This window comes from Coregonus lavaretus (genome assembly GCF_964263955.1).
Source record: "Coregonus lavaretus genome assembly, chromosome: 33".
Classification (NCBI taxonomy): domain Eukaryota; kingdom Metazoa; phylum Chordata; class Actinopteri; order Salmoniformes; family Salmonidae; genus Coregonus; species Coregonus lavaretus.
This window is the reverse complement of record NC_140020.1, coordinates 29,079,426-29,202,848: the sequence shown is the minus strand read 5'-3', so window position 1 is coordinate 29,202,848 and position 123,423 is coordinate 29,079,426. Positions and strand designations below refer to the sequence as shown.

The window sequence follows — 123,423 nt, the reverse complement described above, 5'->3', positions numbered from 1 at the left end:
AAAGTTTTTTCGTTGCCTTTTTGTTTAATATTGCCTATTTATCCGTTCTAGGCTGTGTGTATAGCTGTTAGAAAGAGGCAAACGCGGCACGCCTTTCGAATTACATGAACCATGTGCTGTGCGTGTTAAATCTCCACGCGTAGTCAATTGTTGAAAATTAAGGATGCTGTGTGTGCAAATGTGTAAATTGTGGGCGTTTTCTGCGTTTCAGCACCGTGGACAACGACATCTGCGCTGTTCTCTCTCTCTCTGCCTCTCTCTCTCTCTCTCTCTAGGAAAATAAACGGACGAACACGCACTAGAAAGTAAACAGAATTGGGGAGAAACATATCTCAGGGGGTGAAAGAAGGGGTCCTTGATTGATTTAGGGATTGTCGTTAGGCTATAGTAAATTGCGCCAAGCAGAGTGTGTTGATGGGAGGGGTAGGCTGTTAAACAAAGGAGACAGGACTGTCAAACTTCATGGTGGAATTGACAAAAACTATGTTATTCCTCACTGGCTTTTCTTCATCATGGCTCCATTGAAAGTTGTTGCTTGTTGACCAGACATGTTTGGCCAAATGAGTTATGTAGGTCAGGTGCACGTCTTCGCCAGTCGGACCTGGTAATACTGTCTCATAAATGTCTGATAATGCTTTTAGATTTCCGTGCTGGACCACCATCGCATCTTCCCTGTCGCTCTGCTCGAGCGTATTCAGTGTCTTGCATCAGAGAGAAAGCGATGGAGAGACAGAGAGCATCAAAATGGAGAAGCTAGTAGCAGGCCTTTAGTTATGATCGAAATCCAGCATCGAAAGGGTTGTTGAGAGTGTCCTGTGTTAAGCTGATAAAGAAAAGGACATGCTCTTGGTTGGCACGGCTGCTACGCTATACCGTATCGCATCATGCAGCTTCGATCGGGTTGCGTTGGCAGCACTATAGGGTTGTTCCCGGAGTAAAAACGGACTCATATACCATCACCAGTGGTTGATGTTTACTGGCACAGCCTATTGTTAATGTATATAGCGGCCAGTGGATGGGCTCATAGTAATGGCTGGAACAGAATAAATGGAATGATATCGAACACATCAAACACGTTTGTTTTTTTATACCATTCCATTAACTCCATTCCAGCCATTATTATGAGCTGTCCTCCCCTCAGCAGCCTCCTGTGCAGGGTACATATTTATCAGCTTATAGAAGTGACACATTTTACCATGTGTTACATTTGGGCTTGTGGTTTAAAGTTCTCAAAAAGGACAGGATTGAGAATGGTTATGTGTTTGCAAACTAAAGATCCTTTTCTATTTATCAATCTACTTCCACAGGGTAAAATATTTACTGAATAATAAAGCTTCTGTGATGAAGCAATATAAACAGAGTTGTAGGTGTTTGGTTAACGGTTAATGGTTAATGGATATTGATCCTCTGTGTGATACAACCTTTACTTTCAAATAAATTAATCAAAATGATTTTGTTTAATCACTGTCTGTCTCAATGTCCAGGTACCAGAAATGTTGTTGAGTTGCCCATCAGTCACATCATGCTCTTTGTGGCACTGCCCATCATGGTTGCCATAGTCACCATTTACACAACCAGGAGGAACCATGTGTGATGTTTTGTTCTCTGTATAGAAGAAGCATCTGGTATTGAGCTCCAGCCTGGTTCTGGAGGAATGACCCCAAGTTTCTTACTCTTCTCCCTGTGCTGGACTATAGACTTTCAAACTGTCTAAGGCTTTATTGATTGAGTAACAGAGGATATCTTTTTTATTTATTTATTTATTACAGCTGATGTGAATCTATGATAGCACATAGTGTGCTTGAAGATGACTTCATAGTTCTATTCTCATCTTTTAGTATATTTTTCACACACTTTTTTATTGCATGCATGTAGGGATGCAGACATCAATTAAGCAAAGCATGGTTGATGTGTGAATGATATGTTTGGTGTTTATTATGTCCATTGTGATGTGCATGAAGTCAGCATATTCCTTGGTTTTGTTCATTCATATGTTTTTGGGCCTTAGCAGATTTTAAATTAGCACAATACTTTTTCTAAGTATTTTATTGAATCTGTTACTGTTTTAAAATATATTTTGTAACTAATAAAAATACAATATTTCAAACTGTTAGTTACAGGTGTTTTTACTTTACACTTCCACAATGTATGGTAAACCATGCATAATTTACCTTAATTCATTTTTTACAACCTAGCCAGCAGCACAGATAGGCCCAGGCTAGACTACTTTTGTATCCTAGAAACATCAACAAATGACCGTCAGAGATGTTCCGTTATCTACTCTGACTTTCATTGAAAAACTATTCAAATGTAGGGCAATTTGATGAACTTAAAGGTTTACGTTATTTCCATTGACATTGCAAAGGAATGTAGCCTACACCCCTTCTTCGAAATGACGCTACAGACTGGGCTACTTACTCACTTTATCACCGTTACCTGCAGCTGAGTTTCTCGCCGGGCGCGGTGGCGCGTGCCTGTAATCCAAGTCACTGGGAGGCTGAGGTTGGTGGATCGAATGAGCTGAGGAGCTCTGGGCTGCAGCGCGGTATGTCGAACGGGTGTCCGCACTAAGTTTGGTATCGATATGGTGTTCCTGGGGGAGCCCGGGACCACCAGGTCGTCTAAGGAGGGGTGTACCGGCCCAGGTCGGAAACGAAGCAGGTCAAAGCCCCCGTGCCGTCCAGTAGTGGGATAGCGCCTGTGAGTACACGCTGCAGTGCAGCCTTGGCAAGACATCGATACCCAATCTTTTTTATTAGTAAAAAAAATATCTACTTCACGGTCGACAGCTGCATTTGCAATACAAAAACCTTGGCCGCCCACAAAAAGAGTAAGCAGACGAACATATTTAGAATATTCTTTTCTTCTGAAAATGTATAATTATACTGACTCCTTCTGAGAAAGGGAGTCAATAACACATTCAAATCTCAATGCAGTATCCATAGTTACTATTTTGCTGGGATGCTTATTTCCAACCTGGTCTCAGAGCATTCTGTATTATTCTGTACTTAAACACTCCATTCAGTATCAGGGCCAGCGCCAGAACGAATCAGTTGGACAGGCATTTTATTTCTATAGGCGGGCCGTTTTTTTCACGGGACCTCCCACATTATTTTTATGGGTGTTATAATAAAGACCATAGGCAGCTCGTGAGTTTCGTCAGTTTCTTCCCCCTACCTCTGCGGAAGCACAGTTCCCGCTCAGTCCAGTAAAAACTGTTCGCTGCTCTGGCACTCCAATGGTGGAACAAGCTCCCTCATGACGCCAGGACAGCGGAGTCACTCACCACCTTCCGGAGACACTTGAAACCCCACCTCTTTAAGGAATACCTGGGATAGGATAAAGTAATCCTTCTACCCACCTTCTACCCAATTGCTGGCTTCCCAAATAGGCATAGGCCTATGCACTTGTGATTTGAAACGATCCACAGCTATTAAAACATATATATGCTAATGAACCTCTGTGTCTAAGTTAAGCTGTCTGGTAAAGTATTTTGAACGATTTTATTTAGACAGGAGTAATTATATGATTTTAGGAAAAGCTAGCATTCGGGGGAGCTAGCATTCGAACAGAGCACAGTGCACCCGCCAACTTTCCTTTCTAATTTGCAAGTGGTCTAACCAGAGGTCTGTATATAATGACGAGATGTCTCTGCCCTAACAATTCGAGTCGTTGTCCTAAAGGCGGGAATGCAGGCGACAAGCTTAGGTCTGCATATAATGCCCATAGAAATGCATTGGATTTATTCAGGACAGATTTTTGAGAGAGTGAGCCCTCTCACTTCACCCGTTCCTCTCTGCTGAAACTAGCGAGCGAAACAGCGACAGTTTGTAGACCATGTACAGTATCTGATGCTGTCTGGTCAGAAAAAGTATGAAATGCCATACTCCTTTTGTCCAGATAGCATCAGATACATGGTCTACACATACGGAGACAGAGGGGCGCCCTTTCACTCGCTCGGATGCTTTATCTGAGATTGATGTGTCTTTCTGTCGACGCGCGTCTCGGTCAAATAAATTATACATTTTATTTGGACGGGCAAGGAGGTACAGTAGGGCGGGCCAGCCCCCCTGGGGCCCACCCCCTAGGGCCCACCCATAATGTTGGCCCTGTTTAGTATGATATGTTACATTTCATATGGTATGTATTAATTTGTGTATGTCCATCACCCATTTCGTATTATACACTGCTCAAAAAAATAAAGGGAACACTTAAACAACACATCCTAGATCTGAATTAATGAAATAATCTTATTAAATACTTTTTTCTTTACATAGTTGAATGTGCTGACAACAAAATCACACAAAAAGTATCAATGGAAATCAAATGTATCAACCCATGGAGGTCTGGATTTGGAGTCACCCTCAAAATTAAAGTGTAAAACCACACTACAGGCTGATCCAACTTTGATGTAATGTCCTTAAAACAAGTCAAAATGAGGCTCAGTAGTGTGTGTGGCCTCCACGTGCCTGTATGACCTCCCTACAACGCCTGGGCATGCTCCTGATGAGGTGGCGGATGGTCTCCTGAGGGATCTCCTCCCAGACCTGGACTAAAGCATCTGCCAACTCCTGGATAGTCTGTGGTGCAACGTGGCGTTGGTGGATGGAGCGAGACATGATGTCCCAGATGTGCTCAATTCGATTCAGGTCTGGGGAACGGGCGGGCCAGTCCATAGCATCAATGCCTTCCTCTTGCAAGAACTGCTGACACACTCCAGCCACATGAGGTCTAGCATTGTCTTGCATTAGGAGGAACCCAGGGCCAACCGCACCAGCATATGGTCTCACAAGGGGTCTGAGGATCTCATCTCGGTACCTAATGGCAGTCAGCCTACCTCTGGCGAGCACATGGAGGGCTGTGCGGCCCCCCAAAGAAATGACACCCCACACCATGACTGACCCACCGCCAAACCGGTCATGCTGGAGGATGTTGCAGGCAGCAGAACGTTCTCCACGGCGTCTCCAGACTCTGTCACGTCTGTCACATTCTCCACGGCGTCTCCAGACTCTGTCACGTCTGTCACATGTGCTCAGTGTGAACCTGCTTTCATCTGTGAAGAGCACAGGGCGCCAGTGGCGAATTTGCCAATCTTGGTGTTCTCTGGCAAATGCCAAACGTCCTGCACGGTGTTGGGCTGTAAGCACAACCCCCACCTGTGGACGTCGGGCCCTCATACCACCCTCATGGAGTCTGTTTCTGACCGTTTGAGCAGACACATGCACATTTGTGGCCTGCTGGATGTGATTTTGCAGGGCTCTGGCAGTGCTCCTCCTGCTCCTCCTTGCACAAAGGCGGAGGTAGCGGTCCTGCTGCTGGGTTGTTGCCCTCCTACGGCCTCCTCCACGTCTCCTGATGTACTGGCCTGTCTCCTGGTAGCGCCTCCATGCTCTGGACACTACGCTGACAGACACAGCAAACCTTCTTGCCACAGCTCGCATTAATGTGCCATCCTGGATGAGCTGCACTACCTGAGCCACTTGTGTGGGTTGTAGACTCCGTCTCATGCTACCACTAGAGTGAAAGCACCGCCAGCATTCAAAAGTGACCAAAACATCAGCCAGGAAGCATAGGAACTGAGAAGTGGTCTGTGGTCACCACCTGCAGAACCACTTCTTTATTGGGGGTGTCTTGCTAATTGCCTATAATTTCCACCTGTTGTCTATTCCATTTGCACAACAGCATGTGAAATGTATTGTCAATCAGTGTTGCTTCCTAAGTGGACAGTTTGATTTCACAGAAGTGTGATTGACTTGGAGTTACATTGTGTTGTTTAAGTGTTCCCTTTATTTTTTTGAGCAGTGTATGTTACGAATTACAATTCGTATTATATGTGACGAATTTGCAAAAACATACAATATGTTATAAATTAGCAAAACGTATGATACAGTATCTCACAAAAGTGAGTACACCCCTCACATTTTCGTAAATATTTGAGTATATCTTTTCATGTGACAACACTGAAGAAATGACACTTTGCTACAATGTAAAGTAGTGACAGCTTGTATAACAGTGTACATTTGCTGTCTCCTCAAAATAACTCAACACACAGCCATTAATGTCTAAACCGCTGGCAACAAAAGTGAGTACACCCCTAAATGAAAATGTCCAAATTGGGCCCAATTAGCCATTTTCCCTCCCCGGTGTCATGTGACTCGTTAGTGTTACAAGGTCTCAGGTGTAAATGGGGAGCAGGTGTGTTAAATTTGGTGTCATCGCTCTCACACTCCCTCATACTAGTCACTGGAAGTTCAACATGGCACCTCATGGCAAAGAACTCTCTGAGGATCTGAAAAAAATAATTGTTGCTCTACATGAAGATGGCCTGGACTATAAGAAGATTGCCAAGACCCTGAATCTGAGCTGCAGCACGGTGGCCAAGACCATACAGCGGTTTAACAGGACAGGTTCCACTCAGAACAGGCCTCGCCATGGTCGACCAAATAAGTTGAGTGCACGTGCTCAGCGTCATATCCAGAGGTTGTCTTTGGGAAATAGACGTATGAGTGCTGCCAGCATTGCTGCAGAGGTTGAAGGGGTGGGGGGGTCAGCCTGTCAGTGCTCAGACCATATGCTGCACACTGCATCAAATTGGTCTGCATGGCTGTCGTCCCAAAAGGAAGCCTCTTCTAAAGATGATGCACAAGAAAGCCCGCAAACAGTTTGCTGAAGACAAGCAGACTAAGGACATGGATTACTGGAACCATGTCCTGTGGTCTGATGAGACCAATATAAACTTATTTGGTTCAGATGGTGTCAAGCGTGTGTGGTGGCAACCAGGTGAGGAGTACAAAGACAAGTGTGTCTTGCCTACAGTCAAGCATGGTGGTGGGAGTGTCATGGTCTGAGGCTGCATGAGTGCTGCCGGCACTGGGGAGCTACAGTTCATTGAGGGAACCATGAATGCCAACATGTACTGTGTCATACTGAAGCAGAGCATGATCCCCTCCCTTCGGAGACTGGGACGCAGGGCAGTATTCCAACATGATAACGACCCCAAACACACCTCCAAGACGACCACTGCCTTGCTAAAGAAGCTGAGGGTAAAGGTGATGGACTGGCCATGCATGTCTCCAGACCTAACCCCTATTGAGCATCTGTGGGGCATCCTCAAATGGAAGGTGGAGGAGTGCAAGGTCTCTAACATCCACCAGCTCTGTGATGTCGTCATGGAGGAGTGGAAGAGGACTCCAGTGGCAACCTGTGAAGCTCTGGTGAACTCAATTCCCAAGAGGGTTAAGGCAGTGCTGGAAAATGATGGTGGCCACACAAAATATTGACACTTTGGGCCCAATTTGAACATTTTCACTTAGGGGTGTACTCACTTTTGTTGCCAGCGGTTTAGACATTAATGGCTGTGTGTTGTGTTATTTTGAGGGGACAGCAAATGTACACTGTTATACAAGCTGTACACTCACTACTTTACATTGTAGCAAAGTGTCATTTCTTCAGTGTTGTCACATGAAAAGATATACTCAAATATTTACAAAAATGTGAGGGGTGTACTCACTTTTGTGAGATACTGTATGTTACGAATTCTACCTAGGTGGCTAACATTATCTAGGCTAGGGTTTAGGGTTAAGTTTAGGAGAAGGGTTAGCTAAAAGGGTTAAGGTTAGGGGAAGGTTTAGCTAACATGCTAAGTAGTTGGGGGACAACATGTTTATTGTTGCCTTGCTATTAGTTAGTAAGATGCAGTATGAAAATAAAACACTTGTTTTATCGTTTATTGATTTTCACATTTTCTACAAGTCACCTTGATGTACCAACGCTGGCTAAGCATCATTAGTTTGTTACAAAAATATCAGTGTCTCCATCTTTTGAGTTTGCAACAGCAAACCTCACATGATAAGAGAAAGAGACCTTGAAGAACATTGAAGACACCACAACTAATTGACATTGAAAAATATAGGTTTTATATTTACATTTAAATGATCTATCAGATTATCAGACATATCTGGTACATATTGCATCTTCCCACAAAAATAGAGTCCAAATGATTTGTAATTGCCAGTTAACTTTAGCCTCTATTGTGTCTAGGACTGAAGGAGTATGAGAACATTGAAATGAATACAATTAAGCACAATAAAACATTATGGTGACATATAAAATAGGTTAAAAGTAACAATTAGCACTGGCAAATCTGATTGGCAAACTGAATGTCACTCAGCAATCTTTTTTTCCCATTACCCCACAACCATAATCCATAATCCCAAATTCAGTAGACCGCAGGACAGCAGTATTATAAGGGTTGAGGCTGTTTTATCCAACCAGCAAATAACCCCTAACCAACCAAAATGTATCGAATAGGATCTCTGATCGTTACAGGTGTATAGTACATGTTTATTATCCTCCTGGTAAAAGTCAGAGACCATTTTGTGGGAAAACATTGCTACATTCAACAATTCAGTACATAAAGTGCATTCGGAAAGTATACAGACCCCTTGACTTTTTCCACATTTTGTTACGTTACAGCCTTATTCTAAAGTGGATTACATTGTTTTTTCCCCTCATCAATCTACACACAATACCCCATAATGACAAAGGTTTTTAGAAATGTTTGCACATTTATATAAAAAAAAACACAGGAAATATCACATTTACATAAATATTCAGACCTTTTACTCAGTACTTAGTTGAATTGAGTCTTCTTGGGTATGAGGCTACAAGCTTGGCACACCTGTATTTGGGGAGTTTCTCCCATTCTTCTCTGCACATTTTAAATGCAAATCCTAAATGTGGAAAAAGTGAAGGAGTCTGAATACTTTCCGAATGGACTGTATGATGTCATAGTGGATATGTTAGATAATGCCATTATGATGTCATAGAAGCTCTTTTAAAGAATGTCACTGTGATGTCATTTTTGGATTTTCCTGAATCCTTTGTTTCAGAAGGTTATGACAGTGATCGTTCTTTACAGCAGCAATACACTAGAGACAATTCAGTGTGTGTGTTCTTCCCCCCTTACAGACACATGGATATTGTGTGTCAATGCTATCATAGGTCCACAGATGTGTATAGCCTACTATATGAATACCCTCATTCAAGAACAGCATACACATGTTCCCATCATACATATAGGAGAGAAATCTGTGGAAATACTAATCAGTTGCTCACAAACCAGTAAGAAATATACATCAACGCCCCATTACAAATACTCTAAAATGGCAGGAGGTAACAGATATACTAAAGGATACAGGATGAGGAGAGCCAATGGGTTATCAGTCCAAGAGACAACTAGATTAGTTAACAGCAACGACAGTAACATTCAGGCAAAAACAAAAACTACTACTACTACTACTACTAATAATAATAATAATAATAATAATAATTCTGATACTGACCAAACATGCATAAAGGTGCACACACAAAAATCCTCACTCCAGCATTTGCAATATTTACAGAGAAATTTAGCCAATCACATCTTTAAAAACAAAAATAAAACTAATCTCACATTTATACACAAGTATAACATCAAAGACACAACTTCACATTATTTCCGTAAAACAAATCCCATCCAAAAACAAAACACACAATTATTGCCAACTCTTTGATTCACACTTGTTTCAAACAAAACATCACATTCTGGGCATTCCTTCAGCATTCAGATATCGCTCAGGTACAGTAAACTGTATGTTGTGTTTCAGTTCGGACATGAGAAGTGCTTTAGTTCAACTACTACTCTACATATAAGTCTCCTTAGAGGCCAAAGTAGGCTACTGAATAGTTACTGTGCAAGGAGGACAGAGCTATACAAGGATAAACTGCACAATCAGACCATTAACAACAGCTGGTGCGCAATTTCTAATATTAAGGAAGTCTCGAGGTTCTGCTCGCCTGAGTTAGAATACCTCATGATAAGTTGTAGTATTTTTCGTAGCTGTCTATTTACCACCTGCACTTCCTGATGGGCCTCCCCCAGGTGGTGAGGGTAGTAAACAACACATCCGCCACGCTGACCCTCAATACGGGGGCGCCACACACAGTGTTGTACAACTAACCTTGTGGGGACACACAATTCAGTCCCATTCAAAATCCTATTCTCCCTAACCCTAAACCTAACCCATACCCATACCCTAACCCGAAAACCTAACCTTAACCCTAACCCTAAAACTAACCCTAGCTCCTAAACCTAATTCTAACCCTAACACTAATTCTTAACCCTAAACCCCCTAGAAATAGCATTTGACCTTGTCGGGACCAACAAAATATACCCAGTTGGTTAATTTTTTGTTAGTTTACTATTCTTGTGGGGACTTCTAGTCCCCACAAGTATAGTTAAAAACGTCCACACACATACACACACGCTGCTGCTAATGTGTATTATCTATCCTGTTGCCTAGTCACTTTACCCCTACCTATATGTACAGTACATAGCTACCTCAATTACCTCGTACCCCTGCACATCGACTCAGTACTGGGGCTCCCTGTATACAGCCATGTTATTTTAACTCTTTATTTTTATTTGTTATTCACTGTGTATTTATTCCCCATGTCACTATTTGTATTCTATATTTAAAAAATATATCTTATCTTTAACTCTGCATTGTTGGAAAAGGACCCGTAAGTAAGCATTTCACTGTTAGTCTAAACCTGTTGTCTACGAAGCATGTGACAAATAACATTTGATTTGATTACAGTCCTAGTTAGTAGACTTGTGGTCGTACCAGTTAGTACCAGCGACCTAACCATAACCATTTTGGTTTTCTTTCTTTATCTCATCTTCCAACATTATCAGTGCTTAGAGTAAATTATAAGTAAATTATATTTACAAGTCAAGTGGCGACACAGCATATCTATAGATATACAAATAGCTGAATCAGGAGTCTATGTGTTTCCATACTCAGAGATTCAAAGGGCATTGGGCCCCTATGGGTTTCCCTCCCTCCCCCACCCCACAGTAGAGCAGCTCAGGTGGGAGTAACACCTCCAGACTCAGGTCACAGGCTGGAGGCTTGGGCCTGCTGCTGTAGCTGTGTGTGGTGAGCTGTGCCGGGGGACGCCGGTTCACATTCCTTGGGCCCCTCCTCCACCCCCCGTGCGTACATCAGCACCAGAGTGACTGTGGCGAAGGTGACAGCGTTGACGGGAAACGCCCTGAGCAGGGTGGAGGTGAGACCTCGTGTGAACACTCTGAGCCCCTCCCTTCTCACACTCTGCCGCACGCAGTCAGCGATGCTGCTGTACTGGTAGACTCCGCCCATCCCGTCCGCCTGGAGGCGGGACTTAATCACGGTCACAGGATAGGTGGACAGCCAGCAGGTGACCCCGGACATCCCGCCGGCAAATAGCAGCTTGGGGATCATGTAAGGTTCGCCGGGCTCGCAGCCAATGGAGCGGGTCAGAAAGTCGTAGGTCAGGAAGTAGACTCCAAAGCAGGGGGTCTCTCGGATCAGCGTGGTGACCATGCCGTGGTTCACCCCCAGCAGCCCCTCCCGCTTGTAGATACTGGCCAGGCAGTCCAGGGAGTTCTTGTACAGCTTCCTCTTGGACTTCTTCTCCCCAGTGCCTTAGTAACACAGTATAATTATAAATACTAGTGATGGGCACCAATATGGAAAGGTTGACTTGTGGAGAAACATGAAATAGGTGGCCATACAATTATTTTCCTGAAAGTTGTCAACTTTTTATTAAAGTTAGTGCCATTGGTGAACCCTTTGAACTCAAATGCTATGGTACACACGCTTTCCTAGCAGTGCAGGGGCAGAGCAGAGTACATTATGCTAGCTAGCTCAGATAATCTAAAATGTTATTTGCTACAGAGGTAGCTAAGTGGCTAGCTTGAAAGGGCAGTGTGTGATCCACAAATTGTTTGATTTGTTGGCTAGTTAGCTAGGTTGGCTAGTTAGCTGGCTTGGCTAGTTAGCTGGCTTGGCTAGTTAGCTAGGTTGCTCCACCACCAGATGTTGCAGAAACCAACTAATGTGTATGAATGAAACATGGAACACTTTTGCCTAGAAAAGTATTCTTGCAAGTGTTGGCAACCGTTTTTGTTATATTACAGTAACAAATCCCTCATCAAATCATGATATGGCACACTCCTAAGGCAGTGCTGCATGTTTGCAATAACAACATATATATTCATTTTTTTTTATAACATACAGTGCCTTCGGAAAGTATTCAGACCCCATGACTTTTTCCACATTTCGTTAAGTTACAGCCTTATTATAAAATTGATTAAATTCATTTTTTGCCTCATCAATCTACACACAATACCCTGTAAAGACAAAATGAAAACAGGTTTATAGAAGGAAAAAAAACAGAAATACCTTATTTACATAAGTATTCAGACCCTTTGCTACGAGACTTGAAATTGAGCTCAGGTGCATCCTGTTTCCATTGATCATCCTTGAGATGTTTCTACATCTTGATTGGAGTCCACCTGTGGTAAATTCAATTGATTGGACATGATTTGGAAAAGCATACACCTGTCTATATAAGGTCCCACAGTTGACAGTGTATGTCAGAGCAAAAACCAAGCCATGAGGTCGAAGGAATTGTCCATAGAGCTCCGAGACAGGATTGTGTAGAGACACAGAAGGTCCCCAAGAACACAGTGGCCTCCATTATTCTTAAATGGAAGAAGTTTGGAACCACCAAGACTCTTCCTAGAACTGGCCATCCGGCCAAACTGAGCAATCGGAGGAGAAGGGTCTTGGTCAGGGAGGTGACCAAGAACCTGATTGTCACTCTGACAGAGCTGCAGAGTTCCTCTGTGGAGATGGGAGAAACTTCCAGAAGGACAAGAATTTCTGCTTCACTCCACCAATCAGGACTTTGTTCTAGAGTGGCCAGACAGAAGCCACTCCTTAGTAAAAGGCACATGACAGCCCGCTTGGAGTTTGCCAAAAGGCACCTAAAGACTCTCAGACCACGAGAAACAAGATTGAACTCTTTGGCCTGAATGCCAAGCGTCACGTCTGGAGGAAACCTGTACCATCCCTACGGTGAAGCATGGTGGTGGCAGCATCATGCTGTGGGTATGTTTTTTCAGCAGCAGGGACTGGTAGACTATTCAGGATCAAAGGAAAGATGAACGGAGCAAAGTACAGAGAGATCCTTGATGAAAAAACCTGCTCCAAAGCACTCAGGACCTCAGACTAGGCCGAACATACACCTTCCAACAGGACAACGACCCTAAACACTCAGCCAAGACAAGGCAGGAGTGGCTTCGGGACAAGTCTGAATGTCCTAGAGTGGCCCAGCCAGAGCTCAGACTTGAACATCTCTGGAGAGACCTGAAAATAGCTGTGCAGCGACGCTCCCCATCCAACCTGACAGAGCTTGAGACGATCTGCAGAGAAGAATGGGAGAAATTGCCCAAATACAGGTGTGCCAAGCTTGTAGCGTCAAAGAAGACTCGAGACTGTAATCGCTGCCAAAGGTGCTTCAACAAAGTACTGAGTAAAGGGTCTGAATACATATGTAAATGTAATACAAAAAAAATATTTCTTTTTTTTTTTACAGAAATTTGCATAATTTTCTAAAAACCTGTTTTTGCTTTGTCATTATGGGGTATTGTGTGTAGATTGAAGAGGGGGGGGGGGGGGGACAATTTAATCTATTTTAGAATAGGGCTGTAACATAACAAAATGTGGAAAAGTCAAGGGGTCTGAATACTTTGCGAATGCACTGTACCTCACTCATATTGATATCAAATGTCAAAAACGTGATTTTCATGTATTTTATATACAGTGGGGAAAAAAAGTATTTAGTCAGCCACCAATTGTGCAAGTTCTCCCACTTAAAAAGATGAGAGAGGCCTGTAATTTTCATCATAGGTACACGTCAACTATGACAAACAAATTGAAAAAAAAATTCTCCAGAAAATCACATTGTAGGATTTTTAATGAATTTATTTGCAAATTATGGTGGAAAATAAGTATTTTGTCACCTACAAACAAGCAGGATTTCTGGCTCTCACAGACCTGTAACTTCTTCTTTAAGAGGCTCCTCTGTCCTCCACTCGTTACCTGTATTAATGGCACCTGTTTGAACTTGTTATCAGTATAAAAGACACCTGTCCACAACCTCAAACAGTCACACTCCAAACTCCACTATGGCCAAGACCAAAGAGCTGTCAAAGGACACCAGAAACAAAATTGTAGACCTGCACCAGGCTGGGAAGACTGAATCTGCAATAGGTAAGCAGCTTGGTTTGAAGAAATCAACTGTGGGAGCAATTATTAGGAAATGGAAGACATACAAGACCACTGATAATCTCCCTCGATCTGGGGCTCCACGCAAGATCTCACCCTGTGGGGTCAAAATGATCACAAGAACGGTGAGCAAAAATCCCAGAACCACACGGGGGGACCTAGTGAATGACCTGCAGAGAGCTGGGACCAAAGTAACAAAGCCTACCATCAGTAACACACTACGCCGCCAGGGACTCAAATCCTGCAGTGCCAGACGTGTCCCCCTGCTTAAGCCAGTACATGTCCAGGCCCGTCTGAAGTTTGCTAGAGTGCATTTGGATGATCCAGAAGAGGATTGGGAGAATGTCATATGGTCAGATGAAACCAAAATATAACTTTTTGGTAAAAACTCAACTCGTCGTGTTTGGAGGACAAAGAATGCTGAGTTGCATCCAAAGAACACCATACCTACTGTGAAGCATGGGGGTGGAAACATCATGCTTTGGGGCTGTTTTTCTGAAAAGGGACCAGGACGACTGATCCGTGTAAAGGAAAGAATGAATGGGGCCATGTATCGTGATATTTTGAGTGAAAACCTCCTTCCATCAGCAAGGGCATTGAAGATGAAACGTGGCTGGGTCTTTCAGCATGACAATGATCCCAAACACACTGCCCGGGCAACGAAGGAGTGGCTTCGTAAGAAGCATTTCAAGGTCCTGGAGTGGCCTAGCCAGTCTCCAGATCTCAACCCCATAGAAAATCTTTGGAGGGAGTTGAAAGTCTGTGTTGCCCAGCGGCAGCCCCAAAACATCACTGCTCTAGAGGAGATCTGCATGGAGGAATGGGCCAAAATACCAGCAACAGTGTGTGAAAACCTTGTGAAGACTTACAGAAAACGTTTGACCTGTGTCATTGCCAACAAAGGGTATATAACAAAGTATTGAGAAACTTTTGTTATTGACCAAATACTTATTTTCCACCATAATTTGCAAATAAATTCATTAAAAATCCTACAATGTGATTTTCTGGATTTTTTCCCCACATTTTGTCTGTCATAGTTGACGTGTACCTATGATGAAAATTACAGGCCTCTCTCATCTTTTTAAGTGGGAGAACTTGCACAATTGGTGGCTGACTAAATACTTTTTTTTCCCCACTGTATATATATATATATATATTAGCAAGAAAATAAAAACGTATGGGGGATTGGAAGTGATGCAGACAATTACATTGATGGAAGTTACAATTTATCTGCAATATTAAAGCTGATCTACCCCTAAAAAGAAAAATATATAATAATTAAGACACGACTGATGCATATGGGGATATATTTGTTTTGTCTCTATGACATTCAGAGGCTGAACTAATAATAATATGCCATTTAGCAGACGCTTTTATCCAAAGCGACTGACAGTCGTGCGTGCATAAATTTTTTTGTGTGTATGGGTGGTCCCGGGGATCGAACCCACTACCTTGGCGTTACAAGCGCCGTGCTCTACCAGCTGAGCTACAGAGAACCACAACTATGAAGTACTTTAGCCGAGAAGTAAAATGTTTTACTTTGCTTGTGAAGTAATCTAATAGGCCTACGATGTAACTCTGGCTATTCACTTTCTGTAAAAGAGATGTTTAAACCCAGGCAGCTTTTAGGGACGCACTTGTGACCTTCTCTTGATGTGTTAAGCCATGGAAGAGTAGCTAGCAGTTTAAACTTTAATATTTCTGCCTCGTGCCTCTGTCTGGGATAGGGCAATGTAACTTGTAAAAGTAGCTTACATTGCTTAGAATCATATGACGTCAAAGATTACATTTTTTACAAACAGCGACAGTTTTGTTGCAAACAAGATACACTGGTTTGGCATCAGAGAAATTTGGAGAAATGTGGTACGATGAATGCAAATCTATCTGTCCATTCTTCCTTGAAACTTCTATTTCATAAATATGCCTTTCTTTTGAGACTTTTCGAAAGCTAAATTTTCTCTTGCAAGCAAGCTGATTGTTTTGAGCTAATAAGAAATAGGGTAGGCTAACTATTTTTCACCAATCAACGCACAGAGAAATAGACAAAGACTACAAAACTCATTTACTAGAGACATTGGTGATTTTATCTCAAATGTGTCATTGAATTGATTATTTACTAACCGGATGTGTTATAGTGATGGGGAATGAATTGGGCTGCTATTATATTATGTTCTGGCCTGCTGACTATTAGCTCAGAAAAACGGGTATAAAAAAATACATTCTGCTAATGTCTTTAGTCATGTAAAATGACTAGAATTGCATTAAATGCGTTTATTAAATAGTTTTTTTCCGGGACCCGAAAATACAATGATAGATGCATGCAATGTTCTATTATAAAGGTGATTTATTTACCCCCTGCATTCAGAAAGTATTCAGACCCCTTGACTTTTTCCACATTTTGTTACATTATAGCCTTATTCTAAAAGTGATTAAATAGTTTTCCTCCCTCATTAATCTACACACAATACCCCATAATGACAAAGTTAAAACAGGTTTTTAGACATTTTTGCAAATGTATTAAAAATAAAAACGTAAATATTACATTTACTGTAAGTATTCAAAGCCTTTACTCAGTACTTTGTTGAAGCACCTTTGGCAGCGATTACAGCCGCGAGTCTTCTTGGGTATGACGCTACAAGCTTGGCACACCTGTATTTGGGGAGTTTCTCCCATTCTTCTCTGCAGATCCTCTCAAGCTCTGTCAGATTGGAAGGGGAGCGTCGCTGCACAGCAATTTCTAGGTCTCTCCACAGATGTTAAAATCCAGTTCAAGTCCGGGCTCTGGCTGGGCCACTCAAGGACATTCAGAGACTTGTCCCGAAGCCACTCCTGCATTGTCTTGGCTGTGTGCTTTTGTCATTGTCCTGTTGGAGGGTGAACCTTCACCCCAGTCTGTGGTCCTGAGCGATCTGGAGCAGGCTTTCATCAAGGATCTCTCTGTACTTTTCTCCGTTCATCTTTCCCTCGATCCTGAATAGTCTCCCAGTCCCTGCCACTGAAAAACATCCCCACATCATGATGCTGCAACCACCATGCTTCACCGTTGGGATGGTGCCAGGTTTCCTCCAGACGTGACGCTTGGCATTCATGCAAAAGAGTTCAATCTTGGTTTCATCAGACCAGAGAATATTGTTTCTCATGATCTGAGAGTCCTTTAGGTGCCTTTTGGCAAACTACAAGCAGGCTGTCATGTGTCTTTTACTGAGGAGTGGCTTCTGTCTGGCCACTCTACCATAAAGGCCTGATTGGTGGAGTGCTGCAGAGATGGTTGTCCTTCTGGAAGGTTCTCCCATCTCCACAGTGGAACTCTGGAGCTCTGTCAGAGTGACCATCGGGTTCTTGGTCACATCCCTGACAAAGGCCCTTCTCCACCGATTGCTCAGTTTGGCCGGGCGGCCAGCTCTAGGAAGAGTCTTGGTGGTTCCAAACTTTCCAAATCATGTCCAATCAATTGAATTTACCACTGGTGGACTCCAATCAAGTTGTAGAAACATCTCAAGGATGATGAAAGGAAACAAGATGCACCTGAGCTCAATTTCGAGTCTGATAGAAAAGGGTCTGAATACTTATGTAAATATTAAATTACTGTTTTTTATTTTTTTTATACATTTGCTAACATTTCTAAAAACCAGTTTTCACTTTGTCATTACATGGTATTGTGTGTAGATTGAAGAGGAAAACATTTAATTTAATACATTTTAGAATAAGGCTGTAACGTAACAAAATGTGGAAAAAAATCAAGGGGTCTGAATACTTTCCGAATGCACTGTAGTAATGAGGTAGGCCTACTTTGTCACTGTTAATTCAATGAAGGGGGAGGGTATTGCCATTTTTTTTTTCAATTACAAGGGGAGGGTCATGTGAAAATATTTTCTTAACATTGGGGAGGGGGGTGCATTTTTTAAATGACATCTCGAGTTGGAATCACCCACCCCCCACTAATTTTCGAATGGTCCCTAACGACTATCCATTAATATAAAGCTGGCTGTTTTCCCTAGTCTATTTTGTTTCAGAGCATTTAAAAGATGGTTCTTTAATTGTATGGCTGCAGTTTGCTTCAATAGGACTAAATCACGTGTAGCTCAGTTGGTAGAGCATGGCGCTTGCAACGCCAGGGTTGTGGGTTCGATTCCCACGGGGGGCCATTATGAAAAAGAAAAAAGGTATGCACTCACTAACTTTAAGTCGCTCTGGATAAGAGCGTCTGCTAAATGACTAAAATGTAGTGGATGCTCAATAACATCATCATGCCAACCATGTGTACATCTATTATGTTATCTATTTCTCACGATAAAGCCACAAAAATAATACTAAACAATACTGGTTTTGATGGAGAAAATGTCTAGAATCGACGGCTGAGATGTGATACTATGATCCGACACTGTAAACACATTCACAATGCTGTTGTTTGCCTAAAAATACATGGCGGTTTCCATTGAGCTGTTACCCGTGCACATGCAGCTTCCCATTACCAAGCCTGCAGAAGTGCGGATCTTTTTGACAGATACCGATTCAAAGCTGCTGACGTCAAACGCATCCTCCATCTTTTACGATTGCAGAGATGCTGCTTTCCATTGAAGAAGAATTTAGGAGGTATCGACCACGCGCACTGCCTTTGCGGCAATCAAGTCCATACAGAACTGGGGTGATATCTGTTAGTTGTTGAAATACGCAGACATTTCGTCCTCTTGCTGACTGCAAACCACCGACCACCGGCACAGGTAGGAGAAAAGTATAAATTTCTCTATTCTGTTATATTGCAAAGGCTTTATTTTAGTTTTCCCCCACAAAACAGTTTTACTACAGAATTAAGCACGAGGTTTTGAATTGTGAGGCCGTTTTCGACTTGAGTACATCGGAGGATGGGGTTTTATTGTTAAACCCGGTATGATAGCAGTACTAGAAAGTTTTTTCGTTGCCTTGTTTAATATTCGTTGTTTCGTTGTTTGTTTAATATTGCCTATTTATCCGTTCTAGGCTGTGTGTATAGCTGTTAGAAAGAGGCAAACGCGGCACGCCTTTCGAATTACATGAACCATGTGCTGTGCGTGTTAAATCTCCACGCGTAGTCAATTGTTGAAAATTAAGGATGCTGTGTGTGCAAATGTGTAAATTGTGGGCGTTTTCTGCGTTTCAGCACCGTGGACAACGACATCTGCGCTGTTCTCTCTCTCTGCCTCTCTCTCTCTAGGAAAATAAACGGACGAACACGCACTAGAAAGTAAACAGAATTGGGGAGAAACATATCTCAGGGGGTGAAAGAAGGGGTCCTTGATTGATTTAGGGATTGTCGTTAGGCTATAGTAAATTGCGCCAAGCAGAGTGTGTTGATGGGAGGGGGAGGCTGTTAAACAGAGGAGACAGGACTGTCAAACTTCATGGTGGAATTGACAAAAACTATGTTATTCCTCACTGGCTTTTCTTCATCATGGCTCCATTGAAAGTTGTTGCTTGTTGACCAGACATGTTTGGCCAAATGAGTTATGTAGGTCAGGTGCACGTCTTCGCCAGTCGGACCTGGTAATACTGTCTCATAAATGTCTGATAATGCTTTTAGATTTCCGTGCTGGACCACCATCGCATCTTCCCTGTCGCTCTGCTCGAGCGTATTCAGTGTCTTGCTATAACATCAGAGAGAAAGCGATGGAGAGACAGAGAGCATCAAAATGGAGAAGCTAGTAGCAGGTCTTTAGTTATGATCGAAATCCAGCATCGAAAGGGTTGTTGAGAGTGTCCTGTGTTAAGCTGATAAAGAAAAAGACATGCTCTTGGTTGGCACGGCTGCTACGCTATACCGTATCGCATCATGCAGCTTCGATCGGGTTGCGTTGGCAGCACTATAGGGTTGTTCCCGGAGTAAAAACGGACTCATATACCAACACCAGTGGTTGATTGTTTACTGGCACAGCCTATTGTTAATGTATATAGCTGCACTCTGTCTGTGTCTGGTCTACTGAGTTAACATTTCTAGAATCAAACCAATGCCTCGGAGATAAATGTTTTTTAAAGATTCGTTGGACTGTAGGTTGTGTGCGTGTTTGTGCATGTAGCTATCCCTGTTTTTTTCTGAGCATAGAATCATGCAGACATGATTTAATTTCCCCCTAAACAACTATAGGCCTACTGAAATTGACATTTGGCCAAGAAGTACCTTCGGAGTAAATCGATTTCAGAACCTTTTACTTATATCACAATCTATAATATTACAGCCTTGGATTAATTAACTAAAGCTACAATCAGCAGTTGAAACAAAATGAAACCTGGCCCCACCCTTGTTTCGGTAAAAAGCTGAGGGATGGGCTGGAGAAATGTAACCACTCTCAAATTCATAGACAGAGCTATGGATGCAAGGACTGACCATCCATCAAATCAGAATTGTAGTTTCAACCATGTTTGTTTACATACTGGGGAGTAAAACAAGCGTGTATTTTGGGTTCTGGTGGGGCACAACAGTTGAACTAAGCTCATGAGGTATTTCTAAGTTATATTCTTCAAGAATGAATGAGTACAGATCATTAATATCCAGTCCAAAAATGGATGTAGCAACTGCAGATTGCCCCTTTAACCTTTTTGCCAAACAGACCCACTGATACTGATTGCTAATGATGCTTGTCAATTGAAAGAGCCATGGCACAATAACATGCATAATATGACATGCATTTGAGAGCCTGGAGGAACTCGAAGGAAGAGACAGAGAAATGCCTGAAGAATCGTGCATTTTGCTCTGCTTTTTAATTTGATATAAGAATCACATTATCATGCTCCAGTTTAATCTCTCTGACAAACAAAATAGTAATCATGGCCTCCAGTCCTGCAGCAGAGCTTTTTCTGTCTCCGTCATGTTAGAACAATGTCAGAGGGACTGTGTGTGATGGTATCTCCATAATGAGATCTGTATTGGTGCTGTTCTGACCAGCAGAGACCAGTGGATCGGAGGCTATTCTAGGCTATTCTTCTCTGTGTTGAGTTACGAGGCATTTGACTGGCTGAAACCTCCCTGGTCTGGATTGAAGCACCGACCATCTAATCACCATCTAATCCCTTCTCAAATGAACCACGTTAACCAAATCATCTGCTCTAGTCAACATGAATGTGCTTGATCCGTTCAACACGATTGCAGTATTTTATTCAGGAGCCAATGGAGCGTGGCAAGGTTCTGTGGTGATATTTTTGCTCTACCTTTGTCGATCTGTGACAGGGTAATTTATGATGGGGTAGTGCAGACACTGAGGGTTTCTGGGTATATTATGCGAGGGTTATTCCAGATTGCAACCATCTCAGTGGCCCTGTGATTAGAGTGTCTACCCTGAGATTGGAAGGTTGGGAGTTTGATCCCTGGCCGAGTCATACCAAAGACTGTAAAAAATGGGACCAGATGCGTTAAGGAGATGGATTAGGGGTAAGGCCATGCGATAGACTAGCGTCCTGTCCAGGGGATGGCTTGTACATCATGCCACAGAAACAGGATATAGGCTCCTATGAACTGTTGCAAGCCAAGGCTTGTGCAAGGCTACTTACTTTATACTGTACCTGTAACTGCCTAATATGTGACATCAGAATTCACAGCGAATAAGTAATGGCCCTTTGTATTATAATACATTGGCCTTTATTATCATATCACTACCTGGGATTGGATATCGCGCTCTCTCTCTTGCAAGCACGCGCAAACACACACACATACACACATAGAGGTATACACTCATACTGTACAATATAGCACATCTGATTTGCCTGAGAGATTTTGTTTTGATCTAATTTGTGTGTGTGTGTTCATCGAATAGCCGAGGCAGTAATATGATAATGATACAGATGTTGGTTCACTGAGCTAAAGCTTCATGGGAATGTAGAGAATATAAATTAGGGTCAATTGTAGGTTACAAGCTTACATTTCCTGCCTGGCAAATCAGTTCAATGCATATTTTTCTTGACTGGATTTACACGCATAATGAGTTCATTTTCTGTCAGTCTGAAGTCGTACACATGCACCGCTGGGTTGAAGTCTTTTTCTTGGTGGATTATACACATCCCTCTCAGTTTTGTGTGCTGCTGGCGGATACTACAGGTAATAGTAGGTTATAACATGCTTATTACATGTAATAACACCTATTAATGTTAATATTTTACCAAATTGAAATGTAATCATGAGGGATTAGACAGAAGAAGAAGAAGAAGAAGAAGAAGAAGAAGAAGAAGAAGAAGAAGAAGAAGAAGGAGGAGGCTCTATAGTGAATAGTAGTGCACTCTTAAGAGATCCTATACGTAATTATATGAGTGCACTACATGGAATAGGGTGTCATTTCTGACGTAGCGATTATTCGTAGATATTGTGAGTGAGGATCTTGTCAGAATGTGTTTCTTGGCCGGGGGGCCACTAATTGCTTTTTAATGTCTTTGCCTTTATGACTCCTCAAATATTTAACAGCCTCTAATGTTGTCACTTAAGTGGCTTCGCTACTGAGGCCGCAGTCCCTGGACTACTGAGAAATTGACATTTTTTAAGGTTTTGTCCCAAATGGCACCCTATTCCCTATATAGTGCACGAGGGCCCATCAGACTCTGGTCAAAAGTAGTAAAGTAGGTAGGGAATAGGGTGCCATTTGGGACACAGTTCAATTATGTGTGGAAAACTGCCATGAATCAGTCAAATAAGCCATGAATGTGTTCACGGAATGACTTCACAGAATTGGAACATCTATGGAATGGAAACATCGACGTGTGTAAATGGAACATTGTGGGTAAGGAAGCTGAATAGGCTGCTTACAGTGTACAAACATGTTCCAGAGAAAAGCTGTAACTACAGGGATAAGGAAACACATCAATATTGATTAAGACATAACACTTTAATTGCCTATTACCACAGCATCAGTAAACCATCAGTAATTGTATCTGCACGTTCCTTTTCAGGGATGGGGGATGGGGTGCTTCAATTTGCCCCTTGTGATTGAATTCCATCAAATATCACAACATAAAAAAAAACATCTGCTGCAGGTTTCGGAGTGCATTTGCATCTCGACCTGGTTTTATTGTCTCAGTCCCATAAAAACTGGAAGGTCATGCTTTTAAATCAAAACTGGCTGCCGACCCATCTCATAACAAGCTGTTGTGTGTTTCCTCCTGCCACTCCCATACTCCCTGTCCCCTCTTCTCTCCCTCTCTCCCCACAGCCCCTTCCCCTCCTCTCTGCCCCTGCCCACTGCCACCCCCTGTGGCTGCCCGCTCCTTGTCGTGTTTGGCTTGTCACTTGTCATATTTCTCAGGCCCTCTGGGGCCAGAGTGTCTGCTTTAATGGCCTCAATGTTAATAAATGTGTCCTGGGGCTCCCCCAGGAGGAAGGGAATGAGCCGGTATGTGCCAGCCCAGCCGGGTGCCTCCCTACACAAGGTGACCGCAGAGGTGACTGTCTGCCACTGTCAGAGGGGAGCTAGGGCTTCTGCTCAGCTCCCCTATGCTCTGTATTGATGGGGTATGGATGCGCTAATGCCAGACATGGGTTCAAATGGTAATTGTTTTCTTTCAAACACAAAATTTAATTGAGCCTGTCTGATGGGAGCCTGTCATTTTTGGACTATTCCAATGGTTGTAATGCTTCCGGCACCGCAGGCTCAATCAAGCACATCTAAAGTGAATGAAAACAAATACTATTTGAACCCAGATGAGATCACCAGTAAAGGGGCCTGTATGCACTGCTGATCCTGGATCTTTCTCCGGTTCCTAAGCAGCTCCACACCCTAGTACACTTGTAACAGGTGGGAGGGACAGGGAGGGGTGATGTCCGTTAGAAGCTACTGTAAAGCTTACTTATAAGCTCTACTCAGACGCAAGATTCGGAGTGTTGCAATGTCGTTTTTCATCACAAAAGGGGCGGCTCCTTGTAATATGCTCTGGCATTCAACTTACTTTTTTACTACCTGAAAATGTAGACATGCCATATAATTCCTTCTGCAGCCATAGGGGCAGTGTTGTCACTTGGTTCCTTGATCTGCTCTATAGGCTATTCATCAAAGTAGCCTATTTTGTATTGACAACCAAATATAATCTCAGCGACTGTTCAAACAGTAAACCAAACAACAAGAATCCACCCAAAAATTTATTTTGTTTAGAAGTAATAACTAGTGATTACATGCTATTGTGAAATGGTAGAACCTGCTGTAGCCAACTAGCTAGCCATGTACTTTTTTCTCTGTGACCAAAACATGATGATGTTCTATTTTTAGCTGACATGGGAATGAATAGACAAGCAGTATATCAAACTGGGATAATGTTTTAGGTTACACCGGCAAGTATATTTGCCAGGGCATATTTTTAAAATTATAAATCTGATTATTTCACATGGAGATGTGGGAAGCTGAAAAGGCTAGCTAGCTTGCTACTACTAACAAGGGAAGGTGACTCTTCCTTGCTTTTACAAAATGAAAAGACAAAAAAAATAAAACTTTGCTATCGCCACCTTATGAATGGGAGTGGGACCGGTGAGAATATCATGTTACCAAAAGGTGTCCACTACTCCCACTCCACCCACGTTTACACTTGTAGATCAACAGAGTGAAGCTTGTAGTAACCTTAATGCTGCGGGGGAGATCAACCCTATATCAATGGTAGGAGCAATGTCATGGGGGATTAGTAAGATTAGTGGAGAAATTATTTGGAAGGTTATTAGCTTGACGTTTGGTAATGAATGGTAATAACATGTTTGACCGTGTGTTATGACATTACCTCTACAATATGATTTTAGGTTCTAACTATTTCAGTGTCATTTGAATGATTGGTGGATGGTGGGCATTGATTGTCTATATTGTGAAGAAAACAAAACAATCCTTACGCTAACAAAATAGTTACGTTGCAGGTACACATTTTTTTGTTGGTGTGTTTGGTATTGGAAACATTCCTCCATAACACACCCTGGGGCTGAGCAGAGGTGTTAGAAGGTCATGTACGCAAATAGCAGGTTGACAAGATCCCATTTAGACTATGCTACCGGTCAAAGGTTTTAGAACACCTACTCATTCAAGGGTTTTTCTTTATTTGTACTATTTTCTACATTGTAGAATAATAGTGCAGACATCAAAACTATGAAATAACACATATGAAACCAAAAAAGTGTTAAACAAATCAAAATATATTTTATATTTGAGATTCTTCAAATAGCCACCCTTTGCCTTGATGACAGCTTTGCACACTCTTGGCATTCTCTCAACCAGCTTCACCTGGAATGCTTTTCCAACAGTCTTGAAGGAGTTCCCACATATGCTGAACACTTGTTGGCTGCTTTTCCTTCACTCTGCCGTCCGACTCATCCCAAACCATCTCAATTTGGTTGAGGTCGGGGGATTGTGGAGGCCAGGTCATCTGATGCAGCACTCTATCACTCTCCTTCTTGGTAAAATAGCCCTTACAAAGCCTGGAGGTGTGTTGGGTCATTATCCTGTTGAAAAACAAATGATAGTACCACTAAGGCCAAACCAGATGGGATGGCGTATCGCTGCAGAATGCTGTGGTAGCCATGCTGGTTAAATGTGCCTTCTAAAGAAATTACTGACAGTGTCACCAGCAAAGCACCCCCACACCATAACACCTCCTCCTCCATGCTTTACGGTGGGAACTACACATGCGGAGATCATCCGTTCACCCACACTGCGTCTCACAAAGACACGTCGGTTGGAACCAAAAGTCTCCAATTTGGACTCCAGACCAAAGGACACATTTCCACCGGTCTAATGTCCGTTACTCGTGTTTCTTGGCCCAAACAAGTCTCTTCTTATTATTGGTGTCATTTAGCAGTGGTTTCTTTGCAGCAATTCGACCATGAAGGCCTGATTAACACAGTCTCCTCTGAACAGTTGATGTTGAGATGTGTCTGTTACTTGAACTCTGTGAAGCATGTATTCTTCCATTCCTTTGGCGGTCCTCATGACAGCCAGTTTCATCATAGCGCTTGATGATTTTTGCGACTGCACTTGAAGAAACTTTCAAAGTTCTTGAAATGTTCGGTATTGACTGACCTTCATGTCTTAAAGTAATAATGGACTGTTGTTTCTCTTTGCTTATTTGAGCTGTTCTTGCCATAATATGGACTTGGTGTTTTACCAAATAGGGCTATCTTCTGTATACCCCCCCCCCCCCCCCCCCCCCCCCCCTACCTTGTCACAACACAACTGATTGGCACAAACACATTAAGATGGAAAGAAATTCCACAAATTAACTTTTAAGAAGGCAAACCTGTTAATTGAAATACATTCCAGGTGACTACCTCATGAAGCTGGTTAAGAGAATGCCAAGGGTGTGCAAAGCTGTCATCAAGGCAAAGGGTGGCTATTTGAAGAATCTCAAATATAAAATATATTTTGATTTGTTTATCACTTTTCTGGTTACTACATGATTCCATATGTGTTATTTCATAGTTTTGATGTCTTCACTATTATTCTACAATGTAGAAAATAGTAAAAATAAAGAAATCCCTTGAATGAGTAGTTGTCTTTTGACCGGTAGTGTATATCACATACGGAAGCCTTTTGAAAAACCTAAGCGGTTTCCACATTAAATGTGAAAGTGTGTGCTGTCCCCTTTGTTCATAGCACACTGAGAAGCCTGGGAATATGCATACACACACAGGCAGGTTGATGCATTGGTGATGGGCTCTAAGACTTCCAGTCAATAATGCAAAGCATTCTTCCTAGAGTGGCATTATGGGTAAGGTGCTATTTCAGCACCAAGTCCCACGCCTTTATGGAGAGAACCTGAAAGCAGTTGTTTTTGGTGTGTCAGTTCTGTTATTGTGGTCCTTGTACTGTAGCTATTCATAGTTTAATAGTTGTATAGTATCATACTGCAAAGGCAATGATAGTAATAGTTGTATGCAGTGGTAATAGTATACAGTAATGATAATAATATGATATGATTTGTGGGACCTCCATTACTTATATATCTCAAATGAAACCAGATTGTTGTGAATATTGATGTGTAAATGGTGTTGTTATGGTGGATACTGTGTGTGGTAACAGATTGAGCAAAGATTGGGACTAACTGGAGGAATAAGACAAAATGGCAGCCGTTGCAGACAAACGGTTATTGTGAGCATGCAAACACACACACACACACACACACACACACACACACATACACACATACACACACACACGCATGCACACACACAAACACACACAGAGACAAAGAGCTATTCTCTCTTTAACTGTTGAAGCAGAACAATGATTTGGTCTCTTGTCAGAGCATACCATGTGCCAGTTTGTCTGCAAGGTTAGGAACTGCCAGTCTAACTGAACGTTTGTCTGGTCTGAGTGCTTGAGTCAGCCACATAGCTGTTGCCTACTGAATGAATGACATCGATCAGGGCACGGCACCGAATGCATCCCGAGGAATGTTATGCACCTCCATGAAATTCTGCCCACTGACTGTAGCTCAGCCGTATATTCTATGAAGGGTGCCTTTTATATAATGCAGTATCTTTGGCAGTTAAGTTTAGAAATGTGGAAACGTTCAAGGGAATGCAGGCATTAACTGATAAACAGCTTTTGAAAATCGTAATAATTCCTCAAAAGTCTCTACTCAGCTAGAGGTGTACAAAGTGTTAATTAACTTGGGAAATGTAATAGCTGTCATATAAAACATTTAACAACATATTTTCTGCTGCCATAAATAAAATAATTAAATTATGATTGTGAGCAAAACTCACTCAAGATTGTGTGTGTATGTGTGTGGGAGGGTGGGTGGGTGGGTGGGTGGGTGGTTGGGTGGGTGTGTGTGCGTCTGCGTGTTTGTGGGAGAGAGTTTGTGTTAGCTGGTATCAGGACAAATAGTAAGATAGACCTAGCAGTGGCTTGCATGGAGAAGTGGTGGAGAATTGGACTTGTGTTAGTAATGAATGAGAGGATGAAAGTCGAAAGCATCGCAACAGACATTTTCAAGGTTTGTTTAATGTTGTTACATTTCCTCTGCAAATATTTGGACTTGCCTACCAATCCCAAATGAAACAATCACCAGTATTTTGGATTTGGAGAGAAAGAGGGAGGTAGTAGAGGGGTTTGGAGAGGGGTGGGAGGTAGTAGAGGGGTTTGGAGAGGGGTGGGAGGTAGAGGATGAGGTTTGGAGAGGGGTGGGAGGTAGAGGATGAGGTTTGGAGAGGGGTGGGAGGTAGAGGATGAGGTTTGGGAGGGGTGGGAGGTAGAGGATGAGGTTTGGAGAGGGGTGGGAGGTAGAGGATGAGGTTTGGAGAGGGGTGGGAGGTAGAGGATGAGGTTTGGAGAGGGGTGGGAGGTAGAGGATGAGGTTTGGAGAGGGGTGGGAGGTAGAGGATGAGGTTTGGAGAGGGGTGGGAGGTAGAGGATGAGGTTTGGAGAGGGGAGGGAGGTAGAGGATGAGGTTTGGAGAGGGGTGGGAGGTAGAGGATGAGGTTTGGAGAGGGGTGGGAGGTAGAGGATGAGGTTTGGAGAGGGGAGGGAGGTAGAGGATGAGGTTTGGAGAGGGGTGGGAGGTAGAGGATGAGGTTTGGAGAGGGGAGGGAGGTAGAGGATGAGGTTTGGAGAGGGGTGGGAGGTAGAGGATGAGGTTTGGTGAGGGGAGGGAGGTAGAGGATGAGGTTTGGAGAGGGGTGGGAGGTAGAGGATGAGGTTTGGATGGGGGGGAGGTAGAGGATGAGGTTTGGAGAGGGGTGGGAGGTATAGGATGAGGTTTGGAGAGGGGTGGGAGGTAGAGGATGAGGTTTGGAGAGGGGTGGGAAGTAGAGGATGAGGTTTGGAGAGGGGAGGGAGGTAGAGGATGAGGTTTGGAGAGGGGAGGGAGGTAGAGGATGAGGTTTGGAGAGGGGTGGGAGGTAGAGGATGAGGTTTGGAGAGGGGAGGGAGAAGGAGGATGAGGTTTGGAGAGGGGAGGGAGGTAGAGGATGAGGTTTGGAGAGGGGAGGGAGGTAGATGATGAGGTTTGAAGAGGGGAAGGAGGTAGAGGATGAGGCGGATGTCTGGCAGCTGTCAGAGTGGAGAATAATAATAATAATAATAATATGCCATTTAGCAGACGCTTTTATCCAAAATCACAGTAAATCAGCTAAGCCACTCAGTAAATGTGTCTGACCTGGTTAACGTGACAGAAACACATTCTATCTCTGCTGGATCTGAGAGTAACATAAACCAACCTGTTTATCTGTCAGTGGAGATGGATGTGGACCATTCACCCTCACACTTTGATTGTGTTGATTTGTAGTACAGATTTAGATTTTGTAGAAACATGTTTAGCTTGTATTATCTACATTTTCCCAGTTGATTCCCACTAAGATTAGACATCCATCTATGAATGATAGGACAAAATTTAGATTTCAGCCTAAATAGACATACCCAAATGTAATTCCTTTCCATGAGATGGCCATAAACAATAACTGGTAATGTTACATAGTTTTAGAAAGGTCTGGAACTCACCTTTCCGGTAAAAAATTGTTATAAATTGCTTAGGTGTTCTCACTTTTGAGGATACAAACTCAAGTACATAGTACAAATATTATGAAAATATGAAAAATCATATATGATTTTTTCACTATTCAACAGAAGTTAGGCATTAGGGCTTGAAATGACTGAAATGCTTTCTGAATATAGTAACAATCAAATTATAAACAACTTACTGTAAGTTTTCACCTTTCTTATAACTGTAAAATAAATATGATCATACTTACTGACAGTACAATATTGGCATTATTTAATATAACTGACGACAGATTTTTATTCTCAACGTCCACTGAGCAGTACAGAGACACCATTCAAATGTGTGCAGACTCATTACAACTTCAACTTTAAGTGCAAAGTGATTTCGTCAATCTGTGACCAAGAGAAAGTGGTCTTGTTTAAATTCTATGAAATTATTTTGTATTTTTCCTGTTGAGAGCTAAAAATCTATCTGAGAACATCACAGCAAGATGAAACTACTATTGTTGCATCCGCTAGACCACGGATAGGCCTGCTATCAAGAGGGGGGCTTTTTTGATTTAATACATTTTAGAGTAAGACTGTAACGTAACAAGATGTAGAAAAAGGAAGGAGTCTGAATACTTACCAAATGCACTGTAGATCCTCTTTGAGGCTGTGCAGGGATCCAAATTGAGGTTTTAAAAGAAAACATGAATTGTCAGCATACAATGACACCTTTATTTTTAAGCCCTGGATTTCTAGCCCCTTTATATTTTTGTGGGATCTGATTTTAATAGCTAACATTTCGATGGCCATAATAAATAGATATGATGATAGTGGACAACCCTGTTTTACTCCTCTTGTCAGTTTAATACTTTCTGAGAAGTTGCCATTATTTACTGTTTTCCACCTAGGGTTATAATACATAACTTTAACCCATTATATAAGAGATTCTCCAAAATTAAAATAGTCCAGGCATTTATATATAAATTCTAGTTATACTTTATCAAAGGCCTTTTCAAAATCAGCTATGAATACCAGGCCTGGTTTTCCAGATTTTTCATAGTGTTCTATTGTTTCCAGTACTTGTCTTATATTATCTCCAATGTGTCTATCGTCCATGTGAAAAAAACTGTTTGATTAGGATGAATAATATTCGACAATACCTTTTTAATTCTTTGCGTTATGCATTTTGCTATAATTCTGAGGTGTAAATGGCCTCCAGTTTTTTTTAGGTGGACTGGATCTTTATACTTACCACCGGGGTCCTGTTTCAGTAATACTGAAATCAGACCTTCTTGCTGAGTGTCTGAAAGTCTATCATTTTCATAGGAGTGGTTAAAACATGCTAATAACGGACTTTTGAGTCCATTGAAAATGGTTGGATATACCTCAACTGGCATGTCATCCAGCCCTGGAGTTTTCCCGGGTTTAAAGGCTTTAATTGCATCAGTAAGTTCCTCCTCTGTAATTTGTCCTTCGCATGAGTCTTTCTGTACAGGTGTTCATTTTACACTATTAATTGAAAAAAATCCTTACAATGAACTTCAGTTAGTAGAAGACTGAAATTAAAACATATGCTTAATAAAGTACTTTGCTTCCTCTTTCAAAATATTGTTTGGTAAATCATGGATGACACCATCATTTGTAACAAGTTTCAGTAAATCATTTTTGGTAGTATTTCTATGTTGAAGGTAAAAAAATAATTTGGTGCATTTTTCACCATATGCAATCCAGTTCGCTTTATTTTTATAATATATTACACTTGATCTTTCTTGAATAACTTCCTCCAGTTCTTTCTGTTTTTCCTCTAACTTATTATGTGCCTCTATGGTACAGTTTTTCATTGCCTCCTCACTGTACTGTTAGTTCCTCTATTTCCTTTGTTAATATGAATTATTTTGACCTAAATTGTTTTTGTTTGAAAGATCAGTATTGAATTGCATGGACTCTAAAGACACATTTGAAAGTGTCCTATACAATAAGGGGATCTGCTATACCTAAGTTAAGTAGGAAAAAGTCAAATTGTCATCCAGTTGGCAATATCCTCGCCCACTTGGAAATTCCGTAAGAGTAATGTGTATGCCAATTATATGATGGTCCGACCGCATTCTGTCCACTTTCAACACTTTTTTTACTTTAGGTGCCAGGAAGAATAACATAAGAAAGTGGTCAAGATGACTAGCTTGATTGAGCCTCTGCTTAAATTGATCACTCTTTTGTTGCTGAGGATTTTCCTGCACAGTAGGAAATGCAAACTTGTAGTGTATTTGAGTTTTTAAAAGGCTTCTAAAGTTTGTCATTTCCACTTTGAAATGAAAGACTTGATTTGCCCTGACAAAAAATGTATCAACTCCTACAAAAATGTCCATTAATTGTAATCCACATAATAATTCACATTTCCTGTTGCTGTATAATTATTTTCCTGCTGTAGCAAACTATCTCAAATTAAGATCCTACATCTATAGATGCCCTCCTCACTCCTTAGTCACGAACAATGATACACTCTCTGACACACAATATTGTACACTAATACACATCTTTAACATTGACTCTCACTTTGGTGAATATTTTATTGTTGTTAGGTTACCCTTGCAGAGATGATATATTATAGTAATCAACGGAACCTGTGAAGGGTACAGATGTAGGATCTTAATTTGATCACCCTGTTGCAGAAGAACTTTCCTGCAATTCAGGAAATGTAAAACTTGTACATTTGAGGTTTAAAAGCCCAGTGCTGTCAAAAACATGTATGTTCTGTGTTATATATATATATATCCACCTTATGAGGTTGGAATAATACTGTGAAATTGTGAAAATTATGAAAATGCCCTTTTAGTGTAAGAGCTGTTTAAAAAAAGACTGTTCGGAAGTTTCAGCCTGTTTTGGTCAGATGGAGTTTGGCTTTCCTGGTGACATCACCAGGGGGTAAATTAGCTAATAGACCAAGAGAGTTCCAAGCCTCTTTGCCAATACCAGCTAGTTTTCAGTTTTCCCCTCCCCACTCCCAGAGAGTCCTAGCTAAATCTTTGCTTGAGAAATTGCTTTTTGCTAAGAATCTATTTTTGTTTATTTTTGACAATTTTAATTGAAAACAATCACAGTAATGTATTTAATTGTTACCCAGAAATGATTTGATATTGAGATCAAAATGGCTGCATTAGACCTTTAAAAAGGCTTCTGAAGTTTGTAAATTCCACTTTGAAATTTCAGACTTGATTTTCCCTTACCAAAAATGGATCAACCCCTATTATAATCCAAATTTCCTATTGCTTCAGGATTATTTTCCTGCTGTAGCAAACTGTCTCAAATTAACTACCAATATGTTGTGGCATAATTGGTTGGATTTACAGTATATAGCGCTTATCTACCAACTGAGATACACAAAGCACTTTACAAAGTAGGGGGAAACTCACCTCATCGACCACCAATGTGCGGCACCCACCTGGGTGATGCACGCCGACCATTTTGTGCCTAAACGCTCACCACACATCAGCTACAGATGTAGGATCTTAATTTGATCAGCCTGTTGAGGGAGGACTTTCCTGCAATGCAGGACATTTTAAACTTGTAGTGTGTTTGAGGTTTAAAAAGGTTTCTGAGGTTTGTAATTTTCACTTTGGAATTTCAGACTTGATTTTCCCTTACGAAAAACGTACATTTGCTGTAGGATTATTTTCCTGCTGTTTCAAACTAGCTCAAATTAAGATCCTATATCTGTATCAGGTGGAGAGGTGAGGAGTGATATATGCCAATTAGGAATGAGGGGGATGAGTAGGTGGCCATGATGGAATAGGACCAGATTTATCACCCCTACTCTTACGATAAGTGCCGTGGGATTTACAATGACCACAGAGAGTCAGTACGCCCGTTTAACATCCCATCCGAAAGACTGCACCCTACGCAGGGCAATGTCCCCTTCACTGCCCTGGGGTATTGGGCTCTCCTTAGACCAGAGGGAAGAGTGCCCCCTACTGGCCCTCCAACACCACTTTCGGCAGCATCTGGTTTCCCATTCAGGGACCACCCTTCATCCCACAGAGGCAAGCTAGCAGTGAGATATGCTGCTGGCATACCATTATGATTGCACGTATTTTGTATTATATATTATATGCCATTTAGCTGACTATTTTCCAAAATGACTTGCACGCATACATTTTTAACATATGGGTGATCCCGGGAATCAAACCCACTATCCTGGCATTGCAAGAGCCATGCTCTACCAACTGAGCTACAGCAAGTTAATCAATTAATGTGATCATTCCCTTAGTTAATGTGGGTGGGTGCTGCTGAGGAAGGATCAAACCCCTGTCTAGTGTGTGATTGAACCTCTCATGATGCTTGTCTACAGGAGAACATAGGACAGGCTTACAGCAGGCTGTTTATGTCTGGTGTGCTAGCTAGCTAATCCACACTATTCAATCGACACGACTCTCTAAGACTGCCATGCTTCTGCAAAGATCAATGGCTCCGCTTCCCTTTCATTGAGTGGAACAAACGCAGTTGCAGTCACTAATCCTCTATTATACTGGGTTCTAAGTGCAGCTGGAAAGAGACTGCCATTTGTTCACTTGAGATCCAAGAAAATAGAGACAACGCTTATGAGATCAAACAAAACATATTTGTTTTGGGGGCAAAAACTGGGTAGATTCACAGTAAATTACTGTGACATTGGGCAAAAACACATCTCATAAAGATCCATGATGTTGCACCCTTCCCAAAAAGACTGAAATATTCGCACTAGCAGTGCACTGAAGCAATATTCACTGAATGTACAAACTTTTCCATGACATAGACTGACCAGGTGAATCCAGGTGAAAGCTATGATCCCTTATTAAATCCACTTCAAGCTATGATACCTTACAGTATTAAATCCACTTCAATCAGTGTAGATGAAGGGGAGGAGACAGGTTAAAGAAGGATTTTTAAGCCTTGAAATAATTGAGAAATGGATTGTGTATGTGTGCCATTCAGAGGGTGAATGGGCAAGACAAAAGTAAGTGCCTTTGAACGGGGTATGGTAGTAGGTGCCAGGTGCACTGGTTTGAGTGTGTCAAGAACTGCAACGCAGCTGGGTTTTTTACGCTCAACAACTTCCCATGTGTATCAAGAATGGTCCACCACCCAAAGGACAGCCAGACAACTTGACACAACTGTGGGAAGTATTGGATTCAACATGGGCCAGCATCCCTGTGGAACTCTTTCGACACCTTGTAGAGTCCATGCCCCAAAAAATTGAGGCTGTTCTGAGGGCAAAAGGGGGTGCAACTCAATATTACAAAGGTGTTCCTTATGTTTTGTACACTCATGTATTTTGTGGTATTCTAGTATGGACACTGAAATGTAGCCTTCGCTCAGGGAACATACTTGTTTAGCTTACCTTAGCATGCTAAAGGCGGTTGCTTAGCATAGCAGGCTAAATTACGTCAGTTAGCTTAGCAGACTAAAGACTATTGTTTAGCTTACAGTGCTAAAGACTGTTGCTAAGCTTATTGTGCTAAAGGATATTATTTAGCTTAGCATGCTAATGGCTGTTGTTTTGTATCTCCCTTCCTCCTCTAGCCTATCCCCGGCCTCCCATTAGAACCTACTCTTCCCCGTTGGAAACCAGCTCCACCCCGCACAGCCAGTAGCCATGGCTGAAGACTTGGACATGCGCAATGAGCTGTCGGATATGCAGCAACGCGCCGACCAGCTCGGAGATGAGGTGAGCAGCACAGCCCCAACCCATGCTACTGTTTACCACAGATTTTTAGACACCTGAGAGACACTCAAGCCTACACAGAAAATCATCAAAATTGAGGCATATGCAACTACACTTAAAAATCATCTGAAAAGAGCTTAAAATAAAAGCATCTGTGTGTTTTAGCTATCAAATTTATGATATATGAATTCCTCACTCTCCTCTTGACATAAAATCAACAAAAACAGATCCAGTCAAATCCTTCTTCCACCTAAAATGTCTGAGCATGTTTTTTTCCGAATACATTTGACAGTATCACACATTGCCATAGGATAGCCCACTAGATGACTTCCTCCTGGCAGCAGCAGCCAGCTCCTGTAGAGGACTAGCAGGGCAGACGCACAGGGAGGGTACAGTAACATGCTGTTGGCCCCAGCCTCGGGCTCACAGCTCCCGGCTCTGACTGTGCGATAACAGAGTCTGTGTGTCAGGTGGAGGGAGGGTCCAACTGCATCCGGTCTTAAGTAATCGTGAAGTGTGCGTGTGTGTGTGCTTGCATGCGGGTGTGTGTATGTGTGGATAAGTGTTAGTTTGTGTGTGTGTGGATAAGTGTTTGTTTGTGTGTGTGTGTGTGTGTGTGTGTGTGTGCTTGCACGTGTGTGTGTGGATAAATGTTAGTTTGTGTGTGTGTGTGGATGAGTGTTAGTTAGTTTGTGTGTGTGCCAGACCTGGGATAATTATAGTTTTAAATATGATTTGTTAGTTATTTTGAAGCTGCAAAAGTGGTCTACTCTAACATTGAGATGATTCCATGTCCCTCATGTATTACATTATAGGCTATAGGCTATATTAAGATTCATATCTAAGATACCTCCAAACCATCTGCTTATGATCATACATTTAGACTAATTCAACTAACTGTTGTAGTTTTTGGTTCTTCATCACATATTTGGCATAAATTATATACAGTACCAGTCAAAAGTTTGGACACACCTACTCATTCCAGGGTTTTTCTTTCTTTTGTACTATTTTCTACATAATAGTGAAGACATCAAAACTATGAACTAATACATATGGAATCAAGTAGTAACCAAACAAGTATTAAACAAATCAAAATATGTTTTATATTTGAGATTCTTCAAATAGCCACCCTTTGCCTTGATGACAGCTTTGCACACTCTTGGCATTCTCTCAACCAGCTTCACCTGGAATGCTTTTCCAACAGTCTTGAAGGAGTTCCCACATATGATGAGCACTTGTTGGCTGCTTTTCCTTCACTCTGCGGTCCGACTCATCCCAAACCATCTCAATAGGGTTGAGATCGGGAGATTGTGGAGGCCAGGTCATCTGATGCAGCACTCCATCACTCTCCTTCTTGGTAAAATAGCCCTTACACAGCCTGGAGGTGTGTTGGGTCATTGTCCTGTTGAAAAACAAATGATAGTCCCAAACCAGATGGGATGGCGTATTGCTGCAGAATGCTGTGGTAGCCATGCTGGTTAAGTGTGCCTTGAATTCTAAATAAATCACAGACAGTGTCACCAGCAAAGCACCCCCACACCGTAACACCTCCTCCTCCATGCTTTACAGTGGGAACTACACATGATCATCCGTTCACCCACACCGCGTCTCACAAAGTTGGAACCAAAAGTCTCCAATTTGGACTCCAGACCAAAGGACACATTTCCACCGGTCTAATGTCCATTGCTCGTGTTTCTTGGCCCAAGCAAGTCTCTTCTTCTTATTGGTGTCCTTTAATAGTGGTTTCTTTGCAGCAATTCGACCATGAAGGCCTGATTCACACAGTCCCCTCTGAACAGTTGATGTTGAGATGTGTCTGTGACTTGAACTCTGTAAAGCATTTATTTGGGCTGCAATTTCTGAGGCTGATAACTCTAATGAACTTATCCTCTGCAGCAGAGGTAACTCTGGGTCTTCCATTCCTGTGGCGGTCCTCATGAGAGCCAGTTTCATCGTAGCGCTCGATGGTTTTTGCGACTGCACTTGAAGAAACTTTCAAAGTTCTTGAAATGTTCCGTATTGACTGACCTTTATGTCTTAAAGTAATGATGGACTGTCATTTCTCTTTGCTTATTTGAGCTGTTCTTGCCATAATATGGACTTTGTCTTTCACCAAATAGGGCTATCTTCTGTCACTTCAATAATATTAACAGTCACTTTAATAATGTTTGCATATCTTGCACTACTCATCTCATGTATATACTGCATTCTATTCTATAATATTATACTGTATTTTAGTCCATGCCGCTCTGTCATTGCTTGTCCATATATGTATATTTTCTTAAATTCCATTCCTTACTAGTTTTGTGTGTATTAGGTATATGTTGTGAAATTGTTAGATATTACTTGTTAGTAATACACCCGCTATAACATCTGCTAAACACGTGTATGTGACGAATAAAATTTGATTTGATTTGATTGGATTTGATATACTGATTGGCTCAAATGCATTAAGAAGGAAAGAAATTCCACAAATTACCTTTTAAGAAGTCACACCTGTTAATTGAAATGCATTCCAGGTGACTATCTCATGAAGCTGGTTGAGAGAATGCCAAGAGTGTGCAAAGCTGTCATCAAGGCAAAGGGTGGCTGTTTGAAGAATCTCAAATATAAAATATGTTTTGATTTGTTTAACACTTTTTTGGTTACTTCATGATTCCATATGTGTTATTTCATAGTTTTAATGTCTTCACTATTATTCTACAATGTAGAAAATAGTAAAAATTAAGAAAAACCCTTGAATGAGTAGGTGTGTCCAAACTTTTGACTGACACTGTATATATTGTTTTATAACTTGCATATATTCAAATACCTTCAAATATTTGGTTTTCTGAGAGGTATTCAAAATACTTTCAAATATTATTTGGTTTTGTGAGACCTGTATTTGAATATTAAAGAAAATAGTTTCCTTGAGTTGAAGAAAGAATCTTTGTCCAATACGAGGTGACTAATCGCTGTCCTGATATCCAGAAGCTCTTTTTGGTCATAACAGACGGTGGCAGAAACATTATGTACAGAATAAATTACAAATAACGCCAAAAAACACACATAATAGTAGAATTGGTTAGAAGGCTGTAAATTGGCAGCCATCTTCTCCGGCGCCATTATTTAGTTTAATCAGCAATTGTGGGTTCGATTACATAATCAAAATGGCCAGAAACAAAGAACTTTCTTCTGAAACTTGTCAGTCTATTCTTGTTCTGAGAAATGAAGGCTATTCCATGCGAGAAATTGCCAAAAAACTGAAGATCTCGTACAACGTTGTGTACTACTCCCTTCACAGAACAGCGCAAACTGGCTCTAACCAGAATAGAAAGAGGAGTGGGAGGCCCCGGTGCACAACTGAGCAAGAGGACAAATACATTAAAGTGTCTAATTTGAGAAACAGACGCCTCACAGGTCCTCAACTGGCAGCTTCATTTAATATTACCCGCAAAACACCAGTTTCAACGTCAACAGTGAAGAGGCAACTCCGGGATGCTGACCTTCTAGGCAGAGTTGCAAAGAAAAAGCCATATCTCAGACTGGCCAATAAAAATAAAAGATTAAGATGGGCAAAAGAACACAGACACTGGACAGAGGAAGATTGGAAAAAAGTGTTATGGACAGACAAATAGAAGTTTGAGGTGTTCGGATCACAAAGAAGAACATTTGTGAGACGCAGACCAAATTAAAAGATGCTGGAGGAGTGCTTGATGCCATCTGTCAAGCATGGTGGAGGCCATGTGATGGTCTGTGGGTGCTTTGGTGGTGGTAAGGTGGGAGATTTATACAGGGTAAAAGGGATCTTGAAGAAGGAAGGCTATCACTCCATTTTGCAACGCCATGCCATACCCTGTGGACAGTGCTTGATTGGAGCCAATTTCCTCCTACAACAGGACAATGACCCAAAGTACAGCTCCAAACTATGCAATAACTATTTAGGGAAGAAGCAGTCAGCTGGTATTCTGTCTATAATGGAGTGGCCAGCACAGTCACCGGATCTCAACCCTATTGAGCTGTTGTGGGAGCAGCTTGAGCCTATGGTACGTAAGAAGTGCCCATCAAGTCAATCCAACTTGTGGGAGGTGTTTCAGGAAGCATGGGGTGAAATCTCTTCAGATTACCTCAACAAATTGAGAACTAGAATGCCAAAGGTCTGCAAGGCTGTAATTGCTGCAAATGGAGGATTCTTTGATGAAAGCAAAGTTTGAAGGACACAATGATTATTTAGATTAAAAATCATTATTTCTAACCTTGTCAATGACTACATTTCCTATGCATTTTCCTATATTTCCAATTCAAACTCATTTCATGTATGTTTTCTTGGAAAACAAGGACATTTCAAAGTGACCTTAGACTTTTGAACGGTAGTGTATATTCGACTACCTCGAGTATTTGAAAAGTTTGTATTTTGGTAGGAGGAGAGGAGAGGCTACTGTAAACGTTACAGAGTTGAGGCTCAGGCTGTGTGCCCGGGCTGTGTCTCCCCACTCTCCCCTCTCCTCTCCCCTCTCCCAGGGGCTCAGCAGTACAGTGAGCTGCCTCACAGAGCCGATCCAGGCTGCAGCCACCCCACAGCCTCAGGACAGCCAGAGCCTCACAGACACACGCTTAATGCACTCTATTTAGAGAGAAAATTGGAACATGTCGCTATCGTTTGCTTGCTCACTAGCTGGCCAGCTGGTCATCAATTGGAGAGGTTGAGAAGGGGGCTGGGAAATTGATCCTAAGCCATCAAAGCAGAGTTTATGCAGTTATTTAAAGACAGGGTTTTATCGCTTTGAATTATACAAATAATTAGAAGCATTATTTTTTAAAATCTTATTTGAATTAAAATACATTTACAGTACAAGTTCATTAATACTTCCAAATCTTGAAATGTATTTTTTCCACAGTATAGTTGTGATGGTTTCTGTGCCTCTAAAGAAACCATATCTTATAACTGACTGACTCCCTTTTGCGGGTAGCTACATCAGAGTTCTATGTTTGCCATGATGGTTAATTCAACCTACTGATACACATTATATTATAATTTTCAAATTAATGAAATATGTATGAAATTACAGATAATTTATTCGCTTTGCAAATGAATATCATGTTGATTGTAGTATCATGTTGATTGTATTGGTAATCGATTCCAGTGTCTACGTCCCAATTCCAGGCAATTCCATTTCCCAAACATAGGGAGTGATGTCTAGACCAAATGGAGCTTTGTGAACCTACATCTCTATCTCCACTCATATCTGTCATGTCTTCTGATGCTTTCCAAATCGAACGTTTCTTCTCCTTTCTGTCCACAGTCGCTCGAGAGCACTCGTCGTATGCTACAGCTGGTGGAAGAGGTAAGACACCATTCATACTTATAGTGTTCACAACGCCAAGCCAGAATACAATGCAAGCTGTGTCACAGCTCTCAGTGTGCTGTATCTGCCTCAGAACAGTGCATGGTATTGACATGGGTAAGACACTGTGTGTTCTCACATGTACACATCTGCCTGGCACAGCATATTCACTGGTGCACATTTAACTCGGAGAGTGTTAAATGTAGAACTTTCACAGTGTACGTATGAGGCCCACTAATAAGGTGTTCAATGAACACTGTTGAGAGTTGAAATGTTATCTTGGTAGGAAGACTGGAGAGAGAGAGAGCGATCAGAAGAGAGAGATCATATGAGAGAAATCAGAGGAGAGAGAGAGAGAGAGACAGAGAGAGAGAGAGAGAGCGTTGACAGCTGTTGGGGAAGGGCCATGATGTCTCTGATGACAGTCCAGTGTTGCATATCTCAAGGTCATATTGATCATCAGTTCAGATATCTCACCGAACAGCACAGCGCCTCCCTGACACTGGAGGAAGAGAGGGAGAGAGGGAGAGAAGTGTAGAGAGAGGAAGAGATGGAGAGAAAGATACCAGCACCTCGGACGTGACAAACAGACGAGTGTGGGTGAAGATAGAGGGAGGGGCTGTCTGACGAAAGGGAAGACGAAAGAGGAGAAAAAGAAGGATAGTGGAGAGAGGGAGCTATAGAGCATGTGAGAGAGAGGAAGAGAGGGAAACATTAGTCAGACTGCTATGATTAATCAGATGATTATGTGTCATAATTGTTCAGCAATAAGAGTGTATCACCCCACTGGGCCAGAGCACAGATTCTATTTGATTATAGTTATTGTCTCTCTTACTCTATCATCATAAGAAATAAGTGAGAACATTTTATTTTTCATACAAATAAACAAGCAACGGCATTTCCAAATACATAATGATGGAATCAAGGTGTATCTATCTCCATCTATATGGTTTGCATAAGGTGGTAGTGTAGAGCAGAGCTGAGGGGTTCAGTGCAGTGCAGTATGGGGATCGTATTTGATTATTCCAAGGAGACCCCTGAGAGTCATTTGAACTACTTTGGGATTTCTCTGGGAACCGGAATGCTAATTTACAGAAGAAATTATAGGGTGACAGGTAGCCTAGGGGTTAAGATTGTTGGGCCAGTAACCAAAAGGTTGCTTGTTCGAATCCCCTAGGCTACCTGGGGCTCTAGATAAAAATGTAAAAAAATATTTATGCGCTGCTAATTGCTCGCCCCCAAACGTTGATGCTCTCTTCCTTGTAAACTGCAAGGGAGAGAGGAGGCTTATTTATGCTGCCTATCTCCACACCAGGTGCCATGTTTCTTAGTCAGGCAAGAATTGAAAAACAGCAGAAAGAAAATAAAGTCTCTAGGATATCAGGATGGTTTTGTTTTGTTAGCCTTTGCCACCTTGCACACTGGCCAGAGGTTGATACTGTATCTGTATCTAAACCCAATCGATTAGTAACAGGGTTAGTGTTGGCTGGCTATTCATGTCGTTTCAGAACCCCAAGGTCTCCAAGTGTACGTTAATTCACTGCTGGGATTGGTAAAAGCCAACAAAGATCTGGAAATGATCTTGCATCCATATCGAATAGCAGCAGTACATAGGCTACTGTACGAAAAAAAAGGCTTAAACTATTAGGCTTAAACCTCCGAAATAGGCATTATTATCAGATTTCAGTCTGATGTAAAGCTTTTCCTTTAAGATAAAAAAAAAAAAATGTATTTGTATGTCAGCTAAACTTTATGTATCCCACTGGGAGCTATTTGCAATGTGTCATACCAAAGGGATAATTTACCCTGACCTTTAACCTCTGACTCTAATGAATATACGCCACTTTCTATCACAGCACGGTAACATGTTCCCTCTACATCTACAACATTAAACATAAACACCTATAACATTAATCACCAAACCGTAACACCGAGGGGTCAAGCAAATCCATCCTAAAATCACATCAGAAACTATACAAATATGCTAATATTCTCAGACTGTTGCGATTCGGACAATGTTACTCCTATTGTGAGATTTTTTTTGTCAAGCAAATCGCAAGACCTCGGTCTAACTTTGTCTAAAGCTTGAAGTGTTTCTTTCTGATGACGTCATCCTGTTTTTCTATCATGTTGCCTTGCCCTCTAATCTCCAATCTATATGGCTTCTATATACTCTCTTACTGATCACACCCCTCTCTCTCTCTTTATTTCCTTCCATTCATCCCTTCCTTCTTCACCTCTCTTCTCCACGGTTGTTGGGGAGTAGAGTAAAGATGCTGGTATCAGGACTTTGGTTATGTTGGACGAGCAAGGAGGTAAGTGTTGGATGTCTTCTAGAAGGGAAAACCAATGGGACTTCGTGCCCCGCCTTGCATCTGATGTTTTGCTATGAATAACTTAATAGTGCATGCTTTGAAGTAGTTAGCTAGAATGACAGATTCGACTTTATATTTCAACTTGAGTTATTTTCAAGTGCTTTGTACATTGAAATAGACAGATATATGGATGAAGGTACAAAAACACTCATATAGTTATATTTTAGATACCCATGTAAACGAACAGAGATATTCTTGATGGTTGAATTGTTTGCTGTGCAATTGCTCGTATCCATTAAGTGCCAATTCCTAACAAAACTTTTTTTCTCCATCTCCCCCTCGAAACAATGATTTTCATACATTTTTATTTCTTCCTTAATGCGTGCTTTATTATGATTTCCTCTGGTCAAGGTCAACAATTCGTTTGAAAGCTGAAAAACAAGCTAACAATTATTATTTTTCTTTGTTTTCTAACTTTTAGTTTTGTTTGACAACTGATTTTTCTTGGTGAGCTAAACAGCTTTTATTTGGCTCGCTAACTTCCTTACTTTGGTTTCTCTAACTTCAATTCTTTGCTTTCGCTAACTTAAATACTTTGCTTTCCGTAACTTATATTCTTTGATTTTGCTAACATCTTTTCTTTGGTTTTGCTAACAGTTTTTCTTTCGGTACTTTCGTACCCCAAAGACAACAAGGACACATTGAACATTCAAATGCAAAGATCATTGGGCCATTCTCAGGCCAAACACCCCAACAACCACCCTATGTTTAAGTCTTGTTTACATTTCTGTGCCAAAAGTTGAATTAGAGAAGCCCACTTATCCATCATTTGGGTCACCTCTCCCAGTCGTGGAGGCTTGTCCCTAAAAGGCTACCAACCCAAAAGCAAGCAGGTCAGCATATCAAAGATGTAGTGATGAAACAGGTTATAGCTCAAAGTGGGGGAAGTAAACAAACGATCGATTTAGCTGGTAATGACAAAATTCCCCCTCCTTCTCCCATGGATTTACACACTAACAATTTAACACACTTTTGTATCATCCCTGGTTAAATGCAGTTTACAAACACAGTAGTAGATGCACGGACACATTTAGTACAAGTAAACTTGTTTAACCTTTTACTGCAGTGGGCTAAATCAGGGTCACACAGAGTGATTCTTGGTAGTCTTAAACAAATCTACTTTGAAACAACAGTATATTTAAATTTTTTAAATTTTAGTCATTTAGCAGACGCTCTTATCCAGAGCGACTTACAGTTAGTGAGTGCATACATTTTCATACATGGTTATGGGCTTAAAAGAAGACGACACCTGTACCATGTCAGATATAGAGTTGAAATGTATTACATTTTGAGTTTGCATCCCAATATTACACTTAATATACATCACAGAAGACTGAAATATGACAAAACTGTTTGACATAGAAACACCAGATTTTGACCCCCCCCCCCCAAAAAAAAGACATCTTTATTAATGATTAAATTATGAAAAATATTAATACCATTCCACTCATGAGGCCAAAGAGGGCGCTTTTGGTCATTGACTGCAGGAAAGGGCTACCACATACTGTACTGCACTAAAGGACCACTGTGTTATCCACATTCCTTATAGTCTTGTTATGTACTCTATAACGCACACAAAGAATATAGACATGATTTACACCTGATATTGACCAATAACAAATGTTATTTATAATAACAGGGCCTAAACCCTGGTTCAGGTGAAGCTAATTGGCATTAACACTGGTTTGTTTTGCTTGGAGGGATTGATTAGAGGACATAATTGTCTTGCCGGAAGGCATTAGCCTCAATCCAGCCTTCTGATTGGCTGGTGAGACTGCAGTGATCAGTGCCTCTTGGGGAAATACCCCTGTCTGAGGACCTTAATTACACTCTCACTGTCATCTGCTCATCCCGCTATCATCTCTCTATCCACTCATCCCTCCCCCTCCGCAGTCCATATGTCCAGCGTTGCCTCCACAAAGCCAATTTAGACGGCTGGCTGGACGCTGAGGTGTAAACCTGTTTAGCTGCTCTCTGACTTCCGCTTAATGACGGTGCCGTAGTGGAGAAGCCTGGACTGATGCACAAGGCATGAATTAATCACAGAATTAAATTAAATTAAAAGTGGGAAGAAAAATATAGGGTTTGTGAATGAATGTTCCACTAGCAAAGAAATTGATTATTTTGATAGAGTGAAAAAAACACCCGTTCAACATTACCTTATTTTAATCTGACGTTCTTCTTATTCTCCACTGTTCAAGTAAAGGTCACATGACTGAATTGTTTCTACAGTATGTGTGTATAAAAGCATGCCAGGGATTTTACAAAGGTGGACATTATCAATGGGCTTAGCCTTTACTGCATTCCGGACCTACTCTACTCTACTTTCCAACCTCAATTTACTATAACACATACTGCACATAATTCATACGTCCGTCCACCCACCTACCCACCCAGTAGCATTAATCCCCTCCCACACCAGGGTTAAGGTGAATTTAGTTTTCAATTAATTCATTGCGGGGAATTAATTGAAATGCAATTTATAAGTTGAAAAATCCTCACACAAAACATTGTCCATTTTAATTCATGATACACTTTCTGCTGAATTTACTGTATTGATAACTGAATTGACCCCAACCCTGCCCCACACCACACCAATAAGGCCCATCCAGCTCCCTTCACCATGTCCATGCCTTGCCCCAATGACCACACTGCCCATGAACGGCTCATCTCCTAGGGGAATGGTACTGTAGTATAGGATCGGTAGGATTTCAGATTTGCCCCAGGTTTCCATGATGCTACAGCCATGGCAAACCTTTGATGATATCTTTAGAATTGTAATTGTTTCCCCTTAGCCAATGATTAATAAACCACTAATATATTTGTTGCATACTTTTTAACACTAAAAGGCTTCTGTCAAATGAAATTCAAAAGAATATATTGAAACTGACTGTCTCAGTCTTAACTTTATTCAGTACCCAGTACTCTCTGGCGTAAAGATCCATCACATATTCTACCAGTGTACTGATACATGCACTCAATGAAACTCATATAGATGATATCATACTGTACACAGCTCAGTGCTGCTCATGACTCATATATTTCTGTCAAATAGTCAATAAAGTTCATTCCACTGCTGTCATCCCTTTGTCCTGACCAGAACAACTCGATCGTGTTGAAGATGGCATGAACCATATCAACCAAGACATGAAGGAGGCCGAAAAAACTTTAAAAGATTTAGGGAAATGCTGTGGCCTTTTCATATGTCCCTGTAACAAGTAGGTACTGACCCAACGAGCCCAAAGGTTCTTCACTATGTGGTGGCGTCCAGTTTTTTCCCTTTTCGTCACAGTGAGTGTCTGAATCTGTTGTCTTCTCTTCTTTGTCTTCTCTCCTCCTTCCTTCCTTCCTTCCTTCCTTTCTTTCTTTCCTTTCCTTTTCTTCTCACGTGCTTCGTTCTGTGGGGGATAAATTACTTGTGTTTAATCAGAGCAACTGGAGCGCATCGAAGAAGGAATGGACCAAATCAATAAGGACATGAAGGATGCAGAAAAGAATTTGAACGATCTAGGAAAATTCTGTGGTCTTTGCTCCTGTCCATGTAACAAGTAGGTGCTGCTTGCCTGCCTGCCTGCCTGCCTGCCATTAAAACCAAGGTAGAAGTGACGTCATAGTGGCCAGTAGTGCGCTAGTCTGCTCCAGCTCTAACCATGCTGACTCCTCCCATCAATCCTCTGACCTCCACGCTCAATGGCTCAGCCAGAACCAAGAGGGGCATGATGGCATAAGACATGTTCACACACACACTCACACATACAGTGGGGGAAAAAAGTATTTAGTCAGCCACCAATTGTGCAAGTTCTCCCACTTAAAAAGATGAGAGAGACCTGTCATTTTCATCATAGGTACACGTCAACTATGACAGACAAATTGAGAAAATAAAATCCAGAAAATCACATTGTAGGATTTTTAATGAATTTTTTTGCAAATTATGGTGGAAAATAAGTATTTGGTCACCTACAAACAAGCAAGATTTCTGGCTCTCACAGACCTGTAACAACTTCTTTAAGAGGCTCCTCTGTCCTCCACTCGTTACCTGTATTAATGGCACCTGTTTGAACTTGTTATCAGTATAAAAGACACCTGTCCACAACCTCAAACAGTCACACTCCAAACTCCACTATGGTCAAGACCAAAGAGCTGTCAAAGGACACCAGAAACAAAATTGTAGACCTGCACCAGGCTGGGAAGACTGAATCTGCAATAGGTAAGCAGCTTGGTTTGAAGAAATCAACTGTGGGAGCAATTATTAGGAAATGGAAGACATACAAGACCACTGATAATCTCCCTCGATCTGGGGCTCCACGCAAGATCTCACCCCGTGGGGTCAAAATGATCACAAGAACGGTGAGCAAAAATCCCAGAACCACACGGGGGGACCTAGTGAATGACCTGCAGAGAGCTGGGACCAAAGTAACAAAGCCTACCATCAGTAACACACTACTCCGCCAGGGACTCAAATCCTGCATTGCCAGACGTGTCCCCCTGCTTAAGCCAGTACATGTCCAGGCCCGTCTGAAGTTTGGGAGAATGTCATATGGTCAGATGAAACCAAAATAGAACTTTTTGGTAAAAACTCAACTCATCGTGTTTGGAGGACAAAGAATGCTGAGTTGCATCCAAAGAACACCATACCTACTGTGAAGCATGGGGGTGGAAACTTCATGCTTTGGGGCTGTTTTTCTGCAAAGGGACCAGGACGACTGATCCGTGTACCTATGATGAAAATGACAGGCCTCTCTCATCATTTTAAGTGGGAGAACTTGCACAATTGGTGGCTGACTAAATACTTTTTTTCCCCACTGTATGTGCGCACATACACACAAGACATGCTGTCACGCACACGTTCTGTACACACATACACACACACGCACGCACACAGACAGTGGTGACTGACAGGAGCCTCAGGTCTTCATGGGTCTCGCTCTGGTAATTCTCCGGACAGGCCTCCAGACATATCCCAGAATATTTTGCGGAATCCGCAGACTTGGCTCGGGAGCTCCCCACAGGCCCATCTGTCACAGCCAACACTCAACCAGGGTGGGAGAACAGTGTATGGAGGTTTCAACCCCTTAACAATGCGCTGTTAGCTTATACAGCATGTAGAGTATATCTGAGTTCCCTTCAACAGCATAATAGCCAAGCTGAATACTGCCCACAAATGTCCAAACACTTGCCGTCCCTAACTTTTAATGCCAGGACATGCTTTCTATGGCCCCAGAACACACCAACCCACCAAAAGTCTTGACTCCTATCCATCCGCAAACCAAACTCTCCTCCACTTAGACCAGGCCAAAACTCATCAGCAGGGGCTTCTCCAAGCACCCTTCTCCAAGCACCATATTCTAAGTTCCCTTCTTGAAGTACCCTTCTCCAAGTGCCCTTCTCATCCAAGCGAACGTATCGTCAGCACGCTTACATAACAGTCCGAGTATATAGAACAGCACCATTCTCCTTCCTACTCTTGCCAGACTATCAAAGCCACTATAGTTACTATCTAAGCCACTATAAGATTCCAGGACTGCTTGTCACTTTTCCTCATCTGCATGTAAATACAACATGGTCAGACACCCAAATAACCTGAGATCTGTAGAATAGATCAGTAGTTGCACGTCACGCAGACAGACCTCTGTCTCTCTCCCTGCCACTGTGAACGCTGCACACCCAACCCACGAATGACTACTGACTGGAATGACTGGAGAGCATGTCCCTTGAATGCCATGCATGCTGAAAATGCAACTCATAGTAATGGTACACATGATGAAAAAATGATGCTGATGTTCATGATGAACTCCTGTTATTGGTCATATAATTGGGTCCTCAGATTAATTTGCCACTATTATTGAAGCAACTGGAAAATTGAGAATAAGGGATAATCAGTAATGATGGTAATTATAATAAACATAAAATAACGTTCATATTTATGCACTTCATACAGAAAAACCTCAAAGTGCTTGTACTGTATAGGAAGAGAGAGACACAAACAGGTTAAAATAGGCTGCTAAAACAAAATGATTATTCTAAAAACGAGTGGATACCACGCTGTGTTGCCTATGCAGTAGCCTACCACCACTCCCACAGTGCACTGTGGTAACTGTGTGCTGCCTTCTTCCCATGCAGCCCCAGGGAAGCAGCTCAGATCTAGGTCAGCCAGATCATATATACTGTAGGCAAGATCGCCTGATGACTGAAACCAAGGGCTACATTCTAGATCTCTAGATCAATACTGGAGACAAGACACTGGATTTAGCCTGTGCTGTAGGTCTCTTTTTTCTCATTCCACATCCAATCATATGAAATTGAGCTTACATTTTTTATCAGCCTGTGGCTCAAAAGAGTTAACACTGATTAGATGTCTCTCTTGTTGTCTGATTTACATCATATCCAAATAGATAGAGTTCTAAGTCGATGGAGGGTATACGGTATGTGTTACCAAAACAGGTTAATTCTGATCAGGGACTTGGGAGTTTCTCACAAAAAAACACATTTTTACCTTATAAAACGAGAGAGTGGTAGAGAAAGTTGCAAATGTCATGTCGAAAGAATTGGATAACCTAACTGTTGCTTGTAAAACAAATTGTATAACATAACTGAGTCGAGTGAATGTAGGAGCAGAGCAGAGTTAACCAGTGTGCCTGACTGTGTGTGTTTACCACAGTGGTCTCTGTAATCATCGCCTCAGTCCATTTCTATAAATACGAGCTCAGTGGGCGGGCTCAGAATCAGCCATCTTCTCTATCGTTTGATAAAACAAGAAATATCTACCATCCCCGGGCTCCGAGGTTACTGAAAGGCTTAATCCAACCAAGCCATTTGGTTACTTAGAGGAAAGCCAGACATGGTTTTAGGGAGAGGAAAGAAAGATAAGTAAAGACAGACATGATAACTCAGGGTCCTCTCATGCTCCATGTTATCAAAATTAATAATTGCATACAAAAGTGTGTATGACATACATTTCACACAGACAGACCGTTTGTGATGGTGGTTAATATCTTGACTACTGCAGTGTACTTATAGACTCATTAAAAGGAGCCTGAAGCATAGACTCACCCAGGGCCTCCTTAGCCACCATAGAGGATCCCTGTCATGTTTAGATCTCTGTCAGACAGAGTACATAACAAATATAGATACAGCTATATAATTAGTTTTAAAATCATCTTGGTTAATCTGCAATATTTGTAAGTACTGCTACTAATAATAATATTACATTTGATTTATAAAGGGCATTTCTCGCACTCAAGGCGCTACAGGTATAGCATAAATATTATTTACCCCCTGAAATAGAGGAAGACAAAAAAATTTCATCTGACTAAAATGGCTTTAATAATGCACTGTTCACTGATCGACCTTAAAGGGATACTTCCGGATTTTAGCAAAGAAGCTCTTCATCTACTTCCCCAGAGTCATATCAACTCGTGGATACCATTTTTATGCCTCTGCGTGCAGTTTGAAGGAAGTTGCTAACTAGCATTAGCGCAATTGCTAACTAGTGTTAGTACCATTAAATTTACATCATTTAGCAGACACTCTTATCCAGAGCGACTTACAGTTAGTGAGCGAATACATTATTTTTCATACTGGCCCCCCATGGGAATCAAACCCACAACCCAGGCGTTGCAAACGCCATGCTCTACATCCCTGCTGGCCATTCCCTCCCCTACCCTGGGCCAATTGTGCACCGCCCCATGGGTCTCCCGGTCGCGGCTGGCTACGACCTGGATTCAAACCAGGATCTCTAGTGGCACAGCTAGCACTGCGATGCAGTGCCTTAGACCACTGCGCCACCCGGGAAGTATATGATAACTGCTAGCATGCTAGTAGATACCATAGACATCCTGTCATTGCGCTAATGCTTGTTAGCATTGGCTCGCAAAACTACCTCTAACTTCCTTCATACTGGATGCAGAGACATACAAATGGTATCCATGAGATCATCTGACTCTGGGGAAGTAGATTAATTGCCAACATCCCGAAGTATCCCTTTAACGCTACCTGATATCCTATGTTTACTAGATAGATTCACAACGTGAGAAAGATACTTGATATTAAAAAAGAAGCGTACTCTTCAGTAGGGGGTTACGTTCTGTTATGTCCCTCAGGTTTGTTTTCTTTTGCAGTTCTTCCCCAAACGATGTGGCAGTCCAGTCCTGTTACTCTATGTTGTCTGTCTGCCAAACCCTTGTCTCTCTGTTCTCTGTCACATATAGTCACACTGAGGCTGCATCTTAAATGCCACCCTATTCCCAAAAGCAGTTGATGTGTTTTGGGAATAGGGTGCCATTTCAGATGCAACCTGGGAGATACCATTGTGGGGGGGGGGGGGGGGGGGGTGGCACAAAATGAGTAATCCCAACTGTTGTTTACAAAATGCATGTTATTACTTAAGAGGTCACATTTTTCAGCTGGGAAAAGGTATGTGTCTCAGCATACGAAACTTACCTGAGTACAGTATGTTATATACAATCGAGATATAACATCACATCACACTAACAATGTTAAAACTAGAGAATGATCAAACCCATGCCTGCTCTCTCTGCTTTGCTTGGTTAGTCTCTAGTCTTCGACCTGTTTCTCATATTTCTATGTGGCGGATTAATGCATGATGATACAGCTACACCTGATAGATAATATATCTAGTAGTAATTAAGCCTCACCCTCCTCTTCCTTGGTCCACCCCAGGATGAAGAGTGGAGGCAGCAAGGCTTGGGGGAACAACCAGGATGGGGTGGTAGCCAGTCAGCCTGCCCGTGTGGTGGATGAACGCGAACAGATGGCCATCAGTGGAGGATTCATTCGCAGGTGAGGGAGGGGGCCGTGGAGGGACCGGGTGGGTTGGTGGTTAAAGTAGGGGGCAGGGATATCCAGTTGTTTCGGTTTGGGGGAGCTGTAGGGAAAGAAGAGTTTGATGGGAGGCAGAATATCTGCAGGTATGGAGATAGGGAGAGGGTGGTAAAGAGATAATGGTGGCGGTCAGGAACAATGTCCATAATGCAGATATAAAGGTGTGTTTGCAAGTAGGGAGTACAGGCGTGGGGGGCAGTAGTTACAGTGCCTTGCAAAAGCGTTTTTTCCTATTTTGTTGCATTACAACCTGTAATTTAAATGGATTTTGATTTGTATTTCATGTAATGTAATAGACATAAAGAAAATAGTCCAAATTGGTGAAGTGCAATGAAAAAAATTACTTGTTTCAAAAAATTCTAAAAAATAAATAACGGAAAAGTGGTGCGTGCATATGTATTCACTCCCTTTGCTCTGAAGCCCCTAAATAAGATCTGGTGAAACCAATTACCTTCAGAAGTCACATAATTAGTTAAATAAAGTCCACCTGTGTGCAATCTAAGTGTCACATGATCTGTCACATGATCTCAGTATATATACACCTGTTCTGAAAGGCCCCAGAGTCTGCAATACCACTAAGCAAGGGGCACCACCAAGCAAGCTGTCACGATCGTCGTATGAGTGAGTAGACCAAGGCGCAGCGTGTGAAACAAACATGACTTTAATTAGTTAAAGTATACCAAAACAAAACACGACTCGTGAAGTCCACGGTAAACAAATACCGACACGGAACAAAAACCCACAACACCCAAGGGAAAACATACCGATTAAATATGGCTCCCAATCAGAGACAACCAGCCGACAGCTGACACTCGTTGCCTCTGATTGGGAGTCACACAGGCAAACATAGAAACAGACAACCTAGAACACCCAAACAAAGAAACAGAACACATAGAATGAACACACCCTGGCTCAACATATAGAGTCCCAGAGCCAGGGTGTGACAGTACCCCCCCCTAAAGGCGCGGACTGCGACCGCGCCTCAACTAAAGCAAAACAGGGGAGGGCTGGGCGGGCATACCTCCTCGGCGGCGGCTCCGGCTCCGGGCTTGCCCACCACCCTCCAACAAACCCCCCATAGCGCCCCTGGTCCGGTCTGGCCCCGCTGGCTGGAGCTGGACTGGACGTAGCAGGAGCGGTAGGCTTCAGCTCCTTAGTGGAGCAGTAGAGCGGTACCTGAATTGGCACCGATGACCCAGGCACGGGTTGTGCCGGACTGACGACTCGCACCCCTGGCTTGGTGCGAGTGGCAGGAACGGGCCGGGCCGGGCTGGCGACGCGCACCGTAGACTTGGTGCGAGTGGCAGGAACAGGCCGGACCGGGCTGGCGACGCGCACCGTAGACTTGGTGCGTGGAGCAGGGACAGGCCGGACAGGGCTGGCGACGCACACCGCAGGCTTGGTGCGTGGAGCAGGGACAGGCCGGGCAGGGCTGGCGACGCACACCGTAGGCTTGGTGCGTGGAGCAGGAACAGGCCGGGCTGGGCTGGCGACGCACACCGTAGGTTTGGTGCGTGGAGCAGGGACAGGCCGGGCTGGGCTGTCGACGCACACCGTAGGCTTGGTGCGTGGAGCAGGAACAGGCCGGGCAGGGCTGGCGACGCACACCGTAGGCTTGGTGCGTGGAGCAGGGACAGGCCGGACAGGGCTGGCGACGCACACCGTAGGCTTGGTGCGTGGAGCAGGAACAGGCCGGGCTGGGCTGTCGACGCACACAGTAGGCTTGGTGCGTGGAGCAGGAACAGGCCGGGCAGGGCTGGCGACGCACACCGTAGGCTTGGTGCGTGGAGCAGGAACAGGCCGGGCTGGGCTGTCGACGCACACCGTAGGCTTGGTGCGTGGAGCAGGAACAGGCCGGGCAGGGCTGGCGACGCACACCGTAGGCTTGGTGCGTGGAGCAGGGACAGGCTGGACAGGGCTGGCGACGCACACCGTAGGCTTGGTGCGTGGAGCAGGAACAGGCCGGGCTGGGCTGTCGACGCACACAGTAGGCTTGGTGCGTGGAGCAGGAACAGGCCGGGCAGGGCTGGCGACGCACACCGTAGGCTTGGTGCGTGGAGCAGGAACAGGCCGGGCTGGGCTGTCGACGCACACCGTAGGCTTGGTGCGTGGAGCAGGGACAGGCCGGGCTGGGCTGTCGACGCACACCGTAGTCTTGGTGCGTGGAGCAGGGACAGGCCGGACAGGGCTGTCGACGCACACCGTAGTCTTGGTGCGTGGAGCAGGGACAGGCCGGACAGGGCTGGCGACGCACACCGTAGGCTTGGTGCGTGGAGCAGGGACAGGCCGGACTGGGCTGGCGACGCACACCGTAGGCTTGGTGCGTGGAGCAGGAACAGGCCGGACCGTACTGGGAACACACACCACTGGCCTTAAACGGGGATCAGGAACGGGCCGGACCGGACTGGCAATACACCTCAGTACCTCTCGCCGTGCCTCTACAACTTCCTTCCCTCCTCTCGCCAATGGCTCCCGTAACCCGGTGGCCTTCTCTCCTCGTCTCCCATTTCGCCCTGTGGCAGCCTCCTGCTGCCCAGTCGCCCATGCCGTGTGCCCCCCCCTAAAAATTTCTTGGGGTTGCCTCTCGCCTATCCGACGTTGACCCGTTTGGCGCCGCTGCTCCTCTCCTGCCTGGGTCTCCCCCTTTATCGCCTTCCGGTACCGGACGGCCTCCTCCTCAGTAATCTGCCCCCAACCGAGGAGGACATCCACAAGAGTCACCTCCTGCGTGTGTTCCTGGACACGCTGCTTGGTCCTGGTATGGTGGGTTTTTCTGTCACGATCGTCGTATGAGTGAGTAGACCAAGGCGCAGCGTGTGAAACAAACATGACTTTAATTAGTTAAAGTATACCAAAACAAAACACGACTCGTGAAGTCCACGGTAAACAAATACCGACACGGAACAAAAACCCACAACACCCAAGGGAAAACATACCGATTAAATATGGCTCCCAATCAGAGACAACCAGCCGACAGCTGACACTCGTTGCCTCTGATTGGGAGTCACACAGGCAAACATAGAAACAGACAACCTAGAACACCCAAACAAAGAAACAGAACACATAGAATGAACACACCCTGGCTCAACATATAGAGTCACAGAGCCAGGGTGTGACACAAGCGGCACCAAGAAGACCAAGGAGCTCTCCAACAGGTCAGGGACAAAGTTGTGGAGAAGTACAGATCAGGGTTGGGTTATAAAAAAATATCCGAAAATTTTAACATCCCACGGAGCACCATTAAATCCATTATTAAAAAATGGAAAGAATATGGCACCACAACAAACCTGCCAAGAGAGTGCCACCCACCAAAATCCATGGACCAGGCAAGAAGGGCATTAATCAGAGAGGCAACAAAGAGAACAAAGATAACCCTGAAGGAGCTGTAAAGTTCCCCAGCGGAGATTGGAGTATCTGTCCATAGGACCACTTTAAGCCGTACACTCCACAGAGCTGGGCTTTACGGAAGAGTGGCCAGAAAAAAGCCATTGCTTAAAGAAAAAATAAGCAAACACGTTTGGTGTTTGCCAAAAGGCATGTGGGAGACTCCCCAAACATATGGAAGAAGGTACTCTGGTCAGATGAGACTAAAATTGAGCTTTTTGGCCATCAAGGAAAACGCTACGTCTGGCACAAACCCAACACCTCTCATCACCCCGAGAACACCATCCCCACAGTGAAGCATGGTGGTGGCAGCATTATGCTGTGGGGATGTTTTTCATCTGCAGAGACTGGGAAACTGGTCAGAATTGAAGGAATGATGGATGGCGCTAAATACAGGGAAATTCTTGAGGGAAACCTGTTTCAGTCTTCCAGAGATTTGAGACTGGGACAGAGGTTCACCTTCCAGCAGGACAATGACCCTAAGCATACTGCTAAAGCAACACTCAAGTGTTTTAAGGGGAAACATTTAAATTCTCAATCCAATCGAGAATCTGTGGTATGACTTAAAGATTGCTGTACACCAGCGGAACCCATACAACTTGAAGGAGCTGGAGCAGTTTTGCCTTGACTTGAAGAATGGGCAGAAATCCCAGGGGCTAGATGTGCCAAGCTTATAGAGACATACCCCAAGAAACTTGCAGCTGTATTGACTTGGGGGGGGGGGGGTATATTTATGCACGCTTTTTCTGTTTTTTGGTCTTATTTCTTGTTTGTTTGACAATAAAACATATTTTGCATCTTCAAAGTGGTAGGCATGTTGTGTAAATGAAATGATACAAACCCCCCAAAAATCTATTTTAATTCCAGGTTGTAAGGCAATAAAATAGGAAAAATGCCAAGGGGGGTGAATACTTTCGCAAGCCACTGTACCATCTGCTGATTTGGCGGGGGGGGGGGGGGGGGGGTAGAGGGTTTGTTGGCTGATTTTAAGAGGGTAAACAGGGTGTTGTTTTGCCAGCTGTTTTGGCAGGAGGCTAAGGTCCCCAAAGGAGGAGAAATCAAAGGTGAAATATGTATGGCTACCTTAATGAATTATATTATTCAATATGCAGTGTGTGGTCTTGTTCTTCTATCAATGTGGGTACCTGAAATCCCCAAAAGTCCCCAAAAATTCTCCCTTGTTAGGACATTTCCCAAGCCCCCACAAGGACAAAAGCTATTTTAAGCTTAAGGGTTAGGTTTAGGGTTAGGGTTACAATTAGCGTTAGAATTAGGGTTAGGCGTTAGGGTTAGGTTTAGGGGTTAGGGAAAATAGGATATTGAATGGAAATGAATTTCATGTCCCCACAAGGATAGAAAAACAACTGTGTGTGTGTGTGTATGTGAGTGTGTGTGTGTGTGTGTGTGTGCGCGAGCGTTTATGACTGCGTGTTTGTTTGAATGCGTGCAAGCCTAAATTCAGTTTCTAAACCAGGTGTGTTTGTGTTTCTTCCACAGGGTAACAGATGATGCCCGGGAAAATGAGATGGATGAGAACTTGGAGCAGGTGGGAGGCATCATCGGTAACCTGCGTCACATGGCTCTGGATATGGGCAACGAGATCGACACCCAGAATCGCCAGATCGACAGGATCATGGAGAAGGTACTGCTGTTGGTCCTCTATTGGTCCTCCATTGGCCCTATATTGGCCCTCTATTGGTTCTCTATTGGTCCTCTATTGGCCCTGTGTTGGTCCTCTATTGGTCCTCTATTGGTTCTCTACTGGTCCTCTATTGGCCCTGTATTGGTCCTCTATTGGTCCTCTATTGGTCCTCTATTGGTTCTCTATTGGTCCTCTATTGGCCCTGTGTTGGTCCTCTATTGGTCCTCTATTGGTCCTCTATTGGCCCTGTGTTGGTCCTCTATTGGTCCTCTATTGGCCTGTATTGGGAAAAGGAAGGGAAAGGAGATACCTAGTCAGTTGTACAACTGAATTAATTCAACCGAAATGTGTCTTCCGCATTTAACCCAACCCCTCTGAATCAGAGAGGTGCGGGGGGCTGCCTTAATCGATGTCCACGTCTGTGTTAGTCCTCTATTGGTCCTCTATTGGTCCTCAATTTGTCTTTTATTCTCTATCTGCTATTATTAGGAGTTGTTGTTCAAATATTTGTTGACATCACATGACAACCAAGACTCAATAGCCTCACATCTCAAAATGCCATTATGTACATATATTATCTGCAAAATGTTCCAAAAGAAAACAAACAGAACCACAAATAACTAATGTAACTCACTCTCTCTCTCTCTCTCTCTCTCTCTCTCTCTCTCTCTCTCTCTCTCTCTCTCCTCTCTCTCTCTCTCTCTCTCTCTCTCTCTCTCTCTCTCTCTCTCTCTCTCTCTCTTCTCTCTCTCACTCTCTCTCTCTCTCTCTCTCTCTCTACTCTCTCTCTCTCCTCTCTCTCTCTCTCTCTCTCTCTCTCTCTCACTCTCTCTCTCTCTCTCTCTCTCTCTCTCTCTCTCTCTCTCCTCTCTCTCTCTCTCTCTCTCTCCTCTCTCTCTCTCTCTCTCTCTCTCTCTCTCTCTCTCTCTCCTTCTGCAGGCTGATTCTAACAAGACCAGGATTGACGAAGCCAACCAGCGGGCCACTAAGATGCTGGGCAGTGGCTAAACTCCCGGAGCATGTTGCTTTTCCCACAAGTGCAGTTTATCACAGGGCGCAAACATGCTTTTATCATAGTATTTACTTTCTATGTTTGCACACGTGCATATATCACCTCCCCACATTGTAAATGTTGTTCTGTGTATCGTTTGTCTGTCTTTTTCAATGATTGTCCTCGTAAAATAAAATATTTCTTATACTCTGTATAATTCTTTCCAAAGGTTGTATATAGTGCTGACTCGATGGCTCTAGCTCACTTGTGAAGTTTTTATTCTCTTTATCAAATATAGTAAAAACAGGTAACTGCCAAAATAAAGGAAACACGTGAGTAAATTAGGGTTCTTGCGGCTCTGTTATGGTGTGGGTGCATTTTCCTGGCATGATTTAGGTCCATTCAACCCGTTCAAGGGCAAGGTAAACGCCAATAAATACACAGCCATTCTGAGAGATCACCGTCAACCTATGGTTGAAGCCATTTCTTTCGAAATGGGAGTGGTCTCTTCCAGGATGACAATGACCCCATCCACAGGCACGAGTGGTCACTGAACGTTTTGATGAGCATGAAAACGATTGCAAACCAAATGCCATGGCAGTATCAGTCACCAGTTCTCAACCCAATCGAACACTTATGGGAGATTCTGGAGTGGCGCCTGGGACAGCGTTTTCCACCACCATCAACAAAACACCAAATGATGGAATTTCTTGTGGAAGAATGGTGTCGCATCCCTCCAACAGAGTTCCAGACACTTGTAGAATCAATGCCAAGGCGCACTCAAAATGTTCTGGTGGCTTGTGGTGGCCCAACGCCCTATTATTGAGACTTTATGTTGGTGTTTCCTTTATTTTGGCAGCTACCTGTATATATAAAAGGTACACTGCTGGATGGCAAATATAATAGGAACGCTATACAAGCTGTTTTCCTTTTCAGTATCTCAGTATCGTCTTAGTAAAACTGTGTCATTCCATCAGCTACTGTCATGCTCCTTATTTTGATGTTTTCATGACGAATGAAGAAGAGGGAAAAACAAGATGATAACAAGTTATACTAAATTCAAAAAGCACTCATGTACAATCACTGTCTTTGGTTCATTACTGTTCAGACAATGTGCAACTAGATTTGCTGTAATAGACATTGCGTTCCAAGTGATGTGAAATGTGCGTTCTGTATGACAAAAGGTACCTTTTTTTGTCTTAAAAATATATACACTGAGTGCACAAAACATTAGGAAGACCTTCCTAATATTGAGTTGCACCCCTTTTGACTCTACAAGGTGTCGAAAGCGTTCCACAAGGATGCTGGCCCATGTTGACTCCAATGCTTTCCACAGTTGTGTCAAGTTGGCTGGATGTCCTTTTGGTGGCGGACCATTCTTGATACACATGGGAAACTGTTGAGCGTGTAAAACCCAGCAGCACTGCAGTTCTTGACACACTCAAAACGGTGCGCCTGGCACCTACTACCATACCCCATTCAAATCTTTTGTCCTACCCATTCACCCTCTAAATGGCACACATACACAATCCATGTCTCAATTTTCTGAAGGCTTAAAAATCCTTCTTTAACCTGTCTCCGCCCCTTCATCTACACTGATTGAAGTGGATTTAACAAGTGACATCAATAAGGGATCATGGCTGTCACCGGGATTCACCTGGTCAGTCTGTGTCATGGAAAGAGCAGGTGTTCCTAATGTTTTGTACACTGTGTATAAACAATAACATCTCAGTAGCAAAGTTGACAAAAGCATGCTCAGTATTAGGACACAGTTGAACGATCCATACTCTCCTGCAAGTTTGCAAAAGTGCCACTATTTCTGTCAAAATACAGCATATTTGCAGACTGTGACCATCATTGTAAAATAATGCAAAACGATCTTAACGTAAAGAGATTATCATGAAAAAATGAGGACTTGTTTTTTCGAAATGAATATGCAGTTCACTGAAGATATTGAATATGTGCTGAAAGGTGGGGGACTGGTTGGGTACTGTATCATAGGTTTTGGATGCTCTGGGAAAAAAAATTTGTTTGCAATGTAAAGCAAAGACTCGTATTTCTGAGAGCCCTTACTTTTATAAGACTGTATGCTGTTAGTTTAATATCCCCGTGTGGTTTATTAATGGTAAAATAATAATGCTAACTAAATAATATGAATATGATAATAATAATATTCTGAAACAAAAAATTACATACAAATGTTTTTTTGTTTGCTTCTGTACTTTTAGAGCTATGCACACCAAATCGCCGAGATGTTGAGTAGTTACAATGAAATGAATAAAAAAAGACCTTCTCTGAACGACACGATAGATTCAATTGTGAGATTGATGTCCTCAAAACGCATGTAGTATTAAAACTCCCTTTGTATCCTGTCAGTTTGTGAAGTGGTGAAACATTTTGTAGCTAGCTGAATTGAGTAATAAATCCTATTCTCTGTGATTGGTCTTGATGGGTCTTTATTGCTCTTGTCAATCAATGGCTTTGTCTCTACAGACACACATCTGCTAATATGTCTGTCTTCATCTGTCACTCAGATTCACCAGGCCAAAGACAACAAAATCGTTATACCCACACTGACATATAACATAATATATAACCAAATTATGTATGAACATTAAATAAATACTTTATGTATATTGAACAGTATCTGTAATGACATCATGAACAATACCCAGTACATGTATAACGTGACTGACATTATACATGTAAATAAGACATATATTTGAATATACCATCCATCTTTACAGTTATGTATCTTTTGTAGTCACATTATGTTTTTTTCATTTTTGTATATTTTTTGCACAGCTGCGTCCCAAATGGCACCCTTACCTATGTAGTACATTACTTTTGACGAGCCCCCCCCCCCATAAAAAAAGAAGAAGATGTTTGTTGTCACATACACATGATAGTTGTTTTACAAGGTCAGACAGAGTAGTATGTGCCCCAGGAGCAAAATTGGGTTAAGTGCCTTGCTCAAGGGCACATCAACAGATTTTTCACCTTGCCTGGCACCTATATAGGGAATAGTGTGCCATTTGGGACACAGCCCAGGATTCAGTATCCGGTGGGCCTTTGGAAGGTCTCATTTGTAAGATGAATGCGATGGTGGTTTCATAATTAGGATACATCATTGTATATTGCCCCACTTCCTCATCTTTCCACACTTCATATTAGGTACTAATATCGTCGTCGGGTGAGGTTGTGTCTCTCTCTGGCGGGAGGTAAGCTTGGCTTATATGGCTTATATACATAGTTTGGGCTTTGTCGAGTAAAGCTTAAACTATGTATTTAGATTGTAGTTAGGTATTGTAGGTAGTTATCGTGGGTTGTTGTATGTAATTATTGCAGGTTAGTATTGTATTCGGCTGAGCCCGGTGAAGCACGAAGCTAGCTAACCCACTACCTGGACTAGCTAGCGGGTAGCTACTGGTAACTATTTGCAACTGTGGATAGTTGTTTCACACCTGAGAGTACCTGTAATTACGCCAGCTAGCTGCCTACAATAATTACATACAATAATGCCTACCATTCAGCTGTTTTTCTAACCTAGCTTGTTGCTACCTGGATAGCTACTAAACAATGGCTGGAACGACCTAGCGAACAGACGCGAACTGGCTGAGTCAATTGAGTGGCTAGCTTTGCACTTGGCTAGCTAACAGTAGCTGCTAGGGGTAAGTTATAACCTACATTTGTGTTTTGTTTTTTACATACTGGTAGCCAGAGTCGTTCAAGGGAATTCGGGACATGGGTGACTAGTTAACGTTAGCTTGGCTCTCTCTGTGTGTTCATGCCGTGGGAGGAGGGGTTTCTTCTTTGTCTGAAAGCAATGGCTAGCTAGTATGCTAACTATTCTAGCTAACTAACTGGCTGAATAAGTTGACGACGGACTCACTCAAGCTGTCGGGACTAACCCACAACGTTAGACACGGACATGAATGATCTGCTTGGCGTGTTGACACACTGGTGGTTTGTCGTGGCTGAGAATTGGAGCTAAACCGTGTTGTTGGAGTCCGGCATGCTAGTTGGCTGTGGCATCATATGACTAGGTGCCCTGGACGATTTTCACGGAAGAATACTGTACCAAGTTAGCTAGCTGAATAAACTAAGTTAGTCTATTCCTAGAAAACATTGAACCGCTGTAGTTTACAACAATTATAGTTTCTGAGGTGGAAGTTGGGAGAGTTATATTTGGGTGTTTCAGTGAAACATAAGTGAGGGAGGCCCCACTCTCTCCTTTCCCAGATGTTTAGTTCATTTCATTCCGATCTCCTTTGCATTATTGTAGCCATTTTCTGTAGCCTGTCAACTATGCCTCTGTCTATCCCTGTTCTCTCCTCTCTGCACAGGCTATACAAACGCCTCACACCACGTGGCTGCTGCCTCTCTAACCTGGTGGTCCCTGCACGCACAACCCACGTGGAGTTCCAGGTCTCAGGCAGCCTCTGGAACTGCCGTTCTGCTGCCAACAAGGCAGAGTTCATCTCAGCCTATGCTACCCTCCAGTCCCTCGACTTCTTGGCGCTGACGGAAACATGGATTACCACTGAAAACACTGCTACTCCTACTGCTCTCTCCTCGTCTGACCATGTGTTCTCGCATACCCCGAGAACATCTGGTCAGCGGGGTGGTGTTACAGGAATCCTCATCTCTCCCAAGTGGACATTCTCTCTTTTTCCCCTGACCCATCTGTCTATCTCCTCATTTGAATTCCATGCTGTCACAGTCACTAGCCCATTCAAGCTTAACATCCTTGTCATTTATCGCCCTCCAGGTTCCCTTGGAGAGTTCATCAATGAACTTGACGCCTTGATAAGTTCCTTTCCTGAGGATGGCTCACCCCTCACAGTTCTGGGTGACTTTAACCTCCCTACGTCTACCTTTGACTAATTTCTCTCTGCCTCCTTCTTTCCACTCCTCTCCTCTTTTGACCTCACCCTCTCACCGTCCCCCCCTACTCACAAGGCAGGCAATACGCTTGACCTCATCTTTACTAGATGCTGTTCTTCTACTAATCTCACTGCAACTCCCCTCCATGTCTCCGACCACTACTTTGTATCCTTTTCTCTCTCGCTCTCCTCCAACACTACTCACTCTGCCCCTACTCAGATGGTAATGCGCCGTCGCAACCTTCGCTCTCTCTCTCCCGCTACTCTCTCCTCTTCCATCCTATCATCTCTTCCCTCTGCTCAATCCTTCTCCCTCCAATCTCCTGATTCTGCCTCCTCAATCCTCCTCTCCTCCCTTTCTGCATCCTTTGACTCTCTATGTCCCCTATCCTCCCGGCCGGCTCGGTCCTCCCCTCCTGCTCCGTGGCTTGATGACTCATTGCGAGCTCACAGAACAGGGCTCCGGGCAGCCGAGCGGAAATGGAGGAAAACTAGACTCTCTGCGGACCTGGCATCTTTTCACTCCCTCCTCTCTACATTTTCTTCATCTGTTTCTGCTGCTAAAGCCACTTTCTACCACTCTAAATTCCAAGCCTCTGCCTCTAACCCTAGGAAGCTCTTTGCCACCTTCTCATCCCTGCTGAATCCTCCTCCCCCTCCTCCCTCTCTGTGGATGACTTCGTCAACCATTTTGAAAAGAAGGTTGACGACATCCGATCCTCGTTTGTTAAGTCAAATGACACTGCTGGTCCTGCTCACACTGCCCTACCCTATGCTTTGACTTCTTTCTCCCCTCTCTCTCCAGATAAAATCTTGCGACTTGTGACGGCCGGCCGCCCAACAACCTGCCCGCTTGAACCTATCCCCTCCTCTCTTCTCCAGACCATCTCCGGTGACCTTCTCCCTTACCTCACCTCGCTCATCAACTCATCCTTGACCGCTGGCTATGTTCCTTCCGTCTTCAAGAGAGCGAGAGTTGCACCCCTTCTCAAAAAAACAACACTCGATCCCTCTGATGTCAACAACTACAGACCAGTATCCCTTCTTTCTTTTCTCTCCAAAACTCTTGAGCGTGCCGTCTTTAGCCAACTCTCTTGCTATCTCTCTCAGAATGACCTTCTTGATCCAAACCAGTCAGGTTTCAAGACTGGTCATTCAACTGAGACTGCTCTTCTCTGTGTCACGGAGGCTCTCCGCACTGCTAAAGCTAACTCTCTCTCCTCTGCTCTTGTCCTTCTAGACCTGTCTGCTGCCTTTGATACTGTAAACCATCAGATCCTCCTCTCCACCCTCTCCGAGCTGGGCATCTCTGGCGCGGCTCACTCTTGGATTGCGTCCTACCTGACCGGTCGCTCCTACCAAGTGGCGTGGTGAGAATCTGTCTCCGCACCACGTGCTCTCACCACTGGTGTCCCCCAGGGCTCAGTTCTAGGCCCTCTCCTATTCTCGCTATACACCAAGTCACTTGGCTCTGTCATATCCTCACATGGCCTCTCCTATCATTGCTACGCAGATGACACACAACTAATCTTCTCCTTTCCCCCTTCTGATAACCAGGTGGCGAATCGCATCTCTGCATGTCTGGCAGACATATCAGTGTGGATGACGGATCACCACCTCAAGCTGAACCTCGGCAAGACGGAGCTGCTCTTCCTCCCGGGGAAGGACTGCCCGTTCCATGATCTCGCCATCACGGTTGACAACTCTGTTGTGTCCTCCTCCCAGAGTGCGAAGAGCCTTGGCGTGACCCTGGACAACACCCTGTCGTTCTTCGCTAACATCAAGGCGGTGACCCGATCCTGTAGGTTCATGCTCTACAACATTCGGAGAGTACGATCCTGCCTTACACAGGAAGCGGTACAGGTCCTAATCCAGGCACTTGTCATCTCCTGTCTGGATTACTGCAACTCGCTGTTGGCTGGGCTCCCTGCCTGTGCCATTAAACCCCTACAACTCATCCAGAATGCCGCAGCCCGTCTGGTGTTCAACCTTCCCAAGTTCTCTCACGTCACCCCGCTCCTCCACACACTCCACTGGCTTCCAGTTGAAGCTCGCATCTGCTACAAGACCAAGGTGCTTGCCTACGGAGCTGTGAGGGGAACGGCACCTCTGTACCTTCAGGCTCTGATCAATCCCTACACCCAAACAAGGGCATTGCGTTCATCCACCTCTGGCCTGCTGGCCCACCTACCTCTGCGGAAGCACAGTTCCCGCTCAGCCCAGTCAAAACAGTTCGCTGCTCTGGCACCCCAATGGTGGAACAAGCTCCCTCACGACGCCAGGACAGCGGAGTCACTCACCACCTTCCGGAGACACTTGAAACCCCACCTCTTTAAGGAATACCTGGGATAGGATAAAGTAATCCTTCTACCCCCCCTTATTTTTAAAATACATATTGTAAAGTGGTTATCCCACTGGCTATAAGGTGAATGCACCAATTTGTAAGTCGCTCTGGATAAGAGTGTCTGCTAAATGACGTAAATGTAAATGTAAATGTACTAATGGCTAGATAACACAGCACAACTTCCCCCTGGTAAACACACATACACACACACATGCACGGGCACACACATGCACACACACACACACACAACTAATCCATCCCTGTTAACCTCTCTGACGTTTTACAGAGTTTTGTGGATAGGTTTTTCCCCCAGTGGGAAAATAAAACTTTATTTACAACATGCATGATATCCCAACAAGCAGGACCGGCTCCAGGCATAAGCGACATAAGCAGTCTCTTAGGGCTGCTATTGGGCCCCCGACCAAATATATACACTACCGTTCAAAAGTTTGGGGTCACTTAGAAATGTCCTCGTTTTCGAAAGAAAAGCATTTTTTTTGTCCATTAAAATAACATCAAAAATTGATCAGAAATACAGTGTAGACATTGTTAATGTTGTAAATGGCTATTGTAGCTGGAAACGGCAGATTTTTTATGGAATATCTACACAGGCGTACAGAGGCCCATTATCAGCAACCATCAGTCCTGTGTTCCAATGGCACGTTGTGTTTGCTAATCCCAAGTTTATCATTTTAAAAGGCTAATTGATCATTAGAAAACCCTTTTGCAATTATGTTAGCACAGCTGAAAACTGTTGTGCTGATTAAAGAAGCAATAAAACCGGCCTTCTTGAGACTAGTTGAGTATCTGGAGCATCAGCAATTGTGGGTTCAATTATAGGCTCAAAATGGCCAGAAATAGATAACTTTCATCTGAAACTCGTCAGTCTATTCTTGTTTTGAGAAATGAAGGCTATTCTATGCGAGAAATTGCCAAGAAACTGAAGATCACGTACAATGCTGTATACTACTCCCTTCACAGAACAGCACAAACTGGCTCTAACCAGAATAGAAAGAGGAGTGGGAGGCCCCGTTGCACAACTGAGCAAGAGGACAAATACATTAGAGTGTCTAGTTTGAGAAACAGGCGCCTCACAGGTTCTCAACTGGCAGCTTCATTAAATATTACCCACAAAACACCAGTCTCAACGTCAACAGTGAAGAGGCGACTCCGGGATGCTGACCTTCTAGGCAGAGTTGCAAAGAAAAAGCCATATCTCAGACTGCCCATCTTAGTCTTTTCTTTTTATTGGCCAGTCTGAGATATGGCTTTTTCTTTCAAACTCTGCATAGAAGGTCAGCATCCCGGAGTTGCCTCTTCACTGTTGACGTTGAGACTGGTGTTTTGCGGGTACGTGCCATTGGAACACAGGACTGATGGTTGCTGATAATGGGCCTCTGTATGCCTATGTAGATATTCCATAAAAAATCAGCCGTTTCCAGCTACAATAGCCATTTACAACATTAACTATGTCTACACTGTATTTCTGATCAATTTGATGTTATTTTAATGGACAAAAAAATTGCTTTTCTTTCGAAAACAAGGACATTTCTAAGTGACCCCAAACTTTTGAATGGTAGTGTACCAGTAAAAAGTTTGGACACACCTACTAATTCAAGGGTTTCTCTATATTTTTACAATTTTCTACATTGTAGAATAAGAGTGATGACATCAAAACTACGAAATAACACATATGGAATCATGTAGTAACCAAAAAAGTGTTAAACAAATCAAAATATATTTTATATTTGAGATTCTTCAAATAGCCACGCTTTGCCTTGATGACAGCTTTGCACACTCTTGGCATTCTCTCAACCAGCTTCACCTGGAAAGCTTTTCCAACAGTCTTGAAGGAGTTCCCACATATGCTGAGCACTTGTTGGCTGCTTTTCCTTCACTCTGCCGTCTCAATTGGGTTGAGGTCGGGGGATTGTGGAGGCCAGGTCATCTGATGCAGCACTCCATCACTCTCCTTCTTGGTCAAATAGTCCTTACACAGCCTGGAGGTGTGTTGGGTCATTGTCCTGTTGAAAAACAAATGATAGTCCCACTAAGCCCAAACCAGATGGGATGGCGTATCACTGCAGAATTTTGTGGTAGCCATGCTGGTTATGTGTGCCTTGAATTCTAAATAAATCACAGACAGTGTCACCAGCAAAGCACCCCCACACCATAACACCTCCTCCTCCATGCTTTACGGTGGAAACTACACATGCGGAGATCATCCGCTCACCCACACCGCATCTCACAAAGACACGGCGGTTGGAACCAAAAATCTAAATGTAGTTTCTTGGCCCAAGTAGGTCTCTTCTTCTTATTAGTGTCCTTTAGTAGTGGTTTCCTTGCAGCAAATCGGCCATGATGGCCTGATTCACAGTCCTTTCTGAATAGTTTATGTTGAGATGTGTCTGTGACTTGAACTCTGTGAAGCATTTATTTGGGCTGCAATTTCTGAAGCTGGTAACTCTAATGAACTTATCCTCTGTAGCAGAGGTTACTCTGGTATTCCATTCCTGTGGCGGTCCTCATGAGAGCCAGTTTCATAATAGCACTTGATGGTTTTTGCGACTGCACTTGAAGAAACTTTCAAAGTTCTTGAAATGTTTCCGTATTGCTCGACCTTCATGTCTTAAAGTAGTGATGGACTGTCATTTCTCTTTGCTTAATTTGAGCTGTTCTTTCCATAATATGGACTTGGTCTTTTACCAAAAATGGCTATCTTCTGTATACCTTGTCACAACATAACTGATTGGCTCAAACGCATTAAGAAGGAAAGAAATTCCACAAATTAACTTTTAACAAAGCACATCTGTTAATTGAAATGCATTCCAGGTGACTACCTCATGAAGCTGGTTGAGAGAAGAATGCCAAGCGTGTGCAAAGCTGTCATCAAGGCAAAGGGTGGCTATTTGAAGAATCTCAAATATAAAATAAATGTTGATTAGTTTAACACTTATTTAGTTACTACATGATTCCATGTGTGTTATTTCATAGTTTTGATATCTTCACTATTATTCTACAATGTAAAAAAGAAAGAAAGAAAAACCCTTGAATGAGTAGGTGTGTCCAAACTTTTGACAGTTTTTTTATATATACTGTACATATATATATATATATATATATATATATATATATATATATATATATATATATATATATATATATATACTAAGTGTACAAAACAAAACACCTTCCTAATATTGAGTTGCACCCCTTTTGCCCTCAGAACAGCCTTAATGCGTCGGGCATGGACTCTACAAAGTGTCGAAAGTGTTCAACAGGGATGCTGGCCCATGTTGACTCCAATGCTTCCCATAGTTGGGTCAAGTTGGCTGGATGTCCTTTGGGTACTGGACCATTCTTGATACACATGTTGGAAACTGTTGAGGGTTAAAAAAAACTTGCCAGAATTTGTAGAATTGCAGGAAATTAACTTTCAAATGTACATTTCTCTCTCCGCTCTCAAGAGGCGGACACTAAAATGTTTTGCCCGCGAGGTTGGGGGCCTCCAAACATATCTCACTTAGGGCCCCCCCACATATACATTTTACACACAGTAATTACACAAGAAATGCATTGTTTTTGGATTATTTCACATTTTAGTCATTTAGCAGACACTCTTATCCAGAGTGCATACATTATTTTTTTAATAATCTTATTTTTTTTCTTACCCCCCGTGTGAATCGAACCCACAACCCTGGCGTTGCAAACACCATGCTCTACATCCCTGCCGGCCATTCCCTCCCCTACCCTGGACCAATTGTGCCCCGCCCCATGGGTCTCCCGGTCGCGGCTGGCTACGACAGAGCCTGGATTCAGACATTCCCATATATTTTCAATAGCGGCATGTGTGACATAACTCCATCATTCCTATCCATAATATCTTTAATAAATATAATAGCATTTTAAAACCTTGTTTCCATAAATAATGTTTTTTTTTTTGTTTTTTTTACAATCATTATATTTGAGTTTAACCATTATATTTGTTGTAATATTTGTTCTGTATTTTCTGGAGGATAAAATTGAAATTCGAACCAGCTTTGTATGGCTTGTTTAAGAAAGGGCGATAATTTGAACAAGGTTTCATTTTTTATTCACCGAAAATGAGAACCAAACATTACTACTGCGATTGTCTAAATAAATGTATTCCAAAATACATATGTGCATTATAATTTATTACGCAATTATATGCCTGTCTTATTCCCAAAAACAACTTTGTCGATTCTATGGAGTTTTCTTAAAGCCGCACAGTAGAAAGCTGCAATATTTATAAGAGAACTTCAGTTCTTGGAGGAATGTCTGCATATTTTTGCCAAACCTTTGAATCAGACCAAGCTGCCACAGAGACAGAGAGCATGATGCTGCATCTATTCTGTAGCTTCCAGTTAGATAAATCAAGATCTGGGAAACGTTGGGGAAAACAAGTGCTGATGCAATATCACACTATCACCATCTGTCTGTAGCTTCTCCATTATTCATAACTGAAGTACCTCTAGTGAGAGGAAAAGAGAAGAGAAGAAGAGAGGAGAGGAGAGGAGAAGAGAGGAGAGGAGAGGGGGAGAGATGGGAGGAGAGAGGAGAGGAGAGGAGATGAGACGAGACGAGACGAGAGGAGATACTGATGGACTGATCTTGTTTTGTGTCATTTGTACTATGTGGCAATAGCATTCAACACAATTCAAACCTGGTTTCAAATGGTGCCTAGTAGTGCCTATGCTATTAATGTGCGATTACCAATTGACCATTTGATCATGTCATTTCTAAAATATATTAATAAATACTGTAAAATAAAGTGCTACCCACCAGTCCCCTTATCCCCTCACTGTGGTTGCATCCCAAATGGCACCTTATTCACTATATATTGCACTTATTTTGACCATGTGGGCTCTAGTCAAAAGTAGTGCACTAAATGGGGAATAGGGTGCTATTTGGGATGCAAGACAGTGTCATTTACATCTTGGATGCTCCCTGCATGTGACTGTGGGTGGTGATCACTTAAACAAGGTAAATTATAGGGTAATGTTGTTGCGATGTCTGGCTCTCATCCCACAATACAGTAAGTCTGTCTGTTCAGAGGAGATAAAGCGAATAAGAGGGTTGAATGGCTGAAGCATAACATATGTGTGACTGTGTGTAATGGGACTGTGTGATTGTTAAATGGCTGTAATAAAATGGTGTGTATGGGGTGGGGTGGGGTATGTGTGTGTGTGTGTGTGTGTGTGTGTGTGTGTGTGTGTGTGTGTGTGTGTGTGTGTGTGTGTGTGTCGTCCCAGACAGTACTGAGAACTGGCCTCTTCCCTGGAATCATATCTCCTCCAGTGGTGATTTTAGCATGTAAACCTTGGTGGGGCAAAAAAAAAAAGTGGGTTGCATGCCAGCAAAGCCACTACACAACACAACACAACACTAAACAATACATTAATTGAACTATAACGGTGACAAACGGTGCCCACAAACTGTTTGGCATTCTCTGGATTTATGGTGCTTTCAAGACAACTGTGAACTCGAAAAAAAACAAGGTCGAATCATAATGTCAGTGATCTTCAGGTCGGAGCTCTAGAAAGAGGCCAGAGATCCCGACTTGGAATTCTGAGTTGAATGACCGCTCAAAATGTATTTTCCCAGTCGGAGCTCGTTTTTTCCCCGAGTTCCCAGTTGTCTTGAACTCACTGAGATTCTGAGATTTCCCAGTTCCGAGTTTCCAGTCGTTTTGAATGCTGCAGAAGTCATGCTGGATTGACAGCATAGCCAATGTATTCAACCTTTTCTGGCCCATGGTGTTGCGTGTGAATGTTAATCCTTTTAAGCTTGGAAAAGAGACCCTTCAACCCAGACTTGGACCACACGCCCTCTCCACCAAATAGCAGGCAGGGGAAGCAAAATAGTGATTGCTTTGCAACCCTTGCAGTTAGCCACTGATTCCTTCCAAACCACTCATTGTTGAATTTGCGATTTCCAACTTGTTGTGTAGTGTTTATGTCCAATGGCTGATGAGCACCAATACATTTTATCTATAATTTCTCTTCATATGAAAAGGATTGAAAAGGAGTTGCCAGTAGATTGTCGGCATGATTCATGATGATGACTGCTTGTCTAGCTTGCTAGCTAAGATTTTGAAAGTATTATGTTGACATGATCAGTCCAATCAAAGCTACGGTAGATATAACGTGATTTGACGTCATTTTATCTGTGGCCAATGACCTTGAGCCTTCTTGGATGGGCACTTCTAATGTAAATCTATTGCAGCACCCAAGGGGGCTTGAACCTTCTAGCTCTCCCTGTAGATTTTGCGGTGATGTACAGTGAGGGAAAAAAGTATTTGATCCCCTGCTGATTTTGTACGTTTGCCCACTGACAAAAACATGATCAGTCTATCATTTTAATGGTACGTTTATTTGAATAGTGAGAGACAGAATAACAACAACAAAATCCAGAAAAACGCATGTCAAAAATGTTATAAATTGATTTGCATTTTTATGAGGGAAATAAGTATTTGACCCCTCTACAAAACATGACTAAGTACTTGGTGGCAAAACCCTTGTTGGCAATCACAGAGGTCAGACGTTTCTTGTAGTTGGCCACCAGGTTTGCACACATCTCAGGAGGGATTTTGTCCCACTCCTCTTTGCAGATCTTCTCCAAGTCATTAAGGTTTTGAGGCTGACGTTTGGCAACTCGAACCTTCAGCTCCCTCCACAGATTTTCTATGGGATTAAGGGCTGGAGACTGGCTAGGCCACTCCAGGACCTTAACGTGCTTCTTCTTGAGCCACTCCTTTGTTGCCTTGGCCGTGTGTTTTGGGTCATTGTCATGCTGGAATACCCATCCACGACCCATTTTCAATGCCCTGGCTGAGGGAAGAAGGTTCTCACCCAAGATTTGACGGTACATGGCCCCATCCATCGTCCCTTTGATGCAGTGAAGTTGTCCTGTCAGAAAAACACCCCCAAAGCATAATGTTTCCACCTCCATGTTTGACAGTGGGGATGGTGTTCTTGGGGTCATAGGCAGCATTACTCCTCCTCCAAACACGGCGAGTTGAGTTGATGCCAAAGAGCTCGATTTTGGTCTCATCTGACCACAACACTTTCACCCAGTTCTCCTCCGAATCATTCAGATGTTCATTGGCAAACTTCAGACGGGCCTGTATGTGTGCTTTCTTGAGCAGGGGGACCTTGCGGGCGTCGCAGGATTTCAGTCCTTCACGGCGTAGTGTGTTACCAATTGTTTTCTTGGTGACTATGGTCCCAGCTGCCTTGAGATCATTGACAAGATCCTCCCGTGTAGTTCTGGGCTGATTCCACAACGTTCTCATGATCATTGCAACTCCACGAGGTGAGATCTTGCATGGAGCCCCAGGCCGAGGAAGATTGACAGTTATTTTGTGTTTCTTCCATTTGCGAATAATCGCACCAACTGTTGTCACCTTCTCACCAAGCTGCTTGGCGATGGTCTTGTAGCCCATTCCAGCCTTGTTTAGATCTACAATCTAGTCCCTGACATCCTTGGAGAGCTCTTTGGTCTTGGCCATGGTGGAGAGTTTGGAATCTGATTGATTGATTGCTTCTGTGGACAGGTGTCTTTTATACAGGTAGCAAGCTGAGATTAGGAGCACTCTCTTTAAGAGATTAGGAGCACTCCCTTTCTGATTGAGAGGGGGTCAAATACTTATTTCCCTCATTAAAATGTAAATCAATTGATAACATTTTTGACATGCGTTTTTCTGGATTTCTTTGTTCAAATAAACCTACCATTAAAATTATAGACTGATCATTTCTTTGTCAGTGGGCAAACGTACAAAATCAGCAGGGGTTCAAATACTTTTTTCCCTCACTGTAGTGTCCCCATGAGTGACAGAACACTGAGCCAATCATTGTGCAACTAGAGAACATTACCAACCCCTACGCTCTGTGTTTTCCGCTGGCTGCCCCACCACCACAGAAAGCACTGAGCTAGGCTGAAACACCTGCATTTTGGAGCTGCCTTACTCAAGAAAGCAAAAAAGAGACCATGTTTGTATGCAGCTTTATTAACACAAAGGGGATGATTTGGCTAAGGTGAGGGAGATGGCATGAATAACAGCACACCCACGATGGCGGGATGTGGGGGAGGGAGAGGAGGGAGAGGAGGGCAGGGGAAACAAACCACTGCATTCTCCTTTGTCTCTCTTTTCTCGTTTTCTCAGCTACACACAGGCACACACACAGGGCAAAAGTGCACCTTAGCTATGCTCTTAGCTATGCTATACACCCTGTACTTAACCGCGCTACTTAACAATTACCCTCCCGCAGTTTTATCATTGAACAAACTGTCTATTTCCCTCTGTATAACTACAGCAGAACTAGGACACTTCTCTCTCGCGCTCTCTCTCTGTCTCTCCCTTTCTATCTCTCTCTGTAATGCTCTGCTAACAGAGTTGTTGTGATGGTGGTGGGGGAAGGGGAGAGACAGAGCTGAAGAGGGAAGGGAGGCTGAGGAGGGAAGAGAAGGGAGGATGAGTCACAGTCTACAGACAGACAATGCCTCCCAGGTCCTTCCAACCTTGGCCCTCCTCCCTATTGATGTAACCACATCTGCTACCCACGATAAACCCCACCTCCCCCCTCCTTCCCCTCCTACTCCATTCATATCAGCTAAAAGTGTATACATGGCCTTTTAATTACGGTTAAACAATGTACCATCCCATGCCTCCTCTAACAGGCGAATTACCTTTACTGACAGCTCATCTGGTTGGTGGCGTGTAAATATTTGGAACTTGGGAAGGGAATGTGTAGTTAGAGAAACACCACCGCCTAGTGGGGAGGTTTGGTCCTGCATGTGCTGATGCCCGTTGGTAGACTGCATTTGAAACCATTTTAGTTAGCTTATAAACATGGTTTAGGTCTGAGGCGATTTTTGTTGTTACATTTTCAGGTTACCATATGTGTGTGTTTATACTTGTACAGAGCAGTATGTATTGCATGCTTGTTATTTTTCTATAAGACAAAAACAGAATATCACCACGTTTATAAATCACTGGTATTATTCTTAAATATCTGAAACACCCAGTCTTTCTTATAATGCACTTGGACTAGTCTGATTAAAAGCCATGTGACAAGCACACGCACGCACACACACTGTGGCCAAAATATGTGTGTTAAAATGTGAATTATAACACAGAATAAAGACCTATAGGCCACAGTCCTTTCTTGGCTATAAGACCACACAATAGCCCTTAGACTAGAGTCCTCCAATAAATCCTACTGTGAAGTGGAGAGCTGTAATCTGGGTCAAGGACACCCACTTACACATTATCAATACTAATAAGTAACTAGTATTACGGACAATTGATTTGAAACCCACTGAGAGATTGAATGACACCTCTGCATGACCAAATTCTGAAGCCATAAAAAGACAGTTCAAATGGGCCCTGAGAGAGATACAGACTTCAGACTAGAATGGTAACAATGTGGCCGGCTGTCTGGATGCCTGTGCCCTCAGCCTGATAAAAAGGCTGATCATGTACAGCTTTAAGGGGAGACAGATACAGCTTTAAGGGGATGAGGTTTGTCCATTTGGCCTAATATTGACATCCAGTATTTCCTCTAACATAGACCACAGCACTCATTGTGTAAAGCAATCGATACACCGAGAGCTGGCGGGACTAGGGCTAGGGGGTGATAGGGGGTTAGAGTATTGCTGAACACCCATCCGCTTCTACCCCAAGCCACTTCATGTAGATCTGAAAGGATTGGATGGGTATAAGCAATATGGTGAATATTCTACCTAGCCCATCAGAGGGCAAAGTGAAGCTATTACCAATTTCTATATTGCTAACAAAAACAGTCCCAATCCTAACCTCTCAGATATAATAGAAATGCCACCACCACCAGATGCATGAAAAGCACCAGAATTTAGCAGCCAAACATTGGATTTGGGATTGGGCACAGACAGGAGTCCTTTTCTCAGACCCTCTCTTTAGAACCTCTTCACTGAGAACACCAGGCCATGTCTGTTGAGGCGGTCAATGAGAGTTGTCCTGGCAAACGCAGCTCCTGGACTGTACACTCCTCCCCTGTAATCACAACATAGTGTTTAGTTAGCGACTTACAGTTAGTGAGTGATTTTTTTTTTTAATACTGGCCCCCTGTGGGAATCAAACCCACGACCCTGGTGTTGCAAACGCCATGCTCTACCCATGAGCTACATCCCTGCCGGCCATTCCCTCCCCTACCCTGGGCCAATTGAGCGCCGCCCCATGGGTCTCCTGGTCGCGGCCGGCTACGACAGAGCCTGGATTCGAACCAGGATCTCTAGTGGCACAGCTAGCACTGCGATGCAGTGCCTTAGACCACTGCGCCACTCGGGAGACTTAGGTCCTGTATATGCGTCTATTACGGTATATTTGTACTGTTACATTGTAATGATAGCTGCACATTTGATGTACCAGTGTGTAAGACTTTATTCTTTGTAGAACTATAATATATTCACGAGAGAGAGTGAGAGAGAGAGAGAGAGAGAGAGAGAGAGAGAGAGGCACCTGACTCACTTTATAGGAAGGAATTGTGGTTCATTCAGCACGGTGATAGCTGCCTGTACCATAGCAACTGGTGTGGCTACATAGCCAGGCTCTGTGGACCAATGAAAGTCAACATAGTTTATCAACAAAAACTATAGCAGACCAATGATAATCAAGACGTAGATAATAATAAGCACTGTGTGGACATTGGACAGAGCATGAATAGACATGATCCTGACCTGCATTACAACCAAACCAAAACAAGGCTACAATCAGAGACAATGTATTACCTGCTCCATGTATCTGGGTACATATCCTAGCGTTGGGTCTTCCCTGAGACGGGTCCAGCCCCTCAATATAACCCTCCCCGAAAAACGTCAGACTGAAAGATGTTCCCTCCATCTGGGAGAGGAAAGAAGAGGAGTCTTAGCGCTTAAAGTGATGAATGCTAACCTCCACTTCCAAAAACGGATCAAATGAATACAGTGCCTTTTTTTTCATAGTTATGTTATCAACATTGTACAAAGCCTGCATCCAAAACTTGACTAAGCATGAAACATTTATGGATGTTCTTCTCACTAGACACATGGCTATGACTGGGCCATTCATGTACACAACCGGTCAAAGGTTTTAGAACACCTACTCATTCAAGGGATTTTCTTTATTTTTACTATTTTCTACATTGTAGAATAATAGTGAAGACATCAAAACCATGAAATAACACATATGGAATCATATAGTAACCTAAAAAGTGTTAAACAAATCAAAATATATGTTATATTTGAGATTCTTCAAATAGCCACTCTTTGCCTTGATGACAGCTTTGCACACTCTTGGCATTCTCTCAACCAGCTTCACCTGGAATGCTTTTCCAACAGTCTTGAAGGAGTTCCCACATATGCTGAGCACTTGTTGGCTGCTTTTCCTTCACTCTGCGGTCCAACTCATCCCAAACCATCTCAATTTGGTTGAGGTCGGGAGGGCTTCTGTATACCCCCCCCCCCCCCCCTACCTTGTCACAACACAACTGATTGGCTCAAACGCATTAAGAAGGAAAGAAATTCCACAAATTAACTTTTAAGAAGGCACATCTGTTAATTTAAATGCATTCCAGGTGACTACCTCATGAAGCTGGTTGAGAGAATTCAAAGAGTGTACAAAGCTGTCATCAAGGCAAAGGGTGGCTATTTGATGAATCTGAAATATATTTTTATTTGTTTAACACTTTTTTGGTTACTCCATATGTGTTATTTCATAGTTTTGATGTCTTCATCAGGCCTGAGTCCACTACAGTACCTGCTTCCTGCTGGGTCCTGCCTTGGTGAACACGCCAAAGGAGAAGAACTCTGGAAACTGAGGAGCAGAAACATCAACCAATTCATTGGAACATTTAGCTGACTACCTCCATCTCCAACACAGGTAATTTCTTCTTGTTATCGCTGTACAGTACAGTAACTACAGTGGGGAGAATAAGTATTTGATACACTGCCGATTTTGCAGGTTTTCCTACTTACAAAGCATGTAGAGGTCTGTAATTTTTATCATAGGTACACTTCAACTGTGAGAGACGGAATCTAAAACAAAAATCCAGAAAATCACATTGTATGATTTTTAAGTAATTAATTTGCATTTTATTGCATGACATAAGTATTTGATACATCAGAAAAGCAGAACTTAATATTTGATACAGAAACCAAAATATTATATAATTGTTTGCAATTACAGAGATCATACGTTTCCTGTAGGTCTTGACCAGGTTTGCACACACTGCAGCAGGGATTTTGGCCCACTCCTCCATACAGACCTTCTCCAGATCCTTCAGGTTTCGGGGCTGTCGCTGGGCAATACGGACTTTCAGCTCCCTCCAAAGATTTTCTATTGGGTTCAGGTCTGGAGACTGGCTAGGCCACTCCAGGACCTTGAGATGCTTCTTACGGAGCCACTCCTTAGTTGCCCTGGCTGTGTGTTTTGGGTCGTTGTCATGCTGGAAGACCCAGCCACGACCCATCTTCAATGCTCTTACTGAGGGAAGGAGGTTGTTGGCCAAGATCTCGCGATACATGGCCCCATCCATCCTCTCCTCAATACGGTGCAGTCGTCCTGTCCCCTTCGCAGAAAAGCATCCCCAAAGAATGATGTTTCCACCTCCATGCTTCACGGTTGGGATGGTGTTCTTGGGGTTGTACTCATCCTTCTTCTTCCTCCAAACACGGCGAGTGGAGTTTAGACCAAAAAGCTCTATTTTTGTCTCATCAGACCACATGACCTACTCCCATTCCTCCTCTGGATCATCCAGATGGTCATTGGCAAACGTCAGACGGGCCTGGACATGCGCTGGCTTGAGCAGGGGGACCTTGCGTGCGCTGCAGGATTTTAATCCATGACGGCGTAGTGTGTTACTAATGGTTTTCTTGGAGACTGTGGTCCCAGCTCTCTTCAGGTCATTGACCAGGTCCTGCCGTGTAGTTCTGGGCTGATCCCTCACCTTCCTCATGATCATTGATGCCCCACGAGGTGAGATCTTGCATGGAGCCACAGACCGAGGGTGATTGACCGTCATCTTGAACTTCTTCCATTTTCTAATAATTGCGCCAACAGTTGTTGCCTTCTCACCAAGCTGCTTGCCTATTGTCCTGTAGCCCATCCCAGCCTTGTGCAGGTCTACAATTGTATCCCTGATGTCCTTACACAGCTCTCTGGTCTTGGCCATTGTGGAGAGGTTGGAGTCTGTTTGATTGAGTGTGTGGACAGGTGTCTTTTATACAGGTAACGAGTTCAAACAGGTGCAGTTAATACAGGTAATGAGTGGAGAACAGGAGGGCTTCTTAAAGAAAAACTAACAGGTCTGTGAGAGCCAGAATTCTAACTGGTTGGTAGGTGATCAAATACTTATGTCATGCAATAAAATGCAAATTAATTACTTAAAAATCATATAATGTGATTTTCTGGATTTTTGTTTTAGATTCCATCTCTCACAGTTGAAGTGTACCTATGATAAAAAATTACAGACCTCTACATGCTTTGTAAGTAGGAAAACCTGCAAAATCGGCAGTGTATCAAATACTTGTTCTCCCCACTGTATATGTTATATTCACACAGATCTGACAGTCACGGAGATTAACTGAGCGAAGGGCTCACAGTTAAAAGAAGAGGATGCCATTCATTTGTGTCTTTTCTGCACTCCTTTAACTACCCTTAATTAGGCCAACCAACTGTGACTGACAATTTCTCTTTACAAGCTTGGTAACCAAACTTGATTAATCTCATTTCCACAGACATCTAATGTGGATAAATACACTATATGGGCCCCTAAGGGCCCTGGTCAAAAGTAGTGCACAATATAGGGAATATGGTCTTGGCCTCTGGTCAAAAGTAGTGACTATATAGACAATAGGGTGCCATTTTAGGCACATTTTGGACACATACCGTAATGAGGAGCTTCCTTCCCAGGCCGAACTTCCCTAGGAACCAGAAGAGCAGGCCACCACAGAACATCTTTATCAACGACCAGACGCCACCGACCCCTACATACGCAGAGTACTGGACCTGAAGAGGGAGAGAGGGAGGGGGGAGGGGGACAGAGAGAAGGGGAGAGAGAGAGGAGAGAAGTAGAGAGAGGAAAGGAGGGAGAGAAGGGGGAGGGAGGGAAATCGATAAATAACTTTTAACTCCTCCGTGCTCCTGTAAGCTACTGATGCCCCCTGCTTCTACATAGTACTCCCCCAGTCCATGGAAAGGGTAGAGGAAGGGCACATCACAGGCACTATAATCTTTAGTGCACCATTGTTGGCCAGGAGCAGTGTTGAGACACACCACAGAGATAATGAGGAGAGAAAGATGATGAATCACTTGGAGCTGTTGTATGACTCATTATCATCTATCTCTCTCCACATGAAGAGACAGGGGTTCTTTCCAATCAATTTCTCTCCACATTGGATGTTTGTGAGTAAATGAGGCTTCATTAAATAGTTTCATCGGAAGCTAGTAAATGGATGAAAATGTTGACAGTCAGCGTTGCTTGACCTAATTAGGGGTTGTGAAAGCAAGGAAGGGGATAGACACGTAGATACTGAGGTAGACTATGGACATGACAGGAGTTGTACCTATAGTATAATAACATAATTTAGCAGACGCTTTTATCCAAAGCGACTTACCGTCATACGTCCATACCAAACACATTTGGGTGGTCCCAGGAATCGAACCCACTATCGTGGAGCTGCAAGTGCCATGCTCTACTAACTGAGCTACAGAGGACTATGTACCTACAGTTGAAGTCAGAAATGTACATACACCTTAGCCAAATACATTTAAACTCAGTTTTTCATAATTCCTGACATTTAATCCTAGTAAAAATTCCCTGTCTTAGGTCAGTTAGGATCAACACTTTATTTTAAGAATGTGAAATGTCGGAATAATAGTAGAGAGAATTATTTATTTCAGCTTTTATTTCTTTCATCACATTCCCAGTGGGTCAGAAGTTTACATACACTCAATTAGTATTTGGTAGCATTGCCTTTAAATTGTTTAACTTGGGTCAAACGTTTCGGGTAGCCTTCCACAAGCTTCCCACAATAAGTTGGGTGAATCTTGGCCCATTCCTCCTGACAGAACTGGTGTAACTGAGTCAGGTTTGTAGGCCTCCTTGCTCGCACACGCTTTTTCAGTTCTGCCCACAAATTTTCTATAGGATTGAGGTCAGGGTTTTGTGATGGCCACTCCAAGACCCTGACTTTTTTGTCCTTAAGCCATTTTGCCACAACTTTGGAAGTATGCTTGGGGTCATTGTCCATTTGGAAGACCCATTTGCGACCAAGCTTTAACTTCCTGACTGATGTCTTGAGATGCTGCTTCAATATATCCACATAATTTTCCCTCCTCATGATGCCATCTATTTTGTGAAGTGCACCAGTCCCTCTTGCAGCAAAGAACCCCACAGCATGATGCTGCCACCCCCGTGCTTCACGGTTGGGATGGTGTTCTTCGGCTTGCATTTTCCTCCAAACATAACGATGGACATCATTTTCTGGAATTTTCCAAGCTGTTTAAAGGCACAGTCAACTTAGTGTATGTAAACTTCTGACCCACTGGAATTGTGATACAGTGAATTATAAGTGAAATAATCTGTCTGTAAACAATTGTTGGAAAAATTACTTGTGTCATGCACAAAGTAGATGTCCTAACCGACTTGCCAAAACATTTTACATTACATTTTAGTCATTTAGCAGACGCTCTTATCCAGAGCGACTTACAGTTAGTGAATGGGTGAATACATATTTTTTTATACTGGCCCCCCGTGGGAATCGAACCCACAACCCTGGCGTTGCAAACACCATGCTCTATCAACTGAGCTACATCCCTGCCGGCCATTCCCTCCCCTACCCTGGACGACGCTGGGCCAATTGTGCGCCGCCCATGAGTCTCCCGGTCGCGGCCGGCTGCGACAGAGCCTGGATTCGAACCAGGATCTCTAGTGGCACAGTTAGCACTGCGATGCAGTGCCTTAGACCACTGCGCCACTCAGGAGACATTCCAAACTATAGTTTGTTAACAAGAAATTTGTGGAGTGGTTGAAAAATGAGTTTTAATGACTCCAACCTAACTGTATGTTAACATCCGACTTCAACTGTAAGTGGGTATTGTATGTGGCAGTAGATGGGGTTTGACAGTGGGCTTGGTATTGAGCAGGTTGTTTAGGCTAGCCATGATGGATAAAATACTGGGCAAAGGAGCCTGGGTACCAGTCTGTTTCTGCTTTAGCCAACTGGTCGTTTTCTTGCCATGCCAAACAGCTACGCATAAGCAAGACAACAATGTAGCATCGTTGAGTTATTGAATGCAGGCAGACACAGTCAGGCAATAGAGGTGTGTGGTTGTGTTAGATCTTACTGGTAACTCCTGATGCTCCTCATACAGGAAGCGCTGGGATCTCCTGACCACCGATGGGTCTGAGCCCATGAAGGGTATGGCATACTGGTCAATCTCCTTACTGAAGAACAGGCTACCCCTGAGGAATACACACACACACACATACACACACACACATACACATACACACACAAGTCAGTTTACTTCCAAATACACTCTAGAATTTGCCATCAACTCATTTCATCTATATTGATAGACTAGTCCTCTAAATCCACTTCAGCATTGCCAACACCAACTGTGCCATGCCAATAAAATGCAATTACTTTTAATGCAAATGGATGAACACAGACTGTCTGTACATTAGACATCTGCCAATACCTCTTCTTGACTTTGGCTCCTACAACTGGGAGAGGTTGGTGGCCAAACTTCTTCCTCAGCTTCCTCAGGGAACCGCTGTCTGCAAAGCCGTAGATGGCTGACTGCCATGTGCCATCGTGGGCACAGCCTCCCTACAGGGAAGGAAGGAACATCCCAAAGCTTTAGCCAAGTCACCATCACAACAAACAAACTATTAAAGGGATAGTTCACTCCGAAATTAAAGTCTGTCAGAATTCACCATGACACCAAACAAATTGTAAAGGGGATAGTCCGCCCGAAAACCAACGTTTGTCAGACATTTTCTGACCTCAAAAGTGGTTTATGAGTCCACGTCCCATGCCATTTGTTGTGTCTAATGAAATGATGAAATTAGACGGTGCCTACAGTTCCCATTCATTCAGGATTGAGGCATATAGCTGGATCTAAACAAAATAATGGTGTGGACCTTGGAATCATCTCAACATTAGATCACTTTAAGGCTCTACAAACATCTGACAAACTTTGATGTATGACTACATTTCCCATAATGCATGTAGGAAACAGGAAGTGATAGAGCTGTCTACCTCAGGACCAGTGTGTACAGTCAGGAAGCTCTCCACAGCTGTCAGTGTTCCTGTTAACGGATATGACACAGTGTTATTATATATCCTTTACTCAAGGACAGACTGGTCTAGTGCACAGATAGAAACCTCATTGGAAACCAACAAGGGTACTAATGCAGTGAGTTAATTGTGTACTGTAGCTGTTTCATCCTGTTTGGAATTCAGCTAAAAACACAAACATCTTCTTTGCCAAAATGGTGCTGTAATTCATCATTGATAACAGGAAAAACACCAGTAAAGCAGAAAGAGCCTGCAAATGCAATGTCAAGGGCAAAAATAAGTATGAGAAGTAGAATTGTATCTTCTTCACAGATGGCTTCCATCATCACAAACCCAGAGACACAAACAAGTGTTGTTCTCTATAAAACATTTTAAAAAACATTCACAAACCCAACTAACAGTGTAGCTCTCTACCTTTAAACTGGTTCCTTGTGTACAGGATGCCCATGTCAGCTGGTATGGAGTCAAAGCCACAGCTGCCAATCACATACACTCCACTATCCATCGCTCTGCTATGGTAGTCCAGCTGCATTCTCTCCAGGAACTATGAACCACAATACAAGACCACCATAAAAACACTATGTCAACCGATCTGGTAGGGGAGACATGGGGTGCATCCCAAATGGCATGCACTACTTTTGACCAGACTATGTTGTGAATAGGGTGCCATTTGGGTGTGATTTGGGATGCACCCTTGGCCAATATATTGAATGTGTTTCACAGATATGAGCATAAAGCTCCTAAAATCCGAATACATCCTACTATCCTTGTCTCTGTAAAGTGCAATGCCTCTCATAGACAGTAATAAAACTAGGTTGGAGGTAGAGGCTAGTGAAGGCACTGAATTGAGCCATAAAAACGGACATTTAATATGATGGTGTTGTATAATGACAGAGCCTACTACCTGAGGTTCTCCACAGATGTCTATGCAGTGGGCTCCATTCTCTATGCAGGCCTTAACCACTGGCTCACCATAGAACCTGTACTGGGGAGACAAGAAAAAGGACTTAATAAGATTTGGTGTTAATGGAGGTATGGGCTTGTGTGTGTATGTGTCATCAACACTTTATCAAAAGTCAAAAGTATAATCTCCCTATCAAATTGCCATACCTTCGCATTTGAGAACATGTTAATATGTTCCATACGCACTGATAAAGCTAGGTCTACTGTACTATACTGCAGTACCTGTGGACACAGCTACACAGTCAGCATATTCCTAACAAGCTTTCCAAATATCATTGGGGACATGAGTACCTTGGGAGTCTGGACAAATGACACCCCAGATCCACAGCTGTGCGAGGCCAGCCTTCATCCCAGGTCTCAATAACAACAACACTCATTATTACTGTAGACTTACTGGCCCCACACAGTTGAGAACTACCAGTCCTTGTTGGCACATGATGGCCAATGAATCTGCTTCGGAAACATCAGCCACAATGATTTCAACTTCAGTTCTTAACTCTGGCTTACCTGGAAACAGAGAGCAAAGTTGTACTGAATGCATGCATTGGTTAAAACTCACACATTTACAGTAAATCATAGCTTAATACCATTTTGGAATAGGCATTTAGAAAGGGAAAGGGAAAGGGGATACCTAGTCAGTTGTACAACTGAATGCATTCATCTGAAATGTGTCTTCCGCATTTAACCCAACCCCTCTGAATCACTGATCATATAGTTTGGACAGATTTGCATTATTAGACCTGGTGACCATTATTAAGCAAGTCACAAGGCAGTGGGATCAATATCAACTAAGATTAAACAGCAGTATCCCTATGTACCCAGTTAAATATTAAGACACCTGTTTAAAGGTCAAGTTCAGCAGTGTTGTTGTTTACCCATAGAGAACAACTGATACTGCTTGTGCATACTGCGCGCGCCTACAAAAACAAAACAAAAAAAAGGTTATTGAGGGGTTCTTTGTCAGAGGTGAGGGTGGTATGTGTAACCATTTTTCAGGTAGGGTTCTTTACTGCTCAGGAAGGGTTTTTTACTGCTCAGGAAGGGTTATTTACTGCTCAGTAAGGGTTCTTTACTGCTCAGGAAGGGTTATTTACTGCTCAGGAAGGGTTCTTTACTACTCAGGAAGGGTTATTTACTGCTCAGGAAGGGTTATTTACTGCTCAGGAAGGGTTCTTTACGGCTCAGGAAGGGTTCTTTACTGCTCAGGAAGGGTTCTTTACTGCTCAGGAAGGGTTCATTACTGCTGTGATGGTTGTGAAGAATCATCCTGTTCTTTCCCTCTCCTCCATGTTTTCCTTTATGCCATGAAATGCTAGATTGTTAAAAAGTTCCACTAATTTTACGGTACACTAGACGCTACTGGTTGCAGTGAAAGTACAGTAAACAACAACAACAAGTTACTGAATTTTCCGTATTTGTGCCAAGTGTTGTACCAGTTTAAGTGGTTGATGGTTATGTTGTTAAAGGTTGAGCACCTCTTTTACTGTAACACTGTCAGTTCTGCAATCTTTGTAAGAGCATGTGACAATGAAGAGCTGCACTGTTAAGAGGTAACTGTGCAGTGTTTCCCCTAGGATTATTTTCAGCAATGGTGGCAAGGGTAGCAGGGGAAAGTGCATTTTTACTACTGTTAGCGCAATGATATGCTAGCTGTTCACATCGACTTCCAGTCATGGAGCCAACGACTATCCATTTAAAAGGGCATCGCAACAGAAATGTTTTTACAAAATTACTTCATATTTTTTGCAGTGGTGGCAACAATTTGAATGAATATTGGGGAACACTGCTCTGCATTTCACAGTAACTTAATGGCAGTTAGCTGCCTGGCAGTTGCTGTGAATTTTGTGTTACCTAACTGGCAACTAGCTGTCAGTAAGTTAGTGTAAAATTCACAGTAACTTAATAGCCAGTAACTTACCTGCAACTAGCTGTCAGTAACTTACTGTACTTCACTGAACTTTACTAATTACAAGCGTAACATTAGTTGACAACTACTAAGCATTCTTTGTGGTTAGCACACTTGGAAGTCAGCCTCACCTGGCCTCAACCTCTTGGTTGACAGTCAACTGACCATCCTGCCACACCATCTGGTCAGTGAGTGCGACAGAGATCAGTCACAGTAAGTTACTGTGCATTTTACAACAACTACTTGCAGCAAGCTGACAGTAAATTGTAGAAAAATACAAATGAAATTCCTGGTGGCCAACTGCCATTATGTTACTGGTAAATGCACAGTAACCTCTTACCAGTGCAGCTCTTGATTGTCACAAGCGCTTACAAAGATTGTAGAACTGGAGTGGACAGATGAGGTGCTCAACCTTCATCAACATAACAATAAAACAACTTAAACTAGTACAACAGTTGGCACAAATACAACATATTTTAGATCATGCACCCAGATATGTTAATGAGCCCCCGCCAGCACTGCCCCCACCTACATTTCAGAGGGCACTAATGATTGTACCTTATATTGAATAGAAAAATGTACCATTATACTAGGTTTTGCGCATATGTATCCTTAAAGGTACTGACCAGTATTAACCGACATGCGAGTACCTAACAGTGTGTGCCATAAGCACATCTGAAGTATCTTATAAGTATAACTGTAGACCTGTTATTGGTTTTACCTGGAACCAGAGGGTTCTTCTTGAGAGGGTTCTAAATGGCACTCAAAAGGGTTCCCCTACAGGGACAAATCAAAGGGTTCTACATGGCACCCAAAAGGGTTCCCCCATAGGGACAGATAACAGAATCCTGCAACAAGAGGGTTCTTCATGAGAGGGTTCTACATAGAACCCAGTTGGGTTACCCTACAGGGTCAAAACAAAAATAAACCCAGGGTCCTTGTGAGAGGGTTCTAAAAAAAATCTAAGGGTTCTACGTGGCACCCAAAAGGGTCCCCCATAGGGACAAATGACAGAATGTCTATTGGTTCTAATCTTTTAAAGCTACAATATGTAACTTTTTGGCCGTCCCACCAAATTCACATAGAAATGTGAGTTATAGATCTGTCATTTTCATTGAAAGAATATCTAAGAAGCGGTAGATCTGTCTATGTGCGTTATTTCTATGCTTCCCATTCTTAAGTTTAGTTTTTGCATCTTTTACTTTCGGTTTTGTACACCAGCTTCAAAAAGCTGAAAATACAATATTTTTCTTTATGGAAAATATATTTCACAGTGGTTTAGATTCTTTACACTATACTTGCTTGTTTTGTCATATAAACTGAAATTAGGCGAACTATTAGAATTTTTGAGAGATTTCTGCATAGTGCATCTTTAACCATCTCTATCATACCCATAGACCCGGTGGTGTAGCAGGCAAGTCATGTTCCTGCATGTGGGCATTCGTGCATCTGGAACCCCTCTTTATACTTCTATTGGTTATTTTTAAGTTAGGACAGGCGGGAGGTGGGGACGCTCCAGTACAGTAGGTTAATGCACAATAACGTTGGTTCCCAGACGCCTATAAACCCCACATAAGAAGGGGTGGGGGCGACAACGGTAGCTAGCTAGCCATACACCGGTAGACAGTGTCCTTCGCCCCCGCCTGTCGGGCACTGTTTTCCAGCAGTTCTGTTAATGACGGCGAGGGCAGGTGTTCGGCAGGCGGAAAAGAAGGACACTGTGTGATAGCTTAGCCAGCTAGTCCTAAGGAGGACTCTGGTACACAGCAGGCGGGAGGCGACACTGTGTGCTGGGTCACTAGCAAGCTAGCTAGCACACAGTGTCACTAACTATCCTGTTACCCTTACGAAAAAAAGATTACAGTCAGAGCGCAGTATAACTGCAGTATGCTGCAAATACTGCATCCAAATAACACCATTTTTACTGCAGTAATTTTGCAGCGTAACTGCAGTTATTCTGCTATTACTGCGTCCGAAATACCACAGTCGACTGCAGTTACTGCACTTTTACAGCACTTTCAAAACGGCAATCTCTTTTTGTACACGGTGTCGCCCTAACCTCACACCTGCTGTGCTAGCGGAAGGCGGGGAAACCGGTCGAGAGGGGCATTCGCCCCCGCCTATCGGGCACGGTTTTCTCCGGTACACAGTGGGCGGGGGCGACACTGTGTGTTAGCTAACTAGCAAGCTAGCACACGGTGTCGCTAACTAGCTAGTTAGCACAGTGTCACCCCAGCCTCCCACCTGCTGTGCTAGCGGGAGGTGGGAGCGACCGGTAGACAGTGTCATTTGCCCCCACTTGTTGGGCACTGTTTTCCCGCAGTTCTGTTCATTATGGCGAGGGCAGGTGTTCAGCAGGCAGGAGCGAAGGACACTGTCTACCGGTTTCGCTCCCGCTAGCTAGTAAGAAAGACTCCAGTAGGCGGGGGCAAAAAACCTCTGATAATACTTTTATTACCCTTTTGACCCACATTCACACGAATGAAGGGGGGGTTAATGAATGAACCAATGGGATGCTCAAGGGGGGTAGCGTGAATGCCCACATGCAGGAACACCCCGATTTGCAGGCTGCAGTTGCACACTACTGTCGCTGGCAACCTAGAAGTTGTGAGTTCAAATCCCAAGTGAGGATGACTCGCAAGTAATCAGAATACAGCAGCATACTGTCACTTACAGAAATAACACCTTAATCCAGCTCTAAAAATACAGTATATTTTTGTATACTCCCTTACAAAAAAAGATTGCAGTTTTGAAACTGTAGTAAAAGTGCAGTTACTGCAGTCCACTTATGGTATTTTGGATGCAGTAATTGCAGAATAACTGCAGTAAAAAAAAAAACGGTGTTATTTTGGACGCAGTATTTGCGTGTACTGCAGTTCTACTGCACTCTGACTGCAATTGTTTTTCCTAAGGGTTTACCATATTTTCACTGCAACCAGAAAGCGGGATTTTTTTTTATTTTTTTTTTACAGTACAATGAAGAACCATACAAATTGTTATACAAAGGTTTATTAGAAGAACCGTTATTAAAAGGTTCTCCACAGCCCAAAAAAGGGTTCCCCTACAGAGACAAACTGAAGAACCCTTTGTTACTAGCACCTTTTTTTGAGAGTGCAAGAGTTTATAGGCCTAGTCGGTTAAAGGCAACTGAAACCGTTGCCGCTGTTAATCATTATACAGTAGCCTAGTCAAACCATGCTTGACATAAAATCATTATTCAACTGGCAGCAGGCAGTATGCACTCGCTTATCTTTTCTGGTTAGTGTCAAACACGTACGGAGCATCTCGGCGGCTTGGTTCAGAACTCCCTCCAGCCGTTGTCTGCTACGCCCGGCCAAGGCCCATTTCAGAGAACCGCTGGGTCCTTCTAAGGCGCTCCGGGCTACCTCTTCCACCACAAACTGCCCGGTAAAACCGGAGGCTCCGAATATGATAATGTGATAAGGTCTGGTAGAGGTTACAGTCGCCATTGTGCACTAAAACTTCAGTTTACTGTAGCCTAGTTTACGCAGCGTGACGCGCAAAAACTACAATGTTAACCAATGCGTTCGGTATTACTGCAACGTAGGCCAAAAAAAATATCGATATTGAAATACTAAAGCTGAGATATGTAAAACCACATGGGTAGGCATAATAATGTTATCCGAAATAACTCGAATTTTGACTGAAAACATAAACTGCGCAGCAATCTTGCATGAGTCGACTGAGCTCTAGTCCAACGCTTGATATTATGCAGTATAAATACACACTTCTAGAATAATGGTGGCTGGTTTGGTTTCATGGTGCACTGAGACATCTTGTGAACTGTTGGTGGTATTACATCTTGAGTGGAGCACTGTAGGCTACAACATTGCACAACTCATGCCAATATGAACAATAAATAACATCACATACCAAGTTTCCTTGATATAATTTATGTTCCATTGAGAAAACAAGTCAACAAAAATACTGCAACATATAAACATAGATTGCATGATGCAACACAATAGTAAACAATATAGGCTGCTGCTACAGTGACAATTAGAGGCAACAATCATTGACATTACTCAACCGCAGCCATTTAGGACTTTATTCAATACGTATATTGCGGAAATACAGCATTACAGCGTGATTGAAATGGTTCCAATCGTTTTTCCACCATTCATTTTTCCCATAGGGGATTTTAGAAACACTTAAAATAAGGGCTGTGTTTCGTGTAGGCATACCCTGGCGTGACATTTTGATAACCATGTAAATCTCTATAGGACAAGGTGACTTATCAATATATTCGCCTGTATTTTTTTATGCTAATCAGCTGCTAATGTGGCTGTCATAAAGAACTAAAAATACCATGATGATCTGGAGGAGATTGCTGAATCAAGGCAACTGTAAGAATCTCTGGATTAACTATCTAATGTTAGCTAAATGTAGTAATGAATAAATGGTCTACATTTCTTTAAATTGACAATTCTGTGAACTGTCTTGTGCAAGTTTTAAATTGACACAGTACCTGTTAGCAAAGGTGTCAGCTAGAGATGACATGCAGGAGCTTGCAGGGATTTGTAGTCTTGCATGATGTCTACTTTGATTCTAATTAGCATTTTAGAAACTGAGCGTAAATAGAGCCGAATATATTGATAAAAGTCACCTTATCCGAGAGAGATTTACATGGTTATCAAAACGTCCCACCAGGGTAAGCCTACATGAAGCACATACATTATTTTAACTGTTTCTAAAATTCCCATAGTAAATTAATGGTGGAAAAACGATTGGAACCATTTCCCAGTTTGACCGCCAGTGTGGGGCTCTATGTTCCCACATTAGCTGAGACTGCATTCAGGTAAATGCTGCAGATGTCACTTCAATATGAAATTACCTTCACATTTCTATCAAGCAATCTGTAACGCTTCAGAAATACAGATTGAATAGCACTCTTAGAGAGCATATGGGTAGAAATATTACTTTTACCAGTGGCATGACTGTCCTGTGTGAGGATCTAAGGCCTCAGATCAGCTTGGCATTGGCTGACAATAACCAGACCCTCTCTCACCCACAGAAGAGGGGAGGGGGGACTGGGCCAGTTTTGACACATCACACCCGGTCGTAAATTAGGCATGAGGGGAATCTCTTTCTACATCTCCAGTATTGGTGATTGGAATGGCCCTTTGTCTCCAGAATACTTTTGCCGCCAAAACTCTAACGTCCAAAAAGTAAACACTGGAACAATATTTCTAAGATAAGAATGTGGGGAATGGTCAGTGGGGACCTAAAGAATAATCATGTCATATTGTTTATTATTTTGTGGTGTCATTAAGAATGGTATCAAGAAAATATTGTAACTTGAAAAGTATCTGTCAAGTTTTCATCAGATAATTTGTGTATATAATATGGAAAATTATGAGAGTATTTTTGTTAAGATAGGAATGTGATTTTAGTTTTCTAACGAGATCATAGTTTTTGATGATGCTTTGCACCATTAATTAGCCACCCCCCGAGTGTGCTCAGAGAACGTGTCAGCATGATGGAACGCCCCTTTTACCAAGAGTGCATAAAGGCTTGAAAGACAAATTAACATCAGACCAGAAAGATGTGAGCGGTGGCTACACATCTGAAAATAGTTGGAACGTTGACCCTCAACACGAGGTGTAGAAGATCACCTCCCAGACTAGTCCCAAACATTGCCAGGCTGCAGCTGTGCGTGTAAAGTGGTTAAAACTCTGACTAACCACACGAGGTGGGAAGGAGAAAATCCCCTCTCAGACAATCACTGGTACAGCTGAGTATCTGCTCAGAAGAAAGACTCCACTCCAAACCAAGACAACTAAGAAGAAGGACATTGTGACCTCTGGTGGACAACCAGAGCCTTACACCGACACAGGACACTATCAAAACCCCCTAAGAAGAAGGCTTGGATTCACCAGAGATAGACGACGAACAAAGACATCCATAGGTAAATACATTAATGATTTCTTACTCCAAACGGGCGGTGGTTCGTGAGCAAAGTATTATGATTACTTTGAGGGTAGTTTCCAAATGTATCAACGATAAGTGTCTCTGTCTCTCTTTCTCTCTCTCCCTCTGTGATGAGTGTGATTAGAAGGAGTCAGGCGCAGGAGGGTAAATCACAGAATACAGAGTTTATTCCGTCGTACACAGTTGCGCTGGATAGCCACAACAAAATACAGGCACAGGGGAACAATCTACCCCGGAAATACAAGATACGGGTAGCTCCAACAAAATACAGGCACAGGGGAATAATCTACCCCGGCAATACAAGGTACGAGTAGCTCCACCAAGCTACACTCAACTCACATAAAACAATCACCCACAAGGACAAGGGGGCAGAGGGAACACTTATACACGGACTAATGAGGGGATATGAACCAGGTGTGTGTAATTGACAAGACAAGACAAATGGAATGATGATATATGGAGCGGCAGTGGCTAGTAAGCCGGTGACGTCAAACGCCGAAGCCTGCCCGAACAAGGAGGGGAGGCAGCCTCGGCGGAAGTCGTGACACCCTCTCTACCCCTCCCTCTTTTGGTAACCAAGCAGTCATGTTGTTGTTAGTCCACTAGGGACTTTTTCTCATGTATTAAGTGTGTATGTTATTCTGTGTTATTATTTAGTTAGCTAGTAAATAAATAATTAAACACATTGTGTAGTGCTGAATCATAAGTAATGCTGGGGTTCTTGCAGATCCAAGAGGTCTACGACCGTTCAGAATGACGACTGATAAGAGGTAATGATTAATACGTTGACTGTTTTATACACACTGATAGGTAAAGACCTTTAGAGTTTAATTCGGGAGATGGTAACTCTATAAACAACTTCTTCCGTGGTGCCCCAAATCCTAATGAGTTAATTGTTACCTGCCTAATTTAATCAGGTAACACTTAAACATAGTTAGTTGATTCGATAAATAACAGTCATCATATTAATGAAAGTCATTTCACAACACCAGACACCAATGTCAGACAATGGATAGAAGATCATGCCCATAAAGTAATTAGTATGTCATTAGGGACATTCCAATGGCAAACTGTGGCTTTCTGTCTGATTTCCTTCAAACACATTCACAGAACCAAGCACTAGGTTTAGAACAGGGTTCTCCAACTCTGGTCCTGGAAAGCTACTGGGTGTGCAGGATTTTGATCCAGCCCTGCAGTATCATCTTCAGATTAGACCACAGTTAGCTGATGTTACGAATTCCAATTTGTTGTTGCTAATGTTAGCTAGGTGGATATGTGGCTAACGTTAGCTAGGTGGCCAACATTAGCTTGGCTAGGGGTTAGGGGTTAAGGTTAAGGTTAGGGTTAGGAGTTAGGTTAAAGGATTAAGGTTAGCTAACATGCTAAGTAGTTGCAAAGTAGCGAAAAAGTAGTAAGTAGTTGCAATGTTGCTAATTAGCTAAAATGCTAAAGTTATCTGTGATGAGATTCGAACACGCAACCGTTGGGTTGCTAGATGTTCGAGTTACCCTCCCTCCCTGTGTTGCTAGATGTTCGAGTTACCCACCCTCCCTCCCTACTTTCGTTTTTGCCTTAAGTAAACTTATGTCTTATATAGCCATACCGAACGTAACATATCATACTAATTTGAGTGTCACGGATTTTCGTTTACTATGTTACGTCTAGTCTATAAGACCAGCCTGGCCATACAGTAGATAAAATCAAACACAGTTTGCAAGGGAATGGATTTGTATTGAATATATTAAAATCGACTCATAGAATAAAAGACAAATAAAGGACATTAAGGGCTGTATGGTTACAGTACATAACAATATTGACCAGCACAAAAAAGTTGACAAAAGTGCCTGAGATATTGGAGTAATCCGTACAGTACTGAATATCATGACTACATTTAAATTAATTGTTGTATGAACATTAAACTTGTTCATATTTTCATACCAAGAGCCATACATACAGTATCTGTCATGCATATTTGTATTGATATCGTTACTCAGTTTTCAACAAATTACTTAACAATGTGCCAATTCCAGAGAGCCGTTCTTCACAAATGACTTTCATTTGCAGTGGTCAACAACCTTGTGTACCTTCAGAGGAATGTAAGAGTAATTCTAAACCCATGTCTCCATGTACAAAAACAGCTGTAAAATGTACAACATGTAGGCTACATTTGACAAGTCAAGGAGTTGAGAAGACTTGTCATGAAAAATGCTGAAACGTTGATAATAAAAAATGTCATTTCAATTCCCAAAATGTCTTTGGTTTTTTTCACCATGAGGCTTTCAAATTCAGATAAACATCTTTACTGTTTATCTGAATTGTATCTGTTTTTCAGATAAACATCTTTACAAATTCAGATAAACATATTTTTTCATAAAAATTCCAACTAGAATATACTTTACAATGCTATGTTTTGTTCCTTTGAATGTTTTTGGAAGCTCTTTTGTGCAGCGTCCATCTTGAGGTTAAAAACTGCAGGTTAAAAACAAGCGGTTAAAAACTTCAGTTTAAAAACAAGAGGAGGCAGTGTTCCAGAAACAGTTTGGTCTGCATGTGAAATGTCAGTAGTTAAAAATGTCTGCACCTGTGCCTCCTGTTAGATCAATGCTCACAAGCCCGTTCAGTCTCTATTTCAGGCCCTACCCTAGAACTTCAATGACCTTATGACCTTCTCTAATTCATACTGGGACTAGGGTCAAGTCCTCCCTCTTGTCTCAGTCTCAGAGCAGTTCATACAGTATATAATACCCTCTTACTGTATCTATTCCATGGTTTGGACAGTATGGAGAGCCAGTGTCTGACTTCACTTAAAGCATTCTCTCCAACCACCAGTGTCTGAGCCCGTCCAGGAAGCGTCGTACTTGGACCACGTAAAAGTCTATGTTGTGAGAGAAGTCGGTGCAGATACTACTGTAGGTGTCCACTAGGGTGCAGTACAGAGCAGTCCCGCCCAGACTGATCACCACCGTTACTAAGCACAACAACAGCAGGATCAAACAAGAGTCTCCGCCCACCTCGTCTGCACAGAGAAAGAAAACATACTTATCAATATGTTACTACTATCTTATTGTGTCTTTATTGAAGACACAGTATAAGAGCTTATGTATAGAGTGTATGCATGTGTGTGTGCATGTGTGTGTGTGCATGTGTGTGTGTGTGTGTGCGTGTGTGTGTGTGTGTGTGTGTGTGTGTGTGTGTGAGAGAGAGACAGAGAGAGAGAGAGAGAGAGAGAGAGAGAGAGAGAGAGAGAGAGAGAGAGAGAGAGAGAGAGAGAGAGAGAGAGAGAGAGAGAGAGAGGTTGTTATCAGGCTGATTCATACCTGGTTCCATGCCATCCTCTGGCTCACTGAAGCGCACCTTGCGTTTGGAGTTCTGTTTGGCTGAATCAGGACCCTCTGGGGGCAGGCCATCTAAAGACGCCCTCCTCCTTTTCAGAATGGACACCAGACCACCTGTTGAGGAGCTCTGCAGGGGAACAGAGTGATGGGGGAGACGTGAGAAGTAGAAACAGTGTGCAGCGAATAGCTTAAACATTTATTTCTCTATACAGTACACTACTTTTGACCAGAGCCTTATGTAATTAAAAACAAAAAAATAATTTAAAAGTGAGAAGTAAGCATTGTTTTGAAGCCGAAAAAGAAAGGAAATTCACATGAGCACCACAATGCCTACTCCACCCATGCTCTACCAAGGTTTTTCCGCACACAGCTTTGACCTACTACAGTAGCTATGTTGGTCTATTGTACTTCAAACGATGTGTATGCAGGTTGCTTAGGATTCAAACCTTCTCAAATAGCAGAGGAGCTGGATGTTCCAGTGGAACCAGAAGATAAACAAGTGCATAGAGAGTGCTCGGCGCTCCGTCAATCAGCTGGTGTACACATTTCAGGGAACACAATCCGCCACCCTGCCATTAAGCAGTGTGTCCCTGGGATGTACCATAGGGGTGGAGTGCATCTGAAGGATGAGGGCAATGATGTATTCCTTAAGAGTTGGTCTCTCCAGTCTCCACCGTACTCTCCTCTGTAGTAGCAAGATGGAGAAAGGTGCAATTGCGGCCCGCAATTCAGGGCGTTCCTGCATGTGGGCATTCCTGCATCTGCAGGAACCTCTCTTTATACGTCACGTCATCGGGCTAAAACGGGGAGGGAGGTGCGCCCTTCTCAAATCGAACAGTAATCTGCGCCGCTCTGTCATTTTGTCAACAAGGCAGCATGGTGCATCGTCCAGAAACTATTTCTTTTCCATAAATTAAATGTTTGAATTTCTAACTAGTTTCTGTGGGCTTTGAACGGGGCACTTGGCTCACGTCCAGGATGCAGCCTGGTTCCAAATCGAATGCAATCAACTTTCAGCCAATGCAAACCCCAGAGGGTAGTAATTACTAGGATTGTGTTTTCCCATGCAAAAGGGATTGCTTTTGATAAAAATGCTTTATCTGCCTTCCCAATGAAAATTAGTTAGAACATTTTAACATTTATTTAATGGAAAATATTTTGACTGTGGTAACTAGTGGAAACCCTTCAGATTCCATGGCGGTGAACATTTATTTTATGGAAAAGATTTTGACTGTGGTAACTAGTAGAAACCCTTCAGATTCCATGGCGGTAAACTTAACGCTTACGCTACAAACCCTGTCATGATCTGACTCCGGTGCCAGGGTGCCAGGGTCGGCTGATAGCCTAGAACACACTGAAAGGGTGTGAGGTTATTCGAGGAGTGACGGAGGGAGTTTTGTGCATATTCTGCCCAAGGCAGAAACGCAGCCCACTCCCCCGGCCGGTCCTGACAGTAACTACGAAGGTACCTACCCAGTTCCTGATTTACATTTACATTTACGTCATTTAGCAGATGCTCCTATCCAGAGCGACTTACAAATTGGTGCATTCACCTTATGATAGCCAGTGGGACAACCACTTTACAATATATATATATATATATTTTTTATTATTATTATTTTTTTTGGGGGGGGGGTAGAAGGATTACTTTTATCCTATCCCAGGTATTCCTTAAAGAGGTGGGGTTTCAAGTGTCTCCGGAAGGTGGTGAGTGACTCCGCTGTCCTGGCGTCGTGAGGGAGCTTGTTCCACCATTGGGGTGCCAGAGCAGCGAACAGTTTTGACTGGGCTGAGCGGGAACTGGGCTTCCGCAAAGGTAAGGGGGCCAGCAGGCCAGAGGTGGATGAACGCAATGCCCTCGTTTGGGTGTAGGGACTGATCAGAGCCTGAAGGTACTGAGGTGCCGTTCCCCTCACAGCTCCGTAGGCAAGCACCATGGTCTTGTAGCAGATGCGGGCTTCAACTGGAAGCCAGTGGAGTGTGCGGAGGAGCGGGGTGACGTGAGAGAACTTGGGAAGGTTGAACACCAGACGGGCTGCAGCGTTCTGGATGAGTTGTAGGGGTTTAATGGCACAGGCAGGGAGCCCAGCCATCAGCGAGTTGCAGTAATCCAGACGGGAGATGACAAGTGCCTGGATTAGGACCTGTGCCGCTTCCTGTGTAAGGTAGGGTCGTACTCTGCAAATGTTGTAGAGCATGAACCTACAGGATCGGGTCACCGCTTTGATGTTAGCAGAGAACGACAGGGTGTTGTCCAGGGTCACGCCAAGGTTCTTTGCACTCTGGGAGGAGGACACAACGGAGTTGTCAACTGTGATGGCGAGATCATGGAGCGGGCAGTCCTTCCCCGGAAGGAAGAGCAGCTCCATCTTGCCGAGGTTCAGCTTGAGGTGGTGATCCGTCATCCACACTGATATGTCTGCCAGACATGCAGAGATTTGATTCACCACCTGGTTATCAGAAAGGGGAAAGGAGAAGATTAATTGTGTGTCGTCTGCGTAGCAATGATAGGAGAGACCATGTGAGGATATGACAGAGCCAAGTGACTTGGTGTATAGAGAGAATAGGAGAGGGCCTAGAACTGAGCCCTGGAGGACACCAGTGGTGAGAGCACGTGGTGCGGAGACAGATTCTCGCCACGCCACCTGGTAGGAGCGACTGGTCAGGTAGGACACAATCCAAGAGTTAGCCGCGCCGGAGATGCCCAACTCGGAGAGGGTGGAGAGGAGGATCTGATGGTTCACAGTATCAAAGGCAGCAGATAGGTCTAGAAGGATGAGAGCAGAGGAGAGAGAGTTAGCTTTAGCAGTGCGGAGAGCCTCCGTGACACAGAGAAGAGCAGTCTCAGTTGAATGACCAGTCTTGAAACCTGACTGGTTTGGATCAAGAAGGTCAATGGGTACCTGCCCATTAGATTGGGGACGGTACCCGGAGGTGAGGTGAGGCTGACCATGACCCCCAGTCGTTCCATGAAGGCCTTCCAGACACGGGAGGTGAACTGAGGACCACGGTCAGACACGATGTCCTCCGGGATCCCATAGTGCTGGATGACGTGAGAGAAGAGAGCCTCCACGTTCTACAGGGCCGTAGGGAGACAAGGCAGAGGAATCAAACGACAGGCTTTGGAAAACCGGTCCACAACGACCAGGATGGTGGTGTGCCCCTCCGAGGGGGGAAGGACTGTGACAAAGTCCACGGAGAGATGGGACCAGGGTCGTTGTGGAACCTTCAGCGGGTGGAGTTTGCCATAGGGGAGGTGTCTAGGTGTCTTGCTCTGTGCGCAGGTGGAGCAGGAAGAGACGTAAACCCGGATGTCCCAGGCCAAGGTGGGCCACCAGTACTTGGCGGAGAGACAGTCGATAGTACGGGCTATACCCGGGTGCCCCGACACAGGTGCTGTGTGTGCCCAGGCGAGGAGACGGTCCCGCACATCAGAGGACACGTAGATACGTCCCTCGGGACAGTGGGCAGGTGAGGGCTCCTGTCGCAGGGCTCGACAAATGTCTGCGTCCACATTCCACACAACAGGGGCCACAATGCGGGACATGGGAATAATGGGTGTCACTTTCTCCCTCCGATCCTCTGTGTCATGCACCCTGGACAATGCATCGGCCTTAAATGTATTTGATCCTGGCCGGTAGGAGAGGGTAAAGTCAAACCTGGCAAAGAATAGTTGGCAAAACCAAGGAAGCGCTGCACCGCCTTGATGTTGGATGGAACAGGCCACGACTGTCCTGCACTGACCCTCTGCCCTTCCATCTCCACTCCCGCGGTGGATATCCGATAGCCCAAGAAGGAGACTGCCTGCTGAAAGAAAAGGCACTTCTCCGCCTTGGCGTACAGGTGATGCCCTATCAGCCTCTCCAAAACGAACCTGACATGAGACATGTTGCTCGCGTGTAGTGTTGTACACCAAGACGTTGTCTATGTACACCACTACACAGCGACCCAACATGTCTCTAAACACCTCGTTAATTAATGATTGAAACACTGAGGGTGCATTTGTCAGGCCGTAGGGCATTACCCTGTATTTCGTAGTGCCCTGTGCTGGTGCTGAAGGTGGTCTTCCATTCATCCCGCTCTCTGATGCGCACCAGGTTGTAGGCACTGTGTAAATCCAATTTAGTAAAGTACTTAGCACCGTGCATCTGTTCGATCACAGTGGGTATGAGAGGCAGGGGATAACTGAATTTAACAGTAGCCTTATTCAGTGTCTGGTAATCGATACAGTGGTGGAGACCTCCGTCCTTCTTCTTCACGAAAAGAAGTTGGAGGAGGCCGGAGAGGTGGACGGATGGATGAATCCTTGGGCCAGTGCCTCCTTGACGTAGGCCTCCATGGCTTCGGTCTCTGCATGAGAGAGAGGGTAGATGTGCCCCCACAGGAGGGTAGAACCAGGCAGTAGGTCAATAGTGCAGTCCCATTGGCGATAAGGGGGCAGGCACGTGGCACGAGTCTTCGAAAAGGCCACCTGTAGGTCCCGGTATTCCTCCAGGAAAAGGACGTGGGAAGCCTGGTCTGGACTTTCCACGGAGGTGGCACAGATTGACACAGAGAGACACCTCCCCTGACACTCCTGCGACCAACCAAACAACCTCCTCTCTATCCATGATATACTGGGGTTATGTAACTGTAGCCAAGGGAAACCTAAAACTACGGGGTGTGCAGGAGAGTCTAGGATGAGGAAAGTGATGCGTTCATGGTGGTTGTGATTAACTGTGAGGGAAATGGGAATTGTGGTCTGGCACACCAGTCCGGTTCCTAGGGGACGGTTGTCTAGGGCATGGACTGGGATAGGGGGTTGTAAAGGGACTAGAGGAATGCGTAATGATAAGGCCACTGACCGGTCTATGAAATTGCCTGCAGCACCTGAATCCACTAGGGCAGGACTCAGTGGGGGACCAGGATAGTCAGGGAAGGTGACATGGAGGAGGACGGGCTGGGTGGACAGAGAGGAGCAAGGTGCAGGAGTGCTCCTCGGCCTGTCGCTTCCTCGGCTGGTTCTCCTTGTGTCAAGGATCAGATCTGGGGAAGGGTAACAAAACATTTCTGCAGCATTGAAGGTCCCCAAGAACACAGTGGCCTCCATCATTCTTAAATATAAGAAGTTTGGAACCACCAAGACTCTTCCTAGAGCTGGCCGTCCAGCAAAACTGAGCAATCGGGGGAGAACGGCCTTGGTCAGGGAGGTGACCAAGAACCTGATGGGTCACTCTGACAGAGCTGCAGAGTTCCTCTGTGTAGATGAGAGAATCTTTCAGAAGGCAACCATCTCTGCAGCACTCCACCAATCAGGCCTTTATGGTAGAGTGGCCAGACGGAAGCCATTCCTCAGTAAAAGGCACATGACAGCCCGCTTGAAGATTACCAAAAGGCACCTAAAGGACTCTCAGACCATGATAAACAAGATTCTCTGGTCTGATGAAACCAAGATTGAACTCTTTGGCTTGAATGCCAAGCGTCACGTCTGGAGGAAACCTGGCACCATCCCTAATGTGAAGCATGGTGGTGGCAGCAGCACGCTGTGGGGATGATTTTCAGCTGCAGGGACTGGGAGAATAGTCAGGACCGAGGGATAGATGTTGGGAGCAAAGTACAGAGAGATCCTTGATGAAAACCTGCTCCAGAGCACTCAGGACCTCAGACTGGGGCGAAGGTTCACCTTCCAACAGGACAACAACCCTAAGCACACATCCAAGACAACGCAGGAGTGCCTTCGGGACAAGTCTCTGAATGTCCTCGAGTAGCCCAGCCAGAACATGGACTTGAACCCAACCGAACATCTCTGGAGAGACCTGAAAATAGCTGTGCAGTGACGCTCCCCATCCAACCTGACAGAGCTTTAGAGGATCTGCAGAGAAGAATGGGAGAAACTCCCCAAATACAGGTGTGCCAAGCTTGTAGCGTCATTCCCAATAAGACTCGAGGCTGTAATAGCTGCCAAAAGTGCTTCAACAAAGTACTGAGTAAAGGGTCTGAATACTTATGTAAATGTAATATTTCAGTTTTTTTTATTTTGAATACATTTGCAAATATTTCTGAAAACGTGTTTTTGCTTTGTCATTAAGGGGTATTGTGTGTAGAACCATTTTAGAATAAGTCTGTAACGTAACAAAATGTGGAAAAAGTCAAGGGGTCTGAATACTTTCCAAATGCACTGTATATTGTCAACCTTGAGTTGTGGCGATGCATGATCCATCCATACAGCTAACGTTACCACTACAGCCTTGTTGGCTTATAGCTAGTTAACTTTAGTTGGCTAGCTAACTGGTAATAATGCAGCCAATGATGTTCGTTATCTTATTTGTGCTTATTTCACGCAAGTGTCAAGGCCAACAGTTTACACAGATGACTTCAGCCATGTAACAAACCTTCCATAGCAAAATATAGCTAGTTTCCTTTGCTTGAAGCTTGCCTCTCATCCGACTGGTGTTAGCTAGCTACTAGCACTGTTGCTGCGCAACCCAAGTGCTTTGGTCCGGTTTTAGAACTTTGAGATTCAGATGAAAATAAGTTAGCATTGTCAGAAATGCTACAAAAAGGTAGCACATCGTTGGTTCTTAATGGACCGAAATGTGCACGTAAGAGCGATAAATTATACATTTTATAAAAACTGTTGCACCTACAAATGTATTCAGTCCAAAACGGCTGGATGGATCATTACGAGAGGCGAGTGTGTTGTGTACCTACAATCAAGTTGATTTGCGAATTTCCATTGACATTGTGTCATATTGGCTTAGATATGATGGTAGGGAGATTTGAATTTAACATTGAGCTTCAACCAGTGCATATACTATTTTGCACCATATATATATAATATATTTATATAATGCACCATATAGGCAATAGGGAGCAATTTTAGACGCACCCTTAGAATGTATCTAGAGGTGAAACAAACTGCAATGATGTACAGCTCTGCGGAGTCATACACTATTGCACTTAAATTAGGTCATTTATCACACTGACAGTGTCATCCACGTTATAATATATAGGTAGGTGAGTTATATGGGGTCAATATGCAGAGATCAATAACAACACAGGATAATGCCTTAGTCAACAGATCTATTGTCAACCCATACAAGAGCGCTAGTATATCATATTAGGTTGTCTCTAGTGTCTAGTCTGACGTGTGGTTTCAGCAGTCACTACTAGACAAAACTGGGTTCGAATACTAGCCAGGCATGCTCAACAAAGCCCATAATTGCTCAACAAAGCCCTACTAAATGTCATTGTCTGAAACATTTAGCAGGACTTGTACGTGAACTACTTGTTCTAAATCTGTTGTGGCCCTTTAGTGACATCATAGCCTCTGTGTCCTGTACTCAAACATTCCACCCATGGCCACGTCCGTAGTGTGGCTCAGCAAATGGATTGAAGTAATAAGCACACAGCCAATTAACTAGTTACAGACCCAGCTCCTCTGCCAAGACATTTCTGGGCTCCCTTGAGCCTGTCCAAGGCTGTGTAACATTCCAAAATGTGTGTCCCCTACCAAACAAGACAGAGAGAGAGACAGAGACAGAGAGATCGAGACATACAAGAAGAGAGAAAGAAACAGAAAGAGAGAGAGGGAGGGAGGGAGAGAGAGAGAGAGAGAGAGAGAGAGAGAGAGAGAGAGAGAGAGAGAGAGAGAGAGACAAAAAGAGAGAGAGAGAGAGAGAGAGAGAGAGAGAGAGAGAGAGAGAGAGAGAGAGAGAGACAAAAAGAGAGAGAGAAAGAGAGAAGAGCAAGAGAGCGATAGATAAGGCTGTAAACATGAGGCTGTTTAAGCCTCAGTTACAGTGTATTCTCACCTCTTCCACATGAGAGAGTTTGACCAGGTCTTTGGCTGAGGCTTGGGGAACCCCCGCTGGCCACTCCACCACCTGCACCTCCTCTTCTGGACTCTCCTCAAACACCTCCTGCCCATCCTCCTCCATCTCTTCCACTCCTCCCTCTCCCTCCTCCACTCCTCCCTTCTCCTCATCCATGGCAGGGTCAGCTCCTGTTGACGTGGTCTGCTCTAAATCCTCCTCACCCTGTTTTACAGGGTTGTTGCCTCTGACTGCAGAGACAAGAGAAGTTTTGCTTACAGTACTAGGCCTACTACTAATCACATGGCTTCAGCATATAGTGCCCATATGCACTTATTATAGATACTGACACAGACACACACTTATAGCTGAGACAGTATGGAAGCATCATCTGGTATCAGATTCCATATTATGAGCCCTTATTGACTAGAACCAAACTACACTCTGGGGCTTTCCAGTGAACAAAGAGGATGATATCATCTCCCTCCTATACACATCTCTAGGCTAAGTGGCCATTCTATAATATTGATTTAGGGATTCATCTGATGGTGGGTTTTGTCTTTACCTTTTCCATGGTGGGATGGTGATGTTTCGCTCTCATTCCTCTCACACTGCCCCCTGGTGTTGTGGTTGTCTTTCAGCACTGTGTCTGCCATGCTCTAGAAAAAACAGCTTTGTCATAAATGTCGCTCATGTCACAAACACACTAATCTTCTCTTAAAGTATGGACTAAGAAATGTCATCAAAAGGATGGTGTGTAGTGTATTTTCTTACCTTTTCCGCACTAAGTATTGGCCTATTACGGAGAGACAGAGAGAAAGAGAGACAGAGAGAGGGAGAGAAAGAGAGAGAGAGAGGGAGAGAAAGAGCGATAGAGATAAATAGAGTGAGAGAGAGAGAGAGAGAGAGAGAGAGAGAGAGAGAGAGAGAGAGAGAGAGAGAGAGAGAGAGAGATAGAGAGAGCGAGAGAGAGAGAGAGAGAGAGAGAGAGAGAGAGAGAGAGAGAGAAAGAGACAGAGACAGAGACAGAGGTCAGACTGGGTAAGCTGATATTTTGAAGCCATTTGATTTTAAAAATGTCAAGCTAAAATGACCGGTGGTCACAACAGTGACTGAGCATCTGGTATCCAGCTGAATCAATCTATAACAAACCGCCACAAACTAACATACCAAGAGACATGGGTGGGGTTCTGTGACTCGCATGAAAACCTATCTGAGTCTATAGCTTAGTAGAGTAAGTAAAGAGAAATATTTGAAAATCAAATAAGTGTTAGTTAATTAAGGTGTGGTTTCATGTCTAGACAAGAACCACTAGCGTGGGATGGTATGTTCAAAGGTCAAACATAGGGTATAATCTGACAAATCAACCAAATGACTCTAGCTAATAAACCATTCATTATAAACTATTCATTAATGAAAAGATGCATTTAAATGAAGACAGTGTTTACTGATCCCCCTCTGGAGCGGTAATATTGTGGGTGGTGACAGAATGTGACAAACTAAACTATATAGACCTGCTTTGCTTTCCCTTCTACTGCAGCAAGCAGTACTGCTACAAGTTATTGTAAGTCAATGTTTTGTGCATGTAGTCTCAGTTATAGCATAACAATGTACTAGATCAGCACCCATGTTATGGTCCACCAGTATCTATCTCACCTCTGGTGCGTCCTGCAGATCTGGCTCAGCATTTCTATGTGTTCCTGTCCAATGCTGTTGGTTTCACCTGGTGAGGTGCTCTCTGCTGCTCTGTTACGCTCTCTCCACTGGCTCTCTGGAGCACACAGGACACACACACACACATACACGCACACACAGAGTGGAATTCAAAGAATGACAGGGTTATATTTTGTCAGTCATGTTCAGGTGAGTCTATGGCAGTGACAGAGCAGATGTGTAGAGAAGAGTGCAGTACCCCAGTCTTCCTGCAGGGCGGCGAGGTTGGACAGGAGGCGCTCATGATATAGTCTCTCCAGCTGCAGGAACTGCACTGCCCACTGATCTTATAACCATCAGCAGTTAAGGAAAGAGGACACTACAAGAGCCCATGAAAACCCTCCCTGAGGCTGTCAACTCTGGGATTCAAAAGACAGGATCATATTAACAAACGTCAGACAAATATATATATCTGGTGTTTTGAAGATTACATCGCTGGTGCTTGTGTGCGAAAAACCAAGATTTCAGAAAATGGATGACGCTATAAACAAATATTGGAATTTTGAAGCTATTCCAGGGTATGTTCTGCAGTTGACTGTGTGTGTGTGTGTGTGTGTGTGTGTGTGTGTGTGTGTGTGTGTGTGTGTGTGTGTGTGTGTGTGTGTGTGTGTGCAAAATACTACTTTCTTAGGCAAAACCTCTAGTGTAAGAGATTCTTATCTCAATGGGAATGAATTGGATTACTACCAGTAGAACACATTTCCCTCATCAACAACCCCCAACTTCCACACCCAATATTTCCCCAAATCAAGGGAAATCCTGCAGGGAAATCCACCCATGAACCAACAGAACAAGCCAAATAGTAATGAAATAGTAACCCGCCTATAGAAACTAAGAAACTAAAAGTTAATATTCCGTTCTGCCCAGCACACATGGAAACATTTACCCCACTACTGCAGAAATATCAGGTACCTTTCCTTTTTTCAAATTAACAATTGTTAAAGTGTCATCCTAAATCACTGTCACCAAAGTCCCTGAAAAACACTACTATTTAACTGCTGTTCAGCTCTATCAAAACAAAAGAGTGGAAATAAGTATTGGCAATAAGTAATGGCAAGGATACATTCCTCTTCCAGGGAGTAGGCCTCTGCTATCTGTCAAGAAAGAGAAAGAGAGAGAGTGAGAAAAAAAAAGCCTTACAAACTGACCTTCTTATTCTGTCACTTAGATCACTCACTCAGAATCAGACTTCAGTACGGTATGTTTTTTTATTTATTTTTGTCAGGTCCTCTATTTAAAAGAGAATGTGTTCTCAATAACCTACCTGGTTAAATAAAGAAAATAAATAAACTAGAAAGATTAATTTAAAGTAATAATGTAATTTCACTAGAAAGGTTTTACCCTAAAGAAAACGTGTGCACTTGCTTCAGCTGTCCAACTGTACTGTCAGACTAGATAATAATAATATGCCATTTAGCAGACGCTTTTATCCAAAGCGACTTACAGTCATGCGTGCATACATTTTTGTGTATGGGTGGTCCCGGGGATCGAACCCACTACCTTGGCGTTACAAGCGCCGTGCTCTACCAGCTGAGCTACAGAGGACCACTAGATATCCTCCTGCTTGGTAATGAACTGATCCTATAACAGCTACTAATGGCTACCGACACTAAACAGTCTGACTTCCAACACGTTTTGTATCTAAGCCAAGTCACTTGATGAACTTGAATGTGACTCAAGTTTTAACTTCTAGGAATGTCTGCCACGTCCATTAAAGCCAGTGAAACATGCCATGAGCTAACCTTAGACCACTTTCATGTAGCTCTGAAAGACTATATTAAGTCACTCTAGAGCAGGGATGGGCAACTTTGATTGGGGTCATGGCCAGAAAAAAGGGGCCGCAGTGGCTTGCGGGTCTGTGTACCCACCATACCCATCCACACCCACACATGCAGTCATAGCTGGCGCTAGCCTTTTGGGGGCCTTAAGTGATACCTTGTTGCGAGCAAAATATTTGAATGCCCCCCCCCCCTCTTGACAGCGGGTTGAAAATAAATGTTTTACAGTCTTTTCCTGCAATTCTACACATTTTGCTATGGGGCGTAGAGAAAATGCAGTACTTTTAAAGCAAATTTGCTGCAATTCTACAAATTTTGCCATGGGGCGGAGAGAAGATCTTACCATTTTATAACTAATTTCCTGCAATTCTATACATTTTGCCATAGGAATCTAAAACACTTTAGCTGACATGGGCTAAGTGAGTGACTGTCAGTGAATGACATAACAAGTGAAGAACTGCTGATGCACAAACACATTTCTAAACTGCACCTTGTGTATTCTACTATTCTAACTCTCAACAGTAAGTTGAGACCCCGACTGAGTTCCAATTTTGAGGGGGAAATTGATTTGTGGGCCTACGAAAGGGGGGCCACCGTCAGTTGCCCATCCCTGCTCTAGAGGATATATGCAAATAAAGGGTTTGAGTTATGTTAGGTATGTTTTAAGAGCTGAGATAATGCAAAACCACTGCTATTACATTTCCATTAATTAAATAGTTAGTTTCACAAGCAGATAATCTCAGTTTTAAATCCAAGAGAGAGAGCACACATTCTGTATATCAAAGCCTAAAATCACATTATACAGACACACATACCAGGAGAGACATTTGACCTTTGTCAATGACCTTTAAGGCATAAAGTCACAAGCAAGAACATATACGTGGTCCCATGTGGCTCAGTTGGTAGAGCATGGCGCTTGCAACACCAGGGTTGTGGGTTAGATTCCCACAGGGGACAAGTATTAAAAAGTATGAAAATGTATGCACTCACTACTGTAAGTTGCTCTGGATAAGAGTGTCTGCTAAATGACTAAAATGGCATTGCCTAGATTTGCTTTTCGTGTTTTTATGCACACATGACTGTGTATTCTTAATGTTGAACTTCACTCCCCTGTCCATGTATAGAATGAATGAAAGAATGATTGGAAGAATAAATGAATGAATTATTTAATTAATTAATGAAATAGTAGTCTGGAAGGATAGAGTTAAGACACAAGATGTGACTCAAGATGTGGCGAATAACAAGCTCAAATCAAATCAAATCAAATTTTATTGGTCACATGCGCCGAATACAACAGGTGCAGACATTACAGTGAAATGCTTACTTACAGCCCTTAACCAACAGTGCATTTATTTTAAACAAAAAAGTAAGAATAAAACAACAACAAAAAAGTGTTGAGAAAAAAAAGAGCAGAAGTAAAAAATAAAGTGACAGTAGGGAGGCTATATATACAATAGAATAAAGTGACAGTAGGGAGGCTATATATACAGGGGGGTACCGTTGCATAGTCAATGTGCGGGGGCACCGGCTAGTTGAGGTAATATGTACATGTGGGTAGAGTTAAAGTGACTATGCATAAATACTTAACAGAGTAGCAGCAGCGTAAAAAGGATGGGGTGGGGGGGCAGTGCAAATAGTCCGGGTAGCCATGATTAGCTGTTCAGGAGTCTTATGGCTTGGGGGTAGAAGCTGTTGAGAAGTCTTTTGGACCTAGACTTGGCACTCCGGTACCGCTTGCCGTGCGGTAGCAGAGAGAACAGTCTATGACTAGGGTGACTGGAGTCTTTGACAATTTTGAGGGCCTTCCTCTGACACCGCCTGGTATAGAGGTCCTGGATGGCAGGGAGCTTTGCCCCAGTGATGTACTGGGCCGTACGCACTACCCTCTGTAGTGCCTTGCGGTCAGAGGCCAAGCAGTTGCCATACCAGGCGGTGATGCAACCAGTCAGGATGCTCTCGATGGTGCAGCTGTAGAATTTTTTGAGGATCTGAGGACCCATGCCAAATCTTTTTAGTCTCCTGAGGGGGAATAGGCTTTGTCGTGCCCTCTTCACGACTGTCTTGGTGTGTTTGGACCATGATAGTTCGTTGGTGATGTGGACACCAAGGAACTTGAAGCTCTCAACCTGTTCCACTACAGCCCCGTCGATGAGAATGGGGGCGTGCTCAGTCCTCTTTTTTTTCCTGTAGTCCACAATCATCTCCTTTGTCTTGGTCACGTTGAGGGAGAGGTTGTTGTCCTGGCACCACACGGCCAGATCTCTGACCTCCTCCCTATAGGCTGTCTCATCGTTGTCGGTGATCAGGCCTACCACTGTTGTGTCGTCGGCAAACTTAATGATGGTGTTGGAGTCGTGCCTGGCCATGCAGTCATGGGTGAACAGAGAGTACAGGAGGGGACTGAGCACGCACCCCTGAGGGGCCCCCGTGTTGAGGATCAGTGTGGCAGATGTGTTGTTACCTACCCTTACCACCTGGGGGCGGCCCGTCAGGAAGTCCAGGATCCAGTTGCAGAGGGAGGTGTTTAGTCCCAGGATCCTTAGCTTAGTGATGAGCTTTGAGGGCACTATGGTGTTGAATGCTGAGCTGTAGTCAATGAATAGCATTCTCACGTAGGTGTTCCTCTTGTCCAGGTGGGAAAGGGCAGTGTGGAGTGCGATAGAGATTGCATCATCTGTGGATCTGTTGGGGCGGTATGCAAATTGGAGTGGGTCTAGGGTTTCTGGGATTATGCTGTTGATGTGAGCCATGACCAGTCTTTCAAAGCACTTCATGGCTACAGACGTCAGTGCCACGGGTCGGTAGTCATTTAGGCAGGTTATCTTAGAGTTCTTGGGCACGGGGACTATGGTGGTCTGCTTGAAACATGTTGGTATTACAGACTCAGTCAGGGACATGTTGAAAATGTCAGTGAAGACACTTGCCAGTTGGTCAGCACATGCTCGGAGTACACGTCCTGGTAATCCGTCTGGCCCTGCGGCCTTGTGAATGTTGACCTGCTTAAAAGTCTTACTCACATCGGCTACGGAGAGCGTGATCACATAGTCGTCCGGAACAGCTGGTGCTCTCATGCATGCTTCAGTGTTGCTTGCCTCGAAGCGAGCATAGAAGTGGTTTAGCTCGTCTGGTAGGCTTGTGTCACTGGGCAGCTCGCGGCTGTGCTTCCCTTTGTAGTCTGTAATAGTTTTCAAGCCCTGCCACATCCGACGAGCGTCAGAGCCAGTGTAGTATGATTCAATCTTAGACCTGTATTGACTCTTTGCCTGTTTGATGGTTCGTCGGAGGTCATAGCGGGATTTCTTATAAGCGTCCGGGTTAGAGTCCCGTTCCTTGAAAGCGGCAGCTCTACCCTTTAGCTCAGTGCGGATGTTTCCTGTAATCCATGGCTTCTGGTTGGGGTATGTACGTACGGTCACTGTGGGGACGACATCATCGATGCACTTATTGATGAAGCCAGTGACTGATGTGGTGTACTCCTCAATGCTGTCTGAAGAATCCCTGAACATGTTCCAGTCTGTGCTAGCAAAACAGTCCTGTAGCTTAGCATCTGCGTCATCTGACCACTTTTTTATTAGCCGAGTCACTGGTGCTTCCTGCTTCAGTTTTTGCTTATAAGCAGGAATCAGGAGGATAGAGTTATGGTCAGATTTGCCAAATGGAGGGCGAGGGAGAGCTTTGTATGCGTCTCTGTGTGTGGAGTAAAGGTGGTCTAGAGTTTTTTCCCCTCTGGTTGCACATTTAACATGCTGGTAGAAATGAGGTAGAACGGATTTAAGTTTCCCTGCATTAAAGTCCCCGGCCACTAGGAGCGCTGCATCTGGATGAGCGTTTTCCTGTTGATTAATGGCCTTGTACAACTCATTCAGTGCAATCTTAATGCCAGCATTGGTTTGTGGTGGTAAATAGACAGCTATGAAAAGTATAGATGAAAACTCTCTTGGTAAATAGTGTGGTCTACAGCTTATCATAAGATACTCTACCTCAGGCGAGCAAAACCTTGAGACTTCCTTAGTATTCGATTTTGTGCACCAGCTGTTGTTTACAAAAATACAGAGACCGCCACCCCTCGTCTTACCCGAGTCTGCCGTTCTGTCCTGCCGATGTAGCGTATAGCCTGCTAGCTGAATGTTGTCATTGTTGTCATTCAGCCACGACTCCGTGAAACATAAGATATTACAGTTTTTAATGTCCCGTTGGTAGGATAACCGTAATCTTAAATCGTCCATTTTATTATCCAAAGCTTGAACGTTGGCTAATAGGATTGATGGGAGAGGCAGTTTACTCGTTCGCCGTCGGATCTTTACAAGGCACCCCGACCTACGTCCACGGTATCTCCGTCTCTTCCTCACGCGAATGACGGGGATCTGGGCCTTGTCTGGAGTCTGTAGAATATCCTTCGCGAACGCCTCGTTGAAAAAAAAGTGTTCGTCCAACGCGAGGTGAGTAATCGCTGTCCTGATATCCAGAAGCTCTCTTTGGTTATAAGAGACGATGGCATAAACATTATGTACAAAATAAATTACAAATAACGCGGAAAAACACACATAATAGTACAATTGGTTAGAGGGCTGTAAAACGGCAGCCATCTTCTTCCGGCGCTGTTGTAGAGTTAAGACACAAGATGTGACTCAAGATGTGGCGAATAACAAGCTGTTCTGCATCAGATTCACTTCTACCGTGACGCACAACAGAACTCAAACAACTGTGTCAAACAACTCTGGCTGTCCCTGTCTCAACTCTCTGTAGACTCTACAGTGTAGAGTGAACACAAAGTCAAGACGCAGACTGAATCTCTTCAAATGTCAATGCCTGTTTACAAGGATTTTATGAATTGATTTTTTTGTACAGCTCTACAGCTCTAATTCTCCATGTTTGGGCATCTATTTTGTCCACATAGCTGAAATGCATTGACATTCAATCTCTTGGCGTACTTCTTGGCCAGTTATTCTGCCAATGCTCCACTGATTGTAACAGTTTGATCACAGAGCAACCCTTTCTTCTGTATCAGTGTATCAGGGCCCGTCCCAAATGGCACCCTATTCCCTGCCTATTTAGAGCACTACTGTTGGCCAGGGCCCAAAAGTAGTGCAATATGTAGGGAATAGGGTGCCATTTGGGAAACAAACTCAGTGTATCAGTGTGGCCTGTCTTTTCTTGGGGCGTGTAAATCATAGCTGGCTCTTTGTTCCATGACGACCAGAACTGGCAAAGAAAAAACAACAACTGCAAGACTATTACAGTACAATGAGGGCCAAAGCAAGTGTTCTAACTGAATAGGATTATAACATAAGTGTATAGAGTACAGTACATTAGAATTGTCATCATGGTTTCATCTTAAAGCTTGATTTACTCTCCCTACAAATGAAAAGAAGGCACAAGGGAAAAGCAAGATGTTTCAGTGGCAAAAACACAGGTGACAGATGAGGATGAGATGGTGCAACCAAACCACAGAGGAATAGAACACAGAGGACTTGTGCTTGTGAGGGTGACAACACACACACACACACACACACACACACACCTGGTGTAGAGACTGTGGCAGCAGTGTGTGGTCACTGTGTTCTCCCAGAGACTGTAGTGAGGCTAGCAGGTCAGGGCTGGGGCAAGGGGGGCCTCTGGGGCCACTTCCTGAAAACAAACACAATGTCAAGTGTAATAGACAGTTGAGGAATAGGCATGTTTGATTTGACATTTTGAGGCTACTCTTAAGGTCTTATCATGGCAGCCATAGGGAGTTGAGAAATGTTTCTGCTCTAATCGCTTAGATCCAATTTGTGCTTGTCTTTTGAAACAGCTTGAGGTAGGTGACATATGCAAATCTACTACACAATAAATATGTATACTGTAGTGTACACTAGTGATGCGCGGGTTGACTAATAACCCGCAGTCCCCGAGGGACATTAAATATTAAATATTGTGTGGCTGTCCCCGCGAATAGCGGGATGAGGGACATTAAATATTAAATATTGTGTGGCTGAAGTACGGGTGTGTGGCTGAAGGGCGGGTGTGTGGCTGAAGGGCGGGTGTGTGGCTGAAGGGCGGGTGTGTGGCAGGCAGGTTGAATAAAGAGAAACAGTACCTTAAAAAATCCATGAATGTATAATTATTGTACAATTTACAGTTGAAGTCGGAAGTTTACATACACCTTAGCCAAATACATTTAAACTCAGTTTTTCACAATTCCTGACATTTAATCCTAGTAAAAATTCCCTGCCTTGGGTCAGTTAGGATCACCATTTTAAGAATGTGAAATGTCAGAATAATAGTAGAGAGAATGATTTATTTCAGCTTTTATTTCTTTCATCACATTCCCAGTGGGTCAGAAGTTTACATACACTCAATTAGTATTTGGTAGCATTGCCTTTAAATTGTTTAACTTGGGTCAAACGTTTCGGGTAGCCTTCCACAAGCTTCCCACAATAAGTTGGGTGAATTTTGGCCCATTATTCCTGACAGAGCTGGTGTAACTGAGTCAGGTTTGTAGGCCTCCTTGCTCGCACACACATTTTTCAGTTCTGCCCACAAATGTTCTATAGGATTGAGGTCAGGGCTTTGTGATGGCGACTCCAATACCTTGACTTTATTGTCCTTAAGCCATTTTGCCACAACTTTGGAAGTATGCTTGGGGTCATTGTCCATTTGGAAGACCCATTTGCGACCAAGCTTTAACTTCCTGACTGATGTCTTGAGATGTTGCTTCAATATATCCACATCATTTTCCTTCCTCATGATGCCATCTATTTTGTGAAATGCACCAGTCCCTACTGCAGCAAAGCACCCCCACAGCATGATGCTGACACCCTCGTGCTTCACGGTTGGGATGGTGTTCTTCGGCTTGCAAGCAGACCCTTTTTCCTCCAAACATAACGATGGTCATTATGGCCAAACAGTTCTATTTTTGTTTAATCAGACCAGAGGACATTTCTCCAAAAAGTACGATCTTTGTCCCCATGTGCAGTTGCAAACCGTAGTCTGTCTTTTTTATGGCGGTTTTGGAGCAGTGGCTTCTTCCTTGCTGAGCGGCCTTTCAGGTTATGTCGATATAGGACTCTTTTTACTGTGGATATAGATACTTTTGTACCAGTTTCCTCCAGCATCTTCACAAGGTTCTTTGCTGTTGTTCTGGGATTGATTTGCACTTTTCGCACCAAAGTGCGTTCATCTCTAGGAGACAGAACGCGTCTCCTTCCTGAGCGGTATGACGGCTGCGCGGTCCCATGGTGTTTATACTTGCATACTATTGTTTGTACAGATGAACGTGGTACCTTCAGGTGTTAGGAAATAGCTCCCAAGGATGAACCAGACTTGTGGAGGTCTACAAAACAATTCTGAGTTTCCCATGATGTCAAGTAAAGAGGCACAGAGTTTGAAGGTAGGCCTTGAAATACATCCACAGGTACACCTCCAATTTACTCAAATGATGTCAATTAGCCTATCAGAGGCTTCTAAAGCCATGACATCATTTTCTGGAATTTTCCAAGCTGTTTAAAGGCACAGTCAATTTAGTGTATGTAAACTTCTGACCCACTGGAATTGTGATACAGTGAATTATAAGTGAAATAATCTGTCTGTAAACAATTGTTGGAAAAATTACTTGTGTCATGCACAAAGTAGATGTCCTAACCGACTTGCCAAAGCTATAGTTTGTTAACAAGAATTTGTGGAGTGGTTGAAAAACGAGTTTTAATGACTCCAACCTAAGTGTATGTAAACTTCCGACTTCAACTTTATATCTATAGGCTACATTGAGGTTTTTCTTTCATTATTTTAGTCTATCTGGTATTAGTTCATAAGCTTAAACTGTATGGCTTAACTGTAGCCTACGCGAATAATAGCCTACACAGCCAATCGCATAATAATGCTTTTGGGAGCGCGCAGAAAAAGTTAACGTCAATCCACGGAGGCAAAAAGAACATTGTCGAAGTTTAATTCAATAACACAAAAGCTGCGAAAGGAGAGTTGAAGATAAAGAGAAGGGAGGGCCAGAAAAGTAATGTTTGGAAAATATTTGGTGAAGTGGTAAAAGAGGATGATATCAGTGCCAGCTTTGTTATGTGTGATGATTGCGAGGCGCTTTACAAATTCGACAGACACAAGACGGCCTTCAAATAGGCCTATGGTGTGTCAAGGGAACTGTAGCCAACTGTTTAGATAGGTTAAATGGAAACTGATATCTGTACACTGACTCTAGGTCTATAACCTCTCACATACCCTTTATAATAACTCCTGCAGAATTAAGCATTTCTTGCCGTAAAATTACACCAAATGTAGGCAAAATTTGGACTTGGGAACAGGAGTGGAGAAATATGATTTATTTATTTCTGCATCTTGAGAGAATGCAATGCTCAGTTTTGGGAACAGGAGTGGAGAAATATGATTTATTTATTTCTGCATCTTGAGAGAATGCAATGCTCAGTTAGATACTACATTTAGAGGTGTTGTCTTCATCATAAAAGCGGATAGAATTTCAACCACATAAAATATGCATCGAAGCCGAAACACGTTGGGTCGTTTTCACAGCTTTCTTTTTCTGATGTCAACTGATGTCATTTGGACATTTTGCACAGAAAATCTTTCCCGTTGTTTTTGCGTTATTGTATTTTCTCCCCAGTCCCTAAACGTCTTTGCCCGGCGAAAGCTGACAGAGAAAACTTTACCGATGTCAACTAGATTAAAGCATTCATTCTATCGTTCTATTACATTATTCTGTTGATCAAGGGTATATTTAGTATTTTAGGGCAACATATAATGACAAAAGAGAAGCTACATGTATCTAATTATAGACAAGTTGACTAACAGCCTAACAAAATGTCGGAAATTATAAGCAGAAACATATCTAAATCAGGCAACAACAAAACTCTGCACCCCCTGTCAAAAAATCGTTCTGCCGTCTTTGACTGTAGCCTATATCGTATTTTCTATATTTGCGGGTTAGAGTTGGGTGCAGACCTCAGATTTTCATGTGTGGGTTATTAGCAATTGCGTGCGGGGTGCGGGTGAACAAACAGCTGACCCGCGCACCACTAGTATACACCTACACTACTGTATGAGACCTGTACTGTGTGATGAGTGCTGTAGACTACCTGAGGCAGTCTCAGTGTTGTTTGCCTCCTCTCGCTGAGTCTTCTCAATGTCTGGGTCTCTGGAGGGGCTGGTACTCTTGTTGCCCATCCTCTCCCTCACAATGTTGTTGTCCTCCAACTCACTGGTTCCCAAGCGGTGGGTCGGGCCCACAGGAGGGAAGTGGCTGGCTGCTTTAGGGCTGCCACTTACTAGGATTGGATTATGTCTATAAACATGGATTTGGTTTAGGCTACTCTATGGGTCACAGGAAACTCCAAAATATTTATGTTAGTGTAATAAAATGTGGGATCCAATGTTCTAGGTTTTCCAGCTTGTTGTTGTAGTTGGAGTTGGGAGAGTATAAGTAGAAGGTTGTGTCATCAGTGTAGATATATGGTCTATTATTCCACCACAATCTCCTTGTTTTTATGGTCTCCCTGTGTTCTGGTCTCCTTGTTTGGAGTTGTTTGCACCTCAATCTCCTTGTTTTTATGGGCTCCCTGTGTTCTGGTCTCCTTGTTTGGAGTTGTTTGGGGCTCTCCCTGGTCCTCGAAATCCCTCTAGCAGGTCACCAAGGAGCTTTTCCTCTCCTCTTCAATACCCTGCTGGATATGAACAGATTTTATAGTGTTAGCATCAGCGTGTCATTCTCAGCTGGAAATATGCCTTGAGTTAGTGAGGAAACTGAATGTGCAGAAGAGTGGGAGTGAAATGCTAGTTATTTTTGCTGAGTTCATATTTTCAGAGAGAACTCTTTGTGTTACAACCAGGACTTGCCTTCAGGCACAGAGAAGCTGTTACATCAGCCAGGCTTATTTTGAGAAACTTAAAATAACATATTTGTCTATTAGAAACCATAATGGCCATGTTACATCATCAACACATGGGGCTGCACACACAGAGAGAGAGAGAGAGAGAGAGAGAGAGAGATGTACAGTGCATTCGGAAAGTATTCAGACCCCTTCCCTTTTTCCAAATTTTGTTACGTTACAGCCTTATTCTAAAATGGATTAAAAAATAAATACATCTTATCTATATACACACAATACCCCATAATGACAAAGGGAAAACATGTTTTGTGATTTTTTAGCAAATGTATTAAAAATAAAAAAACATAAATAGCTTTTTTACATAAGTATTCAGACCCTTTGCTATGAGACTCGAAATTGAGCTCAGGTGCATCCTGTTTCCATTGATCATCCTTGAGATGTTTCTACAACTTGATTGGAGTCCACCTGTGGTAAATTCAATTGATTGGACATGGTTTGGAAAGTCACACACCTGTCAGTTGACAGTGCATGTCAGAGCAAAAACCAAGCCATGAGGTCAAAGGAATTGTCCGTAGAGCTCCGAGACAGGATTGTGTCGAGGCAGAGATCTGGGGAAGGGTACCAAAACATTTCTGCAGCATTGAAGGTCCCCAAGAACACAGTGGCCTCCATCATTCTTAAATGGAAGAAGTTTGGAACCACCAAGACTCTTCCTAGAGCTGGCCGCCTGGCCAAACTGAGCAATCGGGGGAGAAGGGCCTTGGTCAGGGAGTTGACCAAGAACCCGATGGTCACTCTGACAGAGCTCCAGAGTTCCTATGTGGAGATGGGAGAACCTTCCAAAAGGACAACCATCTCTGCAGCACTCCACCAATCAGGCCTTTATGGTAGAGTGGCCAGACGGAAGCCACTCCTCAGTAAAAGGCACATGAAAGCCCGCTTGGAGATTGCCAAAAGGCACCTAAAGGACTCTCAGACCATGAGAAACAAGATTCTCTGGTCTGATAAAACCAAGATTGAACTCTTTGGCCTGAATGCCAAGCGTCACGTCTGGAGGAAACCTGGCACCATCCGTACGGTGAAACATGGTGGTGGCAGCATCATGCTGTGGGGATGTTTTTCAGTGGCAGGGACTAGGAGACTAGTCAGGATGGAGGGAAAGATGAACGGAGCAATGTACATAGAGATCCTTGATGAAAACCTGCTCCAGAGCGCTCAGGACCTCAGACTGGGGCGAAGGTTCACCTTCCAACAGGACAACGACCCTAAGCACACAGCCAAGACAACGCAGGAGTGGCTTCGGGACAAGTCTCTGAATGTCCTTGAGTGGCCCAGCCAGAGCCCGGACTTGAACCCGATCGAACATCTCTGGAGAGACCTGAAAATAGCTGTGCATCAACGCGCCCCATCCAACCTGACAGAGCTTAAGAGGATCTGCAGAGAAGAATGGGAGAAACTCCCCAAATACAGGTGTGGCAAGCTTGTAGCGTCATACCAAAGACAACTCAAGGCTGTAATCGCTGCCAAAGGTGCTTCAACAAAGTACTGAGTAAAGGGTCTGAATACTTATGTAAATGTAATATTTCCGTTAGTTATCTTTAATACATTTGCAAAAAAAATCTAAAAACCTTTTTTTGCAATTTCATTATGGGGTATTGTGTGTAGATTAATGGGGGGCTTTTAGAGTAAGGCTTTAACGTAACAAAATGTAGAAAAGGGTCTTTACATCAACATTATTGTGTTTGATGTATTTCGAATACCCGTTAAGATTTTTTCTGCTAGATGTTTTCTAAGACCCCTTTTCCATCTGTTTGACCAGAAATCAAGTTAAGCATTTCACTGTGCTTGTGCACGTGACAAATACAACTTGAAACTTGAAAATCAAAGTCTTTGCTTATTCCACATTTTTTGGATGAAAATGGTTGAAAACTTTATATACTGTATGCCTTAATTTTCAAAAAAAAATTGACTTATCTTTCATTTGACACCAAATTGTATGTGCTCCTATGAACTTTACATGTTAGTGCTCATAAAAACAACCTCCACATCATACGACCTAGCCTACATTTAAGCATAAATGAATGACCAGAGAGTATGGATGGAATGCACAGAGTGGGGGTTCAGAACATGTCTGGAGGTGCCATGTTCACAGTCATGTGGATGTGAGGGGGTTTAGAACATAGAACTAGAAGGAGGAGTGTGACTCATATGCATCGTGTCTAATGTGTAGTACTGGCCTTTACCCTCTCATTTAACATGCCACTGTGTGCATGACTCATAGCTCTTACATAGATTTAAGGTGACAAAACTCACAGAAAATGTACACACATTGCTTATCCAATGTGATGCATTGTTTTGAATAATCATCCATGTTTGCATCCTCCAACCAGTAACTGACAAACTGTAGTTATACACAGATAGCAGAATGAACCTCCAAAAAACATTCCTTACCCCATGATACTTCAAAGGGTGTCTGTCTGTCTTTTGGATTTTCAAGTCCCTCAGTCGAGCACCTGATTCCCTTTTTGTTCAAACTGGGCTGAAGCGGGTTTTGGTACACTTTCTTTCCAGAAGAATTAACCTTTTTAGTATAGAGTAGACTAATGTATGTTTGGTCTTATACGTATACTTTGATCTCTTCCGTGTGGTCATGTGTATTTTTATTTTATAACGTTTACATCTCATTGCATTTACTTATGTTGCGAACCAATAGTGAAGAATTTATGCTGCAGCTGATGCTGCCTACTGTGCCTATCCAGGCAGTGGCACTCAAGTGCATGTGCTGCTCAATGTAACCAAATAGATGAGTCCAAGCCAAACCTTTCATGTTGGTTCAATTCATTGGAATACTGTAGCACATTATCAACGCATTTTACAGAGTAATAAACGGGCTACATGCGCTACAATGTTGCAATTCACAGTATACATTTTCTTACGCCAATTTCATGTTTATTATTCAGCAATGAAGAGCAACTATTTCATCCTTTTCTAATCAAGAAGCCATTCCTGCGATATTTTGGCTATAACCATATACGCTAAAATGCTGTCGTCATCAGAATCATATATTCGAAGACGGTAACCCTAAGTAAAAACTGTGGTACCCCATCATCACGCGGATGTATCCATACTCACACTTGTAAGATAATGTCCCGCTGTAGGCAAAGGTTCGTGGTTGACAATCAACTGAACGGTCATCAACGGTCATCCAGCTCAATCCCTATCCCTTTTATTCTAAACGCGATGTTCTAAATGCACTTGATATAGAATCGTGAGTGTCACCGTGCGTAGTGAATTTTATAATCTGACAGCTAAAGAGATGCTCTCTGCGGATCCATGGTTGTTTACGATCTAATCCGGGCATTTTCTGTCTTCGTCTGCCCTTCATTGCGAAATATATAATTTTATTGTACAGAAGAGGCAAGGGGGCCATCTTCTGGCAGCTGGTTGATGTCTCAAATTGTACACAGAGGTGGCCTGTAATTTACAGGCCTGGCACATCAGTGTTTACATGTGGTGGAAAATGTTTCTCGATTTCGTTTAATATCATCCCACTGGGCACAGACGTCAGTTAAACGTCTAGTTGTAATGTATATTTGGTAGATTTGTCAACTAACGTGAAACCAACAAAAAAAATCATAATGTTACTGGATTTAGGTAAAATGTTGGGTGAAAAAAAATACAACATTCCCTTACATTGATTACTTTTTTCTAATCCAATCAGTTTTCCACGTTGATTCAAAGTCATCACATTTATTTATTTATTTTTAAACCAGTTTTTGACAGTGAGATATGTCACTCAGGTTGTTGGAGCTATTTGTTGTATGGGGAAGTTGGGCTGCATCAAGGTGTATTTGTTCCTGTCGATTAATGTTCCATCCTCACAGGCACCTGAGCCTGTTTGGAGATGCGATTTGAACTGTGACTGAAGGAGTGGGATGGTATTTTGTATAATGTCGTTACACAATGTGGAACAGTAGCCTATTGTGTAAAAGTACAGTATCTCCTTCTTAGAAACATATGTTTTCAAATATCTATTGGAGAGCTTTGGTATTTGTATTTGTATTTATTATGGATCCCCATTAGCTGCAGCCAAGGCAGCAGCTTCTCTTCCTGGGGTCCAGCAAAATTAAGGCAGTTATACATTTTAAAAACATTACAATACATTGATAACAGATTTCATAACATATTAAGAGTGTGCCCTCAGGCCTCTACTCTACTACCACATATCTATAACACAAAATCCATGTTTACAGGTGTGTATAGTGCGTATGTTATCGTGTGTTTGTATGCATTACTTCACAGTCCCCGCTGTTCCATAAGGTGTATTTTTATCTGTTCTTTTAATCTCATTTTACTGCTGGCATGAGTTACTTGATGTGGAATAGAGCTCCATGTAGCCATGGCTCTATGTAGTACTGTGCTCCTCCCATAGTCTGTTCTTGACTTGGGGACTGTGAAGAGACCTCTGGTGGCATGTCTTGTGGGGTTCAACATGTCAATACCTCTCACAAATACAAGTTGTGATGAAGTCAATCTCTCCTCCACTTTGAGCCAGGAGAGATTGACATGCATATTATTAATGTTAGCTCTCTGTGTACATTCAAGGGCCAGCTGTGCTGCCCTCTTTGTGGCACCTGACCACACGACTGAACAGTAGTCCAGGTGCGACAAAACTAGGGACTGTAGGACCTGCCTTGTTGATAGCGCTGTTAAGAATGCAGAGCAGCGCTTTATTATAGACAGACTATTATAGACAGACTCCCCATCCTAGCTACTGTTGCATCAATATGTTTTGACCATGACAGTTTACAATCCAGGGTTACTCTAAGCAATTTAGTCTCCTCAACTTGTTCAATTTCCACATTATTCATTACAAGATTTAATTGAGGTTTAGGTTTTAGTAAATTATTTGTCCCAAATACAATGCTTTTAGTTTTTGAAATATTTAGGACTAACTTATTCCTTGCCACCCATTCTGAAATTAACTGCAGGTCTTTGTTAAGTGTTGCTGTCATTTCAGTCGCTGTGGTAGCTGACGTGTATAGTGTTGAGTCATCCGCATACATAGACACACTGGCTTTACTCAAACATGTCGACAGTAAAGATTGAAAAAAGTAAGGGGCCTAGACAGCTGCCCTGTGGATGCTTCCATTAAAGAACACTCTCTGTGTTCTGTTAGACAGGTAACTCTTTATCCACAATATAGCAGGGGGTGTGAAGCCATAACACATATGTTTTCCCAGCAACAGACTATGATAGATAATGTCAAAAGCCGCACTGAAGTCTAACAAAACAGCCCCCACAAACTTTTTATCATCAATTTCTCTCAACCAATCATCAGTCATTTGTGTCAGTGCTGTGCTTGTTGAATGTTCTTCCCTATAAGCAGTGCTGAAAGTCTGATTTCAATTTGTTTACTGTAAAATAGCATTTTATCTGGTCAAACACAATTATAATTAGTAATTCAAAGTGTGAAATCCAACAGTCACAGTGGATTCATAGAAAGATACGTTGAGAATTCTTTGTGACAAAGTGATGACACATCAAACACAGGCAGACCCACAGCTTAGTAGTATTTACCCTTTGAATGCCCTCTTCATGTCTGCCCGTTCTAAATATGAAAAAAGATTTGCCCTGTTCACATCTGCATTTTTATCTTTGTGGGGATTTCTAATGAGTCCTACATGACGGTGAACTAGAGCAGAAAGAGGGAAAGGCTGAAATGGGGAGCGATCCAGGGAGTGTGTGTAATGAGTCTGACTTTTAGAAGTGAACTCCGGCTGACTGCGTGTCCTTATTACCTTCCCACTAGAAAACATCCGTAGCGACAGCCGATAATGGCGAAGCTGCTGCATCATATAACAATAATGTGGCTTAAGCTTAACATCTTGTGATTGACTCAAATGGACCGCTAACCCCTAGGCACGCCTGTAGATATGAAAGGAACATATACACTCAGTTTAACCAATGTAGTAATTGCATCGCCTTCTGATAGGCTAGGTGGAATTTTTTGCCATACTGCTTGGACCTATTCAGTCTTTTCAGATCCACAGGACAGACGGAGTGCATGGGGTAGCCTGGTCCCAGATATGTTTGTGCAGTCTTGCCAGCTCCTTCCAGATCACAGGAGGTTGGTGGCACCTTAATTGGGGAGAACGGGCTCGTGGTAATGACTGGAGCGGAATTAGTGGAATGGTATCAAATACATCAAACACATGGTTTCCAGATGTTTGATGCCATTCCATTTGCTCCGTTCCGGACATTATTATGAGCCGTTCTCCCCTCAACAGCCTCCACTGTTACAGATTAAACCGATGTGGGGCCAGGCTAGCGTAGGGGGGGGTAGGAGCTAGAGCGCCGTTTGGGATTCAGTGTTCCTGTTGTTCTCTGTGGTAGTGTTTTGTCTCCCTTCTCAAACTACTGTTTGAAACAGTACACTCTGTGTTTGCATTAATAATAACACATCAGCATTGCGTGCCAAGCCTCCAGCTCTCACACAAAGTCATCAGACTTAGGTGAATGAACAAAACACAAGGGGCACACAACCACTTTAGAACAGTTTATCCTTTGTCATCAAAGTTAAAGGATACAGTAGGGGGCTACATAGCAATACCATAATAAATACAGAGAAATATGAAGACATGTAGCTTTTAAAGAGTTGACATACAACATGCTGATACTGTAAATAGGATTCATAAAACAGACATCATGGAGTGTGTGTGTGTGTGTGTATGTTTATGTGTGTGAGTGTGTGTGGGAAAAATGTAACAATAATATACGTTAGGTAAGTATTCACCCCCTGAGTCAATACATGTTAGAAACAACTTTGGCAGTGATTACAAATGTGAGTCTGCTTGGTTTAGTCTCTAAGAGCTTTGAACCATTATTCTTTTCAAAATTATTCAAGCTCTGTCAAGGTGTTGGGGGTCATGGCTACACAGCAAAAGTCTTGCCATATATTTTCCAGCAGATCTAAGTCAAAACTGTAACTTTGCCACTCAGGAACATTCACTGTCTTCTTGGTAAGCAACTCCAGTGTAGATGTGGCCTTGTGTTGTAGGTTATTGTCCTGCTGAAAGGTGAATTTGTTTCCCAGTGTCTGGTGGAAAGCAGACTGAACATGGGCTCATGGTGACATCCCTGAGCAGTTTCATTCCTGTCCTGCAGCTCAGTTCAGAAGGACGAATTTGATGTGTCTGGGTGGTTTAATATATAATCCACAGCATAATATCTGTTTTGTTATTGTTACCCATCTACCAATCACTGCCCTTCTTTACGAGGCTTTGGAAAAGCTTGCTGGACTTTGAAGTTGAATCTGTGCTTGAAATTCAATAGTTGACTGAGTGACCATACAGATGTTGTATGTATGGGGGACAGAGGAAGGGGTAGTAAGTAGTCTTGCCTTGTGCGAGCCAAAACAGCTCATAGGGCAGGACCCTATCTTCTGTTTCTATAGCGTGAGGCAGCTTGATGTACAAGTACAAATTCGTACAGTCTTTGGTATGACTCAGCCATGGAGCGAACTCACAACCTTCTCAATCTCAGGGCGGACACTCTAACCCCAAGGCCACTGAGTTGGTACAGAGGAAGGGGTAGTCATTCAAAAATCATGTCAATACCAATTTCGCACATAGTGAATCCATGTAACTTATTATGTGATTTGTTAAGCCAAATTTGACTACTGGACTAATTTAGGCTTGCCTAAACAAAGGGGGTAAATACTTATGCAACAACTCGATTTTTGTTATTACAT

At 43.2% G+C, this 123,423-nt stretch overlaps 4 protein-coding genes across 4 annotated transcripts; 1 reads left to right on the top strand and 3 right to left on the bottom strand.

The window, feature by feature from the left end:
* Positions 1–10,751: 10,751 nt before the first annotated feature.
* On the bottom strand, positions 10,752–18,703 carry LOC311108404 (mitochondrial basic amino acids transporter-like; the record flags this gene model as incomplete). The annotated part of the gene is made up of 2 exons (XM_084151032.1): positions 10,752–11,509; positions 18,607–18,703. 2 exons carry the CDS (start codon positions 18,701–18,703, stop codon positions 10,941–10,943), a joined length of 666 nt encoding a protein of 221 aa, XP_084007158.1. The 3' UTR covers positions 10,752–10,940.
* Positions 18,704–18,732: 29 nt separating this feature from the next.
* Positions 18,733–60,262, top strand: LOC311108434 (synaptosomal-associated protein 25-A). The gene is made up of 8 exons (XM_084151058.1): positions 18,733–18,880; positions 35,126–35,270; positions 40,550–40,591; positions 42,858–42,906; positions 46,397–46,514; positions 51,646–51,765; positions 56,689–56,833; positions 57,773–60,262. Exons 2-8 carry the CDS (start codon positions 35,199–35,201, stop codon positions 57,839–57,841), a joined length of 615 nt encoding a protein of 204 aa, XP_084007184.1. The 5' UTR covers positions 18,733–18,880; positions 35,126–35,198; the 3' UTR covers positions 57,842–60,262.
* A 12,801-nt stretch (positions 60,263–73,063) lies between these two features.
* Positions 73,064–89,000, bottom strand: LOC311108811 (saccharopine dehydrogenase-like oxidoreductase). The gene is made up of 12 exons (XM_084151578.1): positions 88,544–89,000; positions 83,755–83,867; positions 83,302–83,382; positions 82,812–82,941; positions 82,359–82,408; positions 81,796–81,926; positions 81,439–81,556; positions 78,979–79,098; positions 76,849–76,905; positions 75,843–75,954; positions 75,583–75,664; positions 73,064–75,108 (listed from the first exon to the last, which is right to left on the bottom strand). The coding sequence occupies exons 1-12, from the start codon at positions 88,734–88,736 to the stop codon at positions 75,012–75,014; spliced, it is 1,284 nt and encodes a 427-aa protein (XP_084007704.1). The 5' UTR covers positions 88,737–89,000; the 3' UTR covers positions 73,064–75,011.
* A 3,931-nt stretch (positions 89,001–92,931) lies between these two features.
* Positions 92,932–103,138, bottom strand: LOC311108813 (consortin-like). Its single transcript, XM_084151579.1, has 5 exons — positions 103,121–103,138; positions 102,912–103,005; positions 102,347–102,597; positions 94,536–94,680; positions 92,932–94,234 (listed from the first exon to the last, which is right to left on the bottom strand). The coding sequence occupies exons 2-5, from the start codon at positions 103,000–103,002 to the stop codon at positions 94,023–94,025; spliced, it is 699 nt and encodes a 232-aa protein (XP_084007705.1). The 5' UTR covers positions 103,003–103,005; positions 103,121–103,138; the 3' UTR covers positions 92,932–94,022.
* Positions 103,139–123,423: the final 20,285 nt, after the last annotated feature.

What these genes read in the sequence shown, in the direction of transcription:
- LOC311108434 (XM_084151058.1), top strand. Translation starts at nt 35,199, where the DNA reads ATGGCTGAAGACTTGGACATGCGCAATGAGCTGTCGGATATGCAGCAA. An exon ending in CCGACCAGCTCGGAGATGAG is followed by an intron (nt 35,271 to 40,549) that starts GTGAGCAGCACA and finishes TTCTGTCCACAG; the next exon opens with TCGCTCGAGAGCACTCGTCG. An exon ending in TATGTTGGACGAGCAAGGAG is followed by an intron (nt 42,907 to 46,396) that starts GTAAGTGTTGGA and finishes GTGTTTAATCAG; the next exon opens with AGCAACTGGAGCGCATCGAA.
- LOC311108811 (XM_084151578.1), bottom strand. Translation starts at nt 88,736, where the DNA reads ATGGCGACTGTAACCTCTACCAGACCTTATCACATTATCATATTCGGA. An exon ending in ACATCTGTGGAGAACCTCAG is followed by an intron (nt 82,942 to 83,301) that starts GTAGTAGGCTCT and finishes TGTGGTTCATAG; the next exon opens with TTCCTGGAGAGAATGCAGCT. An exon ending in GAAGGAAGCTCCTCATTACG is followed by an intron (nt 76,906 to 78,978) that starts GTATGTGTCCAA and finishes TCTGCTCCTCAG; the next exon opens with TTTCCAGAGTTCTTCTCCTT.
- LOC311108813 (XM_084151579.1), bottom strand. Translation starts at nt 103,002, where the DNA reads ATGGCAGACACAGTGCTGAAAGACAACCACAACACCAGGGGGCAGTGT. An exon ending in AACTCTCTCATGTGGAAGAG is followed by an intron (nt 94,681 to 102,346) that starts GTGAGAATACAC and finishes GTTCCCCTGCAG; the next exon opens with AGCTCCTCAACAGGTGGTCT. An exon ending in AGAGGATGGCATGGAACCAG is followed by an intron (nt 94,235 to 94,535) that starts GTATGAATCAGC and finishes TTCTCTGTGCAG; the next exon opens with ACGAGGTGGGCGGAGACTCT.